Source organism: Lontra canadensis, unplaced genomic scaffold, assembly GCF_010015895.1.
Source record: "Lontra canadensis isolate GAN:19392208 unplaced genomic scaffold, GSC_riverotter_1.0 scaffold150, whole genome shotgun sequence".
Classification (NCBI taxonomy): domain Eukaryota; kingdom Metazoa; phylum Chordata; class Mammalia; order Carnivora; family Mustelidae; genus Lontra; species Lontra canadensis.
Genome location: NW_022631144.1, coordinates 1,165,581 through 1,296,980, shown reverse-complemented (window position 1 = coordinate 1,296,980; position 131,400 = coordinate 1,165,581). Strand labels below are relative to the sequence as shown.

At 38.2% G+C, this 131,400-nt stretch overlaps 1 protein-coding gene across 4 annotated transcripts; it reads right to left on the bottom strand.

Annotated features, from left to right (window-relative positions):
- Positions 1 to 16,427: 16,427 nt before the first annotated feature.
- Positions 16,428 to 104,335, bottom strand: MYBPC1 (myosin binding protein C1). Of its 4 annotated transcripts, none has more exons than XM_032844278.1 (32): positions 104,170 to 104,335; positions 86,790 to 86,834; positions 84,598 to 84,639; positions 76,776 to 76,814; positions 76,226 to 76,261; positions 74,506 to 74,616; positions 72,431 to 72,579; positions 71,977 to 72,094; positions 70,457 to 70,508; positions 68,342 to 68,398; positions 62,749 to 62,915; positions 60,521 to 60,653; positions 58,666 to 58,790; positions 57,651 to 57,756; positions 56,489 to 56,655; positions 54,645 to 54,807; positions 53,598 to 53,704; positions 51,768 to 51,901; positions 42,957 to 43,116; positions 41,500 to 41,604; positions 40,540 to 40,728; positions 39,313 to 39,447; positions 34,960 to 35,127; positions 31,042 to 31,130; positions 29,557 to 29,752; positions 27,225 to 27,364; positions 24,220 to 24,379; positions 23,114 to 23,250; positions 21,288 to 21,474; positions 19,484 to 19,551; positions 18,028 to 18,070; positions 16,428 to 16,702 (listed from the first exon to the last, which is right to left on the bottom strand). In XM_032844278.1, exons 1-31 carry the CDS (start codon positions 104,192 to 104,194, stop codon positions 18,065 to 18,067), a joined length of 3,516 nt encoding a protein of 1,171 aa, XP_032700169.1. In that variant the 5' UTR covers positions 104,195 to 104,335; the 3' UTR covers positions 16,428 to 16,702; positions 18,028 to 18,064. The 4 variants fall into 4 exon arrangements, with proteins under 4 accessions (XP_032700169.1, XP_032700170.1, XP_032700171.1 ...); XM_032844279.1 differs by having other exon boundaries at positions 19,493 to 19,551; positions 104,170 to 104,334; XM_032844280.1 differs by lacking the exon at positions 19,484 to 19,551 and having other exon boundaries at positions 104,170 to 104,332.
- Positions 104,336 to 131,400: the final 27,065 nt, after the last annotated feature.

Genomic DNA, 131,400 nt, shown 5'->3' with positions numbered 1-131,400 from the left:
GAGGGGGAGGGGGGTTTGTGAGAACATGATTTTTGCACGTCTTGGGTCACTGGCCTAATGACCCCATCTGTCTGCCCCAAAAGAGGTCCTGCTTGATAAACACACAACAAAAACAATTCTCCTTCCTACCCTGAGGACTCTGTCATTAATTAGCTCTACAGAACACTCCCTACGGGGTTCAAGGTTCAGGGTTCAAAGACCAAGGTGTTGAAAAGAAAAACCAGGACTTTGAAACATTTGGTGAAAAGGGGACTGAATGGCTGAAACCCAAATGCCCCCCACCTTTTCTTTTTTCCCCCCAGAGCATCCAATACCAGTAACTGGATATTTTTACACGCAGCTTTCTCTGGGAATAGAGGACATGGATCCAGGCAATGTGCTCCCACTGCAGAGGACTAAGCACACTCGCCACACAATGGTAGTTCAGCAGCCCCTTACCTCACAATGCACCCATTTAGGCAGGGGACATCTTGTCATAAACATATTTCACAGCCTGAGATAAGACTGCCACTTGCCTTTTTTCACTTCCTGGTCCTGATCTTTATACAGCTTTCTAAGGCATAGAACAAGCTCAGAAACTGCTTTGGAGATAGTGTGTTAGGCAACGTCTCTCAGCAGATGCAGTTTGTCCCACAGGATTCATTACAACACTCTGAGAGGAGTCAGCAAACTACTGCCCAGCCCACCGCCTGTTTTAGTATAGCCTATGAGCTAAGTGGCTGAAAAATGGCTGAAAAAAATCAAAAGAATTTTTTTTATGTGAAATTATATTAAATTCAAACTTCGGTGCCATAGATAAAGCCATGCTTATGCCTCACATATTGTTTACACTACTTTATCACTCCAAAAGCAGAGTTCAGTGGTTGTGACAGACATTGGCTTGCACACACTGGAATATTTACAATCTGGGCCGTCACAGGAAAGAGTTTGGCAATCCCTTCCTTAGAGCAATATGAAGGTTCCTACAGACCTAAACATCCATTGAATATACATCTCCTAATCTTTAACGTGGAAAAAAAAGTGCTGAAAAATGCAGGAAAGGAATCAGAATGACAGATCCACTTTTAACTATGCTGGTTTTATGTACAGTAAACTTGGGGACATCGGTTTTTTAAATTTATCAATGCCATGAATAATCCAAGGAGAAATCCTTTTCCACAATGAATTTAATTACTTTACAATTAATTTTTAGTGTACATCAAAACATCAAAGGAGAATGAAAAGACAAGCCACAAGCCAGGAAAAGGCATTTCCCTCAAATAAAATCCACATTGACTAGTACCCAGATTATATAAAGAATTCCTAAAAATCAGTGAGAAACAAAAACACTCAACTGGGCTTACATTCAGATACCTGTAACAAAAATCCCCCAAATCTGGTGACTTAAACAGAATAAATGTTTATTTTTTTTCTTGCATAAGTCTAGAATTATGGTGGCTTCATGATCATCAGGAACTCAGGCTCTTTTGTCTTCAGCTCCAATATCCTGTCTCTGACTTATACCTATAAAGTAGGTAATTTCTTGGTTCTGAATGGCTGCTGGAGCTCCAGCCATCCTATTTGCACTCCAAGTAGCAGCAAAGAGAAAGAGGTGAAAAAAAAAAAAGTTGGATACCACTCAGCTGAGCCCCAAAGTAAGGTGGTTTTCTAGAATTCCCAAATGACACTTCCACATACATCCCACTGGCCAGAACTTAATCATGTGGCCTACCTGAGTGCAAGTGTTAGCAAGGAGGAATAGATGAGACAACCATTTTGAAAAACAATCTGGCATTATCTGGTAAAGTTGAAGATGCACATACTCTAACACCACAATTCTGATCCAGGAGTATATCCTAGAGAAATTGTTGTACATGTGTCCTAGGAGACAGGTGTAAGAATATTCACAGCATCTTTGTACAATAATCAACAACTATAAATATCCTAAATGTCCAATAATGCTGAATGGATACCCTGAGGTATTTTCATATAATTTAATATTACACAGAAAGTTTAATATAGCAGTAGAAAATTGATAAACCATAGCTACACTTATTACACGGATGGATTGCATAAGTATAAGGTTGACAGAGGGAAAAAAGGTTATAGAAAAAATGCACACAGTATGATTTCACTCATACGAAGCTTGAAAACATGCATGACTTTGCATTTAGGGGTATGTACATATGTGACCATGTGTGACAAAGCTATGAAGAAAAGGAAATAAATGACACATACAATTCCAGAAATGGGATTGTAGAAGTGCACACAGATTGCTTCCAAAGTATTGATAATTATATTAGGATACAAAACCACACGACCTAAATATGATGTAAGTGTATTTTTCTCTTACCTAGTGTCAGGCAATTCTGGGCTGCCATGGCAATGCCAAAATGCCAGGGACACAGATTTCTTCCATTTTATTAGTCTGCCATCATTACGATGTTGTCCCTTGCCCTTGCGGTCAAAAATGGCTAACCACAAGTTCTTATCAGTTGGAATGGGAAAAAAGAGAAGGCAATGTTGCATTCACTTCCTTACTGGGGCGAGGTCTAAAGTGTACACCTTCTGCTTTCATCCTATTGGCCAGAACCTGGACACATGACTTGTGCATAGCGGCAAAAAAGGCTGGAAATGTAGTTTTTAGCTGGGCAACCGTTTGCCCCGCTAAATGATTTCTATTACTACTGTAAAGTGGGAAAATGGATGTTGGAGGGTCCTCTTGCTATCTTCGCCACAATATTTAAACTAGGTAGTAAGAACATGGTTTTCATTTTATTATTTATGCTATATATGTATAACCATTTTCTTTTGCAAATATGGAATATTTTATTATTTATTTATTTTTAAGGTTTTATTTATTTATTTATTTATTTATTTATTAGAGAGAGAGCGCGCACACAAACTGGGGCAGCAGCAATGGGAGAGGGAGAAGCAGGCCCTCTGCAGAGCAGGGAGCCTGTTGGGGGGGCTCTATCTCAGGACTCTGGGATCATGACCTGAGCTGAAGGTAGATACTTAACTGACTGAGCCACCCACGCACCCCTGGAATATTTTATAATTAAAAAGTAAAAGTAATAAAAAATTAAAAGCATATTTTTAAAATAATTTTTTATAAACATATAATGTATTATTAGCCTCAGGGGTACAGGTCTGTGAATCGCCAGGTTTACATACTTCACAGCACTCACCATAGCACATACCCTCCCCAATGTCCATAACCCACCACCCTCTCCCTACCCGCCCCCCACCCTCACTTTGTTTTGTGACATTAAGAGTCTCTTATGGTTTGTCTCCCTCCCAATCCCATCTTGTTTCATTTATTCTTTTCCTACCCCCAAACCCCCCACGTTGCAGCTCCACTTCCTCATATCAGAGAAATCATATGATAGTTGTCTTTCTCCAATTGACTTATTTCGCTAAGCATAATACCCTCTAGTTCCATCCACGTCGTCTAAAAGCACATTTTTAAAACTCATGCTCCTAAGCTGATTTCCCCCTGTTTTTTTTTGTTTTTTGTTTTGTTGTTTTGTTTTGTTTTTTTAACAGATTTTTGGAAATTTCAAATGAATTCAAGACATATCAAGGCCAACCTATCTAGTGTCAAAGAAAAGTAGATTAGCGATTTCCTATTATTTTATCTCTTGCATCATGGCTCCCTTTGATTATCATGGTTTACTACATAGTGATTGACGTACACAAATTTTCCTTTTCTTGAACTAACATGGTAGCTTACATTGATGAACTCCAATGAGGCACTATTCTAAGAATGAAGAGTAATTTCATTTAATATTCACAAAAATCCTGTAAGGTAGATATAATTATTTCCTCATTTTGCAGATTTTCTCACTGGAGCCCAGTGAGGTTCAATAACTTGCTAGGACTGCACAACTAGAAAAGTGATGAAGTTGGGACTCAAGACCACATAGCTGATTCCAGACCCTATACTCCTAACCATTGCTAAATGCCACCTAATAAATTATGTATATTAAATATTGGACTTACTGTCAGAGAAAGACAAATACCATATGATTTCACATATATGTGGAATCTAAGAAACAAAACAGATGAATGAACAAAAAGAGAGAGGGAAGGGAAAACAAAAAAAAAGAGAGGGAAGCAAACCGTAAGAGACCATTAACTATAGAGAACAAACTGAGGGTTACTGGAGGGAAGTGGGTGGGAGATGGGCTAAATGGGTGATGGACATTAAGAAAGGCCCTTGTGTTGAGCCCTGGGTGTTGTTTGTAAGGGATAAATCACTAAATTCTACTCTTGAAACCAATAAATAAGTAAATGTATACAAAAAATAAAAAAACAAATAAATATTGGATTTAGAAAAGAATTTTTGTCAATATCGAACAGTCCAGTTTCTGTAGATTTTGCACCATTCTAAATATTATGTAAACAATTGTTTTACCTAAATACTAAAGCTGATGATGAATTCCCCTGTTCAGATGCCTTTGGTAAAATCCAACCTCCCTTGCTTGGTATTTGAAGGCTGAATCTATTTTTCCAGTTTTACCTCCCAAATGTCTCTTCTTCCCTCAATCCCCTCTCTGCATCCCATGCTCCGGCTCCCATTAGCTGTTCCCAAACACACCCAGTGCTTTCTCATGCCCTGATTTGCTCCCTGGGCTAGGGAAGTAGCCTCCATCTCTTATTACCTCTAAAGCATTGCTCATTTGTCTAGGCTTGGCTTAAATTCCACCCTCTCTGAGATGACCTTTCACATTCTTCCAGTTTGACCTCTCCTGCTTCCACATAACCAGAGACTTTGTACCTGTATTCCAACCTGTCTTTGGTCACTCACTTATGTACCAACCTGCCTCTCACCCAGCTTATAGAGTACTAAGACCACAGCCCTGCACTAAGTGCGTTCCTCAATGCTTGGCACTCAGTAGACATCCATCCATACTTCTAAAAACTTTTAATTTTGAAATAACTATAGAGTCAGAAAGTTGCAAAAATAATACAGAAAGATCTCTTGTACTCTTCACCCAACCTTCCCCAATGGTAACATCTCAATATATTCATAGTACAATAGGCTCATAAATTTTTCTATTATTATTATTTAAAATTTTATTTATTTATTTGACAGAGAGAGAGAGAGACCATAAGTAGGCCGAGAGGCAGGCAGAGAGAGGAGGGGGAAGCAGGCCCCCTGCCGAGCAGAGGGCCTGATGCAGGGCTCGATCCCAGGACCCTGAGACCCTGAGAGGACCGGGGCCGAAGGCAGAGGCCCAACCCACTAAGCCACCCAGGTGCCCCAAGGCCCATAAATTTTTATTTGCTTTTTTAGCTGAATTGAATTTCTTTCCCCAAAGAGAAAGGATACCTTGGTTTTACCACTGGTTCTCTTTGGGTATGTCACTTTCACTCACATTGCAAAACTCCTTCTTCAGCATCCTCAACATCTCAGCTGACTTTCCATGAAATATAACACAGTAGCCTCACAGATTAGGTGCATCTGTTGTGATATAACTGCTTCAAAAAGCCACTGACTTTTATTGGTTTGGAAAAAGGCATGGGTTGAAATCAAGAAATCCACTCACTAGATTTTTGGTGTAGCAGAATGTTATCATTTAAGGAGTCAAGCTCTCTCTGTGTTTAGTGGTTTAGACTCATAGGCTGGAGTATTTCTAAAGATTACAATGATTTTACAGTATGAAGACTCGTCTTTTTTCATTTACTTCCTTTGATCTCATTTATGTTTTTATAGTTTTGTACTTTGAGACTATAAAGTCTACAAATTTATAGAACTATGATACCTTACAAAATGCATGAGTAGACATGCAGTGTTTACTAATAGATTGCCAAAAACATTTGCTCTCCTTTTTTACAAATGCTTGATTTCCTGGACGAGATCAGAAATAAAATTTCACAATACGGTCTCTGAGAAGTTGTAATTGTGCTTTTTATCTGAAATTGCGAAAGCAATTTAGGATTAAGGAAATTGATTTCCCTCAGAGACAGTTCTTAGCACTCTCTTTTGTATCCTTTAACCTTTTTAATTTATTATCCTTTTCTGAGTTCACATCCTTGTGCTTTAAAATTTTTTGCACAGTATGATTTGAGGAGCATGAGAGGGAATGCTCTTCCTCAAAAATTCCTTCTTTAGCAGTGTAGGGGGCCTGAAATCCCAAGAGTTATTCCTTTGTTCGGGTTAGGGCTTTTAGGAGTAACAGGTTAGGTCACATTTCTTTTTTTTTTTTTTTTTGTAAAGCAGTCAGATTTTATTTATATGTAATTGTATTTATGATTTAATTTTCTTATAAACAATACCTTCCTCATAATATTATGTGTGGATTAAATGACATAATGCTTAGAAAGCAATTAGCACAGTACTCAGCATAGTAGGCACTCAATAAATGTTAACAATTGTTATTATTTAACTTCCATAACATTTTCCCATTTTTTAAATTTTAATTCAATTAATTAACATATAATGTGTTACTGGTTTCAGAGATAGAGGTCAGTGATTCATCAGGTTTTGTTTTTTTTCAAAGATTTAATTTATTTATTTGAGAGAAAGAGAAATGTCTGTTCATGACTTCTGTCCATTCTTCTGCACTCTAAGGGGGGGAGGGAGAAGCAGGCCCTCCACCCGGTAAGGAGCCCAATGTGGGACTTGATCTTAGGACCCTGGGATCATGACCCGAGCCAAAGGCAGAGGGTTAACAGACTGAGCCACCTAGGCATCCCAGTGACTCATCGGTCTTATATGATACCCATGCTCATTACATCACGTGCCCTCCTTAATATTTATCACCCAGTTACATCATTCCTACACTCCCCTCCCCTCTAGCAACCCTCAGTTTGTTTCCTATGATTAAGAGTCTCTTATTGGTTTGTCTCTCTCTCTGATTTTGTCTTGTTTTTTTTCCTCTCTTCCCTTATGATCCTCTGTTTTGTTTCTTAAATTTCACATATTAATGAGGTCATATGATAATTGTCTTTGTCTGATTGACTTATTTCACTTGGCATAATGCCCTCTGATTTCATCCATGTCATTGCAAATGGCAAGATTTTCATTTTTGATGGCTGCATAGTATTCCATTGTGTATTCTCCATTCATCTGTCCATGGACAACAGAGCTCTTTCCATAGTTTGGCTGTTGTGGACATTGCTGCTATAAACAGATCACTATATTTGTATCTTTGGGGTATATGCCCAATAATGCAATTGCTGGGTCATACGTTATCTCTATTTTCAACTTTTTGAGGAACTTCCATACTGTTTTCCAGAGTGGCTGTACCAGCTTGCACTTCCACCAACAATGTTGGAGGGTTCCCCTTTCTCTGCATCCTTGCCAACATCTGTTGTTTCCTGGCTTGTTAGTTTTAGCCATATTGACTGGTGTGAGGTGGTATCTCATTGTTCTTTTGATTTGTATTTCCCTGATGCCAAGTGATGTGGAGCATCATGTGTCTGTTGACCATTCATATGTCTTCCTTGGAGAAATGTCTGTTCATGTCTTCTGTCCATTTCTTAATTGGATTATTTGTTCTTCAGGTATTAAGTCTGATAAGTTCTTTCTAGATTTTGAATACTAGCCCTTTATCTGATATGTCATTTGCAAATATCTTCTCCCATTCTGTTGGTTGTCTTTCGGTTTTGTCAACTGTTTCCTTTGCTATGCAGAAGCTTTTTTATCTTGATGAAGTCCCAATATTTCATTTTTGTCTTTGTTTCCCTTGCCTTTGGAGACATGTCTAGCAAGAAGTTGCTGCAGCCAAGGTCACAGAGGTTGCTGCCTATGTTCTCTAGGATTTTGATGGATTCCTATCTCACATTTAGGTCTTTCATCCATTTAAAGTCTATTTTTGTGTGTGGTGTAAGGAAATGGTTCAGTTTCATTCTTCTGCATGTGGCTGTCCAATTTTTTCAACACGTTATTGAAGAGACTGTCTTTTTTCCACTGGACATTCTTTCCTGCTTTGTCAAAGATTAGTTGGCCATTGAGTTGAGGGCCCATTTCTGGGTTCTCTATTCTGTCCCATTGATCTATGTGTCTGTTTTTGTGCCAGTACCAAACTGTCTTGATGACTATAGCTTTGTAATAGAGCTTAAAGTCAAGAATTGTGATGCCACCAGCTTTGCCTTTCTTTTTCAACATTCCTCCAGCTATTTGGGGTCTTTTCTGGTTCCATACAAATTTTAGGATTATTTGTTCCAGCTCTGTGAAAAATGTCAACGGTATTTTATTAGGGGTTGTATTGGATGTATAGATTGCTCTAGGTAACATAGACATTTTCACAATATTTGTTCTTCCAACCCATGAGCATGGAAAATTTTTCCATTTCTTTGTGTCTTCCTCAATTTCTTTCATGAGTGTTCTATAGTTTTCTGAGTGTAGATCCTTTGCCTCTTTGGTTAGGTTTATTCCTAGGTATCTTATGGTTTTGGGTGTGATTGTAAATGGGGTCGACTCTTTAATTTTTCTTCTGTCTTGGTAGTATATAGAAATGCAATTTTTGTGCATTGATTTTATATGCTGGGGTTGGGTCACATTTCAGTATTAAATTAGGTTATTATCAGGAATAACTTAGGAGGGACACTTTTATCAGAATGTCTTTCCTTTGGGCAGGTGAGAGGGAATGATGCCAAATAAAGATGCATGCAAGGAACTAGTAAGAAGGTTGGAGCTGTACTTCTCTAACATGGACAGATACAGGACTCAGCTGGAGATCCTGTTACAATGCAGGTTCTGTGTGAGGGGATGTGGAGAGTGAATGATGTTGAGAGTTTTCTTTCCTAACAAACTCCCAGGTGATGCCCATGCTGCTGGTCACAAGACTCCAGATGTTGGATGAGGAGGGACTGAAACATCTGGTCTTAGAAGGCTTAGGTGGATGCACTGCTCTGAAGAAGCCCCTTGAGCACCAGGTGGAATGGGGCTGTGCAGAACAAACAGAGAAATCACTCAGGGCAGTTGAAGGTCAAGAAAGACCAGTTTGGCTCACTTGCTTAGAGTTATTCTTTCCTGGGGCCCCTGGGTGGCTCAGTTGGTTAAGCATCTGCCTTCAGCTCAGTTCATGATCCTAGAGTCCTGGGATGGAGCCCCACATTGGGCTCCTTGCTCGGTGGGGAGCCTGCTTCTCCCTCTGCCTGCCCCTCCTCCTGCTTGTGCTTTCTTCCTCTCTCTCTATGTCAAATAAATAAACAAAATCTTAAAAAAAAAAAAAGAGCTATTCTTTCCAGGGCAAAGAAGAGATCGATTGATAGATGGATAGATAGATAGATAGGCGCATAAGATTTAGTATCTTATTTTGTATTTCTGATTTTTTTTTTTTTAAAGAAAGGCAGACTGTCATGTGCAGCATCTTATTTGGATGTATCTGGAGTCTTGGAAGCTTGACTACCCTATGTTCTCCTACAAATGGACCTTGAGAGCTTGTTTGGATGTTCTAGCAGGGGAGCGTAGCTACTGGTATACCCTTGACCGAAGAACGGTTCTCTTCTCTACTGGGGAAGGTTGTCCTCTTCGACAGAGTGCACAGCTTCAGGAGGGATGCACATGGAACGGTAAGGGACGAAGGGGACACCTCCTAGACAGCCAGATCAGCCAAGTCAACCCTGGCAATCAATGGGTGACAGATGTTGCAGCCCAATCGTCCTCACATCCTGTATTTCTAATTTTATATTATATATATTTATTTATTTAAAACTCATTACATAGTACTCTCTTCAGTGGAATTGAAATCTACTTGTTGGCCCCTGATGAAGTTGTTGATTGTTGATGAGGCTGTTCTAAGATTATACAGTCCTTCCCAAACTGAGAGAACTTTAGCTCCCTGACAGAATGCCTGGAGCAACATCTATTGGAAGATCTGGGAAGACAAAAATGTTTTCTTTTAAAATAAACTCCTATATTACAGAGAAGAATGCAACATGTGGATGAACTTCAATGCGTAAGCATACCAGGGGTTGTGGTTGTAGCTTCGGGCTACACTCTCTTGTTCTATCCAAGGTTTTCCTTTCTTCTGCAAAGAAGAATAGGGCAGTGGGGGACAAGGTTAAGAAGTCATGACCAAGATAATGCCGCTAAAGGACATAACTAGGTGCTCTTGTTTGTTTGTTTGTTTGTTTTTAATTGTTGATTTTCTCACTGCCATTTCCTCTTTCTTTAGTTTTTGCCTCATGAGGTTATTTCTGGATTCATTTCTAGCTCACTGCTCTTGACTTCCCTTCCCTCTGTACAAATAACATGGTGCTAGTCTGTCTTCCTTTTCTCCCTCTTGTTTGATGTTAATTCTTGGTCTTGGCCTCCACTGAGCCCCTTTTTGCCATCTTCTGCTTGTCTGTCCATCACTCCTGCTTAACTTCCTCAGAGACTGGAGTTACTAATGGCAGACTTTGGGTCAGAGTCCATGCTTGCCATTGTGAGGACTTGACAATCATGGAACTTATCTCACCAATGAGCTCTACTACTGCTAGCTAATGTTTATTGAGTCCTAACTATGAACTATTAAGAAGTACATAAAAATAACCCTGTGCAGAGACATTCTACCTCTTCTTGGTAACCTGCACTACCACCCCACCCTACTCCAGCTCAGTGGTGCCTCCCAATGCAGAAATGAGAACTGAATTGACAATGACCCCCAGTGGACACTTAGGAGTGGGACTGAGATGACCAGTTCAATGACATTTCATCCCATAGCCTGCAGGGGATACATTACTTGGCTCTCTAGTGCCTGGAATTTTCCAAATAACCACATGACTGCAAATAAGCTTTGGTTTATTCTGCAACATGGCTGCTTTCCAATTACCCCTTGTCCCAACCATTTAAGAGGGATGCATTACAAAATCCAAATAATGGTTCTTTTCCTTGCCATGGTGTTGCTGGTAACCACTAGTTCTTTTTTATTTATTTATTAATTTATTTCATTAACTAAAAAACTTTAAGTCAAGATTTTAAAATTGGTATATAATGTCTTTAAAATGTTTTCTTGGGTTCTATGACTAGGATGAAGGGGAGAGTACAGCAATAAAGGAGGGAACTTCTTGCCTGCGGATAGCTGTGTAAGTGCCTATCCACAAAGAACTAAAAGATGGCTTTCTAAAGCTATTGCTTGGGAGTGAAAGAAGTTATGGTGGATGTGTACTTAAATGCAATGTTTTTTCCTTTTCTGACTTGAGTCATCCAGTGCCCCGAGCCACACTGAATGACCCCTCTGGGAGTGTCTAACAGTCTTGCTGCCTCTCTGGTATTTTGTTCCTAGTAATCTACTCCAGATAGAAGGAAAATATCCAGCTAGGCCATAGATTGCTCAGGCCAATGCATTTGGGGACAGAGAGAGAGATCATCAGGTGACATTGAGAGGGTGATGACAGACCTCAGAATCAGGAGAACTGGTTGTTCCATTAGGTGGTTTCTCTCGTCCATTCCAAGTTATCAAAGTCTAATTACAAAGGATTTTATAAATATCCACATGTAGCAACCACCTGAATCTTTAGTACAAGGATGGCCTGGCTAAAATAGGAAATAAAACAAATGTAGAGTTCAATCTAGAATCAATTAATATCATAAGATAGTTGGTAAGAAGACTGGCATTATTATTCCTGATCCTATTCCTAGTCCCAGGAAAAAGAAGCCAAACTTGTATTTCTAGAATTCTTTTCTAGGGAACTTGAGTGAAGAAGGAGAAGGAGGGTCAGACATGGAGTTTGGTGAGTGAGGAGAGAGAAGATTTTGGGGTGTGGTGGGAGAGATGTTAGATGGGATACAGAGAAGGAATCAAAGATGGGTGAGGGCAGACTGACCCCTAACTTTAATAGCTCATATACATAAATATTTATATAAGTTATAAATCAAGCTAACAGATGGTTAATAAACTAGTAGTATCTTCCAGTCTTCATGAGCTGAATCCATAATGACTTGGAGGGCCAGGTTTGAATTGTAGAGTTTTCAGATTCTTCAGAGATACTTGCCAAAATATTGTGACCCACTGCCAGTCTCTGGGCTCCCTGATTTTTATATCCTATCTCCTTCCTGCATCACATCATGAGGGTTCCCAGGCACACATGTACAGATGCCCCAGCCTCAAGCATAAGCTCTGGTCACATCTCTCACACCCCAACCTCCTGGCAAACGGGTTTCTCTAAGCCAACTCTTGGACATCAGGATGCATATATTGGTGATATATTGGTGATAACTTTCTCGCTTAGGGGTTTGAACTCAGGGAAAATGATCAGAAAGGCCATAAAAGTGAGCTTGGGTTCAGTCTATAAGACGGAGGTATGGGAGGGATTCCAAGTAGGCACATCCCCTTGGCTTCATGGCTCTCCTGCCCTGTGGAGGGAGATACAGGTAGAGGAAGGCCAGACTGAGGCACTTGAAAGTAGAAGGGTCCCTCTTGCCCAGCTCCAAAGCTAGTACTAAGTGGTAGAACTATCCAGTGTTCCCACAAAGAACACCCTTAGAAGTAGCAGGTAAATAGCCAAGCTATGACTTTGGAGGTTGAAAGACCCCAGGTCCACACTTGTCCAGATAGTTACAGTCACTTGTCTTTGAGTGGACTGTAGTGGGCTGTACACAGACTGACATTTCTGTAGTCATCAGTGTGGACTGAAATGGGGAGACTTTCCTTCTCTCCATTTTCTAGGCACAGAACTGACCTAGGACCTGAGGTAGGACCTCCAAACAGGACAGAGAGCACTTGTCAATCTCCCTGGCTAGTGGAGAGCTCATATTTTAATTTGATTTAGAAAAATAAAGTCACATGGCATGTCTTGTACTTCATCTTAGTGTGATACATACATGGATAGTAACAAAACACAAGCCACATTATCCAACTTCTAAATCCTTATGGTGCTCTCTTATACCTGCTGTCTGCCCTGTTTATGTTTCCCTTTTTTTTTATTAGTCTTCTGCTTTACAAACTCCTTGAAGATATGAAGATGCTTATTCATAGTTTGGTTCTAGCTGAATCCACACATCAGATATTCAGTAACTCATTTGTTGAGCTGAATAGAATGTTTCAGAATTATTAAAAATGAGTGTCTAAGGACATATTTTACCTCATTCCAATGTTTCTTGGGATGAGTGGGTTTTTTTCTATTTCTGTATTAATTTAGGTGAAGCATTCATTAAGCTTTCTTTTAAAGTAAGTAAATAAGCATGATCCTTTAAAACATTTTATAAATGGGAAAGAATGTCCAATGGAAAAAAGACAGCCTCTTCAATAAATGGTGTTGGGAAAATTGGACAGCCACATGCAGAAAAATGAAATTGGATTATTTCCTTCACCACACACGAAAATAGACTCAAAATGGATGAAGGACCTCAATGTGAGAAAGGAATCCATCAAAATCCTTGAGGAGAACACAGGCAGCAACCTCTTCGACCTCAGCCGCAGCAACATCTTCCTAGGAACATCGCCAAAGGCAAGGGAAGCAAGGGTAAAAATGAACTATTGGGATTTTATCAAGATCAAAAGCTTTTGCACAGCAAAGGAAACAGTTAACAAAACCAAAAGACAACTGACAGAATGGGAGAAGATATTTGCAAACAACATATCAGATAAAGGGTTAGTGTCCAAAATCTATAAAGAACTTAGCAAACTCAACACCCAAAGAACAAATAATCCAATCAAGAAATGGGCAGAGGACATGAACAGACATTTCTGAAAAGAAGACATCCAGATGGCCAACAGACACATGAAAAAGTGCTCCATATCACTCAGCATCAGGGAAATACAAATCAAAACCACAATGAAATACCACCTCACACCAGTCAGAATGGCTAAAATGAACAAGTCAGGAAATGACATATGCTGGTGAGGATGCGGAGAAAGGGGAACCCTCCTACACTGTTGGTGGGAATGCAAGCTGGTGCAATCATTCTGGAAAACAGCATGGAGGTTCCTCAAAATGTTGAAAATAGAACTACCCTATGACCCAGCAATTGCACTACTGGGTATTCACCCTAAAGATACAAACGTAGTGATCCGAAGGGGCACGTGCACCTGAATGTTTATAGCAGCAATGTCTACAATAGCCAAACTATGGAAAGAACCTAGATGTCCATCAACAGATGAATGGATAAAGAAGATGTGGTATATATACACAATGGAATACTATGCAGCCATCAAAAGAAATGAAATCTTGCCATTTGCGACGACGTGGATGGAACTAGAGGGTATCATGCTTAGCGAAATAAGTCAATCGGAGAAAGACAACTATCATATGATCTCCCTCATATGAGGGACAGGAGATGCAACATGGGGTAACCAAGAAGAGTAAATGAAACAAGATGGGATTGGGAGGGAGACAAACCATAAGTGACTCTTAATCTCACAAAACAAACTGAGGGTTGATGGGGGGAGGGGGTTGGGAGAGGGGGGTGGGGTTATGGACATTGGGGAGGGTATGTGCTATGGTGAGTGCTGTGAAGTATGTAAACCTGGTGATTCACAGACCTGTACCCCTGGGGATAAAAATATATCATATGTTTATAAAAAATAAAATTAAAAATTAAAAAAAAATTTATAAATGTTTAGTTTCCAAAAGAATATAATTTGACATATAATTTTTCTTAAAAAAGTGAAATTCAAACAAAATCAGGACAAAGTTGTAGGAAAGTTAATAGCAATGACAGTTTCTGACATTTCTTGCTTTTTGTAGTTTCAAAATAGACTTTTTCTTCCTTTTTGGAACTTTGTGGTGCAAGAGCACCCTTAATAAGAGAAGCGATCATATGTAGAAAAATAACATTGTCTAGTACAAAATATTTTTGAGAGCATAAGTCATGACTAGAGAACCAGGATTTTGTAGGGATACTTTACAGTCACTTTTAGGCGATGTTTATAAAAAGCCTAACAAACTTGACCCTTACTTGGCAAAATCAGTCCATGAGGGTTTGAATTAAGCAACCTACTCAGTTGCTGGGGTTCTGGGGTTTTGACCCAGCAGCCATACTGATTGATTTTGCCAGTCATTTATTGGGTGTACACACAGAGATATGATCTTCTTGACTTTAGAGATACGCCAGATTTCTTTTACATAAAATAATGTGTAATAATTTTCTGATTAAAATGGGTATTTACATTGCAGTTGCACACATTACTATTTCACAATTATTGAGCATATGGGATGGTAGCCAATACTCTTAACAACCAGTAAGGCAAGATCACCAATCCACCAGAACAGAAGAGTCCAGAGTTTGGACAAAAACATGAGTTTTCCCTTGCTGGTTCCTAAGGTACTACAACTTCCTAGATGATCCATTCCTTCCCTTGATGAAACCCTCATCAACCCAGGAGCATGACCACCACAACTTCCCAGCCCTAATCTGGAAAGGAAGCAGAGCAGATATCTTAAAATGCTGTCCCAGAATGCCATGGACCCATCTGCAGGTCACAATGTATTTAACTCCTAGCACAAAAGACCAAAAGGAAGAAATGGGGGGAGGTGAGGGAATAAAAAATAGCTGTGAGGTGATCTACTCACACTTCATTCCATTCCCTGAACGGAAACTTTCTCTAGAAGGTCAGAAAGAGTGACAGGAAGACACCAAGATGATGATGAGCTCCTATAGATGTGTCTCAACTTCCATATTTTGATGGTCTCCATCAGTTGGAAAGGATGCCATTAACAAACTCTAAATCTGTAATTTCTCTGTAGTCTGCAGTAGCTCTCTGTCACCATAACTAGCTGTTTAGCAGGAGCCCTGATGCACTCAGCCAGGAGGCCCCACCAGAAACCAATGAAGGTCAGGCCCAAATTGGGTAGCTCCCCAGTTTCCACTCTTTTGTCCCGAGTTCTGTCTGAGCACACAACCCCAGACACATAAATGAGCATTCTGTCACTTCATCATAAGCACTTCAAATTTATTGTACCATTTATTGAATACATTTTCCCTTCCATTGAGAAAACTCACCTGAAAGACTTTATGAAGTCTTGCAGTGAATTCAAATGGGAAAGAGGGTACAGATCCACTGGTGTTAAGCAGGATTGTGTGAAATAAACAGCCCTGTTTTGCTTAGAAAAATCTCCTAGATCAAGAAAAGAGTGGGTTTTCAAGAGAAAGATGGGTTTTCAGAATCTGACTGTGCTGTATTGTACGATATATGTGTGTGAGTTTTTAAAAAATATATTATTTATTTATTTATTTGAGAGTGAGAGAGAGAGAGAGAGAATAAGAGAGAGGAAGCACGAAAGCGGGGAGGGTCAGAGGGAGAAGGAGACTCCCCACTGAGCAGGGAGCCCAACATGGGGCTCCATCCCAGAATTCCAGGATCATGACCTGAGTTGAAGGCAGTCGCTTAACCAACTGAGCCACCCAGGCACCCCATACAATGGGTTTTTATTCTGTAAAAAATAAAGCATTTACAGCCTACAATTTTAAACTAAAATGACTGCTTTTGCTAATTGTATAGCTTGCTTTTTTTGGTAAAGTACAGTGACCAAGCACAGACAATAATGACCAAAAATCTGACTTCAAATGAAATTTTGTATGCAATTTTTAATTAAGCAATCCGTGCAAACATTTTTTTTTCTTCAATATCAGGAGGAAAGAAAACGACCACACTTGAGTGCCTGGTAGAAAAACAGAAAATGCTTTCTCATTGCAACCAGATTTCAAAGCAGTGGTGTGTAGGGAGGCAGGGCCCATGCCCTTAGTATTCCTCGGGATTGCTTGATTGCAAGTCTCGCAGATATGAATCAATTATGTTAGGAGGCACACCTTGCAAGAGGAGCCTGCAGAAGGAAAGGCCACCTAGAGAGGACAGAGAGGAAAAGGCAAAGTCAAAACCGTCTACTTGAAAGATTACTCAAATACTACTTCCTGACTAGCTGCCTAGAAATGTGACTAATTATGTTCCAGTTAGTTACAAAGATTCATTCAGCCCCTACTTGGAAATCTTCTGGGTTTAGTACATTTAAAATTTAAAGCACTTGGCAACTAGAAGCAAGTTCCCAGCAGACCCACAGCAGTTTTTTGTTCCCTGCTATTATTCAATCTTAGTTGAAATTCCTGACTGGTTGGAAAGTATCTATTGTTCTTGGAGAGGTTTTAGGATTCTTCTACAGATGATTTAAGCCTTCTGACTGAATGGCAGATAAATGCAAGCCATGTTATGAATCAGTGGAAAGATCTGTTTCCTGTTTGTTAATGTACTTTTTTTTCTTTTTTTAAGATTTTATTTATTTATTTTAGAGCATGGGCAGTGGAGGGGGCAGAGGGAGAAGGAGAGAATCTCAAGCAGACTCTGCACTGAGTGTGGAGTTGGATGTGGGGATGTATCTCATGACCCTGAGCTCATGACCTGAGCAGAAATCAAGAGTCAGATGCCCTTGTTAATATTTTTTTTTAGTTAAGTACAAAGAATTCCTATTCAAGCACACTGGATAAGAAAAAAGGGACCACTCTTCTAACTTTGGCTATTTATATCCTGTCAAAAGTGCAAAAACTGGGAAGATTTTGTTAAAAAGAGTAAAATCCATCCAATACCTTCTGAAGATGAAACACCTACTAATATTTCAAACTTACCTTCTAGGTTTCTAAATTACATTAAAAAAAAAATATCCCTCGCAAGAGAACCCATGAAACCATAAAAATTCTTGGTCCTTTAAGGAAGTGCTTTACTACTTACTAATAAATTCACGTCCAGGCAAAAACAGCATGCCATTTGAACATTCTTAAAACTTACTTAATGCAAATTTGGAAAAGTCATTCTCCTTTTTTTTTTTTTTTAAATTCAAATCACATATTGATAGAAATGATGCCACTTATGTACATGTCCATTCCTTGATGCAAAGCGTTCAGAATGCTTGGGTATCATTTTCATTTACATTAAATACTTTAATTCATGCTCTACTGCATTCAGCAACTTGCTCCATGTCAACAGGAGATTGTTGTGATGAATAAGTACTAGCTGTTAATTTCAAGATACTTAAATACAAATTAAAACTACAAAGTTAGAGATTTTAAAAAGTCTATTTTCATTGGATTACATAATGAAAATCATGCCATACTCCACAGGCTTTGTATGGCTTATGATAGTCATAAGCTTCATATGCCAAAACCATATGAAAGCTTACCTTAGATGGTAATATACATTCAAAAATCCTTACTGTGCTACGACTAAGGGAAAGAGAGAGAAAGAGAGAGAGAGAGAAGTTGTAAGCATTAATAAAGTTCTAAAAACAAAGTTGAGTGCTTGTTGGATGAAATTATAGTCACAATTATGATGAGGTGATTTCATTAATCCTTAGTCATGTGAAAGATGGAGGAAAATAGAAGCACGTGGAATGAAGGGCAGGGATCCAGCCACTTCAAAAGGATCATTAATATGTAAAACATTTATTAATATGCACAACCACTTTGCCTGAACAGGTGACAAAGCCAATCTGATTGTACAGTGAATATTTATGCTAAGAGCTTCCAAACCATTAGCTTAAAAAAAAAAAACCTACAACATATATATATTGTGTTTTTCAACAAAAGAAAAACAGAGACAATAGACAAAGCATTAGTGCACATATATATATGTTGAAATTCTACAAGGCAAAATTATCAAGTAGGTATATTACACTAGTGTATCTGTAATATTGTATTCTGAACTGATTATATATGATCTAAATAAACACAAGGCTTAAACAAACTTAGACTAGAAAGTGACTCTATGTTTAATCTACTAAACCTTAAAGAAAGAGCCCTAATTCTGTCATCTTTTGTAAGCTGACGTTATCTCTAGGAATTGTAAACTCAGGCATCTAATGATTTACATCATTAGAGTTTACATCAGGTTGCTTACCCAGGCCCAAAAAACTTAACTCATTCTTCCAAATGGGGGTGTATTATACATAGAGGATAGGACTCATTTATTGCTTAATACACTTAGTAATAGGGCCTGGAATTTTTTTTCAAGTTCATAAATATATGAAATAATTTTGATCCTATGAAAATATCCAAAGTGCCCAACAGATGATGGGTCACAGACACTCTACTGGTAAGTTTTTCATTGGAAGTCTAAACTATGAAAGTTTCTAAATATTGGATCCAAAGATTTCCAAATATTCTTAATTGTGTCCTCTCTCCAACAAAAATGTCCAGAACACTTTTCTACCACTTAACAATTTAAAAACGTTAGCCTTCTGAATTTTAACATGAATCCAAGAAAACTATAATGGAAACTATCTTAAAGGAAGATCATATTTCTCTACATTCAAAAAATGAAAATATTAAAGAACTGTCACTGAGTCCCAAGTTTTAATCATCTGATATCTACCATGAGGTCATCTTCAAATGCAGCTTTCTGGCTTTATTTATGGAGATGTGTGGTATGGTACTTAGTTTCCTGACAAAACACAGTACCTACATTAATTAATATCCTTGAATAATTTGGCCTTCCTGTTCATGGCATAAACACCGTATGCCATGAGCTGCTAAGAAATACAATGAAAAGCAAATAAGAAAGTCAAGCTTTACATGCAAAGTGCGATTTCATGTAAGAGGAATGGAACAGAAAGTAGAAATATCCAGTGGGATATGAACTTTTAAAACCTGTTGTTGCCCCTCCAGGAAGACTGGTTGTCCAGGGGTATTTACTCCTTGATATATCACTGTAGAATTAGAATATTTGTACCAGTATTTATTTATTCTCAGTTGACATTCTTACCTTTTTTTTTTTTTTCTCAGCTTAACTTGATTCAAATCACCTATTATCAGATAACAATCTGATGATCAACAATCTTGGCTTTACTCTTAGGACCAAAAGTGTTGACCAACACAGCACAGTTGATATTTTATTATGAACTTACATACAAGATACATTACTTGTATTATTAAATGCAATCCCTATACAACTTACTATACAATTACTATAAAGGATATATCATCCATATGTACAATATTATTTGTTACTATGGAGGACTCCAAATGGTGAACCATTTGTGAAATAATCATTTTATATCAATAGCAACATGTGTTTATTTTCAAAGCATGCAGACCTGGTACTGGGTTTTTGTTGTTGTTGTTCTTTATTAAATATTGAGACGTAAGTACCAACAATACCTTGAAAATAATAAGGCTAGGAGTTGAGAAACCAGATATATCTGCAACTGTTAACTGCATTTAGAGCTAGTAAACAGCTAAAATAATATTTAAACTTGTAAACACTATCTCAATAGTCACATTTGACATTTTCTAAGAATATTACTGTTTTATATTTGAGAGAAAAAATAAAAAAATTTCCTCTTGTTCAGTCATGAATCTACCATACTGTATTACTTGAGGATGGACAGAAATCAGAGCAGAAAGAAAACAGTTTTTTTAAGTTATAAAAATTTTTTTTTCAACAAATATCTTTATTGTACTTATACTAGACTTAGGACTAAAACCTCTTTCTTACATTAGTATCTTAAGTACTTACTATTTTTTCTAAATAGATATTTACAAAGTTATCTTTCTGATTTTTGGATCATAATTTCATTACAGAGAGGTATAAAAAATAAAGATTTTAGTTATCATAAAATAATAAAATATAAACAATAAAATAAGACAAGAAAATATAACAAGAAAAAGAGAAAAGACATTTGGATCATGTCACCCATTATCTCATAACAGTGATTCTGACATCTGTAGGAGTTCTCATGGTATCCCCAAATAGGTTTTGATTGTCAAGAAAAAACTTCAGTATAAAAATTAAACTCAATTACTATAAAAACTAACTAAGATGACAAGTTATTCTGAGACTTTTCTACCACATAAATCCTTACATGTTTTCTTGGTTTACATAAGTTGCAAAACTTCTAAAAACTAGTATAAATGTAATGCATACCTATAAATGGAAATTCTCTAATGAGATTTTAAAGGCAACAGATTATAATATGGATATGCTATATTCTATATGTGCAATAGTAAACACTAAATTAGCAAACTTACCCATATATATATTAAAGGTTTCACAAAATAGTAAACTAATTAAAAATAGTACAAATTCCTTAATTGCAGTTTCTTCAGATGGGTTTTTACACTAGACTTTTTTTCTAATATAGATTATATCACCAAAGTCATATCTCACTAACTTTATTCACTCCCACTGTACCATACACATACTACCATTCCACTGAAATTAATATTCCTTTAGTTAATAAGAACTACAAGAGATGAAAATAAGTCTACTCAAATAAATCAGAGTGAGTGCAGTATGGAATAATGTCTTCTCTCCCAGAATTCTCTTTCCTCTTCCCCTGTCACCCCTAGACATTTTAGCAAACAATTTGGATTTTGCAGTAAGGGCAATAATCAAATCATTTCCTTTCATTTTAGTCTATACATGAGATCTTCGATGTCATACCTTTCACCTCCAATTTGCATTCGATCTCCACAGTCCCAAGGTCATTGACTGCTTTGCAGCAGTAAGTGCCTCCATCATAGGGGCTGGGCTTGCGAATCTCCAGAGTACAGACCCCTTGGTTGCTGAACATCCTGTACCTTGGGTCATCCACGATAGCAACTTTGTTTTTCATCCAGGTTATTTTGGGCTGAAGATTGAAGTAAGTAAATAGGTCAGAACATACCAGTACCTACTGTAATAAGAAACCATTAAAACAGGGGACCAGATTTTAAAGAGTAGCTTAGAAAGAAAGTACTTCTAAGAAGAATCCACATCTGTTTGAGCATTGTTTCTCTCAAATGAAATTCTACTTAGTGCTTGGCAAGAAGATAAATGAGCAGTTCTGAAGAAGCAAGCCAGACTTGTTCAGAGGACAGCTCTGGGGCTTTCTTCCCAAATGCTTCTTCAGAAGCATTCCAATTTGATCCACAGGTCCCTGAAGTCAGCTCGTCCTGGAGAATGTATATTGCTGGGCATTTTTCAGAGAATCCTCATAGGGTATCCTAACCATCTGCTTTTCTTCACTTCCTTTTCCTGACATCCTTTTCTAATTCTTTATGTGTTGCTTATGCCTCCCCACCATTTTATCTCTCCTCAAACACCTCTACTCATCATCCAGTGGAATGGGTCCACTTCAGATAACGCAAGATCAGTAAGGACCAGTCAGTCACCCAGGAAGACGACTCTATTCTCCTTGGCCTCTGAATTATATTTGATACCCTTGACCCTCCTTCTCCCTTCCCATATTGTCTTCTCCTCCCTTTGGTAAATGTGTATTCTCCATGTTCTCTCTTCCACCTTTTATATGATTTTGCCTTGTTCAGACCCTAGAGACTTCATTCTCTGTCTCCTTCATACTATCACCTTCCTCCTTTCAAATAGGATCATTCACTGAGGATTACACCTTGGACTTTGCCTTTTCACTCACTACTGTCTTTCCTCAGTGATATCCTTTCTAGAGCTTCAGCTCCAAGAGTTGGGAGGCTTCCAAATCAAGAGTCACAGTCCTGGCCTTTCTCCTAAGCTCTGGTGAACCGCTCTTCTCCCTCCTGGTCATTCCCATTTGGTTATATCCATGTTACTTCCAACTAAACATGAATTCAGGATCTTCCTCTCATCTTCAGTCTACCTTCTTCCTTGACTTCTCTGTTCCTGCTCATGGTATAATGCAGGGAAAATGCCACTTTGCAATTTTTACAAATTCTAGGGCACTTTTCCCACAGTGCCACCTAGGAATAGATACCTCTATGAGCAGCATTCATTACTTCATTTTTTTTTTTTTTTCAAATACCAGTAAGAAACCTTAAAACCTTTCTGAATCTCTTCAATCAGATGTGATTTCTTCTTTCTGGGTGCTCTGTATCCTTATCCCAGCACATTTTAAATTCTGCCTTGCATTATAATATCATCATTATTTGCTTTAATCTGTTTCAGAGAATTTGATGAATTAACATTACCAACTAATTTTTCAGGAAAAATGATACTACTTTCATCTCCTTACCTCTCAGTTCTTTTAAGAATAAGTGTTTTTGTTTTTTCTTAGTAGGTATCCTTTAGTTAGTTAAGAAATATAAACAGGTTTTATTACTATATTTAAATGATGGGCCTAATTAGCCACCAACACCATAATGCTGTACCTTCTTCCTATCCCAGAGAATGACACAATAACACTTGAAAAGTCAGTTTATATTATTACCCACAATAATACTGTGTCTAATATAAAAAAAGGGAATTGGGGACTATTTCTTAAATTTCACTAATGTGATTTAAAAAAAAAAAGAAGGTACCTTAGGATTTCCTCTCACACTGCAGTTTAGGGTAGCATTGTAACCAGCCACAGCATAGGTGTTAACCAAAGGCTGAGTAAACATGGGTGCCTCTGTGAAATCGAAATCTTCATACACTGGATTTTTGTAGATTTTACCTTAGAAACAAGCATGAGAAATATACAAATTGGCCTGAGAATATATTATTCTTGGCATACTTTACTCATGGTTAAAATTCCCCTGAGCTTAAAAAAAAAAAACATGTAAAAACATGGGTGACTATCATACTACATTCATTCTGAAGGGTACAAAGAGACAGTCAATCCCACCTGGGACAGAAAGCCAGTGTGGTCCTCTGAGACTGAAAGAAATATTGAGAAGAATATGGTGTCTGAGTATTTTGATCAACAGTGTGCTTTAATGTGAACGCAATGAGCAAGGGCTTTAAGGAGAGTGGCTAATTTGAAATCAAATTCCTATGTCTATGACTTGAGCCATTTCTAGGCCCACAGCCCAGAAATTAGAATGAATTAAGCTTGCATTTTTTTAAAAAAATGGAATATTAAAATTTTAAATATTTTACTGATAAAATGAACACTTTGCTTGAATATTTTTACCGTAATTTAAAAATGTGTGCTTATCAGTTTCTGAATTCCCATTTGTCACATCTCTTCTTCCAGGCCTTTCCATCTAGTCATGGAAAACTGAGGTTTCCAGATGTCTCGTTGTGATATGGTGATTTATAATAAGAAGTAGATATTTGGTCTTCTGGCCACGTTTCTGGCACAGAGCTCCTAAAATCCTTAGAATTTCCTAAGTGAGGGGAGTTGTAAAGGGGTCTTTTTTACATTAATGAGGTGACCTTTGGACCCAAGGATGGGGATTGGTTGCCAGAGAAACCCAGCCCTGTGATTAGTGGGTTCAAACTCTCAGCCCCATCCCCAGAATTCCAGGGGCAGGAGAGGGGCTGGAGCTTGTGTTTAATCACAAAGACCAGTGATTTAATCAACCATGCCTATGTAGTGAAGCCTCTCTTAAAAAAAAAAAAAAAAAGAGAAATGCTTCTCACTCCCACAAATTGAAATTGAGTCCAGAACCCCCTTTCAACCAGTCCACTGCTAACTCACCATCCTTGGCAATCATAGCGCTCTCTTTAGTCATTGTTGCGTCCTCACTGAGGCCACACATATTTTCAGCAAAGACCCGGAAATAATATTCATTTCCTATGACCAGTTCAGTAATGGTGGCATTGGTTCGGTGATAATGCTCAATGACAGTGAACCATTCCTATGGGGAAAAAAAGTTTGAGAAAAATCATCTAAAAATACACAACTATTCCCACTGTTGATTAGAATAAATAACAGGGATGTTTCACTAACTAAAAGAAAAATAGCACTGATTTTTATATTGAAAGTAATAATAACATACATTTAATCTGTTTATACTTTACAACAGACTTATACTTGACTATGCATAATTTAATCTTCATTTACATATTAGATGCATATATCATAGATGTCAACTCCTACCTTTATATTTCCTTCATAAGTACATAGTGTCTGTCACCTATCTCTTGCATAACGAAGTCTAATTATATGATTTTGTAAGGTTTTTTTTTTTTTTTTTTTTAATTTGAGAGAGAGGGAGCATGAGAGGGGGAAGGGCAGAGGGAGAAGCAGACTCCCTGCTAAGCAGGGAGCCTGATGCTGGACTCAGTCCCAGGACTCCAGCACCATGACCTGAGCCGAAGGTAGTCGCTTAGCCAACTAAGCCACACAGGTGCCCCTAATTATAGAATTTTAATTTAAACTTACCTATTCTGAGGAAGAGATGATATTAAATCACTAGAGAAAAATTAATATCACCCAATAAATTTGCCTTCCAGCTCTTTGCTCAGATATTACCTCCTTCTTAATTGTTTACCCTCCCACCACTCTAGGCTATCACCTTAACCTGGCTAGGCTTTTTTCTTTTTTTTAATAGATATTGTTACTTTTTTTTTTTTTTTTTTTTGACAGAGAGAGAGATCACAAGTAGGCAGAAAGGCAGCCAGAGAGAGAGGAGGAGGAAGCAGGCTCCCCGCTGAGCAGAGAGCCCGATGCGGGCCTCGATCCCAGGACCCTGGGACCATGACCGGAGCCGAAGGCAGAGGCTTTAACCCACTGAGCCACCTAGGCGCCCTAGAAATTGCTACTTTAAATTACATTATATATTTACTATTTTACTTGTTTACTCCCTACCTCCTTCACTGAAATGGACACACCATGAAGGTAAAAAAAGACTTTTCACTCCTGTATCTCCAGGGCCTATTAGAATACCTGGCACATAATAGGTACTGTGCAAAAAATAATGGTTTATTGGATACTTGAATAAATGAATGAGAACCCACACAAGTAATTTTCTTTTCATTTTCTCATCATCCTGAGAAACATAGTGATCTCAAAGTTTATCTTGCAACCAGTAAAGAACCACATTGCAGCATGTATGTTCAGTATCACTAATTGAGAAAATATATTTTATGACAAAAAGTTCATAAAGGAAAAGGATTTTTCTCAGAATTTTTAGGGGCCATCATTATTTCTGTATTTTTGGATATTTTTAAGACACCAGACAAATTTAGTTATGCCCTCCTTTATTCCCAAAGCACTTTATTCCAACATTTGGTGTATTATTCTATCATTTGGTACTGTGATGTCTTTCTTCTTGCCTAGATTGTGAGTGATCTTTTCTTTTTTTTTTTCCCAACCCAGCAGCTAGAACAGTGCTCAACACATAGTAAATAAACGAGTAAATTAACATGTTGGCACACACAATGAAAACAATGTTTATGAAGTGATGAATGACAATAGGAATTTAAGTGAAGAATAGCACCTGTAGCCACAGTGAGACAATGGTGTGGTGATCTCCTGGGACTTACACTGGGCAGAAGGAGCATTGTTTGGCCTATAGGTCTGTCCCTGCTGAAATGCAACAGACACACAGGAGTGCAGGGGTTAGGGATCAGCCTCTGTTGCCGGGTACAACTCAGTTACATGAAGCACTGGGATAGTCCTGGTTCATCTGGAGTTGACTGAATATCTAAGAAGACAAACATTGAGCAAGTATGCTGGGGGTGGAAAAGTGGGGGGAGGGCGGTGCTTGAAGGACCCTCTATAAGAACCATGGTACCCCTGGATTCACTGCCAGTATCTGGGCCAAGGTCCAAACAAGAGGCAAGGTCCAAACAAGGGCCAAACAAAACCTTCTCCTTTTTATAACTTAGGTCATAAAATTACAATATGATGTGACTTCATAACTGAAGTTCTTCCTGAGATCTACTGGTGTAGATGCCGAACGACTTCCTATCAATATCATTAAGTATGATATTTTACTCTTCCTGTGAGAATGAAAAATGGCTCTATGCCATTGTGTGCCCAAACAGTCATTTATTCATTCATTCACTAACAGGTAGGGCAGTAGTGTAGGGTGTAGTGGATGGATTCGGATGCAGGAAAACCTAGACTTTAACATTTAAAATCTGGTGATCTCAAGCAAGTCATTTATCCTTTCTGAGCCTCAGCTTCCTCAGCGATAAAATATAGGTAATACTAACTCATACTCTGACTGGGTTGCTTCTGGAACACACTAAGCTCCTTCCCTCTTCAGGACCTTTACACACACTGTTCCCTTTAGAATCCCTCTTTTCTAACTGATGTCTTTCTGTCCATGTTACGCAACATTTATCTTATAAGGAGAAAGAGTTGCACCGATTAAATTTGAGTTAGAATCCAGAGTGAGTAAATATTTGGTGAACAAATGAATTAAGTTTCATTAAGCATTGTGCCAGCTGCTTTATATTGTTTTAGCCCCACGATAACCAAGCAAAGTTAAGTATTCATGTCGCTATTATATAGATGAAGAAAATGGAGATCAAAGAAGTTAAGTGACTGTCCATGTACATGTGTTCTTAAGTGGCAATACTGGGATTCAAATCCAATTCTCTGTGACTCCTAAGGCTTTATCCTTTCCATGAGGCCACATTGTTTACCCATGCCCCCCACACATTCCTCACCACAGAGGACCTCATGCCCCACCTTTACCTCTGATAAAATGTGATTCTGCTGCTGCTGAACCAGAGAAAGCCAGACCTTACCATGCTCTTCTTGTCAGCCTTCTGGATTGTGTACCCTGTGATGGCTGCATTTCCATCATCCTTTGGTGGTGTCCATGATAGAGCAACATTCTCTCCCCAGACATCCTCAATCTTCACCATCTGAGGTGGACCTGGACGGTCTATAAGATGAATTCATGGCATCACTGTAAGATCACTTTCCCTCTCAACTTCTGCAGTGGGTCCCTCCTTAACAGCACTTTTGCTTTCTGCTGACAACTGAGGTCCAGAAGCAGATGCTCCTCCTTCTGACATAGTATCAGAATGTCAATGGTAGCCTAACACTATGTCCCAATGCCTGCGTCATCATCATTCACCTCACTTCATGTCATCATGTAGGCATTTTATCATCTCACATCATCATCAGAAAAAGGGTAAGTATAGTACAATGAGATATTTTGTGAGAGAGACCACATTAACTTTTATTACAGTATATGGTTATACTTGATCTGTTTTATTGCTAGTTATTGTTGTAAATCTCTTACTGTGCCTAATTTATAAATTGAACTTTATCACAGGTATGGGTGTATAAGACAAAGTATAGCATATATAGGATTTGGTACTACCTGTGGTTTTAGACATCTGGGAACATGTCTCCATCGCTGAGGTACTCCAACACTGTACCTCATTACAGGAGGATATTTGAAATATCCATCCTTCCCTGCATTTCTACCCACATTTCCTTCATCATTCTTTTTTTTTTTTAAAGGTTTTATTTATTCATTTGACAGACAGAGATCACAAGTTGGCAGAGAGTCAGGCAGAAAGAGAGAGTGGAGGAAGCTGGCTTCCCGCTGAGCAGAGAGCCCGATGTGGGGCTCGATCCCAGAAACCTGGGATCATGACCTGAGCTGAAGGCAGAGGCTTTAACCCACTGAGCCACCCAGGTGCCCCTCCCTTCATTATTCTTAAACATCAGAGTAATGGAATGCACTCCAGCTAAGCTTCTCTGAAAACTCTTGACTTTCATCTTTATGGAAAGAAATGGATTTTGAAAAGAAAATTTAAATGAAACTTCAAACTTCATTAGTCATCCCTCCAAGGACAGGCTACTGGCAATGAAGCACAAGGCTACCCTGCCTAATGGGAAATGTGAGCTAACTTGGGACTCCAAATCCTAACAGCCCATTTGGGCCAAGCATCTCTGGTTTTTGGTGAGAAGTTCAGAGGCCACAGCCTGTGAGTGGGTTCCTCTGTTATACCCAAAAGATACCTTTAACGGGCATGAGGAAAACTTGTTTTATCTCTCTGCCAACATAAATTTGGAACTAGTAAAATAACTAGAATGATAATCATTATTTGTTGAGCACTTTGAGGGTGCAAGCAATGGCCCAAGCACTATAACTACCTGATAAAGTAACTACATGGCAAAGCAGAAAAGAAAATTTCTTTTGTATGTTTCAGAGGGCATCACTATTCCAGACCCTCCTACGCGGGCTCCCATTACAATGGAGCCCGGCCAGATCCAAGGGCACAAGATAGCCTCAACACTCTTCTCAACTTAACAAAAATCAAGAAAGTTTAGCTAGTAGGAAGAGAGTACTTAATTTAAAGGGCATGAACTTTTATCCAATCTGCCACAGGAAGTTGCTCCTTTGGTGAGAAAACCCCTAGTTTCATCAAATCTGCTGAAATATGATAATAAAAATGACTGGAAACAAGTCTTCTATAGCACTGCTCTTAAATGTATTTCTTGACATGGCAAAAATTATAGCAAGTGAGAAGAGTCCATCTGTTAGACTTCCTCCTTCTATTCCCTTAGACATCTATTCCCTTAACTCTAGACAGAAGAACTACACTTATTTATTATTTGGACAAGTGAGTGAGTATCTAGCCTTACAGGATCAACCAATTTAGTGTTTAACTATTTATCTTCCTTACACTTAATAAAAACTTTTCATTCTCCATTAAAACTTTATTATTAGCAAATTTTAGGTGTAGTAGGAAACATATAAATTGTATCTAGAATCTACTATAGTCATAAAAAAATGCAAGAATTCAAAACAGAAAATATTTTGTCACCAAGGAGTTGAGAAACAGAATAAGAGAGAAGTGGATTATAAAGCAGTACACATGTTTTGTACTAAAAAGTATGTGCCTTAATTTTCTTTAACATGTATGCCCCCAGTCTCCAATGATTAGCATTTTCAGTCAGTAAGAAATTATTTTGAAATACCACCATTACTAATTTATCTGTATTTTCTAATTCTAGAAAAAGAATTTAACAAAAATTCTTACTCTTGCCTTAATGACAAGGACAATTAGACCAAATACTGCTTCAACAAAACATTCTAGTTCTTTCTTTCAAACCTACCAACAATCTGTATATCGATTGATGCAGTTTCCATGTATTTTTCCACTTTGACTTGCAGATCATATTTCCCAGAGTGGCTCCTCTCTGCTTTTCTGATAAATATGATTGTATCAGTCTCAGAGTTACGAATGTTTATTTGATTCTTATCAATTTCTGCACCATCCTTCTTCCAAGTTAATTCTGGTCTTGGTTTTCCCTAAAAAGACAGAAAAAGTAGAGGGGGAGGGAAATCAGATGGTCTCAAGACTTTTTTTCAGCGTTACAAAAAATGACAGTTGCTTACCCCATTCAAGGCAAAGTTGGAGACTGTCTGGTGGTCAGCAACTGTGGCAGAAAGTGATACCCACATTGCCTGTTGTCTGCATTCTTTGTGCAAGGCACTAAACTAGGTACATGATGTTTAATATTTCCTTTAATCTTCATAGCAAGATCATAAGTATCATTATCCTCACTTTTTGGATAAAGGACTTGCATCTTCCTTGGCTTTCCTTCTGATTTCACACACTGCATGTAGAAGGTAACTGCCTCTTCAATAAGGGAGGCCCAAATGGCTCTCCTTTAGCTTGTTTGTCATGGGATCCTGGGTTTGAAGGAGCTTTGTGTGTATTCAAATGTGTGCAGAAACCTAAATTCTAATTCAAGAGCCATGCTTTCTGAGATAAGAGCCACAAGCTACACATGGCTATTTAAACTAAAACTAATTAAAATTAAGGAAAATGAAAAATTAACCTTCCCAGTTGCACTAGTTTCAAGTACTGCATTTCAAGTGCTCAATGGTCATATTTGGTTGGTGGCCACCACATTGGACATTGATGCTACAAAACATTTCCATCATTGTAGAAAATTCTATTGCTGGCTAGAGGCATAAAAAGAGTCCAACAGGTAATGGGGTGGTGGTGCAGTGTGTGTGTGTGTGTGTGTGTGTGTGTGTGTACCAGACCAAAATTATTATTGTAGGTGAGGTCTGGTTAATCTTGTAAACAACAGATTCTTTTGCTGGAGCAATGATTTAACAATGTTTGTATTTTTCAGTTAGTGGCCTCAAGATTTCAACATTCAGTTATCTCTCTTCCTTTGGCTTGATTATGGGAAGTAAGTACATGTTGTTTTTCCTGAATGTTACACCAAGAGCTTCACTTAAAATGAAGATAAGTTTTATTACAGATGTGCAGGGCCAGAATCTTTAAGCTTTTCTTATTTGGGCATCCCCTTGTTATTTCCTCTCTGCCCAACTATAGTCCCTAGCTTCAGACCAGTCCAACCTAGGTATCATTCATCTCATGGAGAAGGAGTATCTATCAGTTTAATAGTTTTCTCAACAAGCATGGGATTGTTTACTCATTCCCCATATCTCTTGCATTATTTATCTACTTTCCCTCTGAAGAAATCCTGAATCATGATGAGTTTAAGTGCTAGAGTAACTGTTTCTACTTCTTAAACACCCCAGCACTGAAAAAAAGAAAATAAATGACCCTGAATTATTACCTGGAAAGGTATAACCAGATTGACAGCTTCACCAACTCTGCGGATATAAGTCTGCTTCAGGTGCCTTGGAATGCGAATCTTTGGAGGCTCTGAGTGAAAGTGGAATAGTATAATTTTGTGATCAGTAGGGTACACGGGAAATAGCCTTACAGAAGCACACTGGCATGATACTCACTGGGATATCCTTGTGCTGATGTCTCTACAGGAAAATCTCAGATGTGCCATTACCAAATAATGTACGGTAACTTTGGTTCTAAACATTTTTTTTCAATCAGAGATGTTTGCACAGTTTGACTCAACAGAATTTATCCTTGACCTCCTTGACTTTATGGTAACTTCCCATTTTTACAGTCATTAGAAGTCTAAAGCAACGTTATAGGAAAACAGCAAATTTTCTCTTAGGACCTTTGATATATTTTTCATAGGTTCTAATGGCAAGCATATTCTCCAGTGAACATTCCACAAAAGATCTATAGGCACCACATTAGCTGGTAGGACTGCTCATTTTTTCTCACCAGAAAAAAAAAAATACAAAACAAAAGAGTTTAAGCACATAGCACTTGTTATTTGGGTAATTCTGTTGCAAGTGGATACTAACTCTCTCCCTGTGTGGCTATAAGATACACAATTGGTGGCTCTAGCCCACTATGTACTGATGTTCATTAATTAACCACCATAAAGTACTGGGACATGTTGTTGCAAACCCATCAGAAGCAGGGAGTCAAAAGCCTGTAGACTCCCAAGGATGAAGCAGTTCTCATCATTTGAAGGCTTAGTATGTGACAGACACTGGACAAAATACTTTTCATGAGGGGACTAATTTCAAATTCAAGGACATCTTGTAGGATAGGTACTGTTTTACTTCATGATAAAGAAACAGGAGGGCCCCTGGGTGGCTCAGTTGATTAAGTGGCTGCCTTCAGCTCAGGTCATGATCCTGGAGTCCCAGGATTGAGTCCTGCATCAGCCTCCCAGCTCCACGGTGAGTCTGCTTCTCCCTCTGACCTTCACCCCTCTCGTGCTCTCTCTCACTCTCTCTCTCAAATAAATAAATAAAATAAAATAAAAAAAGGAAACAGGAGTATAAGAGGTTAGGTAACTTGCCCTTGGTGACACAGCCAGGATTAGAAGCTGGAGTTAGCCTTAAGAGCCCATGCTCAGGAGTGTGGACTTTGGAGTCCGAGATCTGGGTTTGAGTCTTAGATCTAATATATAGGAGTTCTGGTTTCAGACTTTTCTTCGATAAAATCAGCATGATGAATGCATCTAATTTGTATGATTCTTGTGAGGATTAAATAAGGTTATCCATGTAAAGCATTTCGCATAATAGTTGAGAATAATAAGTGCTCAATAAACTTGAGGAGATGATGATGATCATGATGGTGACAATGATGATGACTACTAAATGTTGGGGCTGGAAGAAAACCTGGAGATCTCCTAGCTCCCTAACTTTACAAATGAGGAAAAAGAAACTCAGCCAGATTCTGCAGTAAACTAAACAATCATCATAATAAAAGCTAACACATATGGAGAGCTTATTATGTGACTAGCATTCTGTTAAGCAGCAACATGGATTCATGTATTTAATCCTCAGAGCCTCTTGATGGGTCAGGTGCTATTATTATCCCCAATTTGCAGATGAAGAAATTAAGGCTCAGGAATATCAAGTCTCTTGCCTGAGGTCACACGGATAACACACGATGGAAACAGGATTCAACTTACAAAGGCTGTCTCTAGAATCTACTAAGAAAATGTGCACGCTTCATGTTTTCTTTCACGCACCCATCCATCCATTCACCCAACCATCCACCCAAACATCTATCCCATAACTCACTTCTAAAAGGTTTCAGGCAGCCACAATATGAGTCTGTGGCAGAACATGGTCTAGAACCCAGATACCCAGGCCTCCGTCCAGTGTTCTTTCCCCTGAAGCGGCAACTCTCAGACATGTTGTCCCAGTATTCTATCATACTCTTAAACATTATCAAGGATAGCTCTCAAAAAAGCAATTTCTCAGCTTTTGTTTATGTGTGCCATATATATCAGCACTTATCCTATTAGAAATTAAAACAGGATATTTGAAATATTTAGTTATTCATTTAAAAGTAAAACATAAATAACATTTTAATGGCATTAGTTTCTATTTAAGCAAGTCTGCTTAATGTCTGACTTAATAGAGGAGATCTGCAATCTCCAACTTGTTCCTGCCTTTAATTTGCCTTCAATATGTTCCCTAAGTTGAAGTCATTTAGTGAAGAATATCTGGCTTCACACAGACTGGAGAAATATTCTAATAAGCTTTTTAGACAATTTTGGATATTCCTTTTTGGCTCTAAACTAAAACATGATAAATTGTAATTTCTTTTTTTTTTTTAAGTTTTATTTATTTATTTGACAGAGATCACAAATAGGCAGAGAGGCAGGCAGCAGCGGGGGGCGTGGGTAGCAGGCTCCCCGCTGAGCAGAGAACCCGATGCAGGGCTCGATCTCAGGACCCTGAGATCATGACCTGAGCTGAAGGCAGAGGCTTTAACCCACTGAGCCACCCAGGCGCCCCGATAAATTGTAATTTCTTAAAGGTGAGGGACAATGTGGAATCTAAAACTATTTCAATTAAATTTTCACACTCTGTTACATTAAAAACCATTGGTCTAGCTTACATTTTTAATATACATTGTACTGATGCATGTTTTTACATGTATTTGTCATTTGGGAAATATTGCTTCACCAAATTATGTAGATCTTCCAGATGCTGACACATTCCATTATTCAATATCAAAAAATTACATCCATTAATATCACTGCCTATTTAATGAGAACAGTTATAAGTGTTGAGAGCAGTTAAGTCTATGGGGGTGGATATAAGTTTTCCAAAATTCTAATTTTTCACTGAAACACTGACAACAAATACTGTAAGTTGTTTGATTTGAAGTGATAGGCTCATTGCTTTCATTTTCTACAAAATGCCTGCCAAATAGCCAGTCATTTTTTCAAGTAAAAATAGAATTTTCTGAGAAAGGTCACTAGCTCAGCTTCTTACTCAGTCGCACAGTGCTATTCTAGAGACAACCATTGCACTGCAATATGCAGTGTAAGGCCTCTGTACATCTTTTGCATTTCATTGCTACATAAACATAGGAAAAATGTGTCCTTGAGGACCAAGGCTTAATAAATTAATAATTTTTATGCTTCATCAAGTACATGCCAAGGTGGGCCACCTGGGTGGCTCAGTCAGTTAAACATCTGCCTTCGGCTCAGGTCATGATCCTGGGGTCCTGGGATTGAGTCCCACCTTGTTCTCTCTCCCTCTACCCCTGCCCCTGCTCATGCTATCTCTCTCGCTCTCTCCGTCTCTCAAATAAATAAATAAATAAATAAATAAAATCTTAAAAAAAAACATGCCAAGGCAAAGCTGGCTTTTTAACTTTAACTACGAGTTCAAGGTGGTGAGGAAGACAGAAATAACTAGCAGAGCTTGGTGGCACTGACTGGGTCTGTGCTGACCCACCACTTGTGCACTACCAGTGCAGATGTCAAACACTGAAAAGGGCAACTAATATGTTCATTTCATTATGAAGATGGTTTTGGCCTTGCAGACCCGTTGGAGCCATGTTGTTGCTATCTGTTTGCCCTGCTTCATTCATGCTCCCTCTCTTTAGCGGAAATTGGCAGCTCAGCCAGAGTTGGCTCACGGAATCTGGTAAGGTTAACTAACTGGCCCTTGTACCGAGTTGCAAACCCTGACCTCCATACTGGTGGAAAGGAGATGTTTCGTTCATTCCTAACTTCCAGAGGGGCACTGACTATATATCAAAGGAGTGATAGCAAAATAGAAAGATTTGAGAGAAAAGGGGATTAGAACATAAAACCAAATGATGTTGGAAATGGAGACAAAATTCTAAAAATCTTGCCACCTACCTACGATTTCCTTCACCAGAATGGGCTGGGAGTAGTACTTGGGCTCGCTGGCGCCTGCGGCGTTCACAGCCTTCACACGCACAAAGATCTTTGCATCTGTAGGCAGACCTGTGATGGTGAACTTGGTCTTGTCAATCAAATCTGTGTTTGCAACTATCCAATCTTCAGCTAAAACCCACAAAAAGAGAAAGAAAACAAGGAGAAATGGTATTTAGTGAAAGAAATCACCCTAACTGGTACAGTCGGTTCCAAACTAGCATTTGACTCATAATTAAATCAGTTGGAGGAAATACGATTCTGGTCTTGAGTCATACTACATGGGTGAGCATTTTTCATATTTAAATGAAAAATGGTCTCGAATGGCTAATGTAAATGACAGGAAGAAGGATAATCAGATTCTGCTATTTCTGAAAAACCTCTTATTCAAGATACCATGATACTAGAGTATCCTGAATTCTTGGGGACAGTTACTGTGATTCAGGAAATTAAAGTGATACTGGAGTATCCTGAATCACAGTAACTGTCCCCAAGAATTTTGTAGCAGTTCTATTCCAATTCGGTTTTATAAGGATTGACATAATCATGACATTTAGCCACCTATACATGTTAAACTTTGGAAAAGGAAAATGCTATTCTTATGAATGAGAGACACAGACCGTTATGGTCACATAATTTCTCTGTTTCATCTTAGCTGGTTTTTTATTATGAGGCACTGATATGGGCCCAGGGAGTCTGATCATGCTCCCATTTATGAAGACAAGAAGCTAATATCCATGGTAAAAAGGAAACACAGCTTGGGTAGGAGCCAAGACCTCTTAAGGAATTGGCATTCTTCTTTTTACCTTGATCAAAAATGTTGATATTTTTAAAAGGTTTTGGTAAGCTTTGTCTATAACATCAAGAGAGGGGTTTGCAAATATTTCAACTTCTAAAAGTTTGTATGCATTATGCCCTCAGTGGGGGGGAAGGGGGAGAAAGCTTGTATTCCACATTATTAATTCACTGCCCACCCACTCTCTCGATCTCTAGGGGCTTTTTTGTGTGTGGGTGGTAGGTGTACTTCATGCTTGGTCAGGGAACATTCCCAGAAACGTTTATCATAAGTAAAAAAGTTTGAAAGCTTTCATAGAATACTTTACCTGGTAGATCATATGCAGCCTCCCCATTTTCATCAGACTGTTTTGCTGATGTACCTTTGAGAATCCGTCATTAAAATTAATTAAAGACACCCACTTTCACACCAGAAGAATATCGTATCAGTAGTCAGCATTCTCTGTTAGTAAAGTATGCAAAGTATGCAAAGATATTTGTCTTCAGAGCAGTGACGAAGAGACCAAACACATTAGGGAGGGGGGAGTTCCTCAGGAGAGCCACAGCCTGCTCTGTTCAGACTGCGGTTTTCGTCCTGAGGCACCTGCCACGGAGAAGAGGAGGAGAAAAGAGGCTGGGCACTTCCAGCTGTGGGAACAAGAGGTAGAGGAACAAAGCAAGACCCTGAAGAGAAAAGAGGAGCAGGTCTTGGACTCCACAGAGGAGCAGCACACAGTGGAACAGTCTATCCTTTGACCTGTTCCTGCTCCCTCAGCCTGGGAGGGTCCTCCCAGGTACCCAGGGAACATAGTGCTCCCACCATGGGGTTCAGTCATCACAGGCTGGGAGTGAGGGCACTTATGATAAAGCCAGCCCTGTCTTCCCAGCAGCTCTGGAGGCAGCCCCCCTGTTGCCATGGCAACGAGTTCTGCAGTCAAGAAAACAAATTGAGTCTGCCTGGGTCCCTGAGTTTCACATGGGGTGGAGGGAATGTCGCTGGCTCCTAGACTGGTCGTGAGTACACCCTACAGGTTTGGGATGATGCCTTTCTAGTTTCTCAGGAGAGGAGCAGGGGATTGGAAGCCCACGGAACCTTCTCCTCCCTCTGATTCCATCCCTTCTGGGAGTATCAGGGAGAAGGAATAGGGAGACAGAATATCCTGGTGGCTGCAAGGGCATATGGATTGATAAAAATTTAAAAATTTTAATAGGACATCAAAAAAGAGATACGTCTTTAAGCCAGTGGTCAGATTGGGAGCTACTGTGCTGGTATTTTCGTAGTGAAGAGACAGTTGATGAGAAAGTGAAAATAGGAGACAGAAAATGTGCTCGAAAGAGTAAAGACCTAGTAAAGGAGAAATTTCAAGAGAAAACAGGACGAGACAAGATCAGAGGGGAACAAAAAATAGCCCATCCCTTCACATCTGAACCACTTTTATTGAGGAAAATGAGAGAAAGAAAATGGTGTTGGAGGGATGGGGAAGGAATACGAAAGTTACTTGATACACGAGGAGAATTTTTAAGAAAGAAAAGAAAGAGCTAGTGTGAAGGAAGACAACAAAGAAGAGTAATGTGCTGCAGGCATTAAAAAAACAAAAAACCAAAACCCCAAAAACAAGAGAAAGGCAGACTCAAAACCAACACACGATCTTATAAAAGAACGAATTTTCTTACAGAATAAAACCTGACATATCTAAAAGCATTAAACACTACAGAAAATTAGTCTGGAGGACAACAGCCATTAAAAAGAATGAAGAATAAGGCAGCCACATAAAGAAAGAAAAGACTGCAAGAAGAAAGATATACACATTACAAAAGAACTTCCATAGAAAGCTAATTCCAAAATGTTATGTGGCAAAATAGATACATAATAATGACTGTGTACATATATATATGTATAAATGCATATACATATATATCTACACAGACCACACACAAAATTATGTAAAATACACTTCGTTGTATTTTATCTAAGGTGGGTAACATCAAAATGACAGCCATCTATCATTTTGCTGTATCTTCTTACTTTTTAAACCTATCAGAAAGAAAAGAGTAAAGAATTTGCTCTGTTTCATACGTACACAAATGTTCGTGCTCAGCAGCCACATCACATGTAAGATTGGGAGATTTTGCTGCTGGGGTGATATAAACAACAGAGTGGATTACTCAGGATTTTTTTGAAATGGGGGGGAGGAGGGATGGAATGGGAATAAAACTTATTTTGAAGCACTCAAGAATATACCTGTTGCATTAGTGACACTACCCCACTCCCACACAGGGATACCTGGGAACTTTCTCATAATGTCCCCACTAGTTTTGGTTAGTGGCTTTCTAAGCCCCGGAGAAATCAAGCAGAGTGTACTGGGAGCCAAGCAAATGAAAATGGAACTGTTCCCCGAATGCCTTGCCCCTCCCCCACCCCCCTTCTTGTTCCCTCTCAACCACAACAGACACCAATGGTGGTCATTTCAAGGGATGTCCCGATCCAGGAGCCTGGGATTTCCTTTTCAGCAGTTGTTTCTTCATACGAAGTTTCTTTTCCATAGAGGTTTTCCTCCTGGAAAGGTGCTTTATGTTCACATTCCTGATTTCTCAAATGTACTCTGTAGTTTCTCTCCTTCATGTAAGATCCATGTTAAAGTTTGGGATCCAAAGAGTTTCCTCAGAGGTTGTCTTGGCCTATCATTTATGGAGATAGGAACACGCTTCCCAGGTGGACTGTTTACCTACCTCCCATCATCTAGAGTGGAACCTGAGTTCAAACTGGGGCAGGTTTATTCGCCAATTTTCAAATCATGTCAAGCAGGAAATCAAAAAACACAAGATGCTTTCAGTGAACTTCACATCATTTTTGGTTTTAGGTACACTCTGGCCCATATTTTCTTGTGTCATTCCTCTTTTTCTATCAACATTTTGGGGGGAGTGCTGTTTCTCTTCTCCTCTTAAATTTAAGTGATTAAATTTCCCATACAGAGACAAGTTCTGTCACATATCAAATCTATTGAATACACTCTCTGGGGTTTAATGCTGCTTCCTCTAAGCACTGAAAGATATCCTTAATTCTTCTTCTTCTTTTTTTTTTTCTTTAGGAAGGTAGGGGATGATCACCAACTAGCCAAATATAATCTCTCTTTATTACCCAGAAATAGGCAACACTTTTGATAGCTGATCTCTGCTTAGTATAGGGTTTACAATTCTAACTTGCTTCATCCTAACTAGACTTTTATTTTGCTTGGTACAATTTTAACCCTCAAATTCAAGAAGTGGAAATCCCTGAAGTTTTGTCAGACTCCCTTACTCCCACATCCTAGACCTATCACGTTGTCTGATCTGGTAGACTAACTAGGATACTTTTGAGATCTCCATTTGTTAGCATCGAGTACCAAAGAAGGGCTAAGTTTTTATCCACGTTAGAAGGATGACCTGTACCTGTTGTCATTTTCTGTGGAAGGAGATTTCCCAAGAATGAACAACAAAAGAAAGGGGAGGAGTGTATCTCACCCATTGATGATGGTATTCATTTTAACTACCAGTTGTACTTACTTCCTTCAAAGCAATACTCTAGCACATAGCCATCTAAACCCGCCGCACCAATCTGGTCTGGGGGCCGCCACCTCATCGTGACAGTATTGTCAGTTACAGAGTCAACGGTCAGAAGGGTAGGAGGGCTGGTTACAGCTTCAGAGATTAAAAAAGAGAGAGAGAGAGAAACAGAAGACATTAACTATGGTGTTACAGCATAAGCTGTAACAAAATGAACTAGGATACAAATAAGTACGTACACAGAAGGCCCATCCATGTCTTAATAAAATTCAGTGAAGACTCCTCAAGCCTATACTGTGTGGAAGGCAAAGATTCGCCAGGCATAGAAATTTTTAGAAATGCTGCCACACTTTCCCTCTAGTTTGGATTGGCGAGGAGGCTGGGAGGCCCAAGGAAGTTGAAAAAAGTCAAATGAGATCTAATAATCCAGAGTAAATTTCTCAGAACCTTCTAACTTTAAAGTGCAAACTCTTGCACTAAATCTCCTTCCCATTGAAAGAAGGACTTCACTACCATAAAAGAGTGCGGACATCTTCTCTTGGTTTATTTGTCTTTAAAGAACTGACTTTGGGGTGCCTGGGTGTCTCAGTGGATTAAGCCTCTGCTTTCGGCTCGGGTCATGGTCTCAGGGTCCTGGGATCGAGCCCCGCATCGAGCTCTCTGCTCAGCAGGGGGTCTGCTTCCTCCTTTTTCTCTACCTGCTGCTCTGCCTACTTGTCATCTGTCTCTCCCTGTCAAATAAATGAATAAAGTCTTAAAAAATAAAAAATAAAAAATAAAGAACCGACTTTGTTGGATCAATAGATAACATTTAAAGTGTGATCGTAAAGCAAAGAGACTAGTTTTCAAGTGTGCTTTGTTGAAGTGGTCTCTGTTTTAGTTACAATGCTTACACCTAGGTGCTGGGTTATACCTTCAGGACACATGGCGAGTGGTCCTGTGTCATTGGGCTCAGATAAGTGCCTGAAGAGGAAAGCAGCCTCCAGAGCCACCTACGGCTCTCACTGGAATCCTGGTAATAAATTCCAGGGTCTGCATTATGAAGACATTCAACTCTACCAAAGCTGTTTTTCAGTTTCTTAGAAAATTGTCCCTAACTACCTCCAACCTTCTGCTCACCCACCACTCTAAGAAGCTTCCAGGTGTGCTCCATTTAGAGGTTGGAAGGGAGCAGTCACAAGCCAGGGCAGTGATCTGCATGAAAGAGGCGCATCTGTCTTGACTCACCCAAAGGAACAAAAGGCTTGGAGGGCATACTGGGCTTGGAGATGCCAATGGCATTGACCGCAAAGATGCGGACTTCATAGGCCACACCTTCAATCATCTTCTTGGGCTCAAAAGTTGTTTCTTTGCAGAGATCAAAATTTAGCCTCATCCATCTGGAGCTTTGTTTCTTCTTCCTCTCAATAAAATATCCTGCAAGGGACACAAAGTGGAAATTGAGGTTTTTCCATGGTCTCCAAAATTAAACTTTGTCAGGTGTTAGAATTCTTAAAATTTCTCATATTCTCAGCACTTAAGTGAAGTAGTCAGGTGTGCATATATTTTGTTGTTTGAGAGAGATTATAGGGAATATAAACATTAATGTTATAGGACCTGGATAAAAAGAATATAATATTAAAATATTAAAAATAATACAATAAAATTATATAAGAAGAGAAGAAAGAAAAATGAATCACAGATATGTAAACTGTAGAAACTTGTACCATTCCTATAGTTGAATAATAGATTTGGCTTCGAGTCCCAAGAGTTTAGGTAAGAAGAGGGAAATGACCAGTTTTATGAGTTTCAAGTAGAAAAAATTCTTGTTCCATAGGAGATGCAAATTCTTCTAAGTATTTATCTCTAAAAGAAATTTCTTCATAGACATAGTTCTATGGAAGTAGACATTTACTGACTAGGACAATTTAAAGTTAGACTTATAGATGTTGCAAAATTGGATATTAAATGTAAATGTCAAACAAAAAAAGAATAGGCAGTCAGATAATATTAGAGTTATCAGAGTTATTTAAATTGCAAGTACTTACAGAGAATTCCAACATATATTTCAATTTGAATGGATATTTAAAGTCACAGTATGATAGGTTTTCTTCTAAATGCAATTTTTAAAAGGTGCTCTATACTAATCAGCATAAAAAGGATTCCAACTCCACTGGCAGTTCCACGGACAGACTAACACATAGTTACCTAAGATTGGGGACCCTCCATCATAGGCAGGAGGCTCCCAGTTCATGATGCACCAATCATCTCCCACCTCTGTCACATTTGGTGCCACTGGAGGATCAGGGATATCTGTAGTAAGCAAAAGAATCGAATAAATAGACTAGAATAAAAAAATAAAATAAAGTAAGCATATATGAGAGCACAAAGAAAAATGTCACTTGGAAAAAGGATTTTTGGTGATAATCACTGAAGCATTTTTTTCTGAATAATTTTCCATTCTTATTGAAATGTACATAGTAACTAATTTAGGCAAAAAGTCACACTCCATATGGGATAAAGGACAGTGGGCCCAATAAAGATAAAAATAATAATGTATTCAAGTTCTTTAGTGTTACAACATTAGAGAATAAGCCCCATATGGAACTCAAGACACTTGTTCTTTACCTTGAAAATGGTAAGTAAGAAGTTACTGCATAAATATCAGATGTGATTTTGTTTTGTGTTTTGTTTTTTTTTTTAAATACAAGGTGAACTTTCAGCAGAACTGAATCAAGGACTATTGTTATAAATCAGTTGGAAAAATAAAGATGTTGACTGGTAGAAATCCAAGTCAAAAATGGCAAGTTACCATATCCTGTTATCATAGTTCAGTGCCTGATAAAGTGACCTTAGTTTCTGGTCCATTTGAAATATATTTCTTAAGGGAAAAATAAAGTGAGATGAAGAGACCATGAAAACTTGGACCATCAATAATCCGCTGGACTCATTTTACCTGGTTTCAAGCTTGTACTTAGGAGGTCATCTAAGGACTGATACAGATCTTACTCTTCTACAATGATTGTGATGTTGGAAATTGTTTAGCAATTGTGTTTCAGTGAGTTTGGAGGGCACCGAAAGGGAATACGACTGTGAAGAGCTAATGACCAGCAGCCCCAAATGATTAACCTTAGTTATGCATTTATACAATTGGACATCTAGGCAAGAAAAAAGAAGAGAAAGAGAAGGGAAGGGAGAGAAGGGAAGGAAATTTCAAAGATATTTATTTATTTATTTATTTATTTATTTATTTATTTTCATTTGAGAGAGAGACACAGAAAGCAATAAGCAGGGGCAGAGACAGAGGGAGAGGGAGAGGGAGAAGCAGACTCCTTCTGCTGGGAGCCTGATACGGGGAGCCTGATGTGGGGCTTGATCCCAGGACCTTGGATCATGACCTGAGCCAAAGGCAGAAGCACAACCATCTGTCCCAGCCAGGTGCCTTGGGAAGGATATTTTTAAAAAAGGAAAGGAAAGAAAAGAGAAGGCAAGGAAAGAAAAGAAGTGGCAAAGATAGAAAAATGGTGATTTATAAAATATAGCTATACTGTGTTTTCCTTTGCTGGCTACCCAGAAGAGCTAAGAGAACCAAGAGCTGCCCAAGTCTACTCTGCCTATGGACATGTCAACTTGATTCTAGAAGTTTGTTGACCCAGAGCACTTACCCACAACTTTAATTTTGATGCTTGCATGTGCTTCCCCAGCTTCATTTTTCAGATTTATGTGGTAAACACCAGAGTCATCTCTTTCAGCAACATCAATGACCAGAGTGCTGCTGTCAGGGTAAGATTCTGCTCTTATCCGGCCACTGCCCTCTGTAATAGCCTAAGAAGGAGAGAAACAAAATATGGCATGACCTATATGACAAGGACTACTCCAGAATGCCTTAGAACTTAAACTGGATGTGGTGCTAATGCCTAAAATACATGTTCTTAGTGTGATCCTCCACCAATTCTAAGGACAAAGGTATTAACATTCCATATTACACAGCAGGAAGCTGTGGGATTTGTCTCAAAAGCCCACTAACCATGAACTCACCAAAGAAAAATTTGGAGGACAAAAATATGACTGTAGAACTGTTATTTTAGGAGAGGAGTCTCTTTGGACGTGAAATTAGAACATTTAAATTCATATCAGGAACTAATCATGATTTGCTTATTTCCTTATAGGTCTTGAAAATTTAGAAATACCGAAAAGGGTTGAAGAAGACCACGATGCCTATTTTCCATACAAGTTGTTGAGTATTGATTTTTCCCTTCTAACAGGACATGAAAGAATGAACATCTAATTCCTTAAGTAAAGACAGGGTAGGTTGGGCCTTCCATTATATTTTTTTTCCTCCTCCTCCTCCTTCTTTTCCTCCTTTTCTTCTCCTTCACTTCTTTCCTTCTTTCTTTCTTAAACCAGAAATTTAAAACAGCATTCCAATTTTCTGATTCCTAGGTCATCTTCCTACATGACAATGAACAGCCAGTATACAAAGAGAAAACACAGAGACGGTCAAGGTAATTTAGAAACTGGGTAATTTTCTAATAACGATTAAATTAACTCTTTACTCTTTTGGGTTTGGATTAGGACTCACACGTCTTCAATAACAAAAGACTGTGACAACAATAAAAATATCTGCAATAGGTTATAGTTTTCATAATTCTTCTGTTTTATAATTGAAAGAAGATGTGGTATATATATATATATATATATATATATATATATATATAATGGAATACTATGCAGCCATCAAAAGAAATGCAATCTTGTCATTTGCAACGATGTGGATGGAACTAGAGGGTATTATGCTGAGCAAAATAAGTCAATCTGAGAAAGACAATGATCATATGCTCTCCCTGATATGAGGAATTTGAGAGGAAAAGTGGGAGGCTTGGTGGGTAGGGAAGGAAAAAATGAAACAAGATGGGATCAGGAGGGAGACAAAACATAAGAGACTCTTAACAAACAAACTGAGGGCTGCCAGGGGCAGGGGGGTAGGGAGAGGGTGGTTGGGTTATGGACATTGGGGAGGGTATGTGCTATGGTGAGTGCTGTGAAGTGTGTAAGCCTGACAATTCACAGACCTGTACCCCTGGGGCTAATAATACATTATATGTTAATAAAAAAAAAATTAAAAAAAGAAAGTTTCCTCACATTAGCTAAATTCTAATTTTAAGATTATAGAAGATGTTCTGCTTTCTTTTTAACGTGAAAAGAAAAATACTTATTTAGGCTGGTGTTATATTATCTTCTTTAGTTTTCTAGATTTTGTCTGCTTGTCTATTGTGCTACCATTTACATAGAGTACCATTCACACACTTTTTAGACATAGAGTTCTATGAATTTTTATAAACTTGTGTGATTGTGCAACCACCACCACAATCAAGATACAGACCACTTCTCTGGCCCCCAGTGGTATCCCCATGGTCCTTCACAGTCAACTCACTCACTCCACACTGGTCCCTGGCAACCACCAATCTGTAATTTGTCTTTCTAGTTTTCCTTTTTCTGGAATGTCATATAAAGGACTGAAACCATATGCAGTCTTTTGGATCTGTCATCTTTCACTTAGCATGATGCTCTTTAGATGCATCCATGTTACTACATGTTTTATTAGTACTTTCCTTTTCACTGTTGAGTAGTATCCGAGTGTATATTCCATGTGCAGTTGGTGTATGCACGTACAAACTCTATGTTTGTACAACTGGACTTTTTGGTTGTTTCCAACTTTTGACAATTAAAAATAAATATGTTATAAACATTCACGTACAAGTTTTTGTACAGACACATGTCTTCATTTCTCTAGGGTAAATACCTAGGAATTTTGTTGTGGAGTTGTATGGCAAGTGCATGTTTACCTTTATAAAAACTACCAAACTGTTTTCCAAAGTGGGTGTACTAGTTTGCCTTTCCACCAGTGATGTATGAGTCCTTAACTGTTACATATCCTTATAAGGATTTGGTATTGTTAGTTTTTAGAAATATTTTTGTTGCTCTTCAGCTTCTTTCATTCAGCATAATTATTCATCTAAGTTGTTGTATACATCAATAATTCATTCCTTTTTATTGCTAGTAGTATCCATTGTGTGAATATCCTGTAATCTGTATATCCATTCATCTACTGATGGACATTTGTGTTGTTTGCAGTTTCTGGATATTATAAATAAGGCTACTGGGGCCCCTGGTTGGCGTAGTTGGTTAAGTATTTGCCTGGTCCTGGGATCGAGCCTTCTTCCTTTCCCCTCTTCTTCCTTTTCCCCTCTCCCTCTGCTGCTCCCCTGCTTGTGCTCACTTCTCTCTCTCTGTGTCAAATAAATAAGTAAAATCTTTTAAAAAATTATAAATAAGGCCACTATGACCATTTGTGACAGTTTTTTTGTAGGTTACATTGAATTTTCTACATCTATGATTATATCATCTATAATAACAATAAGCACAGTTTTATTTTTCCCTTTCCAATATGAGTATCTGTTATTTCTTTTTCTTGCCTGATTGCCCTGTCTAGAACTTCTATTACAATGTTGAATAGAAGTTGTGAGATGGGGGACACCTGGGTAGCTCAGTTGATCAAGCTGCCTTCAGTTTGAGTCATGATCTCAGGGTCCTGGGATTGAGCCCCACCCCCCATGTCTTCCTATCCCATTTGTGTTCTCTCTCTCAAATAAAATCTTAAATAAAAAAAGTTGTGAGGACGGACATCTCTCTTTTGCTGCTCTTCTGAGGGGGGAAACATTCAATCTTTCACTATTAAGTAAAATGCCATTGTAGGATTTTCATAGATTTTTTTTTTTATCATGTTGAGGAAGTTCCTTTTACTTCCTAGTTTGCTGAGAGATATTTATTAGGAATAGATTTTGGGTTTTGTCAAATGTTTTTATCTACGAGATGACCATGCTTACTTTTTTTTTGCTGGTTTGTTAATACGGTGAATTATATTAATTGATTTTCTTTTAAAAAAAAAGATTTTATTTATTTGTCAGAGAGAGAGCATGAGTACAAGCAGGGGGAATAGCAGGCAGAGGGAGAAGGAGGTTCTCCGCTGAGCAAGGAGCCCAATGCGAAACTTGATCCCAGGACCCTGGATCATGACCTGAGCTGAAAACAGATGATTAACAAACTGAGCCATCCAAGCTTCCCTATATTAATTGATTTTCAAATGTGAAACCAATCTTTGCATTCCTGGGATAAAACACAGTTGGCCATAATGTATTATTCCTTTTATATATTGTTGGATTTGATTTGCTAAATTCTATTTAGAATTTTTCATCTATGTTCATGAGTGATATGAGTTTATAGTCTCTTCTAATGCCTTTTCCTGGTTTTGCTATAAGGGAATAATGGGGCTTCAAAAATGAGTTGGGAAATACTCCTATTCTCTTTTCAATTTTCTGGAAGAGTTTATGTAGAATTGGTACTATTTTTTTCTTAAATCTTTGATAGAATTCTCCAATAAAGCCATCTAGGCCTGGAATTTTCTTTCTGAAAGGTTTTATCTACAAACTTCATTTCTTTAATTGATATGGGGCTATTTAATACTGATTTAGCGGCATTCTGAAAAGTGGTATGCTCATAAACATTTTCTAATTTTCCTTGTGGTTCTTTTTTCTGATCCATGATTTATGCCAAAAAGTGTTAGTTTCCAAATATTTGAAAATTTTCCACATGTTATTGCTATTGATTTCCAATTAACCCCATTGTGATCAAAGAACATACTTTGCATGACTTAAATACTTTTACATTTATTGAGACTTACTTATGGTCTATCTTGGAAATTTTCCATATGTAATTTTATTTATTTATTTATATTTTTAAAAGATTTTGTTTATTTATTTGACACACAGAGAGAGAGAGAGAGAGAGAGAAAGCAAGAGCACAAGCAGGGAGAACAGCAGGCAGAGGGAGAAGCAGACTCCCGGCTGAGCAGGGAGTGCCCAACGTGACACTTGATCCCAGGACCCCAGGATCACGACCCCAGCCAAAGGCAGATGCTTAACGGACTGAGCCACCCAGGCACCCACCATATGTAATTTTAAAATAATGCCCATTCTGCATGTGTCAGTGGAGTGTTCTATAAATGCTAATTAGATCAGGATGGTTGCCACTGTTTTTCAAACCCAGAGAAGCCTTACTGATGGTCTGTCTACTTCTATCAACTACTGAGAGAAGAATATTGAAATCTCTAATTTATTTATTTTTCTTTGCAATTCTATTACCTTGTTATTTGTTTTCTACTTGTCTCATCTGTACTTTATGCCTCTTTTTCTGCCTTTTTAAAGATTAATTAAATATTTTTTGTGATTTTCATATTATGTCCTTTGTTGGCTTATTAACTATAACTTTTTATTATTTTAGTGGTTCCTTTAGGGCTTATGGTATACATGTTTTTCAGTCTACCTTCAGGTGATATTAAAATAGCATACCTCCCTTTTGACCCTCCTAATTCTTACCTTCCATTTCTCCCCTCTTGACCTTATGTTTCTATTGTCATAATTTTTACTTACATTTATGTTACAAACACTACAGCATATGGTTATTATTTTTAATGAGTCAATAATCTTTTTAAGAGATTTAAATAATAAGAAAAAAAACCTCTTATGTTTATCCATGTAGTTATCATTTCTGATGTTCTTTGTTCCTCTGTGAAATTGTTTCCATCTGGCATCATTTTCCTTCTGACTTAAGGACTTCTTTTTTTTTTTTTTAAGATTTTATTTATTTATTTGACAAACAGAGAACACAAGTAGGTAGAGAGGCAGGCAGAGAGAGAGGAGGAAGCAGGCTCCCTGCTGAGCAGAGAGCCCTATGCGGGGCTCCATCCCAGGACCCAGGACCCTGGGATCATTACCTGAGCCGAAGGCAGAGGCGTTAACCCACTGAACCACCCAGGTGCCCCTTAAGGACTTCTTTTAGCATTCCTTGTAGTGCAGGTCTACCAGTGATGATTTCTTTCAGCTTTTATATATCTGAAGACAATTTTATTTTGCCTTCATTTCTGAAAATTATTTTTTTTTACTCAGTATAGAACTCTAGACTGATAGGTTTCTTTTAGAATTTGTAGAATTTTTTAGAATTCAGGGGTGCCTAGGTGGCACCTAGTCATTAATCATCTGCCTTTGGCTCAGGTCATGATCCCAGGATCCTGGGATTGAGTACCACATCAGGCTCCCTGCTAGGCAGGAAGTCTGCTTCTCCTTCTCCCCTTCACTTATATTACAGAAAGAATTCTATAATATAAATAAATACAAATCTTTTTTTTAAGAAAAGGAATTTTTTAGCATTCATAGAAATATAGGTTGATAGTTTTTTCCTTAAAGATGTTGCTCCACTGTTTTCTCACTTGCCTTGCTTCTAGAGAGATCTGCTGTCACTGTTGTCTTTGTTTCTATACATTTAATGTGACTTTTTTCTCTGGTTACTTAAGTCTTTTTTCTTAATCACAGATTTTGAGCAATTTGATTATAATGGGTCTTGATGTGGTTTTATTAATGTTCCTTGTACTCAGGTTTTAATGAGACGCCTGTACCTGAAATTTTAGTTTTTATCAAATTTGGAAAAATTTTGACCTTATTTCTTTACATATTCTTCTGTCCTCTTTGGGAACTCACAATACACATTTATTTCCCTGCTTGAGGTTTTCCCAAAGCTCAGTGATGTTCTTTTTTTTTTCCACTAGAAAACAGAAACTAATTTTTTTGATTAAAAAATTATTCTTTTTAAAAATTTTTTATTGTTTTAAAAAACCTTATTTATTTATTTGAGATAGAGAGAGAAAGCATGAGAGAGAGAGAGAAAGCAAGCAGGGTGGAGGGGCAGAGGCAGAGGGAGAAGCAGACTCCCCAATGAGCAGAGAGCTCTTCATGGGGCTTGATCCCAGGACTCCTAGATCATGACCTGAGCTGAAAGTGGATGCTGAACCAAATGAACCACCCAGGCACCCCTTCTTCTTCTTCCTGTTCTTCTGTTTTGTTTTGTTTTGATTTTAAAGAAAGATAGAGTGGGGTTGAGTGGCAGAGGGAGAGAGAGAATCTTAAACAGGCTCCATGTCCAGATTGGAGCCTAACACAGGGCTCAAGCTCATGACCCTGAGATCATGACCTGAGCTGAAATCAAGAGTCAGTTGTTTAACCAACTGAGCCAGCCAGGTCCCCAATAAATTACTTTTTGAAGCAGATTTAGACTCACTGCAAAAGTGAGTGTAAAGTATAGAGACTTCTCATAGATACCCTTCCTCACACATGCACAACCTCCTCCACAATTGACATCCCACATCAGAGTGGTATATTTGTCACAGCTGATGAACCTACATTGACACATCATTATCATTCAAAGTCTAAATTTACATTAGGGTTCACTCTTGTGTTTTACATTCTGTGGGTTTTGCCAAATCTATGATAGATGTCCATCATTATAATATCATATGAGATAGTTTTACTGCCTATATTTTATAGGGAGCCAAAGAGTGACATTTGAACTAGTACTACTCCACCACTCCAACCTTATTTATTATTCTCCTCGTTATTCATTCTGATGCAGAGTGGCTTTTTTTTCAACTCCTTCAACTCCTGGCTTTTTTTCACATCTTTCAACTCCTGGCTTTTTTTCAACTCCTTTAACACATCAAGCTCATTTTCTCCTCTCCTCCTGTCTCTTGCACTTGCAATGACTTTACCCAGAAATCTTTTTCCTTTGATCATCACATAATGGTTTTCTTGTTCTTCAGAAAGACTATGGTCATTTACCTCACAATCATTTGCTAATCATATTACTCTGTTTTTAAAAAAAACCTTCATAGCACTTATTACTATCCAAAGTGATTTTGTTCATTTACTTATTTAATAATTTATTGTCTATTTCTCTTCCACTCCATTCTGTGATACCCATTAGAATGAAAAATGGGCCACAAGCAAAAGGATGTAACTGGACCATTTCTGACACCATCTACAAAAATAGACTCAAAATGAATGAAAGACGTAAATGTGAGATAGGAATCCATCAAAATCCTAGAGAACACAGGCAGCAACCTCTGTGACCTTGGCTGCAGCAACTTCTTGCTAGATGCGTCTCCAAAGGCAAGGCAAACAAAGACGAAAATGAACTACTGGGATTTCATCAAGATAAAAAGCTTTTTGCACAGCAAAGGAAACAGTCGACAAAAACAAAAGACGAGGACAGAATGGGAGAAGATATTTGCAAATGACATATCAGATAAAGGGCTAGTATCCAAAATCTAGAAAGAACTTATCAGACTTAATATCTAAAGAACAAATAATACAATTAAGAAATGGGCAGAAGACATGAACAGACATTTCTCCAAAGAAGACATATGAATGGCCAACAGATACATGAAAAAATGCTCCACATCACCTGGCATCAGGGAAATACAAATCAGAAGGACAATGAGATACCACTCACACCAGTCAGTATGGCTAAAATTAACAAGCCAAGAAACAACAGTTGTTGGCAAGGATGTAGAGAAAGGGGAACCTTCTCACACTGTTGGTGGGAATGCAAGCCGTTGCAGCCACTCTGGGAAACAGTTTGGAAGTTCCTCAAAAAGTTGAAAATAGAGCTAACCTATGACCCAGCAATTGCATTACTGGGCATTTACCCCAAAGATACAGATATAGTGATCCAAAGGGGCAACTGCACCCCAATGTTTATAGCAGCAATGTCCACAACAGCCAAACTATGGAAAGAGCCCAGTTCTCCATGAACAGATGAATGGATAAAGAAGATGTGGTGTAATATGCAATGGAATACTACTTTGCCATCAAAATATGAACTCGTGCCATTTGCAATGACATGGGTGAAACCAGAGGGTATTATGGCAAACGAAATAAGTCAATCAGAGAAAGACAATTATCATATGATCTCACTAATATGTGGAATTTAAGAAACACAACAGAAGATCATAGGGGAAGAGAGGGAAAGATAAAACAAGACAAAATCAGAGAGGGAGACAAACCATAAGAGATTCTTAACCATAGGAAATAAACTGAGGGTTGCTGGAAGGGAGGTGGATGGGGTAATGGGGTGATGGACATTAGGGGGCACAGGATGTAATGAGCACTGGGTATTACATAAGACTGATGAATCACTGACCTCTACCTCTGAAAATAATAAAACATTATGTTAATTGAATTTAAATTTTAAAAAAGGATGAAAAATGGTATCTTGTTCACTGTACATAAAAAGTTGCCTGGTGAAAAAACAAACAAACAACAACAAACACACACACAGACACAAACCTGCCTGGTCACATAGTAAATAGTTAGAAATATGAAAAGTAAATGAATGATGATTATATTTGAGTGAAAATTAGTCATCTTCCTTAATCAAAGGAATTATATCTCTACTGAACCCCTGTGTATATATTTGCTTTCTTCTTTCATCTAATTGAAAATGGGAAGTGGGATCATCAGTGTGTGTGTGTATGTGTGTGTATGTGTGTGTGTGTGTGTGTGTGTGTGTGTGTAAGCAAAACAAACCTTATCTGCTCGGCTCCAAATGGCTTTGGGAGGTGGCTCTCCAGTGACAGGAATCTCAAGACGAAGCTTGCTTCCTGCAATTACTGTAACTGTATTGTCAGCATCAAGACCATCCAGGATGATCTTAGGAGGATCTAGAATATTAAATATAGCCTTTGTTATCAGACAATCATTTCTTTTTTTTTTTTTAAAAGACATTTATTCAGCGTCATGATCAGACTATTACATTTAGCAATCAACAGCATGGGTGCAAAAAAAAAATCTACATTAAAACCCTTTGTTGGAATGCTTTACACTTTCCACAGAACAGAAACTAAAATAACCTGTTATACAATTAATCACAAATACAGTCCTCGAGTTTTTTTTGCCCATACACGAGTATTGTCTAAAACATGTCTTCTTTGTAGCAGCTAGGCCCTGCCACCACTGTGCTTGGCTAAATTCACAAATCTGTTGTAACCTGTAGCTTCCCTGTCACTTCTCTGGCTCTCCTCTCCTGCTAAGCTTTGTTTCCTGGCAGTAATTAAAACCTTCTGCCACTGCCGTAGCTGCTGCTGCTGCTGGAACCACCATAGCCACCTTGGTTTCGTGGTTTGGCGAAGTACTGGCCTCCACCACCATAAGGGCCAGAGCTTCTGCCTCCAAAATTGCCTCCTTTCATGGGTCCAAAATTTGAGGATTGATTGTTGTAATTGCCAAAATCATTATAGCTTCCGCCACCTCCAAAGTTGCTTCCATCATTACCAAATCTGTTATAGCCATCCCCACTGCCACCATATCCACCACCACCTCGACTGCCACCAAAGCCACCTCGACCACTGAAGTTTCCTCCGCGACCAAAGTTGTCATTCCCACCAAAACCACCTCCACGACCACCACCAAAGTTTCCAGAACCACTTCGACCTCTTTGGCTGGATGAAGCACTAGCCATCTCTTGCTTAGAGAGCGCTTTCCTTACTTCACAGTTGTGGCCATTCACAGTATGGTATTTTTGAATGACAATCTTGTCTACAGAATCATGGTCATCAAATGTTACAAAAGCAAAACCCCTCTTTTTGCCACTGCCTCGGTCAGTCATGATCTCAATCACTTTGATTTTCCTATACTGTTCGAACTAATCTCTTAGATGATGTTCTTCAGTGTCTTCTTTAATGCCACCAACAAAAATCTTTTTCACAGTTAAGTGGGCACCAGGTCTTTGAGAATCTTCTCTTGAGACAGACCTCTTTGGTTCCACAACTCTTCCATCCACCTTGTGTGGCCTTGCATTCATGGCTGCATCCACCTCCTCCACAGTGGCATATGTGACAAACCCAAAGCCTCTGGAGCGCTTGGTGTTTGGGTCTCTCATTACCACACAGTCCGTAAGTGTTCCCCATTGCTCAAAATGGCTCCTCAGACTCTCATCGGTTGTTTCAAAGCTCAGACCTCCGATGAAGAGCTTCCGCAGCTGTTCAGGCTCTTTGGGAGACTCTGACTTAGACATGACGGCGGTGGGAGGGGAGACTTTAACGATGCTTACTTGGCGGCCCAGACAATCATTTCTGTGTGACTATCTGGGCTAGTACTTTCCTAGTGGTAAATACTGGTAGTAACCAATATTTTATCTGGCTAAAAAGAATGTAAGAGGAGTCAAAGTAGTAGGTGCCGGGGACCTTGCAAAACAACTTCACTATAAGACTTCGTAAGAATCAACTATTACAATTAATGACATACCAATTCATGCATTTTTTCTTTAAATATCAGTTTCGTATGTGTTATATTTCCAAGGTAAGCAAACAACAACAACAAAACATGAATATAAAACTCTGCAACGATTCATCTACTCACCAATAACATGAACTTTGGCAGGCAAAGTAATAGAGTAGGCATCTGGTGTAAATACATATTCACCTTCATCCTCAGTGAGAGCATTGGCTATCACTAGCTTGTGGATTCTAAGGAAACAAGAAAAACATTTCTAAGAATTTACAAAGATTTAGATGGTTTACTGCCCAACTAAAGAGATACCTGGCCTTTATCTGATTAACTTGTTTAGTGCTAGCTGGAGAGAAAGATCAGGAAATCAAGAGAGAGAATATGAATGTGAAGCCTTAATTATCCTATTATTGACCTACACTGAATATTCTTTTTGGAGTTTATGAAATTATCTGTATGAATACAACCTGCTTATCATGCATGCAAGAGTCCATTATTCTTGTCTCATCATATAGCTTTTAAAAAAGACTGAAATATAACATCTCACCAGTGCCACACTTTAAGATTTAAGAACTTACCAAGAATAATCTTGACCTTGGCTTTTTATCCCAAATCTAAAAGCAGTAGTTCTTAACTCTCTGGCGGGGGAGGCGGTCAGTGAATATCTGATGGACATCATGGATCCTCTCTCTAGAGAAAAGTGTGTATTTTTGTATACACAGACCTTGCTTTAGAGGATTCATGATCTCCTAGGATCCACAGATCCAAGGTTAAGAACTTTTGCCTTTTAAGATATTTGCTAGATTCCAGGGTATTATGTCCATCCCCCAAATTGTGGGAGGTCACATGACACTTACTAGTTAGGGGCTGTTAATCCATTTTGATTCATTCCTTAACTAGGACTCAATATCAGTCCTTTAACCTCATGTAGATGGAAAGAATCGGTTAATGGCTTTTGAATAGACAAAGCACGAAGCCACGAGGTGCAGGTAAAGTTTCACTGGTAAGACAGGACGTAGAACAGAGAAATCACATGTTCTTGCTATTTGGAAGCAAAGAACCAGACACAGATCCTCTCTTTAGGACAACTCTCCAATCCTCACCAAATATATAATTTAGGAAGTGAAGAGAGAGGATATGGGGACCAGCCCTCCCTTAGGAGTCACCTGACTTGCTCACCTTCCCTTGTGAACAACCTTTAGACGGTCACTTTCCTGAACAGGTAGGCCATTTTTAGTCCATTTTCCTGTTATGTTTTCAGAGACTTCACACTTCAAGCAGATTTCTTTTCCAAGGTGTACAGTTTGATCAGTCAGAGGTGTCAAAACCTTCAGAGGTTTCACTACAGAAAAATAGATAATTATAGGTGCCAAACTCAAACTCCGGAGAGGCCAAGATGGTTTTCTTGTTTTGAAAATGAAAATGTGTTCCAGTGCAATTGATATGTTAGGGGGCAATAGGAACATAACAAAAATTTTGTGTTTGATGATGCATGATTTGATTCATGAAAAAGAGAAAACAGCACCCAGCTGACTGAGCCAGGTAAGAACACACAAAATGCACTCACACACACGTCGAACATTTACCAGCTCCCTGAATTCACCCATGTGGTATGACCCACACTCATGCACATCTGAAATTACCACTGTCCATCGAATTTCAAATAACCTCTTTCCATCACTTCACAGTGGCTCACTAGCGGCAACACTTCCAACACCACTTACACAAGCAAATTCCAGGTCTCACTTAATGTAAAGTGCCATATTTATTAACTATTTGACATGTGTAAAACTGTGATACTGGTTTTTTTAAATTTGGTTCTTCTTTTTTTTTACATTTTTTTTAATGTACAGCTGACAAAATTTTTGAGTGTTGTGCCCATAACCTCACCTTCCCCATTAGTCTTGTGGTTTTATTGCATGACTTTGTATAGCTCAATGATTTTAGAAATGCCTATGTTACATTATAGCAGAACTGACTGTAGTTGCTTTATTATTTTTTTTGGGGTGTGTGTGTGTGTGTGTGTGTGTGGTGTGTTTTGTTTTTGTTTTTGTTTGTAATTGCTTTAAACGAAACAAACTTCAGGTAAGGATCTGCCTATGGTTGAAAAACTTTTTTCACAGTAAACTAAAATGGCCGCATTTCTGTGAAGCATAAGGAGTGTAACTGAGATAACCTCTGAATAACCCAGGGATCCTATGGATCACAACTGGACTATGAAAGAAATCAGGAAGCAGGATTTCTGCTCTGCATGTATTATGAAACTTCCTGTGAGATTTGTTATTTTAATTCTCATGGTTAATTGGAAGAGACAGACTCTGCTGTTGAGGACTGACTACTATTTGGAGGCATTTGGGGAAGTACATAAATTCTCGTATGTCTCTGGATCCTGGTAGCAAATAATTTCTTACAAGGTTCTCATGTGAGCCTTCTTGGTTTGAGCAACTTTCTTCACACTCCAAATGTAATTGCAGAATGTTGAATGTTTATTTAATGAATAGATAGCAAATTCACCCATGGGTTATGCAAACATCAGGATTTTATATGACATCTAAGTATTTACCATCTATTTATGTGGTCTTGGGATTAAAGTATTTCTTAACTATTTGGATAACTTCTCTGGAAGGTGATGTTTATACTCCCCAAAACTGTGTTTTACTGTTTTTTCCCCTTTTTAAAAAAATTAACATATAAGGTATTATTTGTTTCAGAGGTACAGGTCTGTGAATCATCCATCAGTCTTACACAATTCACAGCACTCACCATAGCACATACCCTCTCCAGTGTCCATCACCCAGCCACCCTAACCCTTCCCCCTGTTTTTACTATTAAATTGAGTAGCTGGTTTCTATCTCAGAGACCCTGACTGATGTGACATAGACACTCAGTTAGGATAGAATCCAATTTTACATATTTAAAATTACCAGAAGTAGAAATCAAATAGATTGAAATTAAAATTGAATTAACAAATGCAACACCAATAGTTAGCCAACTTGGAAGACATCCAAGGACATCTTACTTACAGTCGACACTGAGCTTAGCAGTCGATTGTCCTCCCGTTGTCATTACAGAATATTCTGCACTGTCAGCCTTCGTTGCTCCTTCTATGATCAAAATATGTTTTTTGCCTTCAACTTTAATTCGGTATCTTGATTTTGGACCAGGGATAATCTCCTCACCATTCTTAAACCTGAGTTAAAATAGATTGTAAAATAGATTTTAAAAAGAGTTTTATAAAGCTTTTATAAAACTTTTTCAGGAGATGGACATTTTTGGTCTTGGTTTTTTTTGTTTGTTTGTTTGTTTGTTTTGTTTTTTTTTTGTTTTGCTATATCCTGGGATCTAAGAACGATTTGTTGAATTAAAGAATGTATGGATCATTATATCAAATGGATTAATAATGTAACAAGTACTGTCTGAAAAATTACATTAGAAGACTGTAAGTCCCTTCTTCCCATTCAAGGTCAATCCAATGAAGATGCTGAGTGGATTTTACCTCTTGACCCACACCAGTAAAAATAGCATCATTTAATTAATATGTTTTAAAGTTAGCTATGATTCTAGTTAGAATAAACATTCTACTCTGTGCCAATTACCACAGATACATGCTGTGTAATTTACTATACTTCTTAATAAATGATTTCATTTTAGGATTCAGAAACTCTTAGCTTTAATTTTGAGGTTTCTCACATAGAACTTGAGAAAACATTCCCTATCCAGACAAAAGAAATGCTTTTATTCTTTAAAGTAATTGGTGATTCTTAGTCTAAAATATTTTCCTGTAGTACTGTAACAATAAGGTAGCTGTGAATTAAATGAAAAATATATATGTAAGTATATTTTTTCATGTAAGTTGCCAGCATGCCATAGTGAGAGTAAGCACGGTATAGAAGTTAGGAACATCTACCGGATTTAGAGTCTAACAGACCCGGGCAACTGTAAATCACCCATTTCTTAGTAAGTGCCTACTTCCCTACATTATCAATCTAGATTTCCGGATTGCTTTCCAGCTTCATAGGTGAAAAAACCCCCAAGTATCTTCACAGTTTGAGTTACCACTTCTATGAACACAAATGAGATTGCGATTCTTTTCATATGTGTAAAAGCCATTTCCTGTTCTCCAATCCATGAAGGCACATTTTTTCAATCTATTAAAAATGGACAGACCTCAGGAAAGCCATTTACCATTTCACATTGGCGTCATCTTCAGATACCTCACATTCTAATTCCACTCTTTCCCCACAGTAAGCATTCAAATCTTCCAGCTGTTTGGTTACCATAACTGGAGGCTCTAGTGTGAAAAAAGGGGGAATCAGAATCATTAAATGTTCAAAACCTGCTCATGACCACAGATTTGTTCACAGATTAAAGACCAACAGTAAGAAAGTATCATCCACCATAGGGCTATGGTTAGATGGTGGTAGACAGTTGGTGGGATTTTTTTTTACAGCTTTTTTGAGCAAAATAGCTGGTAACCCTGAGTAGGTTTTCTTAATTTCCTCAAATCAAAACAATTATTGTTCTGGAAAACAGGCAAAACATGTATCAAATATCCTTCTTTTGGCAAATGACTAACCATGTGGTAGAAATTTCTGGTGAAGGAGAATCTATAACAGAATGATTCTTTGATTCTAGTTCTAGATGGATGATAGAGATTGCAGAGCTCTCTGTATTGAGAAGGTTCATGGACACCCTCAGGCTCTTTCACCATGTTTAAGTCAATGATCATCTTCAGCACCCTCCATGTCAAACATTGATACCCCTTTATTAATGAAGCTGGTTTCAGAGAAATCTATTTGTGATCAGCTGAATGTGTGAAATGAGGACTCTCCAGTAGAGTTTGCTGGGTTTTAGAAACTATATCCCGAATAATTATATACTGCTTGCTTGAGTCAAAAGCATAAGGAATTTGGACTCAGCAGTTTTTTTCTCCCCTCAGCTTTTCTAGTCTTCAACAAACTTGACGATTAATTAGGATAACTTAAGATGATAATAATTAATTATTATTAATTAATAACTGCCATTGTAGAAGAGCTTCCACGCAGAGTCAATCTAACACCCAGGCTAACCCATTTCTAGAGGTACTATTACCTCTGCTCTGGAGCTCAAGAGCTCACCTTGTCATGCTCATTTTAATTACTACCTCTGGGAGGAAGAGTGCTGAGGCTGTTCAAGACTACAGTAAGAGATTTCATTTTACCTCTCACAAAGAGCTCGGTGGAACATTTCTCATCACCAGCTGTCACATAGTACTCTGAGTCATCAGTCAGTGCACAGTTATTGATAAACATGATTCTTTCACATCCTTTATGTTCAAAGATGTATCTGTGTTAAATAGGAGGGAGAGAACAGTTTGTGAACTTGATTTTATTCTTTGCTTTATTACCAGCAAATGTGGCTTATAATTCAGTAATGTTTCAAAGTCAGGGATATAATTTTGATCTGTAATTTATGTAGCACATCCTACATAGTTAATAGAAAACATGAAGCCAATTGTTATCTTTCTAATGCATAATGTAATACATATGCATATTTACATATAATATATAATTTTTGTATTTTTATAGAAGGTTTTCATTTCATCTATAAATTAGTACTCATATATTTGTTATTTAATTTTTTTAACCCATTGTTGGAAAATGGGGTTGGCTGAGGTTGTCAGGGAGATTTAGAACCCTGTACATTTTTTTAAATGACCAGTTCTTTTACTTTATAGGTAGACAGGGACTCAATCTTACTCATTGATTCATTGGTTCCACTCGTTGCCTAGTGCAGTGTCACAACAGATTTTGTTAGGTGAATAAGTGATTATACGGTTTAAGCAATACTATGAACTTAATCACTAACATAGGCGGTAATTTTATATAACCTGATGGTCTTTTAAATGAGCTTAAGAACTAGTGTTATCATATAGTAAGCACCTACTGAAAAAGGACTTGAGCATTTGGAAACAAAAAACTAAAAGCCAGGAATATCACAAAATTTAATTGTCTGTGACTAGATTATGGGTAAGTATATTTGGGCATTATAGCAGACTAACAAGTTCTCATTTGGAAAATTCTCAAATTGAACACTTTAATATTTTATTTATTTATTTGACAGACAGAGATCACAAGTAGGCAGAGAGGCAGGCAGAGAGAGAGGAGGAAGCCGGCTCCCTGCGGAGCAGAGAGCCCGATGCAGGGCTCGATCCCAGGACCCTAGGATCATGACCTGAACCGAAGGCAGCAGCTTAACCCACTGAGCCACCCAGGCGCCCCTTCAAATTGAACACTTTAAGAATAAAGCATTACACAACATTTTCTAGATAAAGATAACTGATTAAAATTGTGTTTTTGGTAAATTCAAGCCACTTTCAAGAGATTTTTATCAGACTAAACATTATCATCACAAAGTCACTCTGTAGGCATGGCCCCATTAAGAAACTGGAAACCACCTAAATGTATTCCAGAAGTTACAGATTTTCAGGATTAAAGTCTTTTGTAAATGTACATGTGACTCCTGTTAACTTAAAAAAATATACTGGAGTTGAAAATCTCTCAGGCTGAAAAGGATCTCTGTAAAGTAGTTTCATAATAGACTAGCGATACCATCAGACATCAGGGATTAGTCTGCTTCCTTCATTTGAGAGAGGGCCAAAAAATAAAACACAGTCTTTAGATGCTCTTCTGGAAAACCATAAGTTCTCTAATTGTAAGGTGTTATTTCCAGTTGTTATATCAAATATGTATTTCAAAATTTTATTTTAAAAATTGGGAGAAGTTTGACAATGCCCTTGACATTGTATTTGACAATAATCACATATAACGTATATTGGCACATCTGGAACTGGAATCACTCAAAAATAGTTTGTATAGAATTAAAACAAAAACCAAGGTTGTATTTATATAGCATGATAATTTTAATGGTTCCAAAATATATGAAAAGTTTTTACTCTCCCTCCATATGATTTTGCATTAAAAAGGTATAATAAAATGTTTTTATTCCCAGAAAATTGAGTCAGACTACTGTTAGATTTATATAGCTATCACTGATTATTTTCAAAGCCCACTTACTTTGTACTGGGTCGAATTTCTTGACCATTTTTATACCATTTCACCTCCAACTTTGGGTCTGCCAGTTCCACAACAAACCTTACTCTGCCTCCTTTATCAATTTGATATGCAGGATCAAGAATTTTTGCAAAAGCTGGTAGAGAGAAAAAGCAAAACTATGTCAGTATGTGCATATATACACTGTGAACTTAGTCAATGTGTGTCGAAGAACCTGAAACTAAATGAAAAATTGAGACTTTAAATAGAAAAAAATTAGGAATCTTCCAAATTATCCTCTATATTTTAGAATTCTGTGTTGATTTATATATGACAAGATGGTCTAAAAATTTGAAGAGAGTACACATGTTTTTGAAAGAAACATAAGAATTATTGAAGAGCAAAGAAACTGAGGGCTGCTGAAGGGGAGGTGGGTAGGGGGATGGAGAAACTGGGTGATGGGCATTAAGGAGGGCACGTGATGTGATGAGCCCTGGGTGTTACATGCAACTGATGAATTACTGAACTCTACATCTGAAACAAATGATGTGCTATATGTTGGCTAATAGAATTTAAATTTAAAAAATGGAAAAAAGAAAAAGAAAAAAATAACTATTGAAGAACCTTTAAAAGTGATTGTGCTAATTCTTCAGGAAATTATAAAGCATCCAAATGAAACTGAGCTTGAAGAGCATGCCTGTTCTTCTAGCAAGATTACTATCAGGATCATTGGCATTATATTTGTACTCCTTGTATATGATAGTTTTTTTAATCACAGAGTTTATGAGATAAACTCAATGACTCATAAGATTAAATTGAATGCCTTTGACTAATTGAAATAGTAGGCTTATCAAAGTTTTCGTACTGTGGAAACTTCCCCAAATAATGACACATTTAAAACACTCCTTATATAAAAATGGTTAGGAACTTGGGATCAGAACACTCTAAATGACAAAGAACATAGTAGTTTAAAAAAAAATCTTTGAAAGGTCCTAAGCAGTTGTTAACTTCTTTGCTTGATTTAATCATTTTTCCCTGATTTTAATATAATACTCATTTAGACAGTTTGGAAGATACACACAAGTGTGGAATGCCTCATGAAATTTTTATGCTTGCATTTCCATCATTCCAACTTTGTTATACTATTGCTTAAATCAGCTCACCTCCTCATACCTTAACATAATAAACACCAGCTTTAAAAAAGTTATCTATCATTTACCTCAAGACATCAATTGAGAGCTAAGTGATAAGAATTAGATGGGCCAGTGTGAGGAAAAGAGATGTCAGCTTGGCATTCACATGTTTGTGACTATACCATCTCAGACACCTCTTAATAATAAAACTTCAAAAAGTTTTGAAGCTTTGAAATAGTGGGAATGGCTGAGTTATGTAAACAAGCAAAAACAAAACTCTTCTGTATTTCTTTGGGTCTAATTGTTCAACCAGTTCACAGGGAGGCTTAGAAGTAAAGGGCAGATTTTTAAAAAGAGGTGGATAAATTAAATAGATAAATTCTATTTGGACACCCAGGTTGAGCACCTAAATAAATAAATTCTATTTGGACCTTAACAAACAATAAACAATAATAGGACTGATATGTTACCTTTTTGTGCCACAAAACGGATAACTGACAATGACCAAGTACAGGAAATTTTGAAGAGCTTATGATCAATTTAAAATTTCTTTTTTTTTTTAAATTTAAATCGCAACATTTGAAAGTTTTTAAAGAGATATTTAAAACCACAACAAAATGCAGTCACTTCAGATCTTTATGCAGAGGAGCACAGCTGTTTTACAAAATAATCTGATTACTGCATTTGTTGTGAGAAGTGATTTCCACACTCCCCAATAAACGAGTAGAAGAATACGATGGTAAAACAAAGGAACATAGAACCAACTCTACCTAAGTAAGAATCAAGAATTTGAGAGGGAGGGAGATGTGGAGGCTGGAGAAAGGCGCCACTAAGAAATCCCCAGTGACAGCGAACGTACTTGATGTTCCATTACGTGTTGTATGTGGTACTTGTAAAGTAAATCTCCATTACCTTAAACTTTCGCTAGCTGTCGGCTACCGTCCTAGCTACTGATGTGCAGAGCGGGGAGCTACTTCGCCTGAAGTCACAGGTAACGAAGAGAAGGGTAACGACTGCAAATGCCACCCCACCAGTTCCCACCCCAAACCCAGCCAGAGACCGGAAGGTCTGCTGCGTAGAGGAGGGGGTCCCCGCAGCCACACTCCCCAGAGGACTCACCTGCGCTCTTTTTCTCCACCCTGCGCATGCGCTTGAGCCGCTTGAGCATGCCACGCAGGTCGGTGATCCCGTACTGGAAGGCGATCTTCTCATACTCGTTGGGGTTCGCGTTCTTCAGCAGCTCCCACACGTCTACCTCGGGTTCTTCCTCCTGCTGCTTCACCTCCCTAACCGGGGAAAACCATTCCCTAGTTTAGTAGCCGCCCACCGGCCCTTAAGGACAATGAAGGTCGGAGTATGGTACCCATTTCTCGGTTCAGGGTTAAAAGCCCCCCACCCCCCTTTTTTTAAAGCCTGAGTGCGTAGAACCCGCAGTCTCAAGGAAGCTTTCAGGCAGTTAAAGATTAGATGTATGCACTTATATTAGCACCCTCGTTTTCCTGGTTAAAAACAGAATATTAGGAAGAGAGAAAGAAAATATTCCGAATATGTTTTTATTTATTTTCACTTGGAAGTATAAGGAGAAGGTGAGATTTTGAGGAATTTAAGATCAGTTGTCACCTAGGATATGGGTACTGAAATAATTTCGAAAAGTGGATCGAGAATGATAAGATTTAAACATTGGTTTATGAAAGAAAAAATGATCTCTACCTTCATTATTGTACACATTCTAGCTATATATGAAGACAGTATAAATAAGTATTTAAAATCCTAGGAATTTGCAAATAGCAGTTTTCCTATCATATTAGTAAATGTGCACACTAATCATATTTTGCTGTTTTTTATGCAAAAAAATATTTGAAACTGCCAGAAGGTTTTGTTTTGTTTTAAATATGATTTTTGTGGCTATATTGACTTTTTAACAAATTTTTTTTCTAACTTGGCAGGGGAAAAGGAAAATGAAGCAAAAAATTCTCTCATATTTCATCTTAAAGTACTGTCTTGAACTTTTTTGAAAGCAGGTTGAGTATGAATTATAAAAATATAAATGTTAAACTGTAAAGCAAATGGCTAGGTTCCAATGAACAAAGGGAAGGTATCTTGTTAGTGTAATTATCAAAATTATGACCCAAATTTTTATCACTGACTAAAGAATATACAGAGAATATAAAAAACATATATGAGTAAGAAAATATAAGATTTCAAATACACTTGTCTGCCGTTATTTGAAAACTAACTAAATGAAAGAAAAACTCAAGAATAAACACTCTTTAGGGAAAGGGCCCTAGTGTAAATGCAAAATGTAATTTAAATTGATTTCCTTTGCTGGCTAAATAGTCCTGATTTTTTTTTTTTTTTTAAGATTTAGTTGACTGTTTCTATCAAATTAATTTGGAGATACTATAGTGAGTGCTTATTGTGAATAATACTGGTTTGGATATGGTTTTCCAGGAAAACTGGTCAACAGATCTTAAACACTGGTGTGAAAACAGATTCATGCTATCTTGTTAGCAAATGATGGGTTACATATGTTTGCATTGTCACACTAATTACACCTGTTTCTGCTTTTTTTTTTTTTTAAGGAAATACCAAATTGTAATCGTAGGGAAGGGGAGGAGAATGTAAATATTAACAGAGAATTTAAGGTAGAGTTAGGCAAGGATGACTTTTGAATATCTAATTTACATTGTCATGTAAGTCTTTTTGCCCAGTGGAGGATGACGCTGAGGCAAATCTCCTGGAAAAATGGAAGGAAGTGAGAGGGCATTGGTCCATCAGTAACCTTTATGAGAAGACTAGGCAACACCATTAGGAAAATGTAACTCTTAAAAAACTAAAGACACGGGGCACCTGGATGTCTCAGGTAGACATGGACATGACTCAGTAGAGCATGGGACTCTTAATCTCAGGGTCATGAGTTTGAGCCCCACACTGGGTGTGGAGCCCACCTAAAAATAAATAAAAAATAAATAAATAAATAAATAATTTTTAAAAACTCAAGAAACAAGTATTATCTTCATATGTCAATGAAATCGTAATTACACCCTCTATTAACACGGTAAATTGAAAAGCTTAAGAAAATTGTCCTGAAGTTAGAATATCGGTAATAACTTGCCAAATCTAATAGGTCTATTGCCTGAAAGCAGTCTAAATTTTAAATACATCCTTTAAATATTTTGTAGGAAGTTTTGGAGAATTCCAATTAAAATGTGTCTGTATGTATCTATATATTGTTTCTGTAGATGTTTCTTCAACTACTTTATTAATGCTCTATTTTGGTCATAGTCCAGCCTAAATATAGTCCCCAAACTATAAAACTATGCCATATTACATTGTGTTAAATTTGTATTTCAACCAAGAATTAAGTATACATTTCAGCCACTAAGTATACATTTCAACCTCCTAACACTGGTGAAAGGATTCAAAAATACCAAACTAGATTAAAATAGATAGGAAGCAGCAAAGTTCAAACACTGAGGCATACCTAGGTCCATGAGGTGAATATTTATATAAGAGAAGCCAATATAAAGATCATCATTTTCAGTGTGATTTCTTAAGTCAGTTTTGTTGACAGATTCATAAAACTGATCATCCTCACAATTTTTTTTTTCATGAAAACACCAAAATATACCTCACTCTACCATGTTCTTAATCTTATCAAACTTGGTATACACATATCAGTGACTTCTTGCCTATTCCTTCTTTTTCTATCCATTACTTAATTCAATTCCAAATTGCAAGAAGTATTCATTATTTTTTACTAGAAAATGAGGTTACCTTAACTCATCCAGAACATATCTTTACTTACCATGGTAGCTGCACATGACCCTATCTGCATGGTTATGTTAAATTACAGTAGGAAGAAAAACTCAAATTCCATAGGCACCACTGATGCCTTTTCAAGCATTGGGATAGACCTATATAACATTTGCAGTACTTACATCTACATCAAAATTTCTCTAACTTAATGGTCCTAGTAAAGAACAAAGCAATTATAGAAATTTTATATAGAATAAAAATTTCAAATATATATGTATTTGACATATATACACACACATATATGTGTGTGTGTGTGTATACATATATATAATCCCATAACGAGATACTGCCTAATAGATTTAATCTGATTTAGTTCATGTCTATTTGAAATACTCTGGCTTTGTTCAGGTCAGGGAGCTCTTTTGTTGTAGAGAAATGTTGGTTGTAAAGATATTTATTCTGGTAGGGATTTTGCCATACACTCTTGGAGGAGTAGGAATGGTGTCATTACCACAATGAAAACACATGCAATCACAAATCAGTAGGGAAACACAATGATTTCTAAAGTTATATTGGTAGATTAGTATATCATATTAAATGAGTATAGTCTTTTGCTAACAACAATTTAATTATGAGTCAAAATCATAATTAGGGGATGTAAAGAAAATGAGAACTGGAGACCTATGGCTGCCCTTTTTTTTTTTTTGCTCATTTTTTTTCTTTATTCATTTTGATCATGCATTAGATTTCTTTTACTCTGCAAACTACTACAGTAGTTTGGTCTTTTTTCTTTTGTTTTTCCTTCTTAATCAGAGCATGGGGTTTAATAATTGATTGTGTCACATCTTGATTGATTCATGTGTGTGTGCGCATGCTTGTGCCTGTGTGTATTATGTCTTTTTGTGAATATAGGCTCTTCAAGGGAAAAGGTCACATTTTGGTGGGAGTGAATATTTGACACATGCTATGAGCCAGCCTCTTACATAATTGATCAACTAGTCACATAATTACACATAAATCACATAACTGATTTAACTAGATTTTGTTCTCCACATTTATAGATGTGGAAATAGTCTCAGAGAGGACATGTAATTTGATCAAAGTCATGCAGTTAGTAACTAGGAGAGTTGAGACCCACATCCATGTTTTTATTGCTACCTTTTTCTTCTCACAAATGCGTATCCAACCCTTTCTGTGTGCCAGACACTGGAAGGCACTGGCACACACAAGGCACAAAGAAAGCATTTAGCGTTTTCCTGACTGAGTAAATGATAGCAGGAAGAAAAAAAATGTTCTCTTCTCAAATTCTCAATTTGTATTATAAACCGAATCACCCAACTTCCAAGGCATATTCAGAGTGGTATTTCTTATGTGGAGTCACAGGAAATGAGCTGACTTAGAGGGAAACTTGGATTTAGGTCCCTGCCCTGTTTCTAAAGCACTGTGTGACTGAGGGTAAGTCACCTGACATCTCTGGTCTTTGGTTTCTCACCTGTAGAATGAGGAAGGGTAAGGTTCAAGGTTCACGGAGGGCCACTTCCTATACTATTGCTTTAAATAAATTTGGGGAATTAATAAATATTATTTAGACTAATGATTATCTGAAGTATCTAAAGAGGGAAAGATATATTTTATACTGCCAAGGTCTCTTGATTGGCTAATATCCATTGGTATTTAATAAATTGCACCTGTCAATATTTCTGTTTTCAACCGAATTTTTCATTCACAGGGACTTGGATAAAGCCATCCAACTAAACTGAGAATGATTAAGCCGTCCAAACTGAGATGGATAAAGCCATCCAACTAAACTAAATAGAGTCCAGTTTATTACTATTTGTGATTTGTTGTGAAGCATATATACTTGGGTTTCTTTAGTAACCATAGAAAGCACTAAAAGTAATAAAAAGTGAACCTGAAAAGCTAAATGAAAATGAATATCAATATTATATATTATTAATTTAGAATCATAGTTTTATTTTTTATGCACAAATTTCATATTTAAATAAAATCCTAGCAAAAATCAAGTTCTTTTTGTTGCACTATAGTAAATATCTGGATATGTATAGCTTTACATATAACACATATATATGATTATATATATGCATATATGGGCAGAAATCCTGTGAGATGGTTATGTACTGAATATCCACAATTAAATCTATGAATTTTATTGTAAGAGAACAATGTTAAGGGAGTGTGAGTGATAATACTGAATATTTATTTCCATTTTACTCCTGTATTTTATCTCTTCTAAAATGCATATCTTTTGACATTTTAAACATCTTAAATAAGGATGTATCTTATAATCAATAGTGTGTCATAATAAACTCTTTGGGGCAATTTTTTCATTGCTTAGTAATTTATGAAATACAGGTATATATTCAAATGAATTGTGTCTTAGATTTGATGGAATACAGTTAATCATAAATACTGTTTTAAAGTAGATCTGAGAAATATATATATATATATATATATATATATATATATATAATATGTGTGCACACACACACATATATACACCTGCAGAGACTTTTACCAAAATTGTGAAATTGATTTTTTGGTAAAATATCAAAGGCAGCGGAATAGAGGTTTTATTTATTTGATCATGACAAGGAATCATGATGGAAATGATAGAAATCATCAGAGAAATCAGAGACTTCTAGGTATTTAGGTCTTCTGCTTCAGTTTTCAGATCTCCTCATCCCCAACTAAGAAAGATTTAAAAAGATTTAAAAAGAAGGTTAAAAAGCATCAGCTGAAATCTTTAGCAGATTAGTATGCACTGATTTCTCTGTCTCTTTCTTAGTTGACTCTGTGTTATATTCCATAAGCGAAACACATTTTAGGAAATGAGAAATTCTTTGAAAAACATCCACTTTAAACTTGACTTCTCTGAGTGGGTGTCTAAAAGATTTCCAGGCCACAGTGCCTCACTCCATCGCTGGGTTCTCACCTACGTTTCAGGAGACCACTAAAGTCAAGTTCCCCTGCATCCTCTTGACCTTCTCCACTGTCATTAACAAAAGAAAAGCAAATCTGGGTTTAATACAAAGACATATACACACAGTTTCCCCCAAACACTCTACATATAACGTATATGCCATTTCATACCGGCACACAAGTCATGGGACTAAATCAACACAAACTCTTTCTTTTCACACAAGTGACATTTTAAGTTTTGGAGTATGTACTTGTGGAAAAGTAAACATGAGAAGCTTGTGTTACTCTACGATTTCAGAAGACATATTTTTGAAGATTGCATATATGAAACTGCTTGGATTTGTGTTTAAGCAGAGTAACACAAATGCACTTAAGCCAAGCAACACAAAGTACTTTGTTTTTCCAAGTTGGGGTTTCTAGAAACATACCTATGTAAAAAGCAAAGGACTTTTGCTGATCTCTGTTATTCAGGTCAGAGATTGGCTTGGAGGACGAAGTATACCAGTGTCAAATATATAAGTACAAAGCTTATATTCAAAGGTAACTTCTTTGTGTCCATCAATAGTTGAATCAGATAATGTGATACCAACATAACATAAAAATGGAGCTAGTGCAGAGCTTTTCACGAGATGCATTCCTTTCTGTTTTAAAGGGATATCATTGTAAGCTTTTCACTCTCTTGTTAATATTTATACCTTTTAAAATGTATTTTTCAAAAATTTGTTTTTGAATTATTGATGAACCCTTTACTAGGAGTGCTTTCCTACTGAGAAATGCATCTTAAATTAGGCATGCATTGACCTTCATGATTTCATATAAACTCTAAATAGAAGCTATGGAGCTGACATTTAAATGGCACTATGTATTTACTTACATGTTTAATTTTTTAATGAAGATTTTGTTTCCTGCTCTTTACAAATGTTAGTTATGGTTTCTAAGAAAAGAGTCTGCGGGTTTAAAAACAGTGTGTATAACATGTAAGTTATAAGAATTAAAGTCAAATAATGTGTTTTCAAAATTTCTTTAATAGTAGGTATTTAGAGAAGACCTTTTGAAATAAACCCATTTCTATTCTCTGAAACCACAAAACTTGGTGGACTCCATCTCCTTCTCTTAGAATATGCTCATACATTGGATGAACCTACTTTTGGACCCTTTGCATTTGTTGAACATGGGGTGAAGGAAAGTGGAAGGAAAGTAATAGGAATTAAGGTTATGACTTAAAAAATACCAATTGATCGATCAGGTAATATTAAATATATTTTTAAGCAATTAAAATTTTCATTTATTCATAATTTAGGAGAGAAATACGCCTTTTATTAACACACTAAATCATTGCTTTATAATAGTTTGGGATGACTTTCCTTATTCAACAAAACTAAGTAGATTCAGTCTTCGAAGAACAAAATATCTGCTCTCATTGATGAACTTACATTATAGAAGAATTAAGTGCAGAGAGTAAAATAATGTCAGGAAGGGGCTAGTTACATTTCTTATAGCCTAGAACTTTTTTTTCATTTTTCTTCCTTGTCTCCACCCACCCCTAATTTTTCAACCTTGGCAACTGCAAAATAAACCAAATAGGTATCTATATTTTATCTTTCTACAGCGTTCTTTGTTCTGTCAGACTCCGTGGTCTTTCGTTTAGCAATCCAATATTTAAATAGGGCTAACTTCAGTAAGTAGCTACTTAATTGTGGTTTTCTGGACACATGATTAAATAGCTCCATAAGTAATTTCTAAATGAAAAACAATATAAATGAAAGTTTTCTGACATTACTTAACTGGTGCTTTATTATTATATACCTTTCTTGGCCATCTGGTCGAAAATAATGCAATTAAGGAAGAAGCCACATGTGAAGACATAAGAGTATGTTTTTATAAGGCAACTGTGAAACCTGGAAAAATGGGAGCTTCACTATGACAAGAATATTCTAAAAAATGATCAGTTTATACATTAAACCTATGGCTTTTCTAGAACACTGACCTTTGGGTACACAGTATGTTTGACTACAGTGAAGAGGTGCTCTCTCTGGAATACGGAGTGTGGAGGAAGGGAATGTGTGCTTTGAAAACCCTCCACTTGCTCATTATACAGAAGCTACCTAAATTCCCCTTTTGAAGTTACCTTCTCTTGAAAGCAGATCTGATGTCAATGTTTGGAGTAGTCCCAGTAGATTCTTTGAAAGGAAAGAAAACAATAAAATAAATACCCATTAAGTAGGCAATTTTGTGCTCAGTTCCTTTCCAGGCGGTGGGGATTCTTCAGATGGAAGGAACACCAGGTGAAGGGGGAGTGGGGATGGCTCTCCTCCTGGATGGCTGAGCCACTGAGGTCTCATACCTCATCCTCCTTCACACAGAATCAATGTGGGGACTGCAGGAATTACCATATCCAGTTGTTATTCCACCTGCCTTCCCACTAGAATCACCTGAAGAACTTAAAAAAAAAAAATCATCTTCTTGATCTCCTTGTTGGAGATTTTGATTCACTAGATCAGGAATGGGCACCAAGAAATCAATATTCTTCAAAAGCCCTTCAGGTGATTCTCAGAAATGCCAGGTTGAAAAGGCATCACTCAGCACCAGATTCCCACTCAATACAGAAATCTCTACAGCACCTCCATGATCACCCAGCCTTTATTTCAGATTTCTTGAGATGGGCCTCTCACACCTTTGCCAGGCTATTTACAGAGCTTTAAATAGAAAGCTCATGCTAAAGCAAAGACAAAAAATTCACTTCCTCCTAATTCCTACCTTTAGATTCTAATTTGTCTGAAACACTTTTGTGTGACAGCACTTCCCCTATTTATGCTTTGTCTATGCCTGGCCTCTCTCACACTGCATTCAGCTGACTAGCGTGTTGTTTCTGAGTTCTTTATCCTCCTGGGTGCCATACTCTATGAGAGATCCAGGCTGATGTGTGGTGACCATGACCAAAGACATTACTCCAAATGTGGACCAACTAACATGTTGCAGAGAGTAGTGTTTTTTCCTAAACCTAGGTCCTATACCACTTATAATACCCCAGTATTAAATTAAACCGGCTTTGTTTCTTGTAGCTTTATCACATTTTGGATTCGCCTTAAGTTTATGATCTTTGCTGCCAAGTCAACTTTCTCTTTGTGTACTTATAGAAGTGGTTTTATTCCCCCCAATCTACATGTACACCTTTACATTTACTCCTGTTAAACTCACTCTGGACAGTGTACAGCACGTATGAATGGATAACTTCCCCATCTAACATTAGTCCTTATAAGAGAAATCCTCCCTTCCACCCAGATATCCTGACATCCTTGTACCATATAAAATTTCCCCCAAACTTAGGTGGGAATAAGTGAACCCAATGAAACAGGCATGTTCAGTAGAAGAAAAAACGGCTCCAGCCCTTATCTGGGAGATTGAAGGAGTATAGGTAGCATGAAGAAGAGATACTTAGCAGTGAAATCCCTGAAATTCCACTTTAAAATTGCTTCATAACAATTTAACTCAGCAGGCTTCCTGAGGCTACCACAATCAGAAACACACACAGTTTGAAAGAAAACTTTATTTTCAAAATCTCAGAGTATTAAATGACTTTCTTCTCTTCTATCCCCTCACACACCATGAAAAAAACCCACAACTATCCAGACAAGAAGACTCTCTTACCGTGTACTTCAAGATCGAATGTGCAGCTGTCAAACTTATCCTTATAGCTGACCTCACACCTGTAGTTTCCTGCATAGTTCTCTTTGGCCTTGATGATCTGCATCTCGAATGTGTATATCTGCAGTGAAATGCATCAGGCACATTTCAGACCCACCGTGTCAACAGAAAGAAGCTATCACATTTTGATGATTTACGAAATTCCTCAGCATTGGCTTAAAGCTGTATCTGTATCTGGGCATTCCAGCCCAGCGTTCTCAACACAGGATGGGTCAGTGTGATTCCCAGCCCCAGGGCACAACAGGGCAACCATGTTTGAGTGCAGACACCAGGAATGATAACTCTAGAGAAATTCTCTGGAACTGAAATTTCTCAAAGCTGAACTTGAAAATGACCTTCTCTCCACACGGAAGGAACGACTTAGCCAAGCCCCTGTGCCAGGAGTTAAGAGCCTTACCCGAGTTTGCCTTTCGAAGGTTTCCTTCAGCTGGAGGTGCTTCCCAGCTTTGCTGGCCAGGTCCATCCACTTCCCTTTGAACCATTTGATGGTGGGTTTTCTAAGAAGATCTTCAGCCTTGACTTTAGCTATAAAGGTGATATTTGCACCTAGAAAAAGCGCAAGTGATTCAGACTGTGGCTTAAAAATTGCTGTTTGTTTTGGGAAGGAGTTATAGAGGATTGCACTGTATAGACTATGATGTGACTGGTGCCCCTGGAGTTGGGCCCTGAATTTTTTACGCATGCTCTAGGAGTCCTTAGGATACTCCAACTTGTTCTGCTTTTGAGGTTTAGGAGAAAGAAAAGGAGAAATGGGTTAATCGGTGGGAATAGTTTCTGTTTGGTTTTATCATATATACATGAAATAAAAATAGAAAGTCTCATAAATGTATGGCTTTTTATCTATCCTTCTTATTAGGTAAGATGATAGGAAGTCTGGACTTACATGACTAACTATGACTAAATGAAACTAATCTTTTTGAAATCAACCTGCCTATCTGTTTGTATTGACTGACTGGACCCTAAGGTCATCAAAACTCTATCCCAGTACTTTGGCGTCTTCCAGAAACACAAGGGAACAAATACTCCCATCTACCTGCAGTATGCTTCTGTACTATAGATCTGAAAGAAGTAATTTTAGAATGTAGCCAGTTTTGTGCTCATTTGTTGTGATCACAATATATTCCTTATAAAAATTTATTTTGCAGGGTACCTGGGTGGCTCAGTTGGGTAAGCATCTGCCTTTGGCTCAGGTCATGATCCCAGGGTCCGGGGATTAAGCCCCACATGAGGCTCCCTGCTCAGTGGGGAACCTGCCTCTCCTCCCTTTGCTGCTCCCTCTGCTTGTGCTCTCTCTCTCTGTCAGATAAATAAATAAATAATTTTTTAAAAATTTATTTCACCAAAATTCCTGGATCCCCAAGTCCTCTCTAACTTACCATACTGTTTATTTCCTTCATGGCACTTGGCTTTTGTGATTACCTGTTTGTCTAATTTCTTGTTGTATGTTCCTCCCATTAAGACTGTGAGTTCTGAATGTTCACATGTTATAGCACAGTGCCTAAAACAGGTGGTGTAATCAATATTTTTTGAATGAATATCTCCAAAGTTGAGCCCCCGTCCCACTAGTTTCCTCTGAGATACTACACCCTATCATACAATGTGTGTGCATATTTGTAATCATCTTATGGAAGGAGCATGTCATAATGATAGCAAACACTGGCTCAGAGCTTTAAGATATGCCGGGTGCTGTTCATTGTACTTCACAAGTAGTACTCCCATTTTACAGATGAGGTGATTGATTTGAACCCAATCTGGCTCCAGGGTCCAGGCACTCAACTACTATGAAATGATAGCTGTCACTCTTCTTTTCAGGCTATAAAAAGCAGGATTTAGCATGTAAATACAAAAGAATAGTATTCATCCATAAAAAGGAATGAGGTACCAATTCATGCTACAGCTTTAAGGAACCTTGAAAACATTATGCTAAGGGAAAGGAGCTGGACGCAAAATGTCGTATATTGTGTGGTTCCATTTATACTAAATATGCAGAATAGGGGAATCCATAGACACAAAGCAGATTAGTGGTTGGGAGGGAGGAGAGAGGGAGGGGAGGGAGAATAGGGAGTAATGGCTTAGTGGGGTACATGGTTTCTGTTCGGGGTGATGAAACTATTTGGGAACTATAGGTGGCAGTTGTACAACACTGATAACCACCGGTTGTTTGTTCACTTTAAAGGTAAAGTGCAGGGGCGCCTGGGTGGCTCAGTGGGTTAAGCCGCTGCCTTCGGCTCAGGTCATGATCTCAGGGTCCTGGGATCGAGTCCCGCATCGGGCTCTCTGCTCAGCAGGGAGCCTGCTTCTCTCTCTCTCTCTCTCTCTCTCTCTCTCTCTGCCTGCCTCTCTGTCTACTTGTGATCTCTCTCTGTCAAATCAATAAATAAAATCTTAAAAAAAAAAAAAAGGTAAAGTGCATGCAGTGTGAATTTCACTTCCATTTAAAGAGAAAAGCAAGACTTCATGCTTGGCACTCACCAACTTTCACTGATCCTGACTGAGGCTTTTCCACGAACAGAGTGGACAGCTGGGAATTGGCATTCTGCTTGTCTTGTTCTTCCCCAGCAGGTGATTCACCTAGAGACCATTCTAATGAGCAGAAAGGAAGAAAAGGATCATTTCAGGACCAAGTTCTTCTCAGGCAGACTTACCTGGGTTTGTTGTTCTTGTCAACGTCGAGGCTTTTCTTTGTCTAATAAACCTGGATAAATATAACATCATTCTCTCCATCCCTCTCACCTGCAGCCATCAGGAGAGAGTGACAGATTCTCATTCTTACAGGGATGCCTCTTTCACGACAGGGTAAAGAACATTTTGTATTCCTAGAAATAGTAAAACTTTTCAGGTACATTGTTACTCTGTGTTTGTTGGCGGCCATGGTTTGTTTCTCCATTCTGTCTGTCTCCTAACAGATAAACAAGTGGGACGTATACTGTATATTGAGGCAGTACCACGTCATATTAGGTGAATGACTACAGTGTGCCACATCCATACAACAGCAGAACTGGAAAAAACTAAAGGGATAAGTCAGTTTGCTAGTCAACTGGGAAGGATCAAGCAGCCAAACCTGGCCTGGTATTCCTAGATTCCTTGCTGCTATAGGATTAGATAATTCCATTAGGGTTGCATAGATGAGGCCATAGTTGGACGATTAAGTAAGGGATCATGACCTGCAGGCACAAATTTCAAGAATACTAGATGCAAGAAAAGCAGAAAAAGAAAAAAAAATCAATTCTTTGAGGCTTTCCCGTGAAGAGAGAGAAGCTGAAAGTGAAGTTTGTTTTCATTTTCTAGGTTGCACTCCAGGTGCTTAGCTGGTGTGAATCAGCAGTCCACTCCAGTGAGGGGGGCAGGGGAGAGAACTGAAGACATTCCCTCTGTCTCCACGAGCTAAATGTAGAGAAGTTCAGTTTCAGCCACTTAGTAACTGGGGAAAAAAAAGCATGGGTGCCAACTCTGTTAATGTTTCTTGAAAAGAAGGAAAAACATTTAGTTATTTTAGTTTTCATGTATCGATCATGCTATTCATGGAGATCATCATGAAGTGATGTGAACTTTCACAACGAAGTTATGCAATGTAGTCACATGATCATGTGGGGGGTGAAGTGGGGTATGTGTGTGTCTGTGAAATTCATAGTAATAATGAATTGTGGCCACTCATATTTGTAATATGAGGGCAGGAACTTGTATTGTCTTTTTTTTCCTTTTTATACCGACAAGTACCTACAAAAGTGCCCGGTCCATAAGGCCCACAGTAGGATTGTAGTAGGTCCTCAACATGAATTTGTTGAATGAATTGTAGTGATTTCTGACAAGATGCATTTGGAGGCTTTTATAAAATGTAATAAAGTTCTATGGAAATGTGAATTATTCTCTAACTTTAGCAGATCCCCCAAATGGAGATTTTCAGTTTCTTCATCTCTGTGCATTTGCTAAATGTTAAAAATGTCAGCTATAATGGCCACAAATCTGTGGTATATGTGGTTAAGTTACTGTATGTGTGTGTGTCATGCAAAATTAATTATTTCTCAATAAATTAGTTTTCTTATAAGAAGGTACATATTGAAAGATTGCTAAAAAAAAAAAAGCTACAAACTGAATAAAACAAAGATTAGAATCAAAACAGCTTCAAGAGATGAGGTCATTAGTGACTATATTAGGATGGCGTCCGGACGCCTTACTCCAGGCGAGTGCTCACCTGAATCTTTTCTTTCCAGGGCCCGACTACCCATACCTGAAAGGAAAGCGTGATTTGGATGATACAAGGGCAAGAAGTGAAAATGGAGAGCTGACTTCAACCTTCTTGGATTCCCCCAAAACCCGTCTCTCCTCATGATGGGGAGAAAGAACTAGAGTCAGCTTGGGTTGAAAATCAGTAGACCTTCAGCTATGAAAGCATCATAAAAAGTGTGTGTCTTATTTAAGAAACAATAATAAAATAACTCAAATATCTAAAGTACAGGGGATAAGTTCATACAGCTGGAAATAGAACAAACATTTTGTCCCTAAAATTTATATCCAAGATTTACTAATCTGATTTATTTCACAAAGAAATTCTCCTTTTGTTTGAAAAATAAATACATAAAAGATCACCATTAAAACCAAAGTATCCCTCCTGGGCTGACAGGGGCAAAACTTAGTGCCCCTGTTCTGCACACTGTCTCATCAAGGTTCTCTGCCTTTTCTTTTTCTTTACTGTCAATTAACAATAATTATAATGTGGGGTAAGGTGTTGGAATTGTCCTAACCTGGAGGCAGGGCGCTAGGTGGGGAGGCTTCCTCTTCATCTGAAACAAGAAATAGGAATAAAAAGTCAAGAAGAAAAGGATTTTGTCCTGAGTATCCTGCAAAAAGAGAAAGCTGAAAAAGAAGAGAAGAAAACACAAAACGCTTTAAACTGATGAGTAAGCTTCAGAAGACTCAGTACCTAAAAGATTAAACTCAATATTTCAGATCAAAAAGAAAAATAAGTAAGTAAATGGATGAGAGAATAGAGAAATCCTCTCAAAGTGTAGATTGAGAAGTGAAACTCTGTGCAAATATTTCATGTGATTGTACATTAGGAAAAAAATTAATGTTAAAAACCAAACCTTGACAAAGTCAACAATAGAGGTGTTTTCAAGTTCTTATTTTGTAACCTAAAGTCAATGTCAGACATAATTCATATGCCATAGTCATTTGGACATAGACATAAAAAAGCATAAATGAATGAGAACTTAGTCTCTTCTGCCCCTGAAAACCTTCTGATTAATTCCCCTTTTATATTTAGGAGACAAAAGGCAAAAGTGACTACATTAACTAAGATAAATACATTTGTCACACTTGCTAAATTTACCAATATTTATTTTAGGAAATTTGAGGGCATTTTCCCATGATTATATTAATGTTGGTATGCTGTATACTTTTTTAATCCTTATGAAAGCATGTTTATAAAATTCAAAATATGCCTTATATTATTTATGTACAGAGGCACTGAATATTCTCCTTTTCTAAAATGTCTGAATTTCAAAGTGTCTTTACAATTTTAGATGTTTAAATAGGAATTTGGTGTTATCTGAATCTCTGCCTTTCCTTTCCCAAAGCATAAACATTAATGTTAGTGTAAATAATAATACTCTTTATACTTAAAACAGTAGAATAGCTGTGAATTTCAAAGCACAAACCTATATGACTATATAAAATAGGATACGGGACACATGCACCCAGCTGTTAATTTTAAAGTGCTTTAAAAAATTCCCAACAAGAGGTAAAATAGCACATTTTTATATAATCTATTAGAATAGTTACTACAAAGATTATTTACTAGCCTGAAATTCTTTTCTAAAACTGCCAACCAGTAATATGTATTATTACTTTTTAACAAAATAATGAATGTAATATGTAAGAAACTTAATGTCATTATCTTTGAAATGGAGGAGATTCGCTGAACACTGTGGGATTTAGGATTCTCCAGAGGAAACTTTCTGGACTCAAAGAAGCTTGAAAAATGCTAAACTAAATGAAGTTAAATGCATGTATTTCACTGGATTGTATGAATGTGCACTTCCTGAAGGGTATCACAGACTTCTGTATGCTAATGGGCACTGACATTTAGGGATAGAGACAAAAAAAGATCTAGCAGTTAGCCTTTCCCAAACTTCATTCATTTTTTCAATACTTCTCTCCTGAAACATCTGTTAATATTCCACAAAATCATACATTTGGGGAAATATAGGTATGTCTGAGCTATTCCAAAACACCGTTAAATAATCACAATTCTGCATAACTAAAAATAAAATATCTTGAGATTTTTCTATATTATTTGCCATGCATTTAATTCAGTATTTAGAATTTTGTTCTTGCAACCTATTCAGAGACTCTTATTTACTGAAATATGTAAAGAAACTTGATTTTAGGGATGCCTGTGTGGCTCAGTCGGTTAAGCGGTTGCCTTCGGCTCAGGTCATGATCCCAGGGTCCTGGGATCAAGTGCTACATCGGGCTCCTTGCTTGGCAGGAAGCCTGCTTCTCTCTCTCTCCCTCTGCTCTGCCACTCTGCCTGCTTATGCTCTCTCTCTCTCTCTCTCTCTCTCCCTGTCAAATAAATAAAATCTTTAAAAAAAAAAAGAATCTTGATTTTAAAGTCCTGTCAAAACTCTTGAAAATAAAGTTTTAAACCTCAAACAAATCCTAGAAAGGAGCATCTTTACTATATGTAAAGTAGAAGCTAGAACCATTTTGAGTCAAATGATCGCTTCATTTTAGGCATTTTTATGGTTGCGTGTTTGCTTTGTGCACTGTGCATGGTGAATTGAATTAATTGTCTGGAATTCAAAATGATTGAGAAAAGAGTATTAGCATACCTTCATAAAACTAAAATGAAAGGAGAATCCATTTGTTAAGTAAACATTTGATAGGTGAGTAGTTTCAAAGTCCGCTAAATGATGGAGGGGAGTGGGCAAGGAATGAGCTAGTTGGGTGATGAGCTTTAAGGAGAGCACTTATTGTGATGGGCACTGGGTGTTAGATGGAAGTGATGAATCACTAGATCCTACTCTTGAAACCAATATTACCCTATATGTTAACTAACTAGAATTTAAATAAAAACTCAAAGCAAACCTAAAACCTTTTGGGGGGACATGTCCAATTATTTTAGACTATTACTGTATTAAAGCAGTGCTTTAAGGTATCATGTATTAAAGCAGTGCTTTAAGGTATCATGAAATGATACTCTGGATGATCCAACATTACTTCCAAACACCAGTTACTTCTCAACTGAAGATTCATCATACATACATACATGTTCAAATTTACTGAAGTGCTAGAAAATATAATGGACCAGGGGCAAAGTTTTTGATTCCCTTTCAAAAGTAGCTTTGGTCCTGGCATCCCATTAGATTGGAAATGTAGTTAGGATGTTGGATCCTGACCTTAAATTCTTGAGAAGTTGCCTGCTTGAATTTGGTTGAATTGGATGAGAATGAAAGGTCTAATTGTTCCCATTTACTGTGAGAAAACAGGTTCTACTGCTAGCAGAGAAACTGAATATCCAACTCTTCTGGGTTGTGCCTAATTCAACAACACATATGTGAAAGGCTTGGCATCACACAAAGAATATTTTAAAACAAAACAAAACAAAAAATACAATATGTAAGTTATATTTTCTTTTTTTCTGTTTACAAGTGACTACCATGATGATGAAAGACATCTGTTTTTGGATCCTTAGGATATAGCATATCTAAAGACCACAGACCACAGCAGCAGACTCTCTCCCCTAGTTCATGGAAGGAAATTTACCAAAGCAAAATTTCACTTGTCTTTAAGTCATGGGAAAATAGCATTTGTAAAACCATAAAAATGATTCTTGAAATAACTGAAGTTCCCAGAGAGGAGGGCCTGGAAAGCAGAGAGGAAACTCGGTCTCATATTACAAGCCTGAGATTTTAGGGGGGCACACATGAAATCTGGAATGCAGGGTGAGAACTGAAGAGAGAGTAGAATATATAGATTCTTATGCTTCTACATACTTACTTTGCCATAAAATAACTTCTACCTGTGGTTGATTTAAGTTGCCTTTCTAAATTAATTTTTAAGTCATGCAAACTTGGGACAATTGATGAGATCTTTGCAAAGACCAAAAAGCACATAAAATTAAAATATATGTGACTCTCAACAAACCTCACTTAAATGCTGATATAATACCTTGTTTGATTGTGACTAAGATCAGAATCCTCAAGTGGAGAAATCAGTTGTGGAAAACGTTGGCTCCCATGACAAAAATAACAACACCAGCAACAACAACCATGTGTGGAAGGCAATAGCATCAACAGCTAACATGAATTCATCATGTTTGGAGGCATTGGATAAATTTATCATAGTTTCATAATGAAAAGGCACATGCCTTCACACCTTGATGCTTCTAAAATCAGAATACATATATTTGATGAGTTTTTTCCTCCTGCAAATCTATTAAATCTATGTTGCAACTTATAATGGTTGTGTCCCAGAATTGAAAAGTGTGGTAATATTAGCTTCTAACAAAGATCATTACAAAAAATTAATGTAATTAGAAAGCATAGAGAAAGTCCATTAGATGGTTGGTTGTCTGACACCTAAAGGTAAAATTAGACACAAAAAAAATGTAGCATTGAGTAAAAAGCACCAGAATAATGTTATTGCAGAAAAGGGATCTAAATGAAGAAAAAGAAGTTTAATCATTCTTTTAAGAATTTTCATATCAGTTAGGAGAAAACTGGCTGGAACTTGGTCTGATTCACTTCCTCATCTGCCAACCACATTCACACCAAATGAAAGATTCTTCATCTCAAGTTACACGAGATCTTTAATATGCACAAAGTTCATTCACGATAGTTTATGTGGTAATATTAATGTTAGTGCCTGGAAAAAGAAAATACATCTTTATTTACTTGCAGTGATTACAGAACCAAATATTTTTCTGGAAGAAAAATAAAAAGAGGCAGTAAATATCCCAGTTGGGCTTACTGAAATATGAACAGACTATAAACTATTAAGATGCAAAAACAAAAAAATCGTTTTTAAATGTCAGAAGTTATGTATTGAAATGAATACTGCTCTTTAAAGTAGTGTCTGATTCTATGCTCTGACACATCTGGAGCTACTTTCAAGACCTGTTTTGAACCTCCCTTAGGGCCAATTGTTAAGGTAGAGAAGAGACCCAATCTCATTACCCTGTGTTCACATGTACCAAGGTTGGCTGATCAAAAGAAGTATGATCCTACTTGATCACCCACATTATTCTTTACACATGGCTCTCCGTGACAATTGCCTTTTCTAAAACTGTCTTCTGCTGACGGTTGCTCTCCTCTCCAAAGCTCCCTAAAATTGGCTTCAGAACTGCAGGACCCAGCAGCCAGACCCGTGTCTGGCACAGAGCCAACACTTAGTGAAAACTTGCTGAATAAAAGGACATTGGGATAAAAGACAGATCTTTGGTCCCCCTGAGCATATAGAAAGTACTTTGTTGATTTGCCACCTGTATTACTCTGGATGAATTCTAAGCCATGGTAGCATTGTTTTTATGAGGATATTGCTTCCCAGTATGATTACTCTAAATGGGATTTGTGCATCTAATTTCTGGTATTGTTGTTTGATTACACACATTTCTATATTGTCATCTCTTTTGTTTCAATTCCAGGAGAAAGTTGGCAGTACTAGGGAGCAGGATCGCTGGATGGACAACTCCAGAGGCAAGCGAGCAAATTAACAAACACATATTAAAACTCCTTCCTGGGAAATCAGCTATTTCCCAGATAGAGACCCTTAGTAAATGTGAAATATTTGGCAAATCTAACTACAAACACTACTTATAAGATTGATTTAGGAACCAAACAACATTCTGCAGCTATGAAAAAAAAAAAAACAAAAAAAATTTCAGAACATTTCCAGATTGTTGTAGAAAAATTCAGGCAATCTGAGAAAAATATTAAGGCTACATTGTTGTGAATGATGTTCTTACCGGTAATAGTTTTGGAGCTATTAACTGAATATACTTCAATTAACTCAACAGAGGACGAATTAAAGTACTGAAAATGTACTAATATCCAGGAGTGACCATTTTCAATAGTTTTAAGTGAGTTGGCCTTACAGTAAAAATCATCGATCTGTTCTGAGGAGGAACACTCAGAATGCACAAGACCAGTGTCTCCTCCTCAATCTCATTGACTAAAAGTATGCATGCGATATTCATACTCCTGTCCAGCAAACATGGCAAAAGGGAATACAAATCTCTGGAGATGACCACTGTCCATATCATCAACAGCTAAGCCCTCCTGGAAACTCAGTTGTTCATTCTACAAGTATTTACTAGGAGATTGCCACATGCCGCTCTCTGCCAAACACTGGAAGAAATGAGCTAAGGGGACCAAAGAGGTGTTAAGACATGGTGCCTGACTGTCAGAAAACTCCCAACCTGTTAGGGAAAGGAGTGAACCACTAATACGTGATTAAGTGGAGAAAAGAGTGATTTAGCAACAGAGGCGATAGGTCCAAGGGAAATCAGGAGGAGGAAGGGCAGATGAAAGTGAGCTAAGACAGTCAGGTGGAAGCTGCACAGGGGAGTGGAACCTGAATTGACTGGTTAAAGAACAATGGGATGGGCTGAGGGCTGGGGGAGGGTAAAGGATAGGAAGGGACACTCTGGTCAATGCAGAAGAACATCTCCCGTTGCCCCTGTCAGTCTTGCTATGCTCATGCCAGCCTTCTTTCTCAGCCAGGGAAATACATATAGCCATGATTGTGTCTGCCTTTTACTTAAGCATTTTCTTTGAAATTTCTCTGTCCTTGATGAAAGTGAGTAATAGTTGAAGAGGATTGTGTATTAAGAAATAACTTCCAACCACCTACTTTCTTTATTTAGGGATGTCACTTTGTATCATAAACCGATTTGCTTCCTAACCTTGTAGAGCAAATATAAACATGGCAGTTTATGTGGTTGGGCACATGACTACATGTGGCCATGGCCTTGCTTAACTTCTGCAAATGTCAGAAAAAGTGAGGCTAACTACAGGATTCCTTAGTCATCTGCCTTTGCTCTTTTATCATACTGTGTTCTGCATATAGTAATGAGCTTTTACTGTACATTGACTAGTTGATTTTAACCATATTCTCAAGTAAGCATGTGAATATAATATAATGACTTTTCACATTAAGGGTCAGTCACAGGCTTTGTTGAAACACTGACAGCTTGCCCTCTGGGATTATATCATCTACTTTGTTGGTTGAGCCTTACAGCCTAGTCCAACTACCTTTCCAAATTTGGAAACAGAGGTGTATGCCATTGGTCTTGTAGAGAATAATGTTACAATAGCTTCAGCTAAGATGCCCAAACATCCTTGAACCCATCTCATGGAAGGAGTTCTAGGAGTTTGCACTGTCTGCATTCCATAAGCAAATAACCTTCAGACTGTAGCCCACATGGCCAGGAGTAGTATTCATGTTACTATCCATGGGAGCCACTGAAGGTCAAGGACAAAATGAGTGCACCAACATTGTGTGTTCATTTATGAAAGTGTAAGTTCAAGGTAGCTGAAGTAAAGAGGTCCAGTGTACTGAAAAAAAGAAAAAAGTATTTTGTTAATGTATAGGAGACAATAATACCATAGGAATTAGGTAATGAAATATGACATAGTAAGAACAAAGAAATACTTAGCATAATTTTGAGTAGCATCCGAGACAAAGAGAAACATCTTATTGCAATCAGGAAATAATTGGTTATTCCAAAATTTAAACTATGTGATTCAATTCACAAATAAAAGATGAATGTTTAAAAATGATGATACAAACATATAGGCAGAATTGTCAAATCTACCTCTGTGAAAACTTTCTTTTTTGGAAGAGTAATGCTCCTTAGCTTAGAAGAGTTGGTCAGTAATGATAATGACTTCCTCCATGGGGAGACAAAGGAATGAATATTTCATGGATCCACAGCAGTACATGATAAAGATTATTCATTTTTTCAGATTGGATTATGTCCATATAAAATAAAAATAGAGTAATATTGTAATGATAAATGAGTTTCCAGCTCAATAAGGAGCAACATAATGTTTGCTTAAGGTTGCACGTGTCAGCATATATAAGCCATTATATAAGTCCACGCAAATTCATCGTACTACAAAATGAGATGCTAGCCTTCAAGATTACTAGTGAAATCTGGAACAGTTCACACAGTAATACAAAAACAGTTTTTTTTTTTTTTAAATTATGTGTAATCCAGATAACTTTCCAAATTGGCGTAATCCCCTAAAGATCAGACACGTCTTTTCCTTCACATGCACATAACTTGCAAACTACCAATTAATTTGCTGGCATCTCAACAAACACTTGTGATATTTTTATCATTGTTGTTTTTCTTTTAGAAATATGTATCATGAAAACTGATCCATTCATTATGCTGACTGGTCATGCAGAGAAGATGCAAATGAAGAACTCAAAACCACACTGATGGAAAGAAATGCAGAGAAATTCTATCAGATCATCATGACAATCATTACTGACCTCTTTCTGCTTCTAATTTTGTTGAATTCAGCCTTGTTCTCCCTCCCTCTAACTCACCTTTTGCTGGTGTAGTTCCAGCCTCCTTCTCTTTATTTGGTTCTGTGTGGAAAGTACAAGCACATTTTTAAAAGTGTCTTAAAGAAACCATTTTATTATGTGATGAGCAATGGGTGGAGGGTGGGAGAGAAGAAATTAATGAGAACAGAAGACATCATAAATGAAGCTACATATTCATTTATTATGCTATACATGAGTTATGAACTTGGGAATGATAATGTAGAATCACATTAAACTTTTAATAAAAGCAATGAATAAATCTGATCACTTTTTGAAAAAAGTATACAGAGAAACATGCAATACAGATTTTGTTAAAATATACTTAGCTATGTTGGGACTATGTTAAACATGCTGGTGTGAAAGTGAGTATAAAATGTGGGTCACTTCATTTTAGACCCCAAAAGGGACTGACTTTTTAAGGAAGCTTGACCCATGTAATGATTCCAATTGTTTAGACTTCCAGTTAATATAATAGTAATGAGTCAGGGTATAAAATCTATAATTGTCCAGTAGTTTCAAGGAAAATATTTTGGTGGATGTACTAATTTTCTAGGTTGAGATGAGTGGCAATTAATGGAACCCGAGAGCAGTAACATCCGATTTCATCAGTTGAGACAGACTATCTAGCTTACTTCTCTCTGTCCAGAATCATATTTAAATACCTGCAAATGGTGTCTGACTTGTGATATGTGTAAGAAAATAATTATTTTAAGCATGAATTCTCTCTCTTTCTTGGATTGATGAGCAGAGGTCTGAATCTCAACTAACTAACAACTATTTTAACAGAGTTTGGGAGGAGACCTGTTTAGGCACAGGAGGTCAGTCAGTATTATACAATGAATATGAAATATGCGTATGCTATAACAAGGGAAACTTTAGAGTGGCTCAGTGACAGCAACTGATCTGAAGAATAGAAGGAAAAGGTTATGTCCATAATGGCCTGTAGGTCCTCAGTGTACTCAGTATTGTCAAAAATAAATTGGTATGTGCAAGAAGAAAACACACCAAAGAACATCCTAAGAAGAGTGTCACACTATACTGGCTAAAAGAAGACTAAACAGAGCTTGTCCGTGTTTGAACCCATAAGGGGCAGAGCCTCATTCATTCATTTTGATACATAGCAATATTCTTCTATACTGTTTAAGGGCTTTGAGAGTGTGAATCCAGTGTTCTTAGCTGGACAAAGGGGCTCCTATGAACAGTCAGATTTCTCAAAGTTCCCTCCTGAAAATGATCTCCAAGATGGAAGAGCTTCATAATCCCCTTATAAATGTCCATGCAAAAAGATCACCAGCAACTAAGGCCTAGTGAGTTTCTCTTTCACCTAGACTGTGGTCTCCAGTGCCCTCTCACCCCCTTCCTTCACACCATATTGTTAATTTAAGAAACCTGCCTTGAATCACAGATGGCCTTGGGAGGTTCTCCCGGTATTGCTTGCGTTTCAGTATGGCAGTTGTGTTATACTAAGGGGTTCTTCGGGCTGTATTTTATCTTCTACTCGGTTGTAAGCAAACAGAATCCAGGGAAATGTTTTCCGGTTAGAGTTCCAGTCTTTTTCTCTTCCTTAGGTCTATGAGAACGCAAAAGCGGGCTTCACCTGCTCTATGAAGTAGTAATGCCCACCGTCACTCCCTACAACTCTTTACTCCTTGTTTTTTTGTTGCCACCTGGTGGACAACAGGGTACTAAGAACGGGAGAAGTGGAGCCTCAGAGGCCACCAAACTGTCCTGGAAACTGTTTCTCCAGGTGCTTGCTGGTGATATAGTTCAAGTGGGCAGGGGGCTGCTTGTCTTCCAGGACTGAGGTAAAATGCGTTCCCTAAATTCACAAGAAAGATGTGGGCTTTGTTTGCCTTTAGCTCTATGTGAAGAAGTGCTGCAAATCCTTCATTCCTTTGGAGGCTCAGGCTCCACAAAGCTAAAACATGGGCATAACAACAACTTTGGCGTCGCTAGAAAGGTTTCGTAAGTTTGTGACATGCCATTCAAATCAGGTACCATGAGAGGGATATATAAATACAATGCATTATTATTATGACAATCATTATTAGTATAAGCTTATGACAAGTGTGGTCATCCAACTTCTCCATAGGAGTTAGGTTAAAACTCACAGCTTCAGTGGAGGCCAGATCATGCTGGGATGGACGTTCTGTATTTGCGGCCCAAACACGTGAAGCGGTGTTTTTACTCACCTGGGGGTGGGGCTGGGGCTGGGGCTGGGGCAGACACTTCATTTTCTGGAAATGAAAAGAATAATGGAAGTGTTGGTCTCACTTCTCACAGGCAAAAGCTATTTTCCACAGCCCCACGCTGCACTCAACTCTAGGCAGCCAACTCACCTGTACTGACAAGAGGGATAGAGCAGGAAAAGCTTCAACCTGTGGCCAAGACATACTGCCTTTTAGTGTATGGTATGAGGTGAGGATCTAAATGGTACTCTATAGATTTCCATGGTGTACTGATGGGCAGAGCACAGGTAAAATGGGAATCCAGGGTGTCCTGGCCAGCAGGCAGAACATTTAATGGCATTTAAACTGAGCCTGTTTTCCTTTTCTGGAAAAGTGAATACAACACCTATCCCATATGCACAGGTTGCAAAGAGGGTAAGATGAGACACACTGAGTGGCGTTCCTGCCCCTCATGGTCCAAAGTACTCACACCCTGCAGAGCCTAAGGTGAGGACAGTGCTCGGTAAATGAGAGCCCGCTTTCCCCAGAGAGCGAGGACACTGCAGCATCTCTGACATCATCTTGCCCCCATGAGACGTACTTCCTGAATGGTGATGAGACCAAAGTCCTCTGGCTCTGCAGAGTTATCACAAGTCAAAGCAAGACTCATTGGGAAACAGAATCAACTCCTCTCCCGGTTATTTCTGGGAATGCACGTATCTGGTGTAGATTTCTTTCCTTTTAAAAAAAAAAATTATTTATTTATCTATCTATTTAGTTGAGAGAGAGAGAGTGCATGTGAAGACGAATGGAGGGGCAGAGGGTGAAGGAAAGAATCTCAAGCAGGCTCCACACCCAGCACGGAGCCCAGTGCAGGGCCTGACGGCAGGACCCTGACATCAAGATCTGAGCAGAAATAAAAATTCGGAAGCTTAACCAACTGAGTCACTCAGACACCCCCTGGAGTAGATTTCTATCTACACATATCCAAATTTTTGAGAGTTTTGGTTCTGAGGTTTTTATACCTGGCTTTGGATATCCAGAATTATAGAGAAGCCTGGCAGTGAATTCTATTAAAGAAACTTCTGTTAAAAAATATACTATGTCCAAGTAGTTAAAGGCACATCCCATGACCAAAGGGCATGGAATTTCCCCTGTTGAATCCCCATGGATTCCGTGAACTGGGAATTAGTGACATGTGTGTGAATCAGCTTCTCCTACTCCAGGGCAGAAGAGGCAGTTAATGAAGGTAATCTTTAAACTTATTTTCTGCTTGTCAAAGAAAAATTTTCATATTATAAGCACATGTGGGATCCCAGGAGCTCTGTTCTTGTCCAGGTCTAGGATTTTCTAGTTATTTTTCCCACGACTGACTCTTTCTATGCAAAGAGGAAAACAGCTCACAGCAAACAGTTTAGCCCAAAGGTCATCACTATGTGTAGTCCCGGCAGGCTGGAATGAACATAGAAGAAAGAATGGACTGCACCCCAACAGAAATCAAGAAAGGAACAACACAGTGTTATCAGGATGCCGTGATATCTCCTTCCATCACTAATTTTTTTGTGTGTGTGCTGGGTACAAACTCCAAATTTAAAAAAAAAAATTATTTTCATTCAGATGCCCATAAATACGGTACTATTTACTAAAGAGGAAGAAATAAAGGAGAGAAAATGTATAGCTTTCGGGCAGAAAGTAATGTGGCAGGATGCAATATAGTTTCAGGATACAGTGAAACAAGTGTCCCCTGGATGGCATCAAGGGAAACACTTTAGTTTCTTTACCACGTCATGGAAAGGATCTGTAGTGCCAGATCAACCAGAAGACAAAGCCCTCGGCCAAAGCATTTTATTTTCAGAGAGCTGAGTGCAGAAATGGGAATCTAATGTTGACCCCTTGGCTTTGGGTGAGTCGTTGCAGCACACAGATATCAGAATACAGAGAGCAAGAAGCCAACTTCTTTGGCATACTATCTTTCGGACAGGGTCATTGTTGCCTAATGCCCGAGAACCTCTGCCTGGCTCTCCTTGTAGATGAGTTTCTCTGGCTTCCAGCCTCTTTTTCCCATAACTGCAGGGATTACTTAATGCCACAACCGTGTTTCACCCTGTTATTCTACCAGAGAGGGTCTCTGTTACCTATTTGGTTAGTTCTACACTCTTTAAGTTCACATTCAAAGCCATTGCCAGTGGGCACTTCCTCCTTCCCTTCTCTTAGCGCACCCTGGTGGCCCCCGCTGTTCTGGTTTCTCTTTTCAATGGCTGATCTTTCTGCCCCTGAGAAAAGTGATGATATTCTCCCCAGTAGACTTTGTTTATTCTCTGAATGTGATTGTGACCGGTAGATCTCGGTTTGAATCCTGAATCTACACTTTATTAGTTGTGTAATCTAGGGTAATTCCTTAATCTCTGTCAGCCTCCCTGAACTCATTTGTGAAATAACAACAAGGTACTAATCTAACTAAATTATAAGCACAGTTCCCATATGTAGATAGAGGTCTAAAATTTACAACAATAACTACTATCGTTATTTTGTCAGTCTTGGTCTATCTTTTTATATTTCTCTGAGGATTCCCAGAACTGATTTTCCCTTCTGTTCCCCTCCCTTATTCTCTTGGCATTCTGAACCCCATGATAATATACTCTTTATTCACTAATTATTTTAAAATTATTTTCCAGGGGTGCCTGGGTAGCTCCATGGGTTAAGCCTCTGCCTTTGGCTTGGGGCATGATCTCAGGGTCCTGGGATTGAGCCCCGCATTGGGCTTTCTGCTCAGCAGGGAGCCTGCTTCCCCTCCTCTCTCTGCCTGCCTCTCCACCTACTTGTGATCTCTTTCTATCAAATAAATAAATAAAATCTTTTAAAAAATTAAAAATAAAATTATTTTCCATTTATCTCAATGTATTTGTTTCTTTTCCCTCCTAGCTGAACAAGGGCAAGGATCTTTCATTTCCTTTCTTGTCTCCCTAATACCTCATTTTCTTGTTGGAAACACATTAAATGCATAGTGAATTGATAAAAAAGAATTCAAAGGGCTTCACTGGTGATCGTGTAGGGACTATCACACTGGCCATGCTTTCTCAGCATCTATGTAAACAAAAGCCCATTTTTATAAGGGAAGCTGTGCTTACTTAAAATCCTGTTTTGGAAGTAAGGCCAAGGGTGAAATCTAATAAAAATAAATAAAAGATAATTACTCTGGATACTGAAACTAAGTGTGTTCTGAATGTGAATTGTCCGTTTCCATTGTACTTGTATGTAAAAGCCCCAAAATCAAAACAAAATGAGAATTTAAAGGGCTTAGTTCAAGTTCCAACAAATCCACAGAACTTTGATCATTAACTGCCGATTAGATTATCAACAGAACCGCAGAAATATTATAGGATATTAATACCGATATTTTTAGAATGTTTGCAGGAAGTGGAAGTAGGAAAATGCATGCCTGCCTGGTATGAAGGCAGAGCCAAAACTTTTCCTTCTTGAAATCATAGAAACCCTGTTACTTTATAGCCAGTAGAGAAATAAATAGGCAACAACTACTTATAGGCACCCACTGCATGAAGGACACAGTGTATGCTGATGTGTGTTAATCCTTACCATCCTTACTACTCTCTAAAATCAGTGCTTTAAATATCCCCATTTTGCAGATGGGAAGTGAGGCCCTTTGAGGTCCGTCAGCCCATTGAAGGGTGGAGCCAGGCTCTGTCCGGGTCTGCCTGACTCAGAACCTGGACTTTGTCACGTGGGGCTGCACTTCCCTTCTCAGCTTTCATATTCGGTGGAGGCAGAAGTGGACTGATGGACTTTCCAGAAATATCACTCTATTTTTCCTGGTGAGTTGGTTGATCTATTGCCATAGCCACATAACCTCCTATGGGTGTTGTACTAGCTGTAGGAGTGGAATGTGCCTGAAGTTCCTTATCTATGTAGTGGAAACAATAGCATAACCTATCTTAAGAGTTGTTGGGAGAAGTGGGTGAATTCCTGCGAAAGCAAGGAATGTGGTAGACACCATATACACTTCAATCTCTTTTTATTGTTATCACTGTTATTGTCATAATTTTACTCTGACACATTTGTGAGTACAGCACTCCTGTCTTTCTACACATGCCATTTGCTAGGGATTTGCCTTATTTCTAGGTCTGTGGCTGTATCACGTTAGAACATGTTTGGAATTGGGTTGGGGGCTGAGGAAGCAGAGGAGGTAGACCCCTCACTCTCCTAACTGTAAAATGGTAATAATAATTGATTTTTGATGAAATTTACATACACTGCAGAGTCTGTACAATGTAGATAAATGGACCCACCAATCAGTAAATCCTGGTAGAAGAGAAAGGATAAAAAGATGAACTCTCAATAGTTTGCAAGACATTTGAAATGAAGAATTCCAGCTGTCTTAGATCTGGAGAAATGGGAAAGCTGGAATAGTAAAGGCCACGAATTAAAGGAATTAAAGGAATTAGATTGAAAATGCACGATTACAGGTATGTCTCAGAACCTAAGGCATCTCCTTTTGCCTCAAGGAACTGCTCATATATCTCTCTTACTCCAAGGCCTCTTTTGTCAATGATAGGTTTTGCCAAGCCTAGCTTCACCCACACCTCTAAGAGTCATTTGTATGTTCCCCAGATTCATTAGCTGCCTCTATAACAATGATTCATTCACAACGATTTCCACAGTACCCACTGAATGGGAACTGTAGGAAGAAGGACCCAGGCGGCCGGAATTCATTGAGCATAAATCTATTATAAATCTCCCAAGAGTGGGCACTGATAAGATGAGATGCCTGTGTTTAAGAAATTCACAGGTTGGGGCTCCTGGCTGGCTCAGCCAGTGGAGCATGCAACTCTTGATCTTGGGGTTGTGAGTTCAAACCCCATGTTGGGTGTAGAGATTACTTTAAACATTTTTTTTTAAGATTTTATTTATTTATTTATTTGACAGAGAGAGAGACAGAGAGTACAAGCAGGCAGAGAGGCAGGCAGAGGCAGAGAGAGAAGCAGGCTCCCCACTGAGCAAGGAGCCCTACGTGGGGCTCGATCCCAGGACCCCGAGATCATGACCTGAGCTGAAGGCGGCGGCTTAACCCCCTGAGCCACCCAAGCGCCCCTAAACATTTTTTAAATAAAAAAAAATAATAAGAAGAAGAAGCTCACAGGTAAATTACTCTTTTCTATCAAGTCAGTCACAAAAGCAGGTGGCTTTGCACTCTCAAAACATTCAAGACTCAACATCTATAGTCCCTCTAGTGCTTCTGAAATTGCTGTGCACATATGAATCACCTAGGGATTTGATGAAATGCAGATTCTGATTCTGGGGGTCTATGGCAGGGTTTAAGTTTCTGCATTTCTAACAGGCTCCCAGGTGATTCTGATGCTGCTAGTCCACACTCCACAGTCTGGGTAAGTAAACTCAGACTATGCCCTAAATATCACCTAATCCTGTCCCATTTCAAACGTGATTGTAAATGGTGAAGGGTTTACAGTACATGGGGAGTTCTCCTCTCTGATCACAAGCTTCTTGAGGACAAGGTCTGTCTCCTCCTCCTTTTCAAATTCTGCACAGCAGGTGCTCTATAAATATAGTTGACTGGCAGAGTGTTCCTACTCACACAAAAACCCCTTCTTCTCATTGCCAAGAAATCAAGAACCATTTGCTGGCACTCCAAGGGCAGCTTTCTTCATCTGCGTTACCCACAGAGAACACTATGTCTCCCATTGGCGACCCTCCTGCTGGCTAAATGGTGGGAGGCATTCACCCAACCCCATCGTTTCTTAACAATGGCAGGAGAGAAATCAGGCTAGAGTTTTGCCCCTTGGTGCCGATACAACCCTTGCCTTTCTAAGGAATTCCGCCTTCCAAAATCTGGGCTGCAAATAACCCAAATAATAAAAATCTCAGCAAATAACCCTCCATCAGCCATGCCAGCTCCAATGTCAATTAGCTTAGCCCTGTCCACACTCTGAGGAGGCACCTGTCCTTGGGAAGCTCTCCATGTCTTTAGATTTAGAGATTTAGAGCAGAAGGTTATTTATTGAAGGGAGGCCCTGCTATGCTTCTGCTTATTCAAAAACACAAAGGCAGCTTTTGTAGGACTTTTCTGCCAGGTGAATGAAGTCGGATTTTTGTCTCCCTCTTCCTCTTGCCTTGATTAGGAAACACACAGACGGGATGGACTAAAGGATATAGAACCTGCTGTTTTAAACTTATTTTTAATAAAAGGAAGAAACTCGGAAACCCAGAAAATAATAAGCCCAAAGAAATATTCTTATGGACAACATGAAAACTAACTAGATTCTGAACCAGCAACGAAAGCTACCTCCTTCTTCCTCAGGCAAGGACGGCTGTTCTTTGATCCTTTTTAGTTCACAGATATAGTCTTTCCCTCCCTCTGCAACACTGAAACGTGTTCAAAGGGCTTGATCTATTTATGGTGGATTTTTCCTATGACCACCTACTGTAAAAAGCACAGGTATGCCACCAATGGCATGCCTGCATGGAGAGTGCCAGGGCATTCTAACTGACGGGCGCTGGTGGCAGCTAGTAAACAGACAGCCCATATGTGGCCTTGGTGCTCTGCTGGAAGACCAGAACCTAGTCACTCCATAAATGGTCAGGTTTTCTCCAATGAGGTCCATTCCTATTTTCCAGGATCAAGGGTTCCATGGTCAGTAAATTGAAGGAGGAAAAAAAATCTTCAATCTTAGGAGGCATTAATTAACCTGCCTCTCTCTATCTAGGTGTCTCCACACCAAAATGATAGAAACATCCCAGCTCTCTCCTTCCCATGGGCTCACGGGCTCATATAATACATTGTTTGACCTACTTAAAAGTATCCTATTGACCCTCAATTTAGCCTTTTGCTAGCATGGAGAATGTAATTACAACATATGAATATGTTGTATAGGCATGGAAAAGACAGGGAGAACATAATAATAACAGTTGTTATGACTGAGTGGTAGGATTATATGTCTTTTTTGTGGCTTTCTTTTTGTCACTTTTTTGGGATAAAATAAATGTGCTAAAACCATGTTTTGGTAATTTGGTGTGTAGATGAAGACTGTTATGTTATTCTTTTTTTTTTTTTTTAAGATTTTATTTATTTATTTGACAGAGAGAGAGAGAGCACAAGCAGGGGGAGAGGGAGAGGGAGAAGCAGGCTTCCCTCCGAACAGAAAGCCCAAGGCGGGGCTTGATCCCAGGACCCTGGGATCATGACCTGAGCTGAAGGCAAACGCTTAACCGACTGAGCCACTCAGGCGACCCTGTTATGTTATTCTTAATTATTATTTATTCTCAAAGTCTCACTCTTGGTTTGAAATAAGCTGTGTGAATGCTTTATATATTGTAAACATTGTGGTGAATGAGGCTCTATCTGGCCAACTCCTGTTTTTGTCATTTTGGGTAGTATAGCAAGTTATCTTTCTTCTTAGGTTAAATAGGCTAAACACGTCTGGCATATCCCCCATTGATAGTGGGGTTTGGGACTGCATGCATGTTGCAGCCTCGACCTCATATGTCCAGCACAATGTAGACTGCTTTAATATAAAATATTATTTGCATGAAGATGTTAATAATACTTGGAGAAGTTTTGGATATATGAATTATAAGTGTCATCAAAAACACAATGACAATGCGTTTGTATTGGTCATATTCTTTATGCATCAGAATCTAGATTTTGGACATAAATAAATGTTTAATGTAACATTTTCATAGTTATATGCTTAATTTGTCCCCTATTCTATTCATTATAGGCTGTGGGTGTGGATATCTTGTACCTTGGTATTTAAGGATTTAGATACTTTTTTAGAGGCGATTCTTTACTGATTTATAATAGTGATTCCTAAAGTATTGTCTAGGCTCCTCAAGAGCTCCTGAGACTTTTTTAGGGAGTCTATAAAGTCAAAACAATTTTCATAATAATGCTAAGACATTATTTGCCTTTTTCACTCATATTCTCTCAACAAATATGCAGAGGATATATAATGTGTGATGACATCAAAATTGTCTGAAAGCCCATAGAATGTGTACTGTGTATTTTTATGTTTTAAAATTTTATCAATTTTAATTTCTAATATAGTAAATATCGACAGAATGTGTGTAAACAAACACATTTTAGTATCTCAATAATTATTAAGTGCCAATGTATCTGAGACCAAAAAGTTTAAGAAACATTTAAAATTTGTGGTAAATCTTCTTAAAAAATTATTTTGTGAGTGCCTGGGTGTCTCAGTGGGTTGGGCCTCTGCCTTCGGCTCAGGTCATGATCTCAGGGTCCTGGGATGGAGTCTTGCATCAGGCTCTCTGCTTGGCGGGGGGCCTGCTTCCTCCTTTCTCTGCCTGCCTCTCTGCCTACTTGTGATCTCTCTCTGTCAAATAAATAAATGAAATCTTTAAAAAAAAGAATTAAAAAAAAACTCATGTCATATGTCATTAAGGAAAAATCTGTAGCTTTGATTAATAAAATGAATGAAGCAGTCAAAAATCATAAATTGATTTAGTGGTCTGAAATATAAGTTATTTTCCTTTGTGTACAGTAATAGAGACAAAAGGGTAATATTGTCTAGTACCTCACCATCTCCCTACTCAGAATTCAAGTATCTAGCAACCTCACTTGTCCAGGTAACAGCTGCTGACCGGCCAGTTTAGAAGGGTCTCCAAAATGCAAAGTGGATTTGTCTCCAGCTCCTCAAGCTCTGTGCACTGAGAGCGCCAAATGCTTTACTCACAAGAGAGCCCACCCAGGTCCTCAGCTAGCCTGGGAAGTGGGACTAGAGTGAGGCAGGCTAGGGGCCAGATTTAAGGAGGCCCTTGCTCACAAGTACCAATCCAGCACTTGCACGACCCTGAGAGTGAGTGCCTCCTTAAACATATTGCCACAGGTGCCCCAGGGATACTCCACAGTGCAGCCCCACTCTGGGGGATTAAAAACCTGGCCTTGGGTCCACAACAAACAACAAAGAAAAGAGAGGACAGCCGTCACATACTGACTGACAAGAGTAATAAAAGAAGACAGTGGACTTGTAGCAAGGGATAAAACAGGAGAGCTATAAAAAACTGTACACAAACTCAAAATACAAGTAATATGAGCCCATTTAATACAAAAGCAAATAATATGGGCTCTCAGGATATCGTGTACACTAACTGACATCTATAATTTAAGACAAAGTTATACGTAGCTGTCCTTTGTTTTTAAAAGCAAGGAGTAATATGTTCCATTTTCGGTATGTTTCTACCCAAAATGGTTAAAATAATAAGGTTCAAGAGCAAAATAAACTCTTAGATATCCAAGGAAATCAGCTGTTTCAGAAAGCTACAGTCAATTAAATCCATATTCATTCACTGTGGCTAAATATTGTCGGACCATATTCTAAGACTCTGAAGAAATGAATCTAATTATGCATCAAGTATGCAAATTTTCAATGACTCATTATTCAGTTTGATGGAATTTCCCTGAACTCACAGGATTTTTTTCCCCCTTCTGGTCAAATTGTTCTTATGTCTTTCTAATTACACTGTATTTCAGCTTGCAGATGTCATTCCACACAGGAAAAGGATTAAAATACAGTTAGTATTGCATAGCAACACTATGCCTCTCATTGTTAACATGGGGCTGGATGAAAATGAGGTCATTTGCTGAGATCTGATGAATTGTCTCTTTTATGTTATTCTTAAAATGTTTTGAAGTAAGAATCAAACAGGGGTTGGAGCGGCATAGATGGGGGTAGTGGTATGGGAAAATCTTTACGCAAATAGAAAAAGTTTGAAAATTTAGCAGAGGTCACAAGGAAATTATTGCAAAAGTGATTCGAATTGTTAACAATTTCCCCTTTTAGTCCCTGATTATGCCTCTCCTGAGAGTCTGTTCCTGGGCAGACCTTCACCACAATCACACCATTCTAAAGTGGTTCTATGGTTATCAGATACATCCCCTACAGGCCTTGCCGCAAGGCATTGCTGGGCCTCACATTGGGTGACTTTTTAAAAATAGAGGAAGGACAGGCCTGCTGCCAGGTGGGGTCATAAAAATAAAATTCCACAGCAGTAAACACAGTGACACTCAATCAATTACATCCATATGTGGTCATGGAGAGTTCCTTACGTGGATATCCTAGAAATATTCAGACCTGAGGAAGACCCCACCTGCTAAAAGCACCCCTGATGGGGAGAGAAATCTTAATGTTCCACAAACCCAAGCCTTTCAAACTTTGGGGGTGGATATAGTTACACGGTCAACTGTGCAGGGTGACTCTTTCATCTAAGTGGGAAAGGCCACGCTCCCACAATGGAACAGTGAAGAAACAACTGGTCATCTTCATCTGTTTAACAGCTGGAGACCCCCAACTGGACATGGCATATTTCAGTAGGAACACAGCAGAGGCTCTGGAGCGTAGACCTCTTATTTGATCTGGGCTTCTGTGGGGGGAAGCTAAGATGATTTACAAGTAAAAAAAGGAAATACTCATGTTGGTGGCGATCATGGCTAGGATAATAACAGCAACTGTTTGGGAATGTATTCTAAATATTGATGATATTTATTAAATAAATATTGAGTAGAGGAGCAGGCATTGTTAGCTACCTTACAGTGGTTGCTATGGGTTTCTGGAATGCCCTCAAAATGTATGAGAAGAAGAAGGCATGTAACACCTTATGCTACATTCTGAGCTTGCTGTTTTAGAAGGAAAAGAGTTAAGCTCTTATAAGCTAGGTCCTGTTCTGAGTTTTTTACCTTATTTATCTTATTTCCTTTGTGTAAAGACCTAATGGGTTAGGTATTATTATTATTCACATTACACAGAGGAGGAAGCTAAGGCATATGTAGTGTAACTAACTCAATACATGGTCCAGCTGGAATTGGAAGAATCTAGAATGTTCTATGAATAGTACACTTTGTTTATGTCACTACGCTTAATAATGATTATTAGTTAATAGGCATAAGGAAAAAGCCCAAATGCATACTATATGCAGGACAAGTCTAAAGACATCTAACTTTTAAAAAATGAGGAATTAAAATGAAGAATTATACAAATAGGTGAATTTTTAGTTATAAATAGAGCATCTGTTACAAGATATATAAAATTTTATTAAATACAAAAGCTAATAGCTGATACAAGCAAAGAATTCCTGAGGAGTTTAAAAAAGAGATTTGGTACTATTTTGAGGGAGAATTAGATGATTTTGGAGGAAAAAAAATATTTTCTAGCCTAGGTTCTTGTAAATATCTACAGTACAAGCCAAAAAAATGAATGAAACAAAATTATAAGATCTAACATCTGACATATTATTAAATATAACTTTAGGTGTTATATTGATGTGCCAAATTGGCCCATAAAAAGATTCCTAAGGGAGTGTAAAAGGGCAAAAGACTTATCAAAGTGGATTTCAGACTTGAAAGGCATAATGAAAGTCAGATTACAGTTAGCTTTTTATGAACTCATTTTAGAGAGAGAAGTAAGCATGTGATTAAATGATCCTGGTTTGCCAAATCGACTACTTCACGCTCCAGTCTGATGGAATCTAAAATGTTACTCTGGAAATGCATAAATAATGCACTGCCCATAACACAGGAGTAGAAAACCCATAAATAATCTGTCCGTGAATGGGAACATCCTGAAATTTGGCTTGTTTTCTACTGGTGAGGCCATCTAAAACAAATGTGCTTTTTGTAAGTTAAAACTGAGCCTAGCCACACAGAGGAGAGCAAACAGTATTGTTACTCTTATAGTTTGGGCTCGTCTTTATAAAAAGCTGTGGGGACTGAAGCCCTGTTCTCTCTGGTTATGAGATAATTTGCATACTTAGAGGAAGTTAAGTGACAAAGTCTTCTTTTTCACAGCTTCATATTCTTTTATCACTATACTTTCAAATATGAGGAAGCTGCTCTTGAGTAAATAATAGCTACTTCGTGATTACCTTAACTAGGAACACTGTAAGTCAGTAACTGCCTTTCTACATATTTTTTGGGTTTTCCTCGTGTGTAATAGGCTGTACCAACAAGTACTCCAGAAAACACATCTGTTCCTGTCAAGAACTGACATAGAATAAAAACAAAGAAAGAAGACATGGCCAAAGTCCCTCAGGTACACACATAAAATAAAAATTTTCTGCTTATTTTTGATTGCTTGAGCTCTCTTTAATCCTGTTCTTTATTACCTAACACATCCAAGTATGTCTAGAGGTGAGGTCTAGAATTACCAGAAGCCATAGGCTGCCAAGAATATTTTGTGTCTCTTAATATAGGTTTCAAAGACTAGTTAAGGAGGAGCACAGATAAAAATAGTCATTATTAACAATAATAAAAATTCTTCTCTGTGTGTGTGTAAAGAACCTACAAGTAAATTTTAGAGAAAATAGTTATAAGAAATTTCAGCAAAAATAACAAAACGCTTTCTAGGGCAGTAAAAAAAAACCACACTTATTTTCTTTCATGGCGGTTTCATCCCACAATTCTCTAACAGTTAAAAAAGGGATCTATTTGCTTATGAAAGTATTACAAAACCATTGTTTTCATATTTGCTCAAGTTTCTAAAAAAGTCACTTGTTTATTTAGTCATTGCACCCATGCATTTCTTAAAAGTGACTTCAACCTGGATGGTTTCTTCAGCGTTCATGTCAGATTCAGGGATCCTTTGAAGTTGCTATAAATAAGGAAAAGTGTGAATTGTGTGTCCATAAGGGGCCTAAAATAACATGTTTCAAGGCCATGTCTTGTGTCCAAAATAAAGGGAGTCATTGCGGGAACGGAGGCTGGTGGGTGCTTTCCTTTTTCCTTTCTCTTAGGTCCCTTGGACACACGGGAGAGCCCAGCCTTTTCCTTTGTTCATTTCAGGAACTCTCTTAACGGCTGACTTGGCTGGGGTTTGAAAGGCCTGGGGAAGACTTCTTCAGATTTACTGGATGAGAAGCAGGGATACAATTTGTTTTTCCAAAGTTTTTTTAAAGCGATATATTTAGGTTGCTCGAGAGGAAAGAATTGGCCAGTCCTTTATTTATCTTCCTAACAGGTGCAGCCCGGGCAGTCATAAAAGCAGGCTACTGAAAAAGAATGATTTTGCCAAGTATTAAGCCTCTCTGGTGTGCATTTGCCCCAGAGTATTCCTTCTTACAGCAGAGAGCTCAGATCTCCCCCACCCATCTCCTGTTCGGCGTGGCAAAATTTTTTCAGGGGGAAAAGAGCATGGCATTCATTCATACAACTTCTTTATTCCTCATCCAAATCTACAATTTGGCCTACACGAACCATTTCAAATTTGGAGGAAAATTGTTGCCCTTGATCAAATAGCTCCTCCCTCGTCTCCCATTCTTTCCCTTACTTCCTACAAATTAACTCTCCCTCAATGTTTTTTAAAGATTTTATTTATTTATTTGACAGAGAGAGAGAGAGAGAGGGAGGGAATACAAGTAGGGGGAGTAGGAAAAGGGAAGCAGGCTTCCTGCAAAGCAGAGAGCCTGATGCGGGATTCTATCCCAGGACCCCGGGATCATGACCTGAGCCACCCAGGCGCCCCTTCTCCCTCAATTTGAATGAAAGGTGGTATTTAAATGTGAGATGACATTTCCCCCCAAAATTTATTTTGGTGTTTGAAATAGGCCTTCCAGTCTCATGCAGGTAGAACTTGAAGGTCAAGGAGTAAATCTGAGAGGGAGGTTTGCCATCACCAGGGCACATTTTCTGACGATGACTAAGCCTTGGGCAATGCTGAGGAAGCAAAGCAAGAGGTCATGAATCCTGCTCTACATTCAGATAGGTTTGGGGCAGAAGTTTAAAATGTGATGAAATCTCTAGGGACCAAGAAGGAAGGATAAAGCAACGGAATATCTCCTATGGACTGAAAGAAAGTTTTTCTCTATTACCATGTTCCTGTCTATTCCTACTGAAAAAGGCCAAGATGGTTTTGACAGATAGATCTTGTATGTTGATATGACAAAAGAGTCCATAGCAACAATGCCATACCTTTGATCCCTGGAGTTATCGGAATGGTCCCTTAAAGCTATGGTCATAAATGAACCTATGTTTTGTCATATGTTTGAATTTTCAGGAAGAGGTTTTACATGGAAGACGAGAAGGCTACAGTGTCTCCCAAGGTTTTATGAATCGCACCCAAGCACCAAAGAGAACTTATGCCTTTTCCCTACAAGTTAAGCACATGAAATATAACAGGGCTTGAAAAAGTGAAATTCTTGTTAAGGCCTCAACTTGGTATTTTAGAAGCTAATTTTTCTAAGCCCTATAGATTGTGACAGTTAACAATTGTCTAAGTATGTATATTAAAGAACCAGATTTTAATGATCACGTACTGAGGAGACAGAATTCTGAGGAAATCATTTTTGTGGATTGAAAAGCCATTTACAGTATTTTAAACTATTAAGGATTCTACTGAAGAAGAATTTTCTAATTTCTAATTAGAAATTTTCTAGTTTCACATTGATAGAAATCACTTTTTGACAGGAAAAGAGAAATTTCTAGTGAAAGGTAATTTCTTTACATAGTAGAACCCAGAGGCAATTAACCATGAGGGCTTTTAGAACAGAATCCCAGAGACTAGCGTATAGTAAGTCCTCAGTTCATGGCTGATACATAAATACATGTATCAGTAAGGCATTCTGGGAGATTCCCACAAATCTTAAACTTCGCCCACATACTGTTACTATTCGATTAGAATAATCTAATTTTGCTAGGCCTCAGGTTCTCCATGATTCCCCAGTGCAAGAGAGATCTTTTATTTCCAAATGACCAGTACAAATACTCTAAAAATTCTCTGATGAGTAACTCTACAATTGATGAAGGTGGAGAGGAGGGCAATGGGAAGTGGTTACTCCTTAAAAGCAGGGCTTTCTTTCTCCAAGAGGGGTTACTGAACCATCCAGAATATTTTCAAGAGCCTAAATCAGGACTGTTGACTAATTACTTCCACTAGACTTCCTCCTTGAGGGACACCTGTCCTTCCTCCACCTCCTTAGAAGATTTTAGTTCTCCCGAGACCCAACATGAAGCTCCCAGAATTCAACCACTGTAGATTGGGAGGTGATTAAGAGAGATATCTTTTACAGGTGCTGAAAGCTCAGCCTATTTTGAGGAATTGCCAAGTCCTCCTGGATCCTAGGCCCATGTACCCTATTAAGATTCAGAGCAAGTGGTGATGTCCTTCCTGGGCATGGTTCTCCCAGCAGGAGAAGAGATGTAAGGAGATCTATAGGGACTGGAGGAACCTGTCCCTTGGGGGTGTTTCTGTCGATAGTTCAAAATGACTCTGAAGAACTGGTTTGGTGACATGTTTTATTCTTGAAGCTATCATCCAGAGGGATGCTTTTATGGAACAAAACCATCCCCAGTGGAAATGAAATCAGTTAGGAGAAGGTGCAAGGACCAGAAGAGTTCCTGAATTGCCATACTCCTTACTCCTTAATAGAAACACTATCAAAAGGCAGTGATTTCATTAGGAAAACTGTGTAAGGTACAGTTCCTTTAAGAATCAGTTCTGCTCACAAGGAAACAAACAAATAAATCCCTGTGCTTCCTCAAATGATTTTAAATATATCAGTAAAACTCTTTTTATCCCCACCATCCAAATTTAAACTAATGAAGAATCTATGAGTATATAATTACTGTCCTGGGTCGGGGGACTCCGACACAGCATATCAACAGTGCTTTTATGGCAAAAGATGATCGTGGCGACTATGGTATCTGTATTGACTTATTCAAAAGGAAAAAAGAAACATTTTTGGGGCGGTATGCTGAAGTTAAAGATAGATCTTCCTCTTTGTAGCTCTAAAATTTCATTGTCTCTAAAAGCAGAGTGGGTCAGATTCAGTTGTCAGACCAAGAGTAAAACTTCATCACCTCTAGCAATCAGAATAATTTAATTAGCTTTATAGGCTCTACAGTCTGTCATCTTATTTATTAGTTTTTCAGCTTGTCATTTTCAATGGAGTGTTAAAATAACACATGCAAATTCATCCACTAAATGCAGGATAATTAAAACAATATTCTGTCCTTAGTCAGGAAACTTAGAATGCAATTCACCCAAATAAACCTTGAAGAGGCTAGTCAAGTGACAGATCAAATAAAAAGGACACTTAATACACATGTAAATCATTTGCATTACAAATAAGACACTTTAGCAGGGGTTGGACTCACTGCCTGATAGTCGGGATTAAGTTCCCATATTAATGCATGCATTTGGTGTGGTTATTTTGGGTGGAAGACTTCATCCATCAATGCCCTCCACCACTAAGTAAAGCTAACCTGTAAACTGATCACCACAGCCTGTCAACACTGGTTACTTAATTACATAAAGAAAATATATTTCAAAGACTTTTGATAATTTGGGTAGTATTTCAACTTCAGGTTCAATGTCTAGCATCTTTTCCAAGGTTCTTCAAAACAGTGGTTAAAGGCAGTTTTAAGAATTAAAATTGAAAATACTAAATACTATTTTTATGTTTCCTGCTCATCTTTTTTTGGTTTTATTTGCAGAAGTAAAAAATAAAGATTCAGTAAGCACTAATGAAGACTAACATGAATGAAATAATATTTTAAAAAGATATGTCCATTAAAATTTAAACTCAATGTACTTGTTCAGCTAATGTGGGTTTTTTTCATTAGTTATTTTAGTAATTTCTAATTCCAATTTATTTGTTGCTAATTAGTAGTTTTCAAATACTTATTTTTTCATAGAAAGGAGAAACTACTGATTGGAGGAAGCATTTCTTCTAATGAAGAATATTATCATATTTTCAGTGTAATTCTTTTTAAAAGGCTACATATTATGAATAGGTCTACAACAAAACTCATTAAAGAACACAACCTAGCAGTAATATTCTTTTATCAAGTTGTCTGATTTCCTTTTTGAATGCAAGAATTTAGCAATATAGTAAGTACTGAAGTTTCAAAACACCGATAAAAACAAAAATATACCTGCATCTGTTTATCTGTATATTTTAAATGTCTTTCCATGAAAAACTATAGCAAATCTGGAGATACTGTCATAAATTCTTTTTTGAAATCTCGATCAAATTTATTAACTAAGAAAGTGCTACAAGTCCCTCCCACCACCCACGAGTTTCAAACACATGGTGAAAACTTTGTTACTGAATCTAAGAGAATATGCTTGAAAATGGAGTCTATTCATCATGAGCAATTAACTTCTTTACATGACACTTTGATGATCCCTTTCAACTTAATGATAACATTAACATTTGATCATTTTAGTCCCTATACCTTCATAAACCATCTGTATCAGATATTTTTCAATCTGTTATACTTTTCCTATAATTTGCCTCTGGTCTGTTTATTGTAAAGGATCTTTTCCTTAAATCACAGTGATTCTATTATCTTGTAGTCTGTTGAAGAAATAAACATACTTTATTAAAAAGTGCAACAAAAAGATTTATGGATGAGTCTTACCCTCTTTCTTAGTGGGTTCTGGCATGACCGCAAGAAAATGTTATTCTCCAAAGAGTTTGTTCCCCTCCGACACCGGTGGACAGAAACCCCACAGGCAGTCAGAAAGGGTGCAGGTCAGCGTGACAAGCAGCTGGGGAAAAGTCCAGGCCTTTTATACGCTGTCTGCACAGCAATCATGTTGGCACCTCCCTTTCTTCAACACAAGGATGCTGGAACTTGACAGCTAGGAGGACCTTTCTCACATCTGTTGTCTGCACTCTGCTCTCTCGCCTACTGGAAGGAATCTCCTGTCCATCTCATGTGGCTATGAGAACACCTCTAACTTTCTAAATTCAGCTGCAGCTTCGTGTTCCTTCTTACTTTTCTCTTTCTGTCTGACAGAGGCATGTGACAACTCAGGAGTGCTCAATGTTTGTCAGATGATAAAAAATTAAGTTAAAAATCATAATATACTCATTCAACATTACACCTTAATTTTCATTAAGATTATAAGGAAAAAAAATCTCTGTGTTTGGAGAACAATTTTATGCTCCCATTAGCTTTTCATATTCATCTGTTCTTAATCATTGGTTTTAATGTTCTTTTTAAAAAGATTTTTAATTTATTTATTTGAGAGGGAGGGAGCAGACTGACAGAGAGAGAGAGAGAAAGAGAGAGCAGGAGTGGGGAGGAGGAACAGAAGGAGAGGGAGATACAGACTCCGCGCTGAGCAGGGAGCCTGATGCAGGGCTAGATCCCAGGACCCTGGGATCATGAAGGGAGCTGAAGGCAGACGCTTAACCAACTGAGCCATCCGGGTGCCCTGGTTTTAATTTTCTTTCCCATTTTTATTAACACATTAACATTAATTTGTCAAGCCAAATTTCTTTTTTTAAGATTTTATTTATTTATTAGAGAGAGAGCAAGCTCACAACCAGGGAGAGAGGCTGAGGGAGAAGCAGAATCGCCAGTGAACAGAGAGTCTGACTTGGGGCTCGATCCCAGATCCTGAGATCATGACCTGAACTGAAGTCAGATACTTAGACACTTAACCAACCGAGCCACCCAGGCTCCCCATCAAGCCAAATTTCTATACTCATTTTCTTTCCGAAGAATAGCAAGTGTTTCTGCTGAGGAATACATAGCGTTTACTTTTTTAAAGAAATGTCCTTTAAAAAAATGAAACAAGATGGGTTCAGGGGGGAGACAAACCATAAGAGACTCTTAATCTCACAAAATAAACTGAGAGGTGCTGGGGAGTAGGGGGTAGGGATAGGGTGGCTGGGTTATGGACACTGGGGAGGGTATGTGCTATGGGGAGTGCTGTAAAATATGTAAGCCTGGTGATTCACAGACTTGTACCCTGGGGCAAATAATACATTATGCGTTAATAAAAATAATTAAAAAAAAAGAAATGTCCTTTAAAAAAATTATAGGGCGTGTAAAAGAATGAGGTAACGACAGAAGTTACAGCATGCGTGAAGCTTCAGAGTGATATGCCAAGTGAGAGAAGCCAGGTGCAAAAGACCACAGTGTACAATTCCACCGATATGAAATGTCCGTGTTAGGCAAATCCATAGAGTCAGAAAGTCAGTTCGTGGTTGTCAGAGTCCAATGGGAGCTGGAATTGGGAGTCACTGCTAATAGACATGGAATTTCTTTGAGGGATGATGAAAATGTATTCTAGAATCCGGTAGTGGTGATGGTTGTACTGGATATATTAAAAGCCAGGGAATTGTACACTTAAAAATATTTGGGCTGTGAGGAAAGATAGACTAGTAGCCATTGTCTTGCTTCAGGATGGCAAGCAGACACACAAATGTAAACTCACATATTGGCAGACTGTGTCAGATTTGGCCACTTTCTTCCAAAACTCTCATAGAACTGATGAAGAAATATGAACTATCATGTGATCAAATTAAAAAACACACCTTGCTTTCTTTGTCTCATACATGGCACCTCAAAGACCAGGACAAAAATTAGTTTACGTGATGAGACGACCGTTCAGGTATCTTTATTGGTATGTGTTTTTGAGATTATTTTCAAGGGACTTTGATTGATTTGTACTGAACCAGCCACACTGTCTCGTTTAATTTCCCTTGTGGCTAAGAGCGCAGCTGGTCAGACTTAGCTCTACCAAACTCTGTGCCAAGCTAACTTTTCATATAAGGATGGAAACTCAACTTAGAACTCAATGGCATCATGCTTTAGCTATGTGGTGGGGAGGGGGAGGAAAGCCAGTTAAGAAGGTCAGTGAACATCTTCTACAAAGAAAGACTTTTTCAACCACATAAGGATACCGGCCACATTGTTCTGCTTTTTAAGATATTCTTGTGCTCTTAGATATGAAGCAGCTAAATGTCAGCCAGAAAACAGCAGATTCTGTAATACAAAGTTAGAAGTGCCTTGAAAGAAACCGTAACTTTTTTTCCCCGAGTCTACTGTGAGAATAACTATTCACAGATGAAACCAATTAAAGAGGCTAGAATCTGAAGTCAGACCCTTGGGTTCTATTTTTCAACCTACCATTAACCAGCTGAGTTAGTCTAAGAAAGGGGTGGCCTTTCTAGGCCTCAGCTTTCTTCTGTGTAAAATGAGGGGTTGAAAAAAAATGACCTCTGAGGTCCCTTCTAGGTTTAACAGCATGATTCTTTATGAGTGGACCCTAAAAAGAATCTTTTTCCCCCCGACATTCCCAGCACGCTGGACACCACATATGAAATGGACATAAGGACAAGGTATCATGTTGCAGAAGAATGTCTATAGTGATGGACAGATTTCACACATGCCACAAAAGAGGTGCCATGCAGAAACTCCATTGGGTCTTTAATGAACTGATCATTTTACTGAAGTGAACAAATGCCAGGATATATTGCAACCCATGGAGAAAATATTTTATGACCTATAAAAGTTGTAATGATACAGGACTTGATTATAAAACGATAAGAACTTACTGGAGGAATTGGAATACAGACAAATTCTAGGACAAATGGTTGTGAAGTGTAAAAGATGGTTCAAGTAAGATTTAAATTAGAATAGTAAGTAGATATATGTAATTTTTCTAGGACTGTATTGTTTTAGGAACACACAATCCTTGTTTCGGATCTCACATATCCATCTAGTAGGTTACAGACTTCAATCCAACAACACTCTCAAGAAGTGGGGAAAATGGTCAACAACGCTCTTTTTTTTATTAAAGAAAAATAATTTTATTAAATGCTTTTTCGGGTTTTTCCTTTTTTATTATTTAGGGTTATATTTGAGTGAATATAGCTCTAAAACAACAACAGTTAAACCAAGATATTTCTTGCTCACATAAAGCAAATCCAAAAGTAACTAGATTAGGGTCATTAGAGTGGTTCCACAGTGTCATCAGAAATCCAAGCTGCTTCTTCCTGCTCCACCGTTCTCCAGGTAACTTCATGCCCGAGTTTGGCTGCGAATGCTCTGGCCATTACATCCACATTCCAGGCGGCAGCAAAAAAGAAAAAAAGAACTCATTTTCTCCATTTTAAGAGAACTATTTTGAAGTTCTACACAAAACATCTAATACATCCTGTTGGCTAGAACTTGATTATATGGCTGCCTTTGGCTACAAAAGAATTTGGGAAGTGTGGTTTTTTTGTTCTCAGTGGCAATGGACTTTTATTGCTAAAGAGAGTAAAGAGAATGCGTGTTGGACCTGCAAGTATCAATCTCTGTCACAGCTTCCAAAACAAAAGCAATAATGTTCCCTGCCCCAACCAAAGAATACAGAGAAGTATAAATATAAGCCTCATCCTCTTCCTAACCTTGTTCTCACTCCATTATGTAAATTAAGGTCTAAATTTCCTTGTGTATAAAAGTACAAACTTACATATTCACATATGGGGAGTGATTCATCTATTTTTTAATTTACATTACTCTTCAACTTGCTTTTTTCACTTAACCTGTCACTTCATGCTAATATATGTGTGTGTGTGTGAATGCATACATATATATACATATGTGTGTATATGTATGTGTGTGCATGCATACACATATACACACATGTGTGTATGTGCATATGCATACACACATGTGTATATGTACATATACCTAACTCAATCTTTTTTTTTTAAGATTTTATTTATTTATTTGACAGACAGAGATCACAAGTAGGCAGAGAGGCAGGCAGAGAGAGAGGGGGAAGCAGACCCCCTGCTCAGCAGAGAGCCCGATGCGGGGCTCTATCCCAGAACCCTGAAATCATGACCCGAGCTGAAGGCAGAGGCTTAACCCACTGAGTCATCCAGATGCCCCTAACTCAATCTTTTCAATTGCTGAATAATCATTCATGGTATGGGTGTGCTGTAATGTGCCTTATTTTTTCAATTAACTTCCCTTTTGGTAGACATTTAGATTGTTTTCAGTGTTTCACCACCATAATTAATACTGTAGCAAACATTATAGACTATAACCTTATATCTCGATACTTTCTGATTAGTAGGATAGATTCTTAATAGTGAGCTTGCTGATTCAGATGCATAGTTTGAATCTTAATAGATTTAATAGATTTTTACTAGAATATTTTCCCCCCCAAATTATTATTATTATTATTAATTATTATTCATTATCTAAGTTTCAATTTTTCCAAAAATTTAGGCAGTATTTCATGTTTATTGGTGATCTGTTTCTTTTTCTGCGAATTGCTTTCAAATACTTTAGTTTTTATTAACAATATTAACTCTGTAATATATGTTTCAAATAACTTCCCCCTTTTTTGTCTTTTGATTTTATGATGTCTTTTGATAGAACAAATTTTAAAAATTTGTATTTATTCAAATCTGTCATCTTTTCCATTATGGTTTCTGGATTTCCTGTCTTACTTTAAAAAAAAAGTCTCTCCACCCAGAATTATTCAAAGACTCTCATAAATTTTCTTCAAGTCCTTTTAAATATTAAAATATTTTTATTGTGTGAATTAGGGGCTATAAACTTGTTTTTGTTCACATCCCCCAGCTTAACAGGGACTCATGCCAGCACCATTTCACTGTTACTTTACCACTGACCTGAAATGTTACCTAGATTTTATGTTAAGTTCCCATATAAACTTAAATCTATTCATAGATGCAGCGTACATTTTTCACTGGTTGGTGTGCTTTCTCTTTAAACCCATCAAGCCATTTCTCCTTATTCACCCTCCTGCCCAGCCCCAGCAACCAACAATATGTTTTCTGTCTCCGTGGATTTACCTATCCTGTGATTATTTTATATAAATGGTCATATAGTATGTGACCTTTTATGGCTGGAATATTCTCTCTGATATTGATGGCAACCTCTATCCCTTTCTGACAATAGATAATATCCAAGTATGAATAAATATTTAATTGGGAAAAAAGTATTCTATTTCCAATAAAATATTATTTTGTGCTTAACAATTACTTATCTAGTAGTATCTTTTATGTTGTTTTAATCAATTGTGTATAAACAATACTTATAACAATAACTAAATTCTAAATACACTGCTAACACTCTAAAGCTCTGTGGTCACAGAAAAAAAAAAGGTTTCTAAAAATTTCTAATTATAGGGGCGCCTGGGTGGCTCAATGGGTTAAGCCGCTGCCTTCGGCTCAGGTCATGATCTCAGGGTCCTGGGATCAAGTCCCGCATCGGGCTCTCTGCTCAGCAGGGAGCCTGCTTCCCTTCCTCTCTCTCTCTGCCTGCCTCTCTGCCTACTTGTGAGCTCTGTCTGTCAAATAAATAAATAAAATCTTAAAAAAAAAATAAAACTTAAGGCAGGGAGCCCGGATGGGGCCATTAGTTAAGCATGTGACTCTTGATTTTGGCTCTCAGGGTCATGAGATTGACCCCCCCCCCCCATCAAGTCTCACATCAAGCTGCATGCTCAGCACTCAGTGCAGAATCTATGTGAGATTCTCTCTCCCTCTCCTTCTGCCCCTCCCGCTCATACTCTCTCTCTTTCCCTCTCAAAATAAATAATCTTAAAAAAAAAAAAACAAAAAACAAACCCAAGGCAAGAAATTATGTTAAGTGGAGTAGAATCCTATAGAATGAAAATATTTACTCAGGGAGAAGAGGAATAATGTTAAATTTCCAGGGATTAAAGAACTTATTTATATGTTTAGAATATATTATGAAAGCTATTAGTATCACTTTGACATTTTTATTCCATGGAGATATTTAAAACAGTGAGGTTACAGTTTTATTTTGATTTTTGATGCCAACTTTTATAGAAGGTTGGAAATGGCATTCTTTGCAACTATTTAAGCTTATGACAGAAAATTTTAGATAGCAATTGGAAGGAGGTATCTGGATAGCTTAGTTAAGCATTTTTTTTTTTTAAGAGAGTGTGTACACATGTGCAGGGTTTGGGGGTCAGGGCAGAGGGAGAGGAAGAGAAAAAGAATCTTAAGCAGGTTCCACACCCAGTGTGGGGTCCAACAAAGGGCTTGATCTCACAACCCTGAGGTCATGACCTGAGCCAAAATCAAGAGTCAGACACTTACTGGACTGAACCACCCAGATGCCTCTAAGTGTTTGACTCTTGATCTCAGCTCAGGTCTTGATCTCAGGGTCATGAGTTCAAGTTCAGTGTTGGATTCCACACTGGGTATGGACCTACTAAAAAAAAAAAAAAGAAAAAGCACTTTGAAAATGTGTAAAGGCTGTCCAAAATTTTCTTTGAAGGTGCAGTAGTCTGCTCAGGTTTCCATAACAAAATACCATAGATTGGGTATCTTAAACAGCAGACATTTATTTCTTACAAGTCTGGAGGCTGTAAGTCTAGATCAGAGTACCAGCATGGTCAGGTTCTGGCCTTCTTCTGCATCTTCAGACAGGTGCATTCTCATTGTGTCTTCATGTGGCAGGGAAATACAGAGGTCAAGCTCTCTGGTGCCACTTTTTTTTTTTTTATTAAGATTTATTTATTTTAGGGACACCTAGGTGGCCCAGTTGGTTAAGCATTTGCCTTTGGCTCAGGTCATGATCTCAGGGTCCTGGGATTGAATCCCACATCAGGCTCCTTGCTCACCAGGGAGCCTGCTTCTCCTTCTATCTGCTGCTCCCCCTGCTTGTGCTCTCTCTCTTTCTGACAAATAAATAAAATCTTAAAAAAAAAAAAGGTTAAAAAAAAGATTTATTTATTTTAGAGTGGGGAGGGGCAGAGAAGGAGAGAGAATCCTCAGAGTCCCCGCTGAGTGCAGAGCAGAAATGGGGCTCCATCTCACAATCCTGAGATCATGACCTGAACCAAAATCAAGGGTCAGACACTTAACTGATGGAGCCACCCAGGGGCCCCTCTGGTGTCTCTTCTTATAAGGGCACAAATCCCATCATGATGATCTCATCCTCAAGACCTCATCTAAGCCTAGTTACCTCCCAAAGGCCCAATCTCCAAATACCATCAATTTAGGCTTAGGACTTAGCATATGAATTTTGGAGGCAGACAGTTCAGTTCATAGCAAAAGGAATGTGAACAAAATAGCTTCAAGGCTTTGTTTAAATGATCCATTTCAGAAGAGGACAGTGGTCAGGAAGAAGGGGTCTGTATATCTAAGTGGCAGAAAACAGACCCTGCCTCTCCCCTGATTTTCCCCTCTCTCTTTGCCTGGGCCCTTGGTGTTTTGGGGGTGGGGGCTTTCCCCAAGATTCTGCTGCGGGCCCTCTGCTCCCTATGTACATTCTCTCCCTTGGTGAGCGAACCCCCTCTCACATTCTCAGCTATTACTGTGTGAATGACTCCCAGAACCCATCTCTGACCTCATTCCTGAGTTCCACTTCTGAACCTACCATGTGTATTGGATATTAAAAACTTAATCCATTAGAGATGTTATAATTGTTATGTTGTTATATTTCCTTCCATTTTCTTCCCATACATATTTTATATTTGTTATGTTTATTTGTTATATTTGGGTTTTCTGATTTTTTAAAATTTTTAAAAAGATTTTATTTATTTATTTGACACACAGAGAGAGATCACAAGTAGACAGAGGCAGGCAGAGAGAGAGAGAGGGAAGCAGACTCCCTGTTGAGCAGAGAGCCAGATGTGGGGCTCGATCCCAGGACTGTCAGATCATGACCTGAACCAAAGGCAGAGGCTTAACTCACTGAGCCACCCAGGTGCCCTATTTGTTATCTTTCCTTCCATTTTATTCCCATACATGTTTTATGGAGAATTGTGAGTTTTAACTAAATTGTGAAAAGCACAGGTCCAGGATCCAAAATTAGATGAGTCAAAACACAACAGAAAGCAGGTTATCTAGTAATTTAAATGTGAAACCTGACCCCACAGATTTCTTACTGATATCTTCATGTCCATCAATTTTCCCAATCATAAACTGCCTCATTGTATGCGAAACAAGAAGGGAGAAGAGGCAAAGATAGTGAAGGCTTGGCGAATTTGCAAAATTTTAGCAGAGTTTTGCAAAGCGATGACTAAAGTGAAATTTATTTCTCTTTCTTTCCGTGTGTGTGTATGAAGTTTGTTCTATGTGCCCTTACAACTACCAGGACAGTGATGTTTCTACTCATGGCATTATAAATTGGTATTATGAATAACCAGTCTTTAAATTAAGCCCACGAATGAACAGATGGTGATAAATGGAAGATGTTTCCCCTCCCCACAATACTCAAGGGGAATCTATTCCATTTTTAAAAACTTTCTTGAGCAAAATGCTCCTGGATTCCTCATTCTTGAAACGAGAAAGAAAGAAAACTGCCTTCTTGACATTCCTTAGTGTGACTTTGAATTTCATCTCACACCAAGTACAAGTTCATGCTGGAAGCCTTGCAGGCTATCAATAGAACTCTGCTCACCCGCCTTATTTTAAAGCAGAAGCATGTTAAGCTCTCTAAGCCTCCTCTCATAAGACATACCCTTCATCTCCCAAATTAGTCTTGGTGCCTCTGCTGGATCCCTTCCAAAACTCAGATGTTCTTTTAAGCTTCATGTCCTACCACACACCATGCAGTAGACTACAAGCAGTGAGTGTTCCTCTGCCTCAAAAATCTCCATTGATTTATGGACCCTAACAATTTCCAGCCTCCGTATCTCCTTCTCTGTGCTTACAGTGCTTACTGAAAACACACAAAATTTTTCCCAAGTTTGATGACTGCAGATGATGTGTAAAATAAGTTTTTTTTTTTTTTTTTTTTTTCAGTAAGAAACTAAAAACAAAGCAAAACAAAGAACAAAGTAGAGTGTAATGGAACCTGAGTTCCCTGACCTTGACCCATCACTTCCCATCTGCAGATCTTCATTCCTACTGTTTCCGGTAGCTGAAGCAGCATTTCTACCCATCACAGTGGCTCCAGAGCTGACCCATTTTGGAAGGATAAACTCGAAGGTGGCTTCTTCCAGGGTCATCTCTAATGTTCTAACTGCAAATTATATTTGACTTCTCTGAATACTTCATGTACAATCCTTGCAGGGTAATTACAGTCTTGTTTACCTCATATTGTCCTTATTTATGTGTCTTATTGCTTAAGCCAGAGATCTCAGACTGGTAGCCTATAAGCTAAATCCAGTTTGCAGGTGAATTTTGCTTGGCCCACATACTTCATACAAAAAATATAAATATCACATAAAATATGAATGTATGGCTTCCCTTGGAAATATCTGGCCCAGATAGAAACAATATGGTGGAACTTATAGGGCCACCCTAGTTGTTTCTTGGGCCACTTCAATCATTTGCGTTACATGCCTGGTCCAGGTGGGCATTTGAACTTGCAATACTTTTTCTAGACTATAGTATTATTGAGGCGGGATTTTCTCTTAATCACATTCATAGCCTTACAGCAAACACTTGGTAATTTGCAGCTGAAAAAAATAAATGCATCTGGTCCAAGAGGCAAGTATTTTTTTTTAATATTTTATTTGACAGAGAGAAATCACAACTAGGTAGAGAGGCAGGCAGAGAGAGAGGAGGATCAGGCTCCCCACTGAGCAGAGAACCCCATGCGGTGCTTGATTCCAGGACCCTGGGATCATGACCCAAGCCGAAGGCAGAGCCTTTAACCCACTGAGCCACCCAGGTACCCCGAGGCAAGTTTTTTTTTTTTTTTTTTTTTTTAGTAACTTTGAAGTATGCCATTGAGATCTGACCAATTCCTCCCATTCCCCTATCGCTTTGTAACATTGTTCCAAATCTGTCAGTAAGTATCTACTCATCTACTATTTGCTGAAAACTTGGAGATACAAAACAAACAAGTGCAGCACCCTGCCTCATCACAAAAGGGACTATTTGAGGTAAAAAAGTAATACACATGGAATAATTTGTGACTGAGATATCACTGCCATTTCAAGGCCACACAAAGAAGTATTAAACAGATGAGATGCTGGAACCAGATAGAATTGGGTCTAGATTTGGCCCCGTACTTAGAATCTTCTAATACTGAACAAAGTATTTGCCTTCTGAGCCTCAGATTCCTCCACCTTTTGCTGGCCCCCTTTCAAGATCTAGATGGACACAATAATAACATCGGCCCTGCAGAGATGTGGGAGGCTTAAATGAGCTAATACATGTCAAGTGCCTGGCACGGTGTCTGGACCTACTAAGTGTTTTACAGGTGGGAGGGGTTATTCCTGGCAGTGAAATGATTCAGAATCACCTGTGGTAGATACAAGAACATCTCATCACTTGAGAAAATTTGTCAAGCCCTCTTTCTCATCTAGTCCCTATTATCAGTTAGGTGGCTATATTCTACTAAAAATGGCCACTTAATATTCAGACTTTACTCCTATGAGGGATTGCTGATGCTGTGTGTGTGAGTGTGATGGAAAAGACGGCTTTGTCGCTGGGAGTCCTTTCACACTGTGGACATGTAATGGCCAGTCCTGGGGCTGCAGCTGCAGCTGCTATTTGCAGCCCTGGGGCCTCCAAGATGGGATTCTGGGGCTCAGATTTATTTTCTGCCCTGTCCTTTGTTTGAAAGGACTCTGGTCCCTCTCAGCTGCCCTGACTGCTGCTGCTGCCCCACAGTGCCCTCAGTTTGCCTCCCTGGGTGAAGGTGTGTTTCCTCCCTCAGCTGTCTCCCAGAAAATTCAGGGCAATCACCGTCACTATTTATTAGTAAACATTTATAGTGTCCTGGACATCTTGCTAAGCATTTTACATGTATTATCTCATTTAATTCTTTAAAAACTCTGTGAGATGGGTAACACTGCTATCATCATTTTAAGATGAAGAAACTGAGGTACAAGGAGATTAAAAATTTTCCAAAGCTCATAAGAAGTGAAGCAAGTATTTGAAAGCAGTTGTTTCTCAGAATCCATGTTTTTTTTTGTTGTTGTTGTTTGTTTGTTTTTTGTTTTGTAAGACAGAGAGAGTGAGGGCATGCAGGGCATGAGAGACTCCCCAGTGAGCAGAGAACTAATGCGGGACTTGATCCCAGGACCCTGAGATCATGACCTGAGCTGAAATCAAAAGTCGGACACTTAACTGACTGAGCCACCCAGGGGCCTCCAGAAATCCATAGTCTTAGCAATTAAACTATACCTCCTCAAATTTAGGTGAACATCTTTCCTTTGAAAACATATTTCTTCCAACCTTCAGTTGTTTAATGTTCCTTTAGCATTACAACAAGGGTGACAAAGAAATTCCCTCTGTAGGCTTACTTCATAGAACTCTGTAATGTCACCTGCAACAGGACTTTAAGGACATTGAATTTGGGCTAAGTGAGGAAAAAGAAGTGATCCATTAGCAATTCTGCTATGGACTTTCAGAATGTCTATCTATTGATAATGAAGTGGAAAGATCCATAAGAAAGGATCTTCATTTCTTCATTTTGAGGGAACGTATCAATAGAATGATTTCATGAGTTAGGACCACAAATCAAAGTCATAGCACGATCTTAATATTCTTGAAGGGTATGTTGTCTTTAATTTCCTAAAGTAAAATAGAGAAACACTTTCCTATCTTAGGACTTTGTCAAGTTCTAAATCTTTTTTTTTTTTTTTTTAAGAGACAGAGCACCTGCATGAACCTAGGATGAGGGCAGGGGAAAAAAGGGGCAGAGAAACAGAGAGAGAGAGAATCCCAAGCAGGCTCCACTCCCAGCTCAGAGCTTGGTGTGGGGTTCATCTCACATTCTTGAGATCAGGACCTGAGTGAAAATCAAGAGTTGGATGCTTAACTAACTAAGCCACCTAGGAGCCCCAACTTCTAAGTCTTTAAAGTTAAGAAGAAAAACATTTATATATCTTCAAATTATATCAAGTCCAAAAGTCTTCAGGATAAGTGAGAAACTTACATACATATCTTAAGAGCTGAAGAAACACAAAATACAGCCATCTGATTAGCATGGTTCAGAGTTGGTAGGGAGCTGCGGACTCTTGACAATGGAGAACTGGGTACTGCAAGATAGAGGACAGCCTCCCAAAGCCCAAACTATAATGACTACAAGAAGGACCTCCAGGTTGACAGTGGAGTGCAGAATATCTCTGGAGTTCTCGGTCTCCTGTCTGGACAAAATCTCTGGAATAGTTTTTTCATTGTGAAAAGGGCAAGCTTAGTTAGCTAACATAGTAATCATCTTCATTAACTGACAATGTGTTTCTTTAAACTCTGGAAATATTTAAAACTAAGAGTAGAAAAGTTTCAGAGAAGCAAAATCATGGTATGAATATTTTTGTATTGCTTTTTGACATTTGTACTGTACTATTTAGGAGATAGCCTCATAATTCCAGTGTAAAATGTGTAATTGTTTTAAGTTGAAACCTCATTGAGATTTTGGGCAATATCAGCATATCTCAGAAAATTTTATTTTATATATATACACACAAGTTATTTAAATATTTAAGGTGTTATTTAATTAATAAAAGTAAAATCTTTTAAAAGAAAACCAAATACATAAATTTATAAAACAGCCTATTAGAGTGATGTCCTGTTTTAGAAAGATGATTTAGCTCACTAGATTTTCAAATAGAACAATCTAATGTTATCTCTTTAAAAATGATGGCTAAATTTTACCACAGGTAAAAATATATTTATAAGTTCAATTTAAAAGCTTAAAAAAACCCCTAGATTTATAATGTGCAATGACAATGAATTGTTTATTCCAAATTAGTTTCTGAATAATCTTTTCTGCATACAAAAGCCTCTGGCATACCTTAAACCTTCCATGGGCAAGAAGCATCTCTTATCTATCATTTGATTCAGTTACGGTTTCCTAAGACATCCAAGACTCCTATGACTAATCCTTATAAGGGACTTCAATTCAATTCTATGTCTATTTATTGAGTATCTCCTTTGGGCCTAACACAGTGTTAGCCTGGGTTTTTAACAATGAAAAGACCCACCTCAAAGAGCCTATAGTTTGCTGGGGAGACAGACACTAATAATTCACCTCACGCCAGTTCACCGCATTATCAGACTCATGGTGGAGGGATGGGTTGACACTTCTTCAATATCACCTAGTGGACTAGAGCTCACTGTTTCTGATGCCACTGTTGATTTAGTGTGACTATTGGTGACACCATGAAACTATTCAAGAAGCCAGATATGATTTCTTTCATTGGTTGAAGAAGGATCTATCCCCACCTGCATGAAGGACTTCTTACAGTCAGAGTTGCATTAGCCACAGAGCATGGCTATTGCCTCTCCCATATTCCTTGCCAGTGTTAATAGCTCTACCACCAATCCAGTCATCTAAGCTAGAGTATTTGATTTCACATTGTCCCTACTATCCTTCAAGCTCTACTAAGTCTAGTTCCATCATGACACCATGGTCATTTACCCTTTTATTTTTTTTTTTAAGATTTTATTTATTTATTTGACAGACGGAGATTACAAGTAGGCAGAGAGGCAGGCAGAGAGGGGGAGAAGCAGGCTCCCTGCTGAGCAGAGAGCCCAATGTGGGGCTCGATCCCAGGACCCTGACCTGAGATCATGACCTGAGGCGAAGGCAGAGGCTTAACCCACTGAACCATCCAGGCGCCCCCATTTACCCTTTTATAGACAAAGGGAGATCTTCACATTGCACATCTAGACCAAGTTTCCTGTTATATCCATGTGTCTCTATTTGTGTATTATTTGTCTCTTGGGACATATTCCCAAGTAGAATATCTACAGAGTTATATCCCAAACTTATATTACCTAAATGGTCTAAACTTCCAATAACATTTTTTAAATCCTGTGGTTTGCATGTATGTGATCCTGGGCCACCTACACAGGACCTTAGTTAGCAAGCTCCCTTGAAGTTTGGTCTGTTCTATAATCCCAATTAGGGAATTAAACATTTTCTCCAAAGAAAGTTACTAAAGAGGGAGAAGGTACAGATATGGTATCTAAAACCTCTTAGATCTTCCCTTCTAGGGATTAAGAACTTTCCCACACAGGCCCTTCAGCTCCTCAGGACCATGTGGATGGGTTCTGAACCTCCCAGGCTAACGCCACAAAACAAATACTTAAAAACTGAAACTAAAACAACCAACTCGGAAAAATACTTGGCAATATTTATAAAAAGCTGAATCTCACCTTGCAATTCCACTCCTAGTCTCATACCCAACAGAAGTACATTTTTTATGAACCTGACAAGATAAATAACGTTTGTCATAATATAAAGAAAACTGGAGAAAATCCAATTGTTCACCACCACTATAATGGATAAGTCATGACATATTAGCTAGCAATGAGAATAAATGATATGGATGAATGTCACAAACTTAACGTTAACCAAAAGCTGTACAGAAGCAAAAGACACAGAGAGAACATACTATATACACTTCCATCTATGAAGAACAAAACAGGCAAATCTAACCTATGCTGTTAGAAGTTATAATGCTCTGTTTCTCAATCTAGATGCTGGTTACACCAATGCATTGTGTCTGTAAAATTAATTGAGCTATATTATTATGATCTATGCACTTTTCCATAAGCATATTAAATTTCAATAACATTTTCTAAATGGAAAATATAAAGTAAGTATTTTAGCTATGAAAAAGATCAACTTTGGGAATATAGGATTTGCTCCAAAATAATACAGGAAGCAAGGGACTTGGTAGTATATAAATAAACAAGATTGGCTATGAGTTGATAGTTGTTGAAAGTGGGTGATGGATCATTATACCTATAGAATGAAAGTTCATGATCTTATTCTTCTGTTTGAATTTTTTTATAATAATACAAAAACAAGAGAAAAAAGCTGACTACCTCTCTCAGGCTAATTGTGACTGGAAAGACTCTGCCTGGAGGAAATAAAATCATCTTTCCCCATTTTCTCCTACTGTGAAACACTTGGAAAATGATAATTTAGTAAAAGCCTCTTTATTCAACATGATGAAATGGTAGGTTAAGGCAGCACCACTTGTTATTCAGAAGAGACCACAAGGAGAAGCAAGATGGTGGACAAGTAGGAGACCTAAACATCATTGGGTCCCAGGAGTTCAGCTAGATAGTTATCAAACCATTCTGAACACCTACAAACTCAATAGGAGATTGAAGAGACGAAGAGCAGCAATTCTAGGAACAGAAAAGTGACCACTTTCTGGAAGGTAGGATGTGAGGAGAAGTGAATCTGAGGCGATATATGGGAAGATAGAGCACGGTGGGGAGGGGCTGACTCCCGGCAAGTAGTACAGCAGCGGAGCACAAAATTGGAACTTTTAGAAGTTTGCTCCACTGAGGGACGTCACTCCAGAGGCCAAGCGAGGGGGTGGACGCCTCGCTGGGACAGTGTGGTCTCAGGACCCATGGGGTACAAAAAGACCAGCGGTGTCTGAGTGTGGCAGAGCTCTTAGGTATTAAAGGGGGGAAGCTGGCTGCAGAGATAGAGATGGAGATGAGGAGTGGGTCTTCATCTTGGGATTACCTTAAACTGTAATCCAAGGCACAGTCAGGCCACTGCTCTTCAAGCAGATCTGGAGAGACCTCCTCCTTCCTCCTCCAGGAGGAGTGATGTGGGAGCACACTGCAAAGATCTGCTGGGTTTGGAGTCTCAAATGGGGCCATGAGCCAGAGATAGAAATGCTTGATCACAGGCTGTGTGAGTTTGGAGGGTGGCTGGAGAATAGGGAGATGGGAGGGATTGACTGCTTTTCTCTGAGGGTGCACTGAGGAGTGAAGACCCAAGCTCTTGGCTCCTACAGGGTTCTTGGGCTGCAAGGTTGGTTCAACATCTGCAAATCAATCAATGTGATACAATACATTAATAAAATAAAGAACAAGAAACATATGATACTCTCAGTAGATGATGAAAAAGCATTTTACAAAGTACAGCATCCTTTCTTGATTAAAACTCTTCAAAGTGTAGGGATAGAGGGTACATACCTCAATATCACCACAGCCATCTGTGAAAAACCCACAGCAAATATCATTCTCAATATGGGAAAAACTGAGAACTTTTCCTCTAAGGTCAGGAACATGGCAAGGCTGTCCACTATTACCACTGCTATTCAACATAGTAGTAGAAGTCCTAGCCTCAGCAATGAGACAACAATAAGAAATAACAGGTATCCGAAATGGCAAAGAAGTCAAACTCTCCCTCTTTGTAGATGATATGATACTTTATGTGGAAAACCCAAAACACTACACTCCAAAACTGCTAGAACTCATACAAGAATTCAGTAAAATGTGAGGATATAAAATCAATGCACAGAAATCTGTTGTATTTCTGTATACCAACAGCAAGACAGAAGAAAGAGAAATTAAGGAGCTGATCCCATTTACAAATGCACCCAAAACCATAAGATACCTAGGAATAAACCTAACCAAAGAGGCAAAGAATCTGTGCTCAGAAAACTATAAAGCACTTATGAAATAAACTGAGGAAGACACAAAGAAATGGAAAAACGTTCCATGCTCATGGATTGGAAGAGCAAATATTGTGAAAATGTCTATGCTCCCTAAAGCAATCTATACATTTAATGAAATCCTGATCAAAATCCCATCAGTTTTTTTCGAAGAAGTGGAATAAATAATCCTAAAATTTATATGGAACAAGAAAAGACCCTGAATGGCTAGAGGAATGTTGAAATCATGTTGGCATCACGATTCCAAACTTCAAGCTCTATTATAAAGCTGTCATCATCAAGACAGTTTGGTACTGGTGCAAGAACAGACACAAAAACAGACACACACAATGGAACGTAATAGTGAGCCCAGAAATGGACCCTCAACTCTATGGTCATCTAATCTTCAATAAAGCAGGAAAGAACGTCCAGTGGAAAAAAGACAGTCTCTTCAACAAATGGTGTTGGGAAAATTGGACAGCCACATGCAGAAGAATGAAAGTGGACCATTTCCTTACACCACACACAAAAATAGACTCCAAATGGATGAAAGACCTCAATGTGAGACAGGAATCCATCAAAATCCTTGAGGAGAACACAGGAAGCAACCTCTTCAACCTCAGCTGCAGCAACTTCTTCCTAGAAACATCACCAAAGGCAAGGGAAGAAAGGGCAAAAATGAACTATTGGGATTTCACCCAGATCAAAAGCTTTTGCGCAGCAAAGGAAATGGTCAACAAAACCAAGAGACAACTGACAGAATGGGAAAAGATATTTGCAAATGACATATCAGATAAAGGGCTAGTGTCCAAAATCTATAAAGAACTTAGCAAACTCAACACCCAAAGAACAGATAATCTAATCAAGAAATGGGCAGAAGACATGAACAGATGTTTCTGCAAAGAAGACATCCAAACGGCCAACAGACACATGAAAAAGTGCTCCACATCTCTTGGCATCAGGGAAATACAAATCAAAACTACAATGAGATACCACCTCACACCAGTCAGAATGGCTAAAATTAACAAATCAGGGAATGACAGCTGCTGGCGAGGATGCGGAGAAAGGGGAACCCTCCAACACTGTTGGTGAGAATGCAAGCTGGTGCAACCACTCTGGAAAACAGCATGGAGGTTCCTCAAAATGTTGAAAATAGAGCTACCCTACGACCCAGCAATCGCACTACTGGGTATTTACCCTAAAGATACATAATGACCCAAAGGGGCACCGGTACCCCAGTTTTATGGCAGCAATGTCCACAATAGCCAAACTATGGGAAGAATCTAGATGTCCATCAACAGATGAATGGATAAAGAAGATGTGGTACACAGACACACACACACACACACACACACACACACACACACAAAATGGAATACTATGCAGTCATCAAAAAATGAAATCTTGCTATTTGCAATGATATGGATGAAATTAGAGGGTATTATGCTAAGCGAAATAAGTCAATCAGAGAAAGACAATTATCATATGATCTCTCTGCTATGAGGAATTTGAGAGGCAGGGTGGGGTATAGTGGGGGTTAGGGAGGGAAAAAATGAAGGAAGATGGGATCAGGGAGGGAGACAAACCATAAGAGACTCTTAATCTCAGGAAACAAATTGAGGGTTGTTTTTTGCACTTTCTCTTCTGCCCCAGCAAATAAATAAATAAAATATTTTTTAAAAGGTAATAATATCTCTTATTCCTTGACTACTTAGATAGGATATCTAACTCAAGCATTATGTTGAGCATTTTGCATAGATGATTTGATTTAATCCTTTATTAAGGATTCTGCATTCACTATTTCATTTAATTCTTCCACTATCCCTGAAATTATCATCACCATTTCACAGATGAAAAAAACAAGTTTGAGAGAAATTGAGTCACTTGTCCAAATATATAAATATTTAGGAAGTAGAAGAGTCAGAATTTCAACTTATGTGGTCTGTCTCCAAAACCCACCCTTTAACTGCTGTAGTCTCTGCTTCTCACGTTCAGTCAGTCACGAAAAGCTGGAAAGAAATTAAGACATGTCCTTATTTCCTAAAGTAGGAGAATGCCGTTTGACCAAAAATGTCCTCCACTTGAAAGTGTCAGAGACTCATATTTTGAGGGCTTACTAAATAGGGGAGAGGGCAAGACATCAGAGGAAGACAACTGGCTTCATCCTTTCTTAGGAAATGTTCTGAAGGATGCAAAGGACCTTGGTAAGCACAACGTCATAAATAGTAGCCGCGAGGCACCGTCAGTAAGACAAGTTCACTTTCCTTAAATAATTTCCATGGGTATCTTTATACAAGTCAGATTCTCTTCTCTCCCTCAACTGTCTTGGTTATTACAGTCCAATTGCCCTCTACTGAGGAAGGGAGGGAAAAAAATGTCAAGTTCTAAGCAGATGCTCGCAAGTTGCTCAGGGAATTTGAAATAGAAAATTTTTTTCAGATTTAGGGGGTTTGCAACCCTGCTATCCATCAGAATTTCCTGGGGAACTTTGAAAAAATACCTATATCAGGCCTTTCACTGCCTTGTTCGGATCCACATTCAGACTTAATTGGGGTGGGTAGGAGAGAGCACCAGCATAAGGATTTTTTAAACTCCCATTCTTCCAGGTGATTAAAATGCACAGCCAAGTCTGTAACTACAGGTCTCAACAGTCAGACTTTTAAGGACCAAGTGGTGTGGTTGATTGGTCCAAGGGAAGGATTCCTGCAGGTGTAGCTCCCTTTTACAGTGGGGGTATTCCTGAAAGGCCACTGAAATTATAATCATCTCCTTGCTCACTAACTTTATAATTTCAAAAGGCCTATTTTTTCTTTCATGGCTTCTCACTGACATTTCAGCTTCTTTGTCAAATAGCAATGACCTAATAATTCTGCATTATATAATTTTTAAAGATGTGTGAAAATTCACCACCTATTTACCCCCTCCCCAATAACAGTATCATGATATGTTTAGCTAACTTAGGACAAAAAAAGGTGTTTTAGTATATCACTGGTCCACATCACCTGATTGTTTATGAAATAGTCTGTTAGAAAAGACCCTAACTTTACATTTTCTAATTGATTTGAAAGGGAAATAGGATAAAGAAAGAAGATCTGGATATTTTTTGAAGACTATACTTTTGCAGGTTATGCTGATTATGAGCAAACCCCAAGTGTCAGAGTATAAAATCGGCCCCAGAGGGACCAAAGTGGAATTTTCACAGTGCTACAGGGCGCAATTGGTCAAATATGTCATAAATTGTTATCTTCCCTTTCTTGCCAAACCCAAAAGCCCGTCTTTCTTATCTATTCTGAGAAAATCCCATGTGCTTGAATTGTTCTTTAAGAGAGAAAAGAACTCTGCGGGACATTCCCATATTTACAGAAAAAATAAATCACACATTTCCAGTTCTCTCTTATATTTCTCTTCAAGGTACATTCAAGGTCATATTAATGTTCTTTTTTAATAGGAAAAACTTTACAGTCACTCTGATCAAAATAGATTTTTTTTTAAAGAAAGTAAAATATTAAACTCTTACGCTGAGCTTTTCTGAAACATTTATTTTAAAAGACACTGCTGCCTGCGCAAAGCAAAATGATGTGTCATCACATTTTTTAAAAATTAGACTTTGTTGTTCCTTCCTTCCCCTTTGGCCATTTTAAACACGTATATTTATAGGTTTGATGAAATGCATACTCTGTATATATTTATCCCCCCAACTCTATATACTTAAGGAGATTTATAGAGTCCCTTTCCCAAGCATAATGGACTGCAATTGTTCTTTGAGACCTCTCAGCGTCCCTGCAGCTCTGTGTTCCCCTCTGTAAACTGAGTGACCAACACAGGAGTTTGAAATTTTCTGAGAGAAAGGGACAGCTCTGCGCATTTAAAGAAAGTTCTCCCCTCCAGAATTTCCCAGTTTCTAAAGACAGAGAACTAGAGACACTGGTTGAGAGGCCGTCCTATGGGGGAAGATTCTTCATCCCAAAATAAACTCTTCCTGCTCAAGTTAGAGCCTCGGGCTTAAAGTCTCAGCGTCCTGGAACCAGAACAATACAAACATGGGCTAAGTGGAATGAGACAGGAGCATTTGTACGTGATGTGATCATCGCTTTGTTAGTGCGGGCTCAGTGACACCTCGGGAATGTGTGGAAGTTAGGGGGGATTTTAGTCAACATAAAGGAAGATTAGGTGCCATCTACTGGTGAAGAAACAACACCCCCCGTTTTTCCAGCAAAACTTAAGTGTCTTTCCAGACAATGCAGCGTGCAGGAGCCGGTTACAGGATATACAAATCATCATCCTGTTGTCATGATATGCTGGAAAGGCTGTCAAGCACATTCCCCAGCCTGCTTTGGAAACTTACATTTCCATTTCTAAAAATTTACTCACAAAACTCTGTGCACAAGATGGTAAAGATTACGTAAAAGGGTATTTACTGTGGCACTGTTTGCAATTACTAAGAAAGTGAGCCAAGGGCCCAGTAACAGGAATCTGATTAAATATATTATATTTGTCTGCAGCACAATGAGAGGGCATGTGCAAAGGAACTTGCAGCCATCAAAAAGAAAGAAGTAGAGTTAAATAGTTTGTCATGGAGCGCTGTGTTTGACATATATCAAGGGAAAATTAGCAAGCAGAACAGAACATATAAATATATGTAAATATATATATCTAATGTGAACCTGTTTTGTAAATAATAATAATATGGAGGATTATTCAATAAAATAGTCCCATTTGTAACAAGGATTATAAAAACCCAACACAAATTATTTTTTAAAGGAAAGTAAGAAGTTTGCAAGATTAAGCTATGTCATATTTTATTATTTAAATTTTATTTCTAAAATAAAAATGGTTCGTGCCCTTTTAAAAAAATTTGATTTACATATACACTTCCTTTTCTAGAAATTTATTGTACAAAAAACACTTGAATGAAATAGCAAAGATTGTGTAAAATCATGCAGATATAGAAAAGCTATAGAAATAGAGAGGGGGAAAATTCCATATGATATACAAAAGAAAAAAATTCGTCCCCTGAAATTCCACTACCCAAGTATTCAGTGTTGTTGGTGTGTTTCCTTCCTTTTGGTATCAGTTCCACACTAATTTTTATACACATGGTTTATATGCTGCTTTTCTGTGCCACTTTACAATAACTCTAGAAACTGCCCAGTTTTAAAATGCTCCTTTTCATTTCTTATGCTGCGTCCTGAGGTAATTTCAAACAAAGCATTTGCAGTTTTACCCTCCCATTTCAGCCCCTTCTCTATGTTAACCTAGTTTAAATATTGTTTTCATGCCGTCACTAAGGATAAAACTCTAGCATCTTCCAAAATAGAGACCAAGGAAACGATCAGATTTCTTTAATGCTCAGCTCAGCATAATAACTTGGCTGACGAAATAAATGCATGTGAAAGAGTGGCACACAGGGCCTCGTAAATAAAGGGCTGGTTGCAAATATCCCAATTCTTGCAAAATCGGACCAATTAAGAAAATAAGATCCTTTGGTGAAATGAAACCAGCTGGGAAGATTGACTTAATCTGGTTCGAATCTGAGTGAAGAACAGTGTAAGCCACTAGGAAAACTTACTTAGAGAAGTACTTGATAAGTCTGGCTTATGTACTTTCTCTTTAACCGACAGGGAGGCTCCCAGTAGACTTGGAAAACAAAAACAGGGGTTTATGCAACCCTGAGTGTTGACGGAAAATTTCATTCAAGTGCCTGGCTCACCTAAGAAAGAAGGAGAGAACAATTGGGGTGACAATGATAGGGAGCTGGAGGCTTGAGGGTTTTGCTATGTGAGGCCCCACTGTATTACACTGGGAGTTATTTTGGGATGGTCACGAGAGAGTACTTGAACCCTGAACAAAGAACCTCTCCTTCCCTTATCCTCCTGCAGATGGGAGTGAAGTGTTTCAAGTGCCCCAAATCTAAAGCAACTGTGAAACTCCAACCAAAAGGCTAATGGGTGGGGGTCTTTTCCATTCTTTCGGCCTGCCTTTCTCCTAAAAACCAGTAACGTTCCCAAATGCATATTAGGCCCGTTTTCTCATGGCATTTATAATCGTCTGCTTAGGGGGCATTTGATAGGACTGATGAAAGAGTGGGCATCTGATACAGCTGGTGACAGGTACAGTAAGGAAATGTCACTAACTCTGGTTACACCTGGTTATGGCCAACTTTGTCCTCAGAGCACTGCCTTGGCTACTGGTGGGAGTTGAATTTAGAAAAGGAAAAACAGCACTACCAAGAACACATGACCAAAGTCATTTTCCATTGGCGGTAAGCAATTCAGGAATATTCAAGCCTTCAAGACTTTCCTACAGAAGAATAAGTTTTTAAATACTAATACAGAGAAAAACATTTTTTAAGAAAAAAATTTAGTTAATTAACATACAGTGCAATATTGGTTTCTGGAGTGAGAAAAACACTTTATGATAAAAAACAAACCACACTGTGGTTACTGGATAATATTAACTTCCCTTCAAGTTCAATATTACTCAGTATCTGCTGTGGAAAAAAGATCTGTAACAAGTTAAAATGTAGATTCTAAGCCCTGTTATAGGTCAGTACCAGCTACCTAGAGTTTTTTCCCCCTTCCATCATTGGCCTGAACTTGACTTGGATCCCAAATGAACCAAGACCTTTCATCTAAGCAACAGACATCCAGGGCAGTTATAAATATAGTCTCGAACTGCCTTGCTCATGGGGTTAGGTTTAACTTCTGATATACGAAGTGCTAATAGTTTCAGTGAGGACCTGGCAGAACACCTGCCGTGCTCTCTTTCCTTGTAATATATTGTGATTCTATTATCCAAGCTAATTACAAGTCATTCAAATGAAAATTTCTCCTAGCTCCTTTGCTTTCTGTCCTCATCCCATTCAGATTCAATTATAATGCTCAAGTTCTATTCCATCAAACATTTACTGTAAGAAGAAAACCATTCTCAACTCCCCATCTCAAGAGGGCTAATGTAATATTACTCCTTACTGTTGATCACTACAACAATCCTTTGTGGCAGTGAATTTATTATCAACTTTATTCTTCAGATGAAGGAATTCCTTCCACCCAAGTTACACAGCTAGTAAGTGGTAGAGATGAGATCTGACTCTGGATTATTAGGTTCCAAGCCCATAGTTTGAAGCTTGGAGAAAATATAAACTCACTAATACCCTCAGTCTTTCATTTTATCTCCCCACTCAATGTCAGCTTGTTCATATATTTTGAGCACAATTCAGTGAGGTGTTGCTAATACAATTCTTCAATAATTCACTTTCACATATAATACTTAAAGATTGAGGCAATAACATCTTCTCCAAAGATACCAGATTATCTTATCCTTCTGGTTAGTATTCATTCACTAGCTGCACAAATTCTACCATACTAATAACATCCAATAGCCGTATCAGTAGGGTAAAAAAGATATTTTGAGTTACAGTCAGGTGGTTAGTCACCCCTTTCTCCTTTCTGTCCTGGCAACCCATCGGCTGTTGTTACTCCTTTGGCAACCTGCAGGAAGGAATATGACAGAGTCAAATGGAAGAGGAGAACCAAATTAGCAGTGGAAAGGCATGTGAAAGGTCCCTTGTGATGGGACCAAGAAAAAAAAAAAGTTGATGCCAGGATATCTACAACTTTCCTTTCCTCACTGTCTCACCAAAGAGAATTCTCTCTTTCCTCAAAGCCCCCCCCCACCAAAAGAAGGATTCTTGCTTGGTGAAAGAAAAGCTAGGTCAATTCAAAGATGAGGAAACTGAGTCTTAGAGGTTGCTATCCCAAAAGTTCATTCTGTGGTTCAATGATAACACCAAGATTCTAAATCTAAATAGTACTGGAATGACATCTTATTAATGCTTGTACACAACATGGTAGCATGGGGCTACGTGCTTGGTCAAAATTTGTGTAAATGAAATGGATAGGAAGGAAAAGAGGAAAAGAGAGAGGAAAAGCAGGGCATCTGGGTGGTGCAGTCAGTAAAGCATCTGACTCTTAGTATTGGCTCAGGTCATGATCTCATGGTGGTGGGATCAAACACCACACTGGGCTCCATGCTCAGCATGGAATCTTAAGCAGACTCTCCCTCTCCCTCTGCCCACTCCCTCATGCTCTTTCTCTCTCTGAAATAAATAAATAAGTTTTTTTTTTTTTTTTTTTTTTTTATGAGAGAGAAGAAAAGAAAGGAAATTGCTGGCAAGTGGTATTTATTACTGTGCTTGAACTCATGGAAGGCAGTGATAAAATTAAGTGAATTTATTATCATGGTTGTTTCTGTGCTTCTTCTAACTAGAACCCCTTGGTGACATCTGAACATGACCTTGGTTTATGCCTAATTCTGTGTTAGAGTTGGTTGCATAACAGTGAGCTGTTGAATCGTCACTGAATATCCAATTTTCTTTCTGGGTTTTCATTCTGCATGGATTTTGCCAACCAGCATATTTGGAGTCCTGTTATTTACTAGCGACTGACTGTGCAGGGTAAAAGAGGAACAAAAAAATGAGTAGGAATGCTAATCTCATTGGGGGTATCACAATGTAGAACCAAGTAGTACAGCATGGTAGGTGGTCTGGTGGAGAAATATGCCCAGTGCTGGGAACAGAGAACAGTAGTTCCATCTTCTGTGGGAAAGAAGAAAATAATCAGGGAAAAATTTGCAGAGGAATCCTGGAGGGTAGAAAGGACATTCCTGATAGAAAAAGCAGCCAAAGCAAGGGCATGGAAGCCTACATATCATGCTGTGTTCAGGGGCTTGCAGAAAGGCTGGTGGGGCTGGTGCGAAGTGTCTGGTGGAGCCTGCATGGTGCCAGGAGCAGAGACAACAAGGTGGCTGAACCAGATTCTGAGGGGCCTTATCTGGTCTGCTAAGGAACTCAGGCTTCTTCTTTCTTTCTTTTTTAAAATTTTTTAATGTTTATTTATTTGTTTAAACATTTTATTTATTTGACACAGAGAGAGAGCACACAGCGGGAGTGGCAGGCAGTGGGAGAGGGATAAGTAGGGTCCTCGACTGAGCACAGAGCCTGGCATGTGTCTTGATCCCAGGACTCCGGGATCAAGACCTGAGCCAAGGGCAGACTCTCAATGACTGAGTCCCCCAGACGCAACACCCCCCACCACTTTTTTTTTTTTTTTTAAATAACCAGGCTTATATAGTTTTCTTGCATAGACATATAGCTGTGCATTCCTTGTTCTCTAGTCTCCGAGTGGACCTGCTTCAGTGCTTCCACCAGCCTGTACCTTGGTCCTTTTGGTAAGAAGTCCTAGAAACCTCTGTTTTGGTAAGACTGCAACTGCCAGCCATAGCTTGATGAGAAGCCTGGAACAATGAGGATATTCTGGAGATATGTGTGTGTGTGTGTGTGTGACATAATAAACATTTGTCCCAAGCACACCAGAAAACATTGTTTTTGTTGTCAAAGGACAAACATCTAAGAAATTTTGTTTCTTAAATTAGCTTTCAATATTATATATATATTTTTGTTATTATGTAATTAACCTTAAAGTAAAAGGTCAATAAAATGAAAGAGGCAAATAATTCCATGTTAAAATACCAACTACTAGCATTATAAATTTTCTTTTTTCTTTTAATCATTGTGTATATCATTTTTATATAACTAGTATAAAGCACACATGTCCTGTTCTACTTTTTCACTTAGCCGTATCCCATACAGAGTTCTCCATTTGTCTATTCATTTTCTCATTTATTTCATAAATTATGAAGTAATAGTAGTAACCATAAGGATATGTGTATCTTAGCTAATCATCAAAGCAAGTCTATTTGTTAGATACTCTTGTTATCTCCATCTCAAAATGAAGAAACTAAAGCCCAAAGAAATTAACTGACATTTTTTTAAAAGATTTTATTTATTTATTTGAAAGAGAGAGTAGGAGAGGGCAGAAGGTCGGAGGGAAAGCAGACTCCCCATGGAGCTGGGAGCCTGATGCGGGACTCGCTGGGACTCAACCCTGGGACTCCAGGATCATGACCTGAGCCGAAGGCAGTGGCTTAACCAACTGAGCCACCCAGGTGCCCCATTAACTCACATTCTTAAAGTCACACAGCCAGCAAGCGATAGACCCAGGACTCAATCACAGGCAGAGTGTATATCTAGTTCCGGCCTTAATGATTGTATTGCAATGTACTTAGTACATTACTGTTTGCTTAATTACTCCCTGGTTTTCAGCCACGTGAGTTTTCCATTGCATCGTTGAAGAAAAATTTATACAACTTTTTTTTTTTTTAAATGAAAGGGGTCATAAAGAGGGGAGAGGTAGCTATCTCTTCAGGGTATATTCCCAAAGTGAGTGCCATTTATTCTAGGAAATTTGTTTAAGTGGCTCAGCTCCTTTCAACAATGATGTTACTGATTCTTACAGACCCCAATTACCTGTCAACGACATCTGCTGCTCAACAGTCCTGCCAACCATGAGGGTTCTTTTTCCCTCACCCTTTATTTGATTTTCTTTTCAAATCTCAAAAGAAATGCCTGCTTTTTGCCACAAGCCAACAATACAATTTCCTCTACCACAAAATCATTCTTCCTCAAATCTCAGGTAATTAAT

Excerpts from the sequence above, each read along its gene's own strand:
- MYBPC1 (XM_032844278.1), bottom strand. The coding sequence starts at position 104,194 with ATGCCAGAACCCACTAAGAAAGAGG. Across the intron at positions 54,808-56,488 it reads TGCTAAGCTCAGTGTCGACT|TGAAACCTCTGAAGGTTTTG; the intron begins GTAAGTAAGATG and ends ATTTTTCTGTAG. Across the intron at positions 43,117-51,767 it reads TTTGGAGCCGAGCAGATAAG|GCTATTACAGAGGGCAGTGG; the intron begins GTTTGTTTTGCT and ends TCTCCTTCTTAG.